The sequence below is a fragment of the Staurois parvus genome, unplaced genomic scaffold (genome assembly GCF_062004578.1).
Source record: "Staurois parvus isolate SC_StPar_1 unplaced genomic scaffold, SC_StPar_1.0 ptg000096l, whole genome shotgun sequence".
NCBI classification, from domain to species: domain Eukaryota; kingdom Metazoa; phylum Chordata; class Amphibia; order Anura; family Ranidae; genus Staurois; species Staurois parvus.
The window spans coordinates 15,764,592-15,908,770 of NW_028317892.1; the positions used below are offsets into that span (position 1 = coordinate 15,764,592).

The 144,179-nt window shown below is 41.5% G+C and overlaps 1 protein-coding gene across 2 annotated transcripts; it reads right to left on the reverse strand.

The window, feature by feature from the left end:
* Positions 1–8,841: 8,841 nt before the first annotated feature.
* On the reverse strand, positions 8,842–99,041 carry KIAA1958 (KIAA1958 ortholog). 2 transcript variants are annotated; one of them, XM_089670929.1, is made up of 4 exons: positions 98,729–99,041; positions 51,803–53,003; positions 16,759–16,931; positions 8,842–12,753 (listed from the first exon to the last, which is right to left on the reverse strand). In XM_089670929.1, exons 2-4 carry the CDS (start codon positions 52,977–52,979, stop codon positions 11,950–11,952), a joined length of 2,154 nt encoding a protein of 717 aa, XP_089527055.1. In that variant the 5' UTR covers positions 52,980–53,003; positions 98,729–99,041; the 3' UTR covers positions 8,842–11,949. The 2 variants fall into 2 exon arrangements, with proteins under 2 accessions (XP_089527055.1, XP_089527054.1); XM_089670928.1 differs by lacking the exons at positions 8,842–12,753; positions 16,759–16,931 and adding an exon at positions 24,070–25,958.
* Positions 99,042–144,179: the final 45,138 nt, after the last annotated feature.

Below are 144,179 nucleotides of genomic sequence, written 5' to 3' on the forward strand. Positions count from 1 at the left end.
GCCACTCTGCCATTGGACTCTTGATAGTCGTCTCCCCACGCTGCTGCTGGGGGGACTTTTTAACCTAGGCCTGTGTATGGCCTTCAATTGAAGCTGCTTCTGCTCCGCCACTCTGCCATTGGACTCTTGATAGTCGTCTCCCCACACTGCTGCTGGGGGGACTTTTTAACATAGGCCTCTGTATGGCCTTCAATTTAAGCTGCTTACGCTTCGCCACTCTACCATGGGCCCCTGTACCGCCTCCTCTTGCTGCTGCCAGGTCCAGAGTGTGTCATGGGTCCCTGTACGGCCTCCCATTGCTACTGACTTCATCGCCAGACTCTGCCATGTGCCACTTTCAGGTCTCCTTACACTGTTGGTGGGTTCCATTTTGTGATAGGGTGCTGTATGGCCTTCCATTGCTGCTGCCTCCACCGCCACCCTGCGCCATGTGCCTCTGTCGTCTGCTCACGCTGCTGACGGCTTCCGCTTTTTAACCAAGGCCTGTGTTTGGCTTCCGAATACTGCTGCATCCACCGCCACCCTGCGCCATGTGTCTCTGTCGTCTGCTCACGCTGCTGACGGCTTCCGCTTTTTAACCTAGGCCTGTGTATGGCTTCAGAATAATGCTGCCTACACCGCCACCCTGCGCCATGTGCCTCTGTCGTCTGCTCACGCTGCTGCCAGGTCCATACTGATTCATGGCCCACTGTACCGGCTCCTCATGAACGTGGTTCAGCGGGTTTGCATCACTTAACGGCAAATCGTTGACAAATGCTGGGACGTTCAGTGTTGTGCGCATTAAGCCAGACACCAAAGGGCAGCACAGACCTGTTATTACTCGCTCAAGCATGGCTGAACAAAACCAGTCTCTACCACAAATTGGACCCAGACCTGCCCAGGGTCTCGTAAGTAGATTGCACGGAGGAGTAGAGTTCGTTATTGGAATTAACTGTGAGGGACTTTTAAACCTAGGCCTGTGTATGGCCTTCAATTGAAGCTGCTTCTGCTCCGCCACTCTGCCATTGGACTCTTGATAGTCGTCTCCCCACGCTGCTGCAGGGGGGACTTTTTAACATAGGCCTCTGTATGGCCTTCAATTTTAGCTGCTTACGCTCCGCCACTCTGCCATGGGCCCCTGTACCGCCTCCTCATGCTGCTGCCAGGCCCGTAATCTGCCATGGGCCCCCGTACCGACTCCTCATGCTGCTGCCAGGCCCTTAATCTGTCATGGGCCCCTGTACCGCCTCCTCATGCTGCTGCCAGGTCCAGAGTGTGTCATGGGTCCCTGTACGGCCTCCCATTGCTGCTGTCTCCATCGCCACACTCTGCCATGTGCCACTTTCAGGTCTCCTCACACTGCTGGTGGGTTCCATTTTGTCATAGGGTGCTGTATGGCCTCCCATTGCTGCTGCCTCCACCGCCACACTGTGGCTCCACACTCTGGTTTTGGCCCCGTGACTGCCCAAATGAGTGAAGTGTGCGGTGATTCTAAGATCGACGGCACTCATCTGCATGTCATACTGACTGACAGTATTATTTCTCTTCCCCAGCAGACTCCAAGGGCATTTAAATTAAAGGTACAGTGTTCTGCACTAATATAAAGGCTCTCTGAAGCCTAGAAACACCCTTTTTATAAGTTAAATTCGCAGCGAATATATTCGGCTCGAAGCGAATTTATTAGGCGAATTCGGCGAATCAGCCGAACCGAATTTTTGAATAATTCGCTCATCTCTACAAAGTAGTTGTGATGATATGTACGGTTTTACTAACACATGTCAATGTTGCAAAATTTTGCTTAGGCATTTAGATTTGTTTTACCCTTAGGTGTGAAGAGGTTAATGGATGAAAATAAATCAATAGTTGCACTCACAAACAATTGTGGTGTTACCAACTTTTAGATATTATTATATCCATATTGCTTTTTCCCTGTTGTTATATTTTTTTATCATTTATTATATGTATATTGTGCTCTTTAATTCATTTATTTATTCTCAGCCTCATTTTTAGGATTTCAGTGTTTATTTTTTCATCACACTCACACAATCCTAATTTTTTTTTAAAACCTTTATTTTTAAATTCTGTTTATTAATTTTGCAACAAACACACAAGGAAGTAGTGGAGAACCTTATTGGGCTCTTCACAGCTATTTAAACAACAGGTGGTATTTTCCTGGGGGTGAGCACAGTTTGTTACACAGGTTTTCCTGTAACTATCCACTTTGAAAACATGTATTCCATTTCCATTGTCAGTATTCAAAAAAAGACACTATTATTTTTTTTATGAATGCTAAATGCTAGCTTAATCGCTCATAAGTAGCAGCCTGTCCAAACAGGTTCAACAATTGTGCTCCGAAACTTTCACATTTTTTTTCATCTTTATTCTCCTGAAGAAGACACAGATTTTAGATTTCAGGTACAAACTGATTTCTTTCTCTCATTCCAAAAATTGTATCATATTGGCTTAAAATGTGTCTTTCAAAACTGTTTCATTTTTCAGTCTTCAAACTTAAAAAATAGCTTTTGTTTTTTTTTTTTTACGTGAAAATGCCTGCTCTTTCCCTCTGGAAGAGTGGAATAGCAAAAATGCTTCATGAAGTCTGCATCATAATTTTTACAATTGTTTAGGTATATGATTTGAGGGGAAAAAAATACATTGCGATTTGTTTATCCAAGAACAGGTCTGCCAGATCTCACTCTAACATAGAATCTTACCAAATAGCAAGTACATACTGTCCAATTTCTAATCAATGAAGTTTTGCTGGCTTGTTGCTCTTGAAAAATCAGTTTCTCCATCTTGCTTTGAAACCTAGTAAAAACACTTACATGACGTGATGTGTGTCCAATATTTCTGGCTCTTGTCTGTGACATAATAAACTATTTTTATCTAAATAAAATACGACTCATCACTTCCTCTGACAAAGCTCTTAGGTTAATTGTCCCAATCAAGCTAGCTAGTGTGTGACTAAATGTGTGGGCCTAAATGAGAGAAATCTTGATGTGTATAGCTAGCCTTACCCTGGATATAGTCAATCATTAAATATCTATACACACTCACCTTGCAAGATTTTGTATACATGATAACTGTTTCATGATTTTGCTGATTTTGACCCATTCAGCATTTTGCATGCTCTTATCCAGAAGGTTCCAGAGAAAAGAGTGTATTGGATTCAGCTATTTGTGTCTCCAGTTTCTGACGTGCAGAGTCCTGTAAAATAGTGTGCGTATCTGCCTGTGTGTTGGTGGGCTGAGATATTATTGAGCAGTCATATTCCGAAGACTAACCGCTATGCAATATCTATGACCATCTTTAAAACTCAACAATGTATTGCAAACCATGCCTCACATACAGTGGGGAATATAATTATTTGATCCTCTGCAGATTTTATTAAATTTTGCCCTATTAGAAAGTGAAGGGTCTATAATTTTTTTTATCATAGGTGTATTTTAAATGATAGAGACAGAATATCAACCAAAAATCCAGAAAAAACACTTCATGCATGTTATAAATTGGGTAGCAGTTCAGTTAGTAAAATAAGTATTTGATCCCCTACCAACGAACAATAATTCTGCCTCCCACAGATGGGCTATGTGCCCATGTGGTACACAGATTAATCCTGTCAATTTAAGAAGGTGCTGCTAATGACAACTCATTATGTGTATAAAAGACACCTGTCCACAGAATCTCTTTCTTCCGTTCAAACCTCACTATCACCATGGGCAAGACCAAAGAGCTGTCAAAGGACATCAGGGATAAGATTGTAGACATGCAAAAGGCTGGAATGGGCTACAAGACCAGTGGCAAGAAGTTTGGTGAGAAGGAGACAGCTGTTGGAGTGATTATTTAAAAATGGAAAAAAAACAAAAACACCATCGATTGCCCTCGGTCTGGAGCTCCATGCAAGATTTCGCCTTCTGGGGTAAGGATGATCATGAGAAAAGTGAGGGATCAGCCAGAACTACATGGGAGGAGCTTGTGAATGATCTCAAGGCAGTTGGAACCACAGTCATCAAAGATACCATTGGTAAAACAATACGCCAAAATGAACTAAAATCCTGCAGCACCCGCAAGGTCCCCCTCTTTAAGACGGCACCTGTATAGGCCCATCTGAAGTTTGCCAATGAACATATAAATGATTCAGAGAAGGATTGGGAGAAAGTGCTGTGATTAGATGAGGCCAAAATTGAGCTCTTTGGCATTAACTCAACTCGCCGTGTTTGGAGGAAGAAAAGTGCTGACCCTAAGAACACCCTCCCTACAGTCAAACACGGAGGTGGAAACATTATGCTTTGGGGCTGTTTCTCTGCTAAAGGTACAGGCCCACTTTGACACATTGAGGGGCCAATGGACGAGGCCATGTATTGTAAAATCTTAGATGAGATCTTTCTTCCCTCAGCCAGAACACTGAATATGGGCCGTGGATGGGTCTTCTAGCATGACAATGACCCAAAACATACCACGAAGGCAACAAAGGAGTGGCTCAGGAAGAAGCACATTAAGCTCATGGAGTGGCTTAGCCAGTCTCCAGACCTTATTCCTATAACAAATTTATGGAAGGAGCTAAAACTTTGAGTTGCCAAGCAACAGCCAAGATACCGTAAGGATTTAGAGAAGATCTGTAAAGAGTGGACCAAAATCCCTCCTGAGATGTGTGCAGACCTGGTAACCAACTACAAGAAACATCTTACCTTTGTGCTTGCCAACAAGGGTTTCCCCAACAAGTACTAAGTCATGTTTTGCTTGCGGATCAAACACATTTTACACACTGAACTGCAACTCAATTTATAACATTTGTATGATGTGTTTATTCTGGATTTTTGGTTGATATTCTGTCTCTACCATTTAAAATACACCTATGTTTAAAATGATAAATCCTTCAGTTTTTTGTAAGTGGGCAAACGTAAAAAAATCTGCAGGGGATCAAATTATTCTTTTCCCCACTGTACAATAACATATTTGAAGATACCAGCTATTTACTTGATCTTCAGTCACATCAGAAACTCAGGAGGTTCTGAAGAAAAGGTGAGGTGTAAAAAGGGTTTCCTGTCCACGAAGAAGCTTGGGTGCTCAGGAACTCCATGGACTTGTGTACATGGCCAGTTTGTTGCATGTGAATTGCTTTTCTTTTAACAAGAGTAAATGTTATACATTCAAAAAATATCACAGAGGCACATTAAAGCAACTCAAAAAGAACACACAAGAATTGATTTACTACAGGCATATAGACAGATCACTTTACAAGATAATTTGCCCCAGAGCTTAGTAAATGAGCTGAAGTTCTGAAGACTTCCATCATCCAATCATGCAAGCAAATATACTGTTTTTTTAATTGGCTTTGTACTTGATTTGGCATTCTTTGCAAATTGAAATTTCACCGCATTCACTAAACTCTGGGGAAATTTTCCTTGCAAAGTGCAACTGCCCTTGGAAAGTAAACAGCATATTTGCCTTTAGTACCTTTAGTAGGTCAACCCCACAGTCCCTTCACTACATATGAAGGTCAGTATAGGCAATGCTCAAATATGCTGCTGTACAAGAAACACATTAAAGCCCACATACAAGACTTAAAAAAATTAAAAAGATGCAAAATTCTTCAAAAACCCCATTTCATGTAGCGATTCTTGTAACAATTCTTTGTGGCCTATACATATTCAACACAATATGTTTTTAAACTGTGTTAATATCTGTGTAATTACCTATATGCCTTTTTTATATTTTCATCTTCTGCTTAGTCACTGAAATCTGAAATAAAGCTGACCATGAGATTGTGCTGAGTAAACATGAGCTCAAGTTTTTTAGATTTAGAATGAGTGAGTGCAGGATAAAAAAAAAATCAGGATATACACAGACAGCTATTTTTTTTATTATCTATGACATTTTTTTTGTTAAACCAACTGCAGTCCGTGCAGATCCAGTGTATAATGTTTTGAAAACAGATCCTTCTTCAGACACAAGACAAGACAAAGACAACAAGTTGACTCCATAATGTGATTGTTATTAAGATAATTTACATAAAACTGAGGCACTTCTGCTTCCATCTTTGATTAGACTAGTCCAGTACATACATAAAGTCCGTGTTGAAGTAAAGCTATGATGTCTATTGTTAGAAGGCTTTTCATTTTTCCTTGTTTAGGTGAGTCAGAAAATTTGAATTAAAGTACTGCATGTGAGTCCTGGACGAACTTGGATCCTTCTTTCATTTACTCTACATATTCCATCATGGCCAATGAATGACACGTACAGTATGTATTATGTTATTGTCACAGCAACCCAATGATTTTGTGCTCCTACATATCTTTATCATCCATGAACAAACCTCAACTCTGAATACAAAGAAGTATCATGACCTGCATTTTCCATTTATCTTGTCTGATCAGGGACTGGTAAAAGGACAGCCTTATGTACATACATCATTGGATTTTTTTTCCCCTTATCTATATAGCACCAACACAGCACATGGCACATTGCAGAGCACATAAAACCATTACAATCGATTTCTGTGTTACAGAAGCTTACAATCTAATGTCTCTACCCAACGATTAAGACCTTTAAGACCCCTAAATAGTACTTTTTTTTTAGTTTTAGACCTCATCACACAGGGTATATGAATCTGTACCCTGTATGATGGCTATGGGATGCACAGGAGTTCAGGGCCATGCTCCCGCATCTGCACAGATGTCACAGTAGGAGCAGTGGTTGTGTCCATGCAGCTGCTGTGTTCCAAATGACGGCAATGGGACTGCCTGCACAGGGATGCACAGAACACCTTTTTTTGTCAGGTTCCCATTTCTGTCTGTAATTTCCCTGTGTGACAGACAGCAGAAATATTTTTTTTGTGTGTTGTCTGAAGTTCCTGGGCCTCACAGGGGGGAGGGGAAATGGGATGTATCTCCATATAGAACAAAGGCAGCATGGCTCTGTGTGGCTGGGGAAAACCAGTCCAGGCCACTTCTTAGCAGGAAGTTGGGGGTGGGAACAATTGCAGGGCCATGTGGACTCTTTGTTGGGAGAGCTGGAGTCATGATGGACAGGGCTACTCCTACCTGAGCCTTAACTAGGAGATGCTTGGAACTGTACTTTGCTTTGTACACTGCTGGCTGGTGAGTACCCTGTGAACTGCCCACTGCTGTGTGCCCGGTCCTCCTGCCTGCCACAGCTACCTTCTGCTGTGGGCCCTGATTACCTTGCCTGCCTGAATTGCCCTCTGCTGTGCCCGGGCTCTCTTTGCCTCAACTGCCCCTCGGCTGTGTGCTAGAACTACCCGCTGTTGCTGTGTGCTGAGCAGGGTCGCCGCTGCTGCCGTCTGCTGTGAACCAGGACATCCCTGTCGGACCCGTGAGTTTATGCTCTCCTGTTTTCCCTGAACTGTTCTTGTACTCCCACTCCACCTCCCTGTTGGATTACAACTACTACAGAGACTCACACCACCCCCCTGTTTGGATTATAAACTGCTGTAGAGATTTTAACTTTGCCTTGGGGCTGGACTACAATTATTTTGGACACTCTCTCCCTTCACTACTCCACATTGAGTGACTGTTGTCTGTTTTAATAAAGCTTGAAGTGTTTGCCGCCTGCCTTGTGTGTTCTGACCCGCTTACCCTCTGTCACACCCTGGCAAAATTGTTACCTATTCATGTTCCTATGACACCGGACAGGAAATGAAAGCAGTTGTCATCAGGAGAGGAAGGCACTAATAGCATTCCAAATACTGGCAGATGATGTAGTCCTTCCACACTCAACTCAACTACTGTTTTTTACTCTGTCTGTGTTGGAAGGATTTTCCATTACTGGTTATTCTCACTCTTGTTCATATCCATTTTAGGAAATCTGCCTAACAAGAACCCTGCAATAAGTACCAGACAAAAATGCTAACTCTTTCCTGCTCTATCCAAAGCTATGGCTGGAGTACTTGTAAAATTACTAGTTAATAGACCTGTTCTTAACTCCGAAAGGTATACATGTTTTGATCCCTAAGGTCTACAAGTGAAAGCATGGAGTTTGTATACTCCCTGAGTTTGTATTCTTTTCTTTAATTTAGAATTTTTCTACATGATCCAAAAACTAACAAATGAATTGGCTTTCACCCCAAGGGGGCTGTGTGTGCATAAAGCATGTCTAAACCCAAAAAACAAAATATTATAAATGGCAGCTTATCAAAAGCTTTATTTTTTGTTTTTTTTTTTCCATCCAGTAACACACCCCATGTCTTAGAGTGTCTCCACTCTGGATGAATTAGCAATGAAGACACCCTCAGACAACAGTTTTGTCAATCTGGGAAGTGGGTAGTGTTAGATGGACTAGCAGATTTGGTTTGACCTGGCTAACAAAGCCAGCACTGTTATGGGCTATTTATTACAAATACTATATTCTTGGCAGAATTATTGGAAGTTATTGTACTGATGTCCATTTTATTCTCTTTCCAATAAAAATTGATTGAAAGTAAAAAAAAGGTGGGCAGTGTAAGCACCCGTGGAGTGGTAAATGGTTTGGTATCAACCCTCCAATTGCCACTTTGTCTGGACAGCCTGGTCTGTTAAACAAAGCTGAAAAATAACAGACTTACTAGTAGGATTAGGTGAGAATAAAGGGAAAAAAAACAAATGAAGCCACCACATGCATTGGAGTAATAAACTGCAATATATTACATGTTTACTTTCGGGATTAGATACACTTTAGTTGTATGAGTGTGAGATTAGACAGTAAGCTCCATTGGGGAAGTGAGTGACATGAGCGGTTCAATGTTCTCTGTAAAGCAGTGTGTACTGTGCTAACATTAAATAAATAATTTGTAGACATTTATAGAACTATTAAAATGCCTTGAAAAAGTATTCATACCCCTTAAAATTTTCCACATTTTGTCATGTTACAACCAAAAACTTAATTGTATTTTGTTGGGATTTTATGTGATAGATTAACACAAAGTGGGCAGCACAGTGGCTAAATGGTTAGCACTTCTGCCTGGCAGTACTAGGGTCGTTGGTTCGAATCCCAACCACAGCACCACTTGCCTGGAGTTTGCATGTTCTCCCTGTGCCTGCGTGGGTTTCCTCCGGGTACTCCAGTTTCCTCCCACACTCCAAAGACAAGCTGGTAGGTTAATTGGCTCCTGTATAGTTAGGCACTGATGTGAATGTACAATATATATGTAAAGCGCTGCATAAATTGAGGCACAATATAAGTACCTATAATAATAATAAAGTGGCACATCATTGTGAAGTGGAAGGAAAATGATAAATGGTTTTCATAAATGTTTACAAATAAATATCTGAAAAGTGTGGCCTGCATTTGTATTCAGCCCTTCTGAGTCAATACTTTGTAGAACCACCTTTTGCTTATTTAGTTATCTCTCTACCAGCTTTGCACATCTAGAAAGTGAATTTTTGGCCATTCTTTGCAAAATAGCTCAAACTCTGTCAGATTGGATGGACAGCATCTGTGAACAGCAATTTTCAAATCTTGCCACATATTCTCAGTTGGATTTAGGTCTGGACCTTGACTGGGCCATTCTAACACATGAATACACTTTCTAAACCATTCCATTGTAGCTATGGCTGTATGTTTAGGGTCATTGTCCTGCTGAAAGGTGAACCTCCACCCCAGTCTTAAGTCTTTTGCAGACTCCAACAGGTTGTCTTCTAAGATTGCCCAGTATCTGACTCCATCCATCGTCCCATCAACTCTGACCAGCTTCCCTGTCCCTGCTGAAGAAAAGCACCCCCACAACATGAGGCTGCCACCACGTTTCACGGTGTGGATGGTGTGTTCAGGGTGATGTGCAGTGTTAGTTTTCCGCCACACGTAGAGCTTTGCTTTTAGGTCAAAAAGTTCAATTTTGGTCTCATCTGACCAGAGCCCCTTCTTCCACATGTTTGCTGTGTCCTCCACATGGCTTCTCGCAAACTGAAAATGGGACTTCTTATGGCTTTCTTTCAACAATGGCTTTCTTCTTTCCACTCTTCCATGAAGACCAGATTTGTGAAGTGCAGGACTAATAGTTGTCCTAAGGATAGATTCTCCTACCTGAACTGTGGATCTCTGCAACTCCTCCACAGTTACCATGGGCCTCTTGGCTGCTTTTCTGATTATTGCTATCCTTGCCCGGCCTGTCAGTTTAGGTGGACAGCCGTGTCTTTGTAGGTTTGCAGTTGTGCCATACTCTTTTTATTTTCAGATGATGAATTGAACAGTACTCTGTGAGATGTTCAAAGCTTGGGATTTTTTATAACCTAACCCTGCTTTAAACTTCTCCACAACTTTATCCCTGAGCTGTCTGGTGTGTTCCCTGGCCTTCACGATTATGTTCTCTAACAAACCTCACAGGGCTTCACAGAACAGCTGTATTTATACTGAGATTAAATTACACACACTTTGACTCTATTTACTAATTAGGTGACTTCAGAAGGCAATCGGTTCTACTAGCTATTACTTAGGGGTATCAGAGTAAAGGGAGCTGAACACCAATACACGCCACACGTTTCAGATATTTATTTGTAAAAAATTTTGAAAACCATTTATCATTTTCCTTCCACTTCACAATTATATGCCACTTTGAGTTGGTCTATCACATAAAATCCCAATAAAATACATTTATGTTTTTGGTTGTAACATGACAAAATATGGAAAATTTCAAAGGGTATGAATACTTTTTCAAGGCACTGTATATCAACAGAGATTCTGTACAGAACCTAATGTGAGCACAAAGCTGATAAATAGTGATGAGAAATAGTCTTGACTGGGCTCACAGACTTGATTAGCTGACAAGTATTTTCCTCTTTAGCACCCCTAGTTGTTATGCCCAGCATTATATAATGACTTTAATTGCACTTTCAGACAAAGTGTACATACTCTGTTTGCTCATTTAAGCTGACCTAACTGATCCCACCCCCCTACCAGCAGACCCTTGTCTGATCAAGGTAAGTACACATCTCTGGAAGGGGGGGGTGAAATCTGTTGGGTCAACTTTTAAAAGGGCAAACAAGGTAAGTGCACTTTGTCAGAAAGTGCACTTAGAGCAGATTCACACTAAATGCGGTGTGGTTCTGAGCTCCAGTTTCAGTGATCAGCGGATCAGAACAGGATCTAAAGAGAGAAAACACACTGAAATTGTGTTCACAAACTAATGACATGCAGTTTAGAAGCGGTTCCCATAGAAGTCAATGAGCCTGAACTGAACCCCACTGCTCAGAAAACGTACAGAACCCTTTTTGAATTCGCACTAAATCCACACTCCGGCTGCACCGCATTTTTTTTTATCAATCTTATATTACTGAAACTGTTTTTACTATACAAATTAATCCAAAGGGATACAGAATAGATATAATGTAAGCCAAAGTGCCTAATTAACTGGTCCATAGCCTGTATTTCTATTATATCATTATAGAAAAAGCACCAGATAAGCAACTTTTATTCTGTGCTTGAGGATGTATGATACCCAACATAATTATCTCTTGGCCAGTACATTACCTAATTTAGGTAATTTAAATAGCGTTTTCAGAGCTAATTCACTTCAGTAGGGGAGATATGTTTTGCAGAAGTTGCTCTGCTTGTCTCGAAGTGCTAGGAAGCACTGAACATACTTAGTACTTACCTTAAAAACCCAGCTAGAAAATTTGTGTGGTATGGAGGTCTCCCAGGTGTGTGTGTGTGTTTTTTTTCTAGATCTGTCCACTGAAAGGTTAAAAATCTAATATGGAACAGTTATTTAGAAACAGTTGTGCTAAACATGATCCTTTTCTCACCCTTTTATATCTTCATTTACAGGTGATAAAAGGCACTATATATTTTGATGCATTGGAAATTAACAGTTCATACTGATCATGTGATCTCTACTGCATACTATTAGCTCTTTACTTAATCCAAACATAATACAATTTTAATAAAAATTTACAAAAACAAGGAGTTGCAGTTCAGTTACCGTCTACATGATTCCATCTGCTGTTCAAGTAGTTAGCTTATGTGTTTTGGAAAATCTTAATAGTTATTGAGTGGACCAAACTTTCTGAATGTCTGCGTAAATGAAACAAAGGTGTAATTATCACAGTTGTCAAGCTTCACACGTTTGGCCAACTTTGGGACAACACCACGCAAAGATCTTAGCCCCATTCTTTGTTCCTCATACCAGATTTTTTCCATTCCGCTGACCTCTTTTCGAGCAGTTAGGTAAAATGGTGAAATTGGTTCCATCTGAGATGGAGGACGATGTGTATACATGTACTTATAGAGGAGACAGTAAGGACATCTTTGATGTCCCTTTGAATGTTCATGGTAGATCTGTCCATAACACATTTTACTGGGGTTTGCTTGCTTGTCTCTTTTGACACTATCTGTTCTAGCAAAGAAAGGTCTATTATTTGCATCCTTGAGAAACTCAATATCCCCATACATTAGGTCAGCGTGTTCTTGTAAAGTCCGCATGTTCAGGAACTGGCTGTTGTACTTTACCACAGAAGACAACAAAGGCACAGGCCCATCATCACCTAGACACCCAGTCCTCCACATCTCTTCTTCATCGGCTAGTGAGAAATAGACAATGTTGCGTGATCTGGAGCCTGACATTCCAGCTTTGTTGAGCATTCTTAACTTTTCTTTGAGTTTCTGCGATGAAGAATTAAAGACACTGCTAGTGATAGAAAATCCAGCTCCAGAATTCTTTAGGATTCGGTCTAATCCTCTACGTATTGCATGGAGAGATGTCGCCAAAAAATCTGACCCATCTGTTTTTTTTACTGTCACATAAAAATCCTCTAGAAGTTCATTTAGTTTAACAGCAGGAACCTTAAATGCAAATTTAAAAAAATGTGAAAAGGGGGTCCGAAAATATAAGGCATTATAAGTATACCATTTTAAAGGAGAACATACAGTATTTAAACACTTAGTAATAAATGGTAATGTAATTTTCTCAACTTTTTTCTCATTCTTTAAAACGTTATCTCAGTAAAACATGATAATCTGAACAGAGGACACTTAAAGCCAAAGAGTCCAAGCAAAACCTTTTTCTTTTTTAATTTTGGGTAGTGTTAAAGGCATAGAACCCCTATCAGGTATTTTTTGTCCCCATGTAGGGCCTGTGTCCAAAATGGTAAGCTTACCTCTAACCTATTGTTATGACAGGAAGTGTTGGAAAGTGTAGTGGGGACACAGATTGCAACAAAATACAATTATCTTGTCCTTCCTATTCCTCTATCCTCCTTGGGAAGCCTAACAGTTTTTTACCTTAAAGTGGTTGTAAACCCTTACACATACCCAGTGGCTGGCCTCAGGTGATACAGAGAGATGAAACAAATCATTCTACATAAGTAGTACCTCTCTATCTGCAGTCTTCTCTTCTCTACATCCATTCAAAGTCCAGACTTTATAAAGCTTGTCTGAGCTTTCAGAAAAAGGGTGTAGGGTGCTGTAATTACACACTGCAGAGCTCAATGAGGCAAGCTCTGAGAGCTGATTGGAGGGAAGAGACACCCCCACTCCACACAGCTCACAGGAACAGAGCTGAGGCTGTCAATCTGCTGCAGATCCATCCCGTCACCATTTTTTTTTGTGTCAGGAAAACTTGTCAGAGGTGATTCATGCTAATAGCAGAGGGATGAAGCAGCAGACAGAAATGACACTTAGTGCACTTAATTAAGAAAAGTACACACTAGAGAGGGATATGCTTTGCTTTTATTTCATGTCTGAGGTTTACAACTACTTTAATGCAGTCTCTTCCTGGTTTCACATGAGAATCAGGCAGCAGCAGGAACCATTGGTTGTCAGTAAAATCCTGTGAGGAGGGAGCAGGGGGCAAGTCTATAGACACACACACAGCCTGGCTTGGGAATGTGCCTGCATGGATGTATAGCACTTGCTATAGGGACACCTGCAGGAAGGAGGAGTAGAGAGCACAATGGGGAAATCCAAAAGAGGAGGTAAGGGACTGCTCTGTGCAATACCATTGCACAGAGCAGGTAGGCATGACCTCTTTATATTTAATTAAAAAAAAGGCTTTAATATCATTTTAATTCACATGTAGTAAAGGCCATTGTTGTTGACCTAGCAATTTTTTATGAATGCGGAGGGGGGGGGTGGGGGGGTGAGCAATGCAGGTAACCATTTCTGTGGCCTATCACAGAAAGAGCAATAGTGATTGGGACACGCATTCTAACCTACCCAATCAATGCCTAATCCAAGAACTAATACGTGGCATGGCTTGCCAGCATAGGCACAAGTTGTTGACCAGTCCCATTTGGGCTGCTGTGTCAGGTTTCGGGGCTGCTTTTGTTTGGAATGTTAGTCAAATGTCAACAAACAATCAAAGTGCTAAAGGTTCCTGTGTGCATTGATTATCCAAGAGTAGAAATGATGGGGGCAGTTGTTATCAGGGCAGAAACTGGCAGACAGTAAAAATATTGTCTCACATTTACTCCATTTCTTTGTTGGGTCTTCACAGTTCTGCCTGTGCTACAGTCTATCAGAACCCAGGTGCTTCCTAAAATGGCTGGGCAGCTTGTTGCTTGCTGTTCAAGCAATGTGTCACCATGATAGCTACCAAACCTCCTATGTCTTACCCTATGTCAGTACCCTGCTTCTGAAATATATGTGCCTTTACTGCCAGTACCCTCAGTGCACCTCTGAGGCTCATGTGTTCCCAATACTCCTGTGCTCTCCAGTGACCCTTGCTATTCTGTTTCTCCAGTGACCTTTACATACCAGAGACTCTTGTATCCCTGTGCACTCCAATGACTTCAGCATTCCAGTGCTCTAGCATCCTCTGCACTCCTGTGTCCCCAGAGTTCCTGTGCTCTAGAGACTATGTACCCTGTGCACTTCTGTGACCTCACTGTTCCTGTGATTCATCTAACTTTGTGTTCCCTGTGCACTTCCGTCACCCCAGTGTCTCCAGTGACCTACAGTTGCAAGAAAAAGTATGTGAACCCCTTGGGATTACGCCAAAGGAGGGTCAACCAGTTATTAAGTCCAAAGGTTCACATACTTTTTCCTCCCTGCACTGTGAATGTTTACATGTTATGTGCAATTAAACCATGGCAACATCTAATGTTTGTGTAGTATTATGTTCCGCAGACTGTTCTTCTATTGTTGTGACTTAGATGACGTTCAGAGCACATTTTATGCCCAATTCATGCAAAACTCCACGTAATCCCAAGGGGTTCACATACTTTTTCTTGCAACTGTATGTGTAACCAGCTACCTTCATGCCTTCAGTGACCTCCAATGTCTCTTTATCAGAGACTCCTGCTTCACTTAGTGACCCCAGAGCATCTTGTGTTACCCTGTGACCCCAAAGCATCCTCTTTCTGCATTAGCCCCAGAGTGTCCTGTGTCACGCTGTGTTTCCTGGGTATTCAGGATCATCCTGTGGCTCCACTGCTCCCTGTGTCTCCACACATCCCAAGATAAGCTCTTCTAATTCCAGGACTGACCTGCTCTTAGTGGATACAGCCTTTCTGTGACAAAAACTTGACAGATGTTCTACTTTTCCATTTTACTGATAAATATCTGTTTACTAGGCTTATTAACATTACCATGTACACAGTGGGGCTGTTTTATTAAAACTGGAGAGTGAAAAATCTGGTGCAGCTCTGCAGAGAAAGCAATCAGCTTCCAAGTTTTTTCATCAAAGCTTAATTGAACAAGCTGAGATTAGAAGCTGATTGGCTACTATGCACAGCTACATCAGATTTTGCACTCTCCAGTTTTAGTAACTCAACCCCAGTGCTCCTGCCTGTGTTTACGTTAGAATGTTTAAAAGTTGCTGAAAGAAGTGGGAAGAAGGGTAACTTAAGCTGGCCCAGAATCCAGGTAAAGCTGACTTTAGTGCCTTTGCTATAAATTCTGTGGATGAATTGCTCCACAGTGCATGCAGCTACAGATGTCAGAAAGGGCTTATTTCAACGCTCATTAAATTTGTGTTATGTAATATATGTAAATGTATAAATGTTCAGAGCATAGCCACAGGTTCAGTTTAAGCACCAAAATCAGTAGTGTGGGCTGGAGTTTCTGCACATCTTCCCGTCAGACTTACCACTGTTGGAAACCATAAACATATGGGTCAAACATCAGCTGCAATATATCTCTTAAGATATGCAGTTGGCTGGGTTATACAAAATTCTTACCAAATGTTTTAATTTATGGTAAATAAAACCACCCTGAATATAAGCAATATTCTGGCTGCTGCTGTGGTCTCTAAAACAGTTCAACCCTTATAGTTAGGGGGCAGCATACAATTTTGATTTACTGGCATGGGACAATTCAGAATAGAACTACCAGCCTAATAAAGTAAATACTGAAGCAAATATACAGTGTAAAATGTTTTTGGTGATACTTAGGTTTAGGGTGGGTAAGAATTAAGTCAGTCAGGGCAAAGGTCAGGGGTAAGGGGGTTAATTATAGAGTTATTAGCATTAAGTTGATGTGATAGCTTTATGTATTAGGTTAGTGTTAAGTTTTGGATTGAGTGTTAGGGAGTGTTTAGGAATTATTTTAGGGAGTAGTTTGTGTTAAGGGGGGCAGAGGGACATGTTACTTCTTGGGTTCAAAAATATATTAGAGATTAGTGTTAGCTGTGGGGCACGGATGCTTACAGTGAAATTCATATTAGTCCTATGCATTGAAAATCCCATGCTTAAATTTACTGCTTCTGGTTTTGGGTATGGTGCACTAGTATACTGATAATAGGTACAGCCCAAAGTAATCTGCTTTGTATTTAGTTAACTGGTACTTTTTGTTAGCAGTTGTAATGTCAAAACAAAATTGTCCTGAGGGGCCTATAAAATACGCTCTAACCTTGGTGAAGTCCATGCAGTCCTTAAGCCCTCTTGTCATACACCAGTATCGCCACACATTTAAAGCGTACAGGGTAGCTTTGGTCGTATTTGAGCTGACTGCGCTGATGCACAGATCCTTCAGGTCATCATGGAAATGAAAGATAGGGAATCTATTGAGCTTGGTTGAGTATGCTGCAAAATAGTATCAAATAAATAAATTAATTAAACTGATAAGTAATAAAATATTTTCTGTTCTATAACAGAAGACACAATGCATGATGAAAGAGGCAAAGCTAAACTTTTTTTTCCTTTATGCATGACACAGTATATGTAAATTAACCTTATTATTTAAAATTTCAGCCTAAATATTTAAATATTAATGACATGAATGAAATATTTATTGAGAAATCAATTATGACGCAAATAAACAGAACACAAGTAGAGTAATCAAAGTAACTTCAGCTCGCTAATTTTACAGTATGCAAGTTCTAAAAATAAACATACTAATACACGCACTCACTTTGCAAAAGCAGAAAGGCCAATCTGCAGCTTATAGAGTGCACAAGATAGTTTCTTGAATTCAAAGTATGGACTCAAGAGAGATATGACAAGGGGCACTCTTTGCACCTGGGGGGGGTAAAGATGTTTAGCCATCACATACATTTCTCACTTCTTAACAGTAAGAGCTGAGAAAATTTTAAATAAACTTCCGCAGGGACTAGTTCTAGCCAACACTGAAGACTGCTTCTAAACAAAGGGGCTAAATGTGTCTAAATGTGCAAATTCTAACTTGCTAATAATATTAATAAGAATTACCACTTTTGATCCAGGGAGTAACCAATTGCCTTGGAGAATCAAGAAGGATTTTTTTCACCGTCAAAAAAATCATACGTCAACTGCAAAGATAGGGCTCTGAGGATGTAGCTTTTCATTTATATATTTTTGTCTTTTTGGTAAACTCGCTGGATACATGCCTTTTTGCAACCTATGTAACTATGTAGTTTTTCAAGATGCGGATAGAACATAAAACAAGTATGTGATTGGCTGCTATATTCAACCCACCCACATTTACATTTGTTTTCTCTTTTTTTTACAGTCAATATACATATATAAATGAACAGGTGTATCAAACAAATAAAAACAAAATCATTGCGTAGAACTGTAATATCACATGTAAATACATGTTGCTATAAACATTCAGTTTTGATATGATGTTCTCAAATGCATTCATTAAGAAATTTCCTAACCAATGAAACTTAATGCCAGTTAAAATTACATCTTAACAGTTGAGTGTGAGGCATTGAGGCTGATTTAAATCTAAAGTAGCGTCTTGAGAAAAAAAATCTAAAGTGGCAAAAAAAGTTAAATTTGCACAATGAATGTTCACTTAGCCAAGTAAATAAGGTTACGCTGTGGTCACTTTAACTATCCCATCACGTATAAGAAAAAAATGATTTTTTTATAAATCCCCTTGAATACAATTTGGTATTCCAAGTGAACACATATTCACCTTATTTACTAAGCCAGGTAAACATTATATAATCCTTTAGTAAATCTACCATAGAGAAACCCCTACAGAGAGGCAACAACTTACTGTCCAAAAAAAAATATAGAAAGATATATTAGAAAGAGGGAACAACTAAACATGTTTTTTCAAAAATCTGTAATAGTTAATGACATTTTCCATAACAGTATAAGCATAACCTGCATCAGAAAAATATACCAGCATGTATTTGATTTCTGCTATAGACAACACTGCCAATAACTGTCACCTGAAAAAAAAATATATTTTTTAAACTGTCTGACGTCTAAATTCTTTGGAATAAAGTATTTTTAAAAAGACAATATAATTAACATTAATTTATTTGTGAAATGCCAAGCATTCTTTAGTAACTACTCTATTATGGGTGGCACAGTGGCTTAGTGGTTAGCACTTCTGCCTGGCAGTACTAGGGTTGTTAGTTCAAATCCCAGCCACAGCACCACCTTACTGGAGTTTGCATGTTCTCCCTGTGTCTGCGTGGGTTTCCTCCCACACTCCAAAGACATGCAGGTAGGTTAATTGGCTCCTGTCTAAATTGTCCATAGTATGTGTATGTATGAATGTGAGTTATGGACCTTAGATTGTACACCCCTTGAGGGTTAAGGACTTATGTGAATGTACAATATATATATGTAAAAGCACTGCATAAATTGATGGCGCTATATAAGTACCTGAAATAAATAATTAAATCACATTTTGTGGTAAAGCCAAACTATTTAAAACCCATTCTCGATAGAGCAGGGGAGGGTGAAAACAAATGTAATTTTTTGTCCTATTGAGCAGTTTTCCCTTCACTTCATGTCCTGTAGACTCAACAGGAGGAGAACCTTTATCTTCAAAATCCCCTTTTAGACAGATATCCCTATTAGAAAATTTTCCCTCTATTCTGGTATTGATGACGACTCAAAATGTTGGATTTCCCTTACTTTCATTCCCGGTTACATCATGGGCTACACAGTGGATAAGTGGCTAACATTTCCACCTAGCAGCATTAGGGTCATCGGTTTGAACCCCTGCGTGGGTTTCCTCTGGGTACTCCAGTTTCCTGCCACACTCCAAAGACATGCTGAAAGGTTAATTGGCTCCTGTCTAAATTGGCCCTAGTATGTGTATGAATGCAAGTTTAGGAACCTTACATTGTAAGTTCCTTGAGGGCAGGGACTGATGTGAATGTATCATATGTATGTAAATTGATACCATTATATATATCTGAAATAAATAATGAAAAAAAACAATTTGGTTCTAACCCCTTGCCACTCTATACAAATCTAAGAAAAAAAGATTTGCCTTTAGTTCTACTTTACTATAGAATTTTGGCTGGACAATATGCCATTATATGTTTGCAAATAAAGTTTATTTGGTTTGAGAAGGTTGTCCTGTTGAACTCTTATACAGTTCTCCAAACAACCCTAACAAATATTTAATGTGCTCGTAAGTGCTTGATATCCTTTCTTGCATAGTACCAAACAGTCTAACTCTTGGCTAAGCTTTCCATTTGGTTGCTTATGGCCACACTTACTTAAACAGGGTTTTAAAAAGTCAGAATAATAATACCCTGTGTAAGAAGCAAATTTATACTTGCCTGTCCAGAGTGTGATTTTCTGAAACTTACCCTTCTTGCAGAGCACATTTCTGGGTGTGTGAAATTGAATGTTCTCCATTTATCCCTGTGGTTCCTCCTGTTGAACCCTACATATTTACTGAGTCCTGCAGAGACTAGAGGTTAGGGGGAAGAACCACAGTGGCCAGCTAGGGAGCACACTATAACACTACCCCAGTAGTGTTGGATAGTATTGGTACATGAAGCTCTGCAAGAGCAAAGCTTCAGAAATAAACTTCAGAAATTCAGAAAAACTGGCCAATGGACAAGTAAGTATAAATCTGCTTCTTTCACAAGGCACTGCTGTTTAATCCCTGGCAGGGTTACTTTAAACAATATATGTACAGATCAGAATAGAAATAAGAGATCTGCTAGTCTTGACTTGACTAGGGCTGTCTTCCTTATCGTTTGTTTCCTAGAGAGTCATTGACCTACCTCAAGCCTACATAGGAGTGTACCTGAAATGCACGATAGAAGACAATAGCTGAGAAAACTGCTGCTGATAGTCCGGTTGTAAATGTACCATTTTAAAAATAATAATTGAACACCATCTGGGATAGCTGGATAATCACATTATTGGGTACAACAATTGGGTACTGTATATTATTTCATATAAATATATTGTAGAAAAGGACGCTCTGAGGTCACCAAAATCTGTGTTTTAGTACCTTTTCACCAATAATACATTCAGCTTTTCCCATGAAATATACAGTAGACACATGACAAAAATGTACTAAGACTGGTATACCTTGGAGCTATAATTTTCCAGTAAATTACTGCAGTTTTAATTCAGCAACAACGTTTATGACTCTACTTAAACATGATAAGATTCCTAAGTTCATTTCCAGCGAACAAATTTCCCTGACTGGCATATAAATTTCAAATTGTACATATTGTGTCTTTTGTAGTAAAGATGATTTTGAGTTGTTAAATTGATAAACTCCTTAGTATATGAAGGTTTAAGTACTGTAGATGTAAACTCCACAATATATGAATTAAGTAGGTAAAATCTTCCCAGTATATGAATTATGAAAGTTGAAAACGTCTCAGCACAGACTTATAGCAGATTTATTAAAGTATAGACATAGACTCAAAAAGCCAGTAACGTTTCACCAAATTATACATTGGTTGGTTTGATAGTTTTCTCTAAGCATATGGCTCTGTCCAAATATATCTAGAACATATTTCATGCTGATTATATGGTTCATTAGACATTTTGGAAAGAACTCGGGAGCTTTAAATAGCTATATTTACACATTTCTGGATGACTCAATAAGAATGTTTACAACTGATGAGGCTGTAACCATGTACTGTTTCTTCTATTGACGACAGCGCGCACATAGTCTTATACAACTGGTAGTAGAATTTGGGACATAAACCGATACTTCACATTATCTCTGCAAATATATAAATTTAAATGTGAAAATTATGAGAACTTATATAGATTTCATTTGGGTATGTATGCCTGTAAAGGTACACTAGCTACCAAATGCTGCTCATGGGTCCCCATGATGCCAACTTTCTCCTTCTGAGTTAACTTTTTGTGCCTATTCACTGTATACACTGAACAAATATGCTGCAGTCCTTGTACCCACACAATACTGCTAACAGTGACAAAGGATTGACCCAGCATCAGTGTGAGCAAAATGTCTTTGCATTATTGTCAATGATAGGAAAAAACAAGCAGCACAAATGAAAAGAGGGACAGGCAATTTAGAGTGGCAGTTTTTGGTAGGGACAGGCAATACAGAATGAGGCATTTGATGGTGGGACCAGGCAGTACAGAGGGAGGGAGGTGATGATGGGGACAGGCAGTATGGAGAGGGGGAGGTTGATGGCTGGTACAGGCAGTACAGAGGGAGGCAGTTGATTTTGGGGACAAGCAGGAAAGTTAATAATGAACAGGCAGCAGAGCCTTGGAGGCAATACACACAGGCTCCATCTCTCCTCACCAAGTCTGAGTTGTCCCACATTATTGCCCCTGCTTAGTGTGGTCCCTGCACTGACCTTGTCCTTATGCTCAGGCTCATTAGAGCTTACACTCTAAAATACAATATAGCAATCACCAGGATATAAGCAGTATCAAGACTGAGTGATCCTTCTAGAAGTAATTCCAAATGAATATTTACTATTCTAAAATTCCTGGCCTCGCCAAAAAAAAAGAATTTTTACAGTTCTGACTTTGGAAAACAAATATAGCAGTGGCCATAAGACACAATTATGTTATGTGCATACAAACTTATTTCAAATACTAATACTAATGCTATGCTGAGCCCTGTAAGCAACAATAGAACAGGTGTTTCCAAGGAGGTTGTGAACAGTGGGGACCCCTCTGTGATCCACCAGTTCTGGGGCATTTCAATGTCTTTCAGAAATTTAGGAAAGCCTTGCAACCACTGCTTTGTAATAAAGGTTAACCCCTTGGCGCCGGCGCCTCCCGGCCCTTTAAGGGTTTCAGAAGCCGGGAGGCGGGGCAGGGTTTAAGGTCATGTGACCACCATGATTCGCTGTCACGGCGGTCACATGATCGGGAAAGGTCCCGATCGAAAGAGCAGATCGGGACCTTTCCGCTCTCAGCACATATGTTTTTGTTAATTGCACGCAAATGTGCGGTCGCTCGGCGTCAAGGCCCAGATGCCACATTTGCATCTGGCCGCCACATTTGCATCTGTTCTTCAAAAGTAGGCAACTTTCTGATAGTGTTAAAGGCTGAACTGACAATTTCTCCAAAGGCCCCATGCTCGCTTATTTAGAGTGAGTGGAAGACATAGGTACACCATACAGCCCTGTTGCGAGCAGCCTGTAAAACTCTAGGAGAGGCTGTGGCTGGACGGTGCACCTAGTGGTACTTAAATAGAGGGCAGTATGTGCCCAGGAACTAATGCTCAGAACACAAACTGGTGCCTAGCCCCCAGCCCTATTTCACATACTGTTCTGGATCTTAGAACCCCTGCCCGCAGTAAACAATGTTTTACTTAGCTAGGTGCTTACTCAAGCTAGTGAAGGAAAAATATTTCTTAGACTGGCTTATAGTGGATATAGTTTGATGTATTTCTTTTATACCGTAATATTTTTTCTTGTGATGCCCATTCCTTTCCTCTGTTTATGTTTTTATTATATATCTTGCTCACAGAAGTATTTTTTAGTGGGGATGTATGGAGCTCAAATGCTGATTTATAAAGAGGCTGTAAGAGCAATAACCTCTAGCAGTCTCATATATTATGTCTCCAGTCTATGATTTGCAGAAGGGGTTCAATTGCATTCTATACAGTGCACTGACCTTGATAGATCAGATGTTTCAATAACCAATGACCATTGGCTTTCTGACACAATCAATATGATACACTGGTTATGTTACTAGCCTCTTCTCAGGGTTTTGAAAGGCAGTTTTATTGATCACATTAGTTAACACAATCAATGTTTCAGAATCACCACAAAAGCTCCTTCATTAGGCCACTAAGATAAAAGGGCCCTTGTGGTGACTCTGTAACATTGCTTATCATAACTAATGTAATCAATAAACCTGCCTTTTTAAAATGCTGACAAGGAATGCCAGCAACATACCCAGTGGATCCAGACTATGACTGTCTCTTGAAGCATGTTTCCAGTCTCCAAAAACTCTTATAGCATGCCTGAAGTCTCTGAACATCTCTCATAGCATGACAGTTTTCTGTAGCATTACATTCACTGAAAATTAAGTGCAGCCTCCTTTTTCTAACAGAAAGGGATGTGCAGCCCCTTTAGCGATATCAGTGGCCACACTTGAGCCCCCTATATTAAGTTAGTTGTCCATCACTGTATTGTGGCATTAGGGTTTCAGAATTGCTGAAGTTATATTCAGCAAACTCTAGGTGTCTGTATGAAAGCTAAAGCTTACTTTGTTCAGTAACAGGCGCACATACTGAAACTTACTTTTGACTTCTGTTTGGAGTTGTCTTTCGCACCACCAATTTAACAGAATATATTCTGAAAGTTTATAAGCTTTATATTTAAAATTAATAACGTTTGATGGTTATGTTTGATTGTTTCGGGGTGCAGAACAAAGACCAACCCTGACATTTTGGTCTGTTAATTGTATGTGGATTTTAATAAATAATAATTGTCATTGTTTGACAATGTGTCAGAAAGGTTAAGAAAATTCAATAAGAAACAGTGATCACAGAAGACACTTGACATCACACAGCAAATACACAGAGTTTTTTTTTTGTATTTGGAGGTCAAAACATGACATTTCAGTAGTTTTTACATGCCTCAGAGACCCAAACATATTTAGACAAACATATTCAGTTGTGGCTGAGCTCAGGCTCACCACAGTGCAGATGCATTGAAGAACAGTCTTTATGCCATGGACACCACTGCATATTGCTATAAATGAACTCCTGTCCCAGTGCTACAATCGTACAAATCCTACACATTTCCAAAAAATAAAATATTAATTTAAAAAAAAAAGTAAAACTTTTTCAATGTCTGAATAATACAGAAAGAGAGCCAAAGTTTCTTAATTTAATTAAGTGCAGAAGATAAAAAGGCCGCTATATATACTGCTAAATCAGTATTATTTCCTCATTTCCCATCAGACAGGCATTCAGGAGCTTGCAGCTGAGCCAACTCAAGTCGCTTCTTCAAGGATTAAAGTTTATAATAATAGCACCCTTATTTGACATTTTAGCCATTTGTGCTGTGTCCTCAGTCAAGGCAAACATATTACTTGGGTTTTCTTATCAGTCTGTTTAAGTTCTTTTTATTCTTGTAACAGCTGCTTTCATTTTTGTTTCCTTGTCAGGACTATGACATGCATTTTGGCTGAACACTACAATATAAATAATATCCTAAGTGCAATACAAAAACTAGGTCTATTAAGAGATCTGTGATGAAAACAAAAAAATATAAATATAACACATTTTATTTCTGTTTTTAAAGTGAATTCACTGTATAAGTGAGAACAGGCTGGTCAAACATAAAATCACAGTTTAGAATTCAGAACCAGTCCTAAAGAAGTCTTGGCACTATCCTATCACAGTTACTGCTCAGGCAGTGTCCGAGGAAGAGTCATAAGAGGCTGAAACAATAAAGTTTCCTGTCCCAGAGTGACTAGCCATAGACTGGGCAGCTTGCTGGCTCAAATTATTACAGATTAGCACCAGCTGATTGCTTTGGGCTTCTGAGAGGGTGCTACAACTTTGATACACACTGAAATTTGTTTTCCTTCCAGGAATGTTACCCTTTTCACACATTGTTTTCACCATTTTGGCTAATTTATTTTTGCCAAGTGCTTGGCAGTTGTACCAATGAAGAGCAGCTAAGTTGACCACAGGCTTGATGGACAGATAGAAAGGAGCATCCTCATACCGCATTGCTGGAGGTCGCCTTTGCGCATATTCTTTGTAATCCTGAACAGGGCAAGTTTGTGGTGAATGTGGTGTGGCATAAACTCTGCATTCTGTCCCTGCTCTTTTGATCTTAGCATCAGGGCTTTCCTGGCCCATCCACTCAAGAAATTCAAGTCCAGTCTCTAGTACTCGAAGTCTGACATCCCCCCATTTAAGTGTTGAGCCATGAAAGCCAGTGCAGTGTCCAAAAGCTTTTGTGTTATTCAACCAAACAAGATTCAGTAGACCCTCAGGATTATATCGACTTAATAGGCCTCTCTTTCTAAGGATAAGTTCATCAGCAAAGGTGAGTTTCATGGACTTGTGTGGTTTATTTCCTTTTCCTTTACATCTTAGTTCAATTTGCTTTTGTTTTAAGGCTTCTTGAGACCTTTTGAACTCTTTGTCTCTGGTAATGCTATAGTTATATCGGTGCTCCTTCAGGTATCTTTCCAAGCCACACTGATAGTTGGCTAAGCTGTTTGGCTCATACTCAGATCCATCTTTCTGCCTAGCATCCACAAAGAAAGAAGCCAGGTAGTCATCTAATTCTTTGCAAGGAATCATGTATATTTCTCTGGTCTCCATGGGGTATTTGGAGATAATAAAGTCTCTGAAGTTGCGTAGGGCTGTTTGTGTGCTACGAATCGTTTTCTCATTCTGTTCCCGATTCAGCTCAGCTGTGATATCATCTTCATCTAAAGACACTGAAATGAGGAGGAAAAAGGTGGGGATAAATGGTATGATATAAATGGAGGAAGTTGAAAAACAAAAAAAAATAGGTAAAAAAAAAAAGCAAAAGGATTAAAAATAGGAGAAAAAAATGGAATTGGGGGACATGGGAAGGAGAAAAAAAAAACAGGGTGGTGAGTCAGACCGTATCAAAATTGCCAAGCTTTATTTTGTAATATACACAAAATTACATTCTAGGACATTCTTACATACCTGTCTCACGTTTGGACAGCCAACGTCTGTAGTTTCACAAATGATGTACTAGAGCATGGCAAGAAAAAAATCAGTGAAAAGTCTTCAAGTCACTGGGCACTATTAGTGCATGTAAACTGGCAAGAAAAAAATAATGGCATTGGAGGTCATCAGGTTTTTAGTGGTGGGAAGTGTCTGAGCTTTTACTTTACTTTTCATCCCACTGCATCACGTGTGTTAAGTGAATTGTTAAGCCAATTTATATGTGCTCCATTTGTGAAACCAGAGGTTGAACTGGTTCCATTTCATTAAATTCAACTTTGTAAGTTTTTGTTCTATTTTTTTTTTAATTCACAACCATAACAATTATTAGGCAATACAGTAAAGCAATCCACATGCAGCTTCCACAAAAGTAGAATGATCAAACCACCTGTAAACCTCTGAAGCTCCAAAAAAAGTTAAGAAAACATTTAAAGGGACAAAAGGGCTTAAATGTATCTTCAACTTATGTCTACAATTGTCTATTTTTATGCTTTATTGGCTTTTGTAGCAATCGAGACATGAATGCAAGTGTTACTTGATTACAGAAGCTGCTGTTCAGTACAAGAGATCATAAATATAGCAGGAGTGGTACAAGTCAATTTGTACCAAGGCATACATTTTTATTTTTTAAAGGACAGCTATCATTATTTCTTTACACACACACACATACACACTATATTGCCAAAAGTGTTGGGATGCCTGCGTTTACATGCACATGAACTTTGATAGCATCCCGGTCTTAGTCCATAGGGTTCAATATTGAGTTGGCCCACCCTTTGCAACTATAACAGCTTCAACTCATCTGGGAAGGCTGTCCACAAGGTTTAGGAGTGTGTCTATGGGAATGTTTGACCATTCTTCCAGAAGCGCATTTGTGAGCTCAGTCACTGATGTCGGATGAGAAGGCCTGGCTCACAGTCTCCACTCTAATTCATCCCAAAGGGGTTCTGTCAGGCCAGCCAAGCTCCTCAACCCCAAACTCGCTCATCCATGTCTTAATGGACCTTGCTTTGCGCACTGGTGCGCAGTCATGTTGGAACAGGAAGGGGCCATCCCCAAACTGTTCCTACAAAGTTGGGAGCATAAAATTGTCCAAAATGTCTTGGTATGCCGACGCCTTAAGAGTTCCCTTCACTGGAACTAAGGGGCAAAGTCCAACCCCTGAATGACAAATGGACACCATAATCCCCCTACTTGGCACAATGTAGTCAGGCAAGTATTGTTCTCCTGGCAACCGCCAAACCCAGACACATCCATTGGATTGCCAAACAGAGAAGCGTGATTTGTCACTCCAGAGAACATGTCTCCACTGCTCTAGTCTAGTGGTGGCATGCTTTACACCACTGCATCCAACACTTTGCATTGCACTTGGTGATGTAAGGCTTGGATGCAGCTGCTCGGCCATGGAAACCCATTCCATGAAGCTCTCTACGCACTGTTGTTGTGCAAATCTGAAGGCCATATGAAGTTTGGAGGTCTTTAGCTATCGACTCTGCAGACAGTAGGCAACTTTTGAACACTGTGCACTTCAGCATGCGCTGACCCCCCTGTCATTTTACGTGGCCTACCACTTTGTGGCTGAGTTGCTGTTGTTCCCGGTTGCTTCCACTTTGTTGTAATACCACTAACAGTTGACAGGTGGAATATTTGCAAAAAAGGAAATTTCACGGATGGACTTATTGCACAGGTGGCAACCTATCACAGCACCACACTTGAATTCACTGCGCTCTTGAGAGGAACCCTCTCTTTCACAAATGTTTGTAGAAGCAGTCTGCATGCCTAGGTACTTGATTTTATACACCTGTGGTCATGGAGGTGATTGGAACACCTGAATCCAATGTTATGGAGGGGTGTCCCAACACTTTTGGCAAAATAAAAAAAATATATATATATATGTGTATATATATATATATATATATATATATATATAATCCCATAACTCAAAGCATGGGGGATACTAGAATTTATTAATATTTGTATAGGCTCCTGAAGAGACTTGGAGGTTGATTTACTAAAACTGAAAAGTGAGTGCAAAATCTGGTCCAGCTCTGCCTAAAAAACAATCAGTAACAGCTTAATTGAACAAACTGAAGTTAGAAGCTAACTGGTTACCATGCACAGCTGCACCAGCTTTTGCAGTCTCCAGTTTTAGTAAATCAACCCCTTTGTTTATATTAGGAAACACTGGAACCATGGCTTGCTGTTTCTATATAAGTAACCTGTAGACAACTGTAAGTAATTGTACACAGCTACATATGGAACCTAATGGCAGCAAGCAAAAATGTGGACAGTAATTAATAATACAATCATTAGTGTGCATAATTAACATAACAAAGAAAGTTACATATACCCTTTAGAATGCATCTTAAACAACTGTGCTTAATGACAAAATCCTATATACTTATTAAGGCCAGTATGCCAAAAAGTATGTACAAAATGCAGTAGCATAGCAACCAATCAGATCTATATATATATAATGATGAGATAATATCAAATACTGGTTACCTTATATGAACAGCTTTTGATACAATTTACAAACTTGTAAGTTGCAAAAATGTAGTTTGTTGAGGTGTATTTATAAAAAATTCTCATAGCTGTTCATCCATCAAAACTGTATGTGAAATCATTCTGTGAGAATGGGGCAAAATCAAATGTTCTTCAAAATCAAATGTCCCCTTGCTGGTGTTGGATTCTAAATTTTAAAGCCAACCATAGATGGAAAGATTTTCTTTCCTGCAACACAATCAGTGTTGTTTGGGGAATACCTCCCACTGAGCTGTTGTGTTCTTCTGGCTTGGGGGGGAGGGGTGTAAGTAGCTGTCCCCACTGGGAGAACACAGTGATTACTGCTAGCAGCTATAATAGCTGCTAGCAATAATTGCATATAACATCCGACAGGTTGGTTGTACCCAAGTTGATTGATCATTCAACTTGGGTACATTCAGCCTGCCCATACATGGTTCGAATCTTGGCCAGTCCCTGCTGAACTGGCCGAGATTCAAACTCTCTATGGCTGGCTTAAGTTTTGGAGTGTTATGTTTTCTACCGTGTTTGGAGGTAGCTTAAAGCTGACGTAATATGTACAAATATAATACCTTTCCTTGCCCCAAGGTTTGGATTCTGCATTGTATGTTAATGAAGGGAAACTGTGTCTCTACTTTTTTATTAAGCCAGCTATAACTTGATCAAAATTTGGCCAGTCCCACAGGGATTGGCTGAATTTTGATTCATGGATGGACACTTTGGTTGTACAAAAGCCAATCTACTGATTAACTTCTGTACAACCAGTCTTCTGTACAACCAGAAAAATGCAGATCGATCAGTGCTACAAGCTATAGCTAGCTATAGCCAGCAGTGCTGATCAGTGTATTCTGATGATGGGGAAGTCTCCCCACTGTCAGAATACAATAGATCAGTGAGGGTATTTCCCCATCCGTCACAAATGTGTGAATCGGGGAATCAGGTCACTTTTTTTTCATTCATCCAACTGTTTGAACAAAAAAACTGACCTATTTATGACCATCTTTACTCTGAAATGGTTCACAATAACTTTCAGTCCTGAGTATAATCCTGCTCCAGAACAACAACTAGAAAGATAAGAAAACATTTTTAAAATTACTTTTAGGTATGCTGTGTGAATGGGAACAGATAACAAACACAAATAGGGCAATTCTAAAATCTGAGTGCAAAAATGGAAATATACTTTAAAAGGGTATATTAAGAAAGCAGTGAAAGTAACTGTCATTTAAACACATGCACCTGGAAAATTCACATGCAGTAAATGTTTTATGAATGTCAGATACATTGCTTTTTAAATTTACCCCTAGGTGTTATGAGTTTGTTTGGTTAAAAGATTATGATGTGCTTTAGTGTTAGGGATTTTAGAGACACTTGGACATCTTTAGGAGTTTGACTTGTTTTGAACACTGAAAGGCCAACTTTGAAAATCAACAGTGCTGAATTATGTCACATAATAAATCAGTCAATCAATATTTGTGTATATCAACAAACTGCACAGGGCTTTTGGGCAGTATTATTAAAAGTTATATATAGCTACAACAGAAGCAATTTCGTAATTCAACCTGAATTACCTTTCCATTTCAATTTGTGAGCTTCAATGATTTTCTGCAATAACCATAACAATAAAATATTCCTCCTTGCAACTATAACAATATTTTAAACACAGATTTCCCCAAAATACTCATCATCCCAAAACGCTAACTAGTTCACCAACCAAACCAGATATCTGTACAAAACTTAAAGTGATACTAAAGTCTTTTTTTCTCTTAAAAATAACAATTATGTCATACTTACCTGCTCTGTGCAGTAGTTTTGCACAGAGCAGGCTGCATCCTCCTCTTCTTGGGTCCCCTGCCATCGCTTCTGGCCCCTCCCTCCTGGCCCCTCTCTCTTGTCGGTGCCCCCAAAGCAAACAGATTGCTATGGGGGCACCCGAGCAGGCGCGCTCCCGAGCCGTGGCTCTGCGTATCCATTCACACACAGAGCCGTGGCTCTGGCCTGCCCCCTCCTTCTCCTGAATGGCTCGCTGCCTGTGAATGCCAATGGCTCCCGCTGCTGCCTCAGCCAATCAGGAGTGAGAGTCCCTGGAGAACCACGGCTCTTGTGAACATCGCTGGATCAAGAGGGGACTCACATAAGTGGTCGGGGGGCTGCTAAAAAACCTTGAGACTTTAGAACCCTTTTAGATCAAACCACAGGTAGACGGCTGCATAAAATATGCCAGTCCTGGAAATGTCCATAAGGGATTTTGTAAGATAGATGGTACCTAGCACAGCTTAGGCTTTGATCTAGTGTTGGCTGTCCGTAGAACTAGCATACTTCTTGTAATCTGTAACTAGCATCCTTAAGCCTTGTCTGTGTTTAATAACAGCTTGCAGGTTGATTTTAGGTTTACTATATTAGGAGTTTAAATGTTGGTAGAATACATATGTCAGGTGTGCAGTATGTTTTTTTTAGAACACTAGAACTGATTGTATGATTACAGTAAATGCAGACTCTCCACTTGACTCTCTTGACTTTGAGAAACTTAAACTCAATGGCAAGATTGCTAAACCCTTTACAAAATATATAACTGACCTGGAGATGATAGATTGGCTCAAAAATCACAATAAGATGCAGAAACCAAATTGCGGAAAAAGACACCTGGAACATCTTCATCAAATTTAATTAAATGCAAACATTTCTTGGTTTTCTGAATAGCAAACACTATAGTCAGTCTTAGAGGTAAGAATAGAAATACAAAAAATAATCTATTTAGCTGTTCATATGAATATCACATCAAGAAGCTGCATAATGAGGCTACCTTCTCCTCAATGAAATATGCATGGATTAAACAGAGAAGTGCTTGGTATTTGCAGAAATGAGCAGAGGCTTCTGCAAGGCAAGGTTAAAAATCTTCAAGATTTTCATCTTATGTGCATGCAAATACAGTCTTGTCCCCTCACCCTAAAATCAAGAGCGTTTCTACTTCTTGCACTCAATGTCCCTAATGATAATGTGTCCGGAATTTTTTTATGTAGACAACTGTGTCTATTATAATAATTTTACCTGTCAAACCCCGCCCATTTAACCACATCCACAAACTGCAACATTATGCTCATTAACCTATAAGCGACTAGGCTGACACCATTGCAATTAGTATCAGAGCTTAGCTATGGGTTTGCTTTGGAAAGTTTCCCTAAAAAAAAAAAAAAAAGAGAGCAACATGTATAATTGTTGAGCCTGTCACTCATTTCTTTGTGCAGCCATATGTGGTGTGTGTGCAATGCTTCTCTACAGCTAGATTGAAAAAAAACAGAATGCAGGGCAACCCCTTGACTATCAATAACTGCTGCTCTAGACACTTCTTAAATGCCACATCAATTTTATCAGAAAAATAGACAGCAGTTGAGGAGCAAAATATTTTCATTAACTGAGTAAGAACTTCAGATATAAATGACATTTATATCCAATTCATGTCCATGTAAAGAAGAGCAATTATAGATTTTCATAGAGCTAGCAACAGACAGCTACAATAGAATAGAACCATGTAAGTCTATGGTCAATTAAATTACAACCTAAAGACAAACAATCCATTAACTGACAAACAAGTTAAATGACTTTATTTACTAAGGCAAAAAGAGGAACATGTTGCAATTATTATTGCGGTAACAAAATGATGAGGAATACAAAATAATGTTAGGGATAAGAACATACTGTATACCACTTTTTATAAATTATTAATATAATTTTATGTAGATGACTAAAATTATGTTTGGTACAAATAAAACCTGGTTTTCATGGATCTATTAGGAATGCAGGCTGATTTCAGGAGCACAGTGGCTAAATGGTTAGCACTTCCACCTGGCAGCACTAGGGTCATTGGTTCAAATCCCAACCATGGCACCACCTGCCTGGAGTTTGCATGTTCTCCCTGTGCCTGTGTAGGTTTCAACCAAAAACTTAATTGTATTTTGTTGGGATTTTATGTGATAGACCAACACAAAGTGGGAAGCACAGTGGCTAAACCGTTAGCACTTCTGCCTGGCAGTCAGGGGCATATCTACCGCAAGGCAAACAAGGCGTTGCCTAGGGCGGCAATTTTTAGGGGGGCGGCAACGCCCCCCGGAAGAAGGGACCGTGAGAGCAGCGGTGGACAGAGCCATGAAGGGCCGCCAGCAGAGGGGTACCTTCGGTACTCTTGCAGTGGCACGGAGGACAGCAGGAGGATCGATGTGGGGGAGGGCAGTTGCAGAGCGATGCTCCTGTACCTCTCCCTCCAGCAGCTGACGAGCCGGGACCAGGGGACAGCCTGGAGCAGGGAGAGGAGAGGATCCAAAGGAGGTGAGCTGTGCTGTGGTCTGTGGGATCTCCCTGTCTCCCTCCCTGCACTGACAGATCCTATGGGACTGCACACACCTCCCCCCCCCCCCTCCTCCTTCCTGCTGCACGGAGATCAGCAGCCCTTGGAGGAGGTGTGTGTGTGTGCAGCCCCATACGATGTGAGAAACGGAGAGGGAAGAGAGAAAGGGGGAGGGGAGAGAGAGAGAGAATAAAGAGAGAGAGAGGGGGGAAGAGAGAAAGGGGGAGAAGAGAGAGAGGGAAGAGAGAGAAAAGAGAGAGGGAAGATAGAGAGAGAGGGGGGGGGAAGAGAGAGAAGGGGAAAGAGAGAGAAGATGGAGGAGAGAGAGAGGGAAGAGAGATGGTGAAGAGAGAGGGAATGAAGAGAGAGAGAAAGAGGGGGAAGAGAGAGAAAGGGAAGAGACAGGGGGAAGAGAGAGAGGGGGAAGAGAGAGAGGGGGAAGAGAGAGGGGGAAGAGAGAGAGAGGAGAGAGAGGAGAGAGAGAGAAGGAGGAGAGAGGGAAGAGAGAGAGAGAGAGAGAGAGAGTTAAAAGAGAGAGGGGAAGAGAGGTAGGGGGAGAGAGAGAGACAGGGGAAGAGAGGGAGAGAGAGAGAGAGAGAGAAGAGGGGGGAGAGAAAGGGGGTGAGAGAGAGGGAGAAAGAGAGAGGGAAGAGAGAGAATTATATATATATATATATATATATATATATATATATATATATATATATATATATATATATATACACACACACACTTATTTACTCTCTTGCTCTCTCGTTGGGGGGGGAGGGGTGCAAAATGTTTGTGTTGCCTAGGGCAGCACAAAGTCTAAATACATCACTGCTGGCAGTACTAGGGTTGTTGGTTCGAATCCCAACCACAGCACCACCTTCCTGGAGTTTGCATGTTCTCCCTGTGCCTGTGTGGGTTTCCTCCATATACTCTGGTTTCCTCCCACACTCCAAAGACATGCTGGTTGGTTAATTGGCTCCTGTCTAAATTGGCCCCAGTATGTGTATGTATGAATGGCAGTTAGGGACTTTAGATTGTACTCACCTTAAGGGTTAGGGACTTATGTGAATGTACAATATATATGTAAAGCGCTGCATAAACTGACAGCACCATATAAGTACCTGAAATAAACAAATTTGGTTGCATGGTAGAACTTCTCTCAGTCTGTAACTTTATCTGTACCTTCTTATATATGGCATACAGGACTTGCTGCATAGTTCATGTGTTTTCTTCTTCAGGTAAGAACAATCACTTATCTGGGGTGTGTTATGCTGAGCTGACTTTTAATAATTTCTCTAGGTCATAGGGTTTCTAAATATTAGTGTTGCAATGATGATATGGATCCTGCTAGCAGCTCTCCATTTTGCATCCAATGTCCTTGTCTTGATACCATGGTCCCAAAGTTTCTTCTTGCCTTGATAACCACACTTCATATCTAAAGACAAGCTGGAAGCAAGGTGCTTGAAACAATTTTTAAAGTCAAAACGAAAAAATAAAATATAAATGGGAGATGTCCCACGTGTTGTTTTGAATTAGATGTGCACAATGCACATTTTATTACCAATGAGACTTGTATAAAAAAGTTTTATACAAGTTAAAAATGTCTGTTATAATTTTGAGGTTGTTCTCTTTTTTCCATAGTAAATTGAATGGTCCATTTACCATGTGTGTTTTGCAATAGGGGAATAACGTCTTGGGGAGGAAAGTCCCAGCAGTTTGGTAGTCTGAATGACCACATCTTTCTATATGAGGGAACAATCCATCTATGACTAGAAGGTTGTCCAACTTTCTGGTGATGTAACCAAGCTGAGCCTCACTGGGGGCAACATAGCAGGGTAAGAATTAACAAATATACAACAATGTAAATAGTGGGGAGAGGTGTATGTGCCTATTATACCCAGGGGTTACATTTTCTAATACCTTTTAGTAATTTATTTTAGAGTGCTTGGTGTTATGAGAGTGGAATGTGTGGACACAAAGTGCAGAACAGGTGCACTGTTCACATCGTTTTGGTAAAAAGTCACTGACAGTTTCCTTTGTTAAATATTTTGCAATTAGTGTGGTAGTATGGTGCAAGCACACATGAACTGCAGAAGGCCACAAAAATTTCTGGCACACTGCATAAAAATAGCAACAACTTAGCAAATGTTAGATCTGCTGCATCAATATAAATTTTAGGATGACCAAATGGTTGGTGGCTGTTGGTCTCCTTTGTTGACTTTTTTCCACATTCCACAGCTTCCAAATTGCCAACGATTTAATAAATGTCAACTTTGCTCGCATGTACTTGAAATGTAAGACTGGCGGTGTCCTCTGTTTGGCAAATACACTGGGTTTCTGAACCAGTATACAATACACCAGTAATTTTAGGCAAAGTGAAAAACATCAACAGTTCTACATTCTATGGCTGTTACTGTGCATACCTGCTGAATAAAACCCATGCTTGCAGAATATACACCATGGTGCTGGCTTTATTTGTGGATTGATTCAGATGAGGCTTCAGCTACCTCAGCCTGGACACCAGGTTACAGGTGTGGGATATAGTGAGAGGTAGTAGCACCAATATGCTTGTTGAGTCCGCTAGGATCTGTAAACTTGCATGGTTTGGTCATTCCTAATTTATGCCAGATGCAGAGATAGTGCACCATACTTTGAATCCTACAGCTACATGTCTTTTTTGTGCTTCATTGCTATGCCACATCTATGTTTATGAATTTGTGTTTGATCTCCCTCTGTCTAAATAGTCTCAACAACATTTAGGACTGTAAGAGAGAGGAAGCACATCCTGTAATCATAGGACAAGAGGCCGTGTCCCACCAAACGAACATGGGATTGGCTTGCAGAATCAGGGTGCACTGGATGAGGATAGCCCGAATGAGATTTTAGCACAGCTGCACTGATTTCTGGATAGCATTAAATTTTTAATGACTGAATTCAGTTTCTGGCTTGTCTTTAAATAAAAACATAATAAAAGGAAAAGGAGAGGGAATATATTTTTACAGGGTTCATTAACTAAAATGACTTTATGAAAATGTTACGAACATTGTTAAAACTCAAGAACAGTCAGATAACTTTTTATGTGGGAAAGCCAACAAAAGAGCAACAAGAAGATAAAAGCAGACATAAGATGAGTGGTTTATATTACAGAGCTCTACATGTAAACACTTCTCCTTATAAAAGAATGAAGAGACCAGTCATGTAGACCTTGACATGTAATTAGGATGAATCAACAAGGGGAGACAAATATTAATGGCAGTCTTCAACAGAGGCCAGGAGGATAATGGAAAGCACAATGTTTTCTTAACACCAGAGAGATGTATGCTTGCTTTTTTCTAAATCAAGCAAGCACACTGATAAAATGGGTACAAACGTCAGCAGTGCAGAGATGTTGTTTACATGAAGACAAGGTTATTTTTCCTCCACCTTGTCCACTGAAGATGCAATAAGGATAAAACTATTGAAATGTCTGACAAAATAATACATGCCAGACAATCACTTCTCCACATATGAGGTATCATCTGATATCATACCATGACAGGTCTGACGCATCAATTATTGCAGAGCTCATGATAATGCTCAGTAAAAATTGTAGTAAAAATACAACAAATTATTCTATATGCACACATCATACAAAAAAATGTGCTTTAAAGTATATGTTAACCCTAATAATAAACCTCTTTTATTTGATCCCTTTTTGGTCTCCTAAATACGAGTAATTCTCAAAATGCCTGTGGCATAGAACTATAGTGGTGAGTCACACAACCATTCGCACTCAAGCATGTTCTATTCTGACATGTGCTAACTTGCACTTGCCTGGGTCACAGACCAGTTGACTCAGTCTTTATGGCGTAGTAGAAGACATAACGTGTGTCAATTGCGCTGTTGTCGGAAAATGAGTGACAGAAATCTAGAATGGATTAAAGTGGTTCTAAATACTACATTTTTCCTTTAAAATAATAAACATATCATACTTACCTGCTCTGTGTAATGGTTTTGCACAGAGCAGCACTGATCCTCCTCTTCTCGGATCCCCTGACAGCGTATCTGACCTCTCCCCCTTGCCGAGAGCCCCAGAGCAAGCTGCTTGTACTCGATCCCAAGCCTCCACTGTGTGTCTATGGGGCACACAGAGCACGGCTCAGTTTCTCCCCCCACTCCCTCCTCACTGGCTGTGATACACAGCAACTCCCGCTGCTGTGTATCAGCCAATGAGGAGAGAGAGACCCGAGAGAGCTGCTGCTCTCATGCACATAGCTGGATCGCAATCAGGCTCAGGTAAGCATTAGGGGGGTGCGTGAGGAACTGCACACTGAAGGTTTTTTACCTTCATGCATAGCCTTTAGAACCACTTTAACATGAAAATAGATGACCTAGGCCCAAAATACACACATCAAAAGTCAGGGGGACAAATATGCAGTTTGTAGCCCCTATGAACCTGGACACCTCTTCCCAAAATGATCGTATAACTGCAAAAGTCCAGAAGATATGATGAAACATTGCCAGATCTTCCGGATAACAACTCCTAGTTGGATGTGTAAGGAAGATCCTATGCAGTTTTTGAGGTGTAAAGTATACTCAATGAAGAATTTTAAATTGGAATAACCAATCCCGTGTAGAGACCAACTGCTGCACAGGATAATCATGAATAGATGGATGAAAGGTGTTGTAGATAGTGGACAGCAGCTTCACCAGAGAGTCATTCCATAGTAGAGACTCCATCCCCAAAACCACAAGGGTGACTGGTTGACTATGGAATTGCGTCTGAAATGCAAGGTGCAGTTGAAAGTACCATAACAATAGGAGTTAGGCAGGAAGTACTGGGTTTTCAAAAAGTCAAAAGTCCTAAGTTTTTTAATGGCCTAAGCAGTTTAAGGAGGGATGGGAAGATGTCCACAATGACATAAGAAGTGGGCAGCCAAAAACACAAAGGATGGATGCAAATGTGGACAAAGTGCACAAGAAACAAAAAGCCAAATCTGACACAGTCCATGCAAAAAGAGTCAAACAAGAAGCTAAATCTGACACATTGCACGCAAAACCCCAAAAATGGACTAGAAAAAATAATTGGCACCTTCTCAAAATTGTAAGAAATAATTGCATTCCATGTTTGTGATGCTCCTGTAATTTGCAATCAAACTCACCTGTATCAATTAACAGATCTTAATGTTTCTGTGTCCGCTGTGTGCAACACTGTCAAGAAGTTTACAGCCCATGGCACTGTAGCTTAGCTAATCTCCCTGGACATGGACGAAAGAGAAAAATATAATCAATTGCAACGAAGGATTGTTTGAATGGTGGATATAGCACTTCAATCAACTTCCAGACAAATTCAAGCTGACCTTCAGGCACAGGGTACAACTGTGTCAGCTTGCACTATACGTTGCAATCTGAATGAAAAGGGGCACTATAGTAGAAGACCCAGGAGGACCCCACTGCTGACATAGAAACGTAAAAAAGCCAGATTGGAGTTTGCCAAAACATACCTGAGGAAGCCAAAATCCTTTTGGGAGAATGTGCTGTGGACAGACGAAACAAAATTACAGCCTTTTGGTAAAGCCCATCATTCAACTGTCTTTGGAAAAAAAGAAATGAAGCCTTTAAAGAAAAAAATACAGTCCCTATAGTCAAACATAGTAGAGGATCACTGATGTTTTAGGGTTACTTTGCTGCTTCAGGCACTGGATGTCTTGACCATGTGCATGGCATTATGAAATCTGAAGACTACCAAAGAATTCTGGGGTGTAATGTAGGGTCCAGTGTCAGAAAGTTGGGTCTCCATCAGAGGTCATGGGTCTTACAGCAGGACAATGACCCAAAGCACACATCAAAAAGGCACCCAGAAATGGTTTAAGACAAAGTACCGGAGAGTACTGAACTGGCCAGCAATGAGTCCAGATTTCAATCCCATACAACACCTGTGAAGAGATCGCAAAACAGCAGTTGGGAAAAGGAACCCTTCCTATCTGAGAGACCTGCAGCAGTTGGCGAAAACAGAGTGGTCCAAAATTCCAGTAGAGAGGTGTAAGAAACTCATTCATGGTTACAGGAAGCAATTGATTTCAGTTATTTTTTCCAAGGGGGGTGCTACCAAATATTAAATTGAGAGTGCCAATAATTTTGTCCAGTCCATTTTTGGGATATTGAGTGGAATGTGTCAGATTTGGCTTTTAGTAATTGCATTAATTGACAGAAATGCACGGGTGTCAATATTTTTGACTATGACTGTAAGTGTACATTTACCTTAGTCCCTGCCCTGACTAGGGTCAATTTAGACAGGAGTCAAGCAAGATTTGTCAGGTTTGGAGCACTTTGTAAGCTGCCTCATTACAAAAAATGGTTTTAATGTTTTCAATAAACTGTGCAAGAATTTAACTTATCATCATTGGGCTCTGACTGTGTTACCTTCATCCGGAATTGATAGCAGTTCTCTTGATGACTTCTCAATTTAGGCAGGATCGATTTAACCTATCAGCATGTCTTTGCCGTGTAGGAGGAAATTCATGACAGCAAGGGAAGAACATGCAAACGCTATGCAGGTAGAATAGATACAAACCTTTGTAAAACAGATGGGTCATGTTTGCACTTCTGATATCTATAGACAGCTTTTCTAAATAAGCCAATCAATGTTCCTCACTTTTTCTTTAAGCGTATTTTCTCATTTATGCTTCAATGAAATGTAATGTATTGTATTAATTTTGCTATGTGAAAACTCAGCACAAATGTATGCTGTAAGCGACTAGCACCACAATAATTGCTTATAGATGTAAAAATATAATCCTTATCATACTATAAATATTATTGTCCTCAGCTAACTTTCATCATGCTCAGCACTGCCAGTTTAATTAGGCCAGCTTCTTTCAGATCTCAAAATGCAGCAACTGAAAACTAGATAGATGTTGCAGACTATACAATGGTAGTACAGAAGAGACTGCAGAATTAACATATCTTGATGTAGATTTGCTCATGGTGCAGAACAAGCTGAAAGAAAAACTCAGTACCCGGATAAAGCAGTTTTTTTAATGCAATATGTTATCGCTGCCATGAAAAATGAAATTTACATAACGGTGAATTTCCAGAGTAGCAAAGGAGGAGCCACATTGGTGAACACTTGAGGTCCTTAAAAAGCCTGCCCACCTAGGGCTTCTGCATTATTATGAGAATTAAGAAGGCTACCACTGTAGACTTCCCTTGAAAAATGCTAATTGTCAGGATGTCATATTGATCCTTTGGGTTAACTACTTTCTGACTTGAAGCAACCATGAAGATCAGGAACAAATTCAGAACCCCTGATTTATGTGTGTTTGTTTCAGTTATGTGAATATACAGAAACCACTATTTCAGAAAGACAGACAGGCATCAGGCATGTAATATTTTCAGAGAAGTCAGCAATGGTAGCTTCTGTACATTCCCAGTGTAGGTTTCCTTTAAAATGTCCTTGTTCCCAGTAATTGCTTGTTCTGGGAATGTCAGCTCCTCATTATTCTCAACCTTTTCCAATCTGGGCCACTTACCACCAGGCACAGGTGGTTGATTTATGGAAAAGTACTGAAAAAAAAATATGGAAAACACTGCAAAAGTGGAGCAAGTAAATAGGTGTCAGCTTGATTCTTTGAAAGTATAAAAAAAGAAACCTGACTAGTTGCTAGAGGAAACAGATTCAATTTGGATGAATGTTTTTTGCTTCTGTTTTCAGTAGTAGTGGTAGTGGTAGTAGTAGTATAAGTAAAGAGAGATTGACAAGTCATTTTAGTGATTTCATTAGTTGCTTTGAATTGCTGGTTAGGAAAGTAGAAGATACCTACATGGAACAATAGTACATGTTAGATCCTTCCTAGAATGCACAGTTGGTGAGACATTAATTGGTGACTGAGGGAAAATACTGTAAATGGTAGTAGAACACAGTTTTACATAAAAAGACAACCCTGCAAGGACAAAGTGGCTGATAACCCCATGTGAAAGGCAAGGACATTCCTGGTATGTAATGCTATGAAACTTCACTTTATATTATGCTTTATCAGATCCATAGTGGTGACCAACTAGTTTTTTCAGAAGGATAACAGTGGAAGCCACCTGTTTCTTTCTGATAAGTTCCCCTAAAAGCCCAACAACAGCTTAGGAAAGAGTGTGAAAGAGAGAACATCTGTCAGATTTTTTTTGCAGTTTGTGTTCCTGTTGTGAAAATTAACCTTCACTTTTTATCCTAATGTGAGGGTATCAAAAGGACAAGAAGTGCTGGAAAATACACTATATTACCATTATCCCACTATTATAATAGTATTGGGACGCCTGCCTTTACACACACATGAACTTTAATGGCATCCCAGTCTTAGTCTGTAGGGTTTAATATTGAGTTGGCCCACCCTTTGCAGCTATAACAGCTTCATCTCTTCTGGGAAGGCTGTTTACAAGGTTTAGGAGTGTGTCTATGGGAATGTTTGACCATTATTCCAGAAATGCATTTGTGAGGTCAGGCACTGATATCTGACGAGAAGGCCTGGCTCTTAGTCTCCTCTCTAATTCATCCAAAAGGTGTTCTATTGGATTGAGGTCAGGACTCTGTGCAGGCCAGTCAAGTTCCTCCACTCCAAATTTGTTAATCCATGTCTTTATGGACCTTGCTTTGTGCACTGGTACGCAGCCATGTTGGAACAGGAAGGGGCCATCCCCAAACTGTTCCCACAAAGTTGGGAGCATGAAATTGTCCAAAATGTCTTGGTTTGCTGATGCCTTAAGAGTTCCCTTCACTGGAACTAAGGGGCCAAGCCCAACCCCTGAAAAACCACCGCACACCATAATCCCCCTTCCACCAAACTTTACACTTGGCACAATGCAGTCAGGCAAGTGCCATTCTCCTGGCATCCGCCAAGCCCAGACACATCCATCGGATTTCCAAACAGAAAAGCATGATTCATCACTCCAGAGAACACGTCTCCACTGCTCCAGAGTCCAGTGGCAATGTGCTTTACACCACTGCATCCAACACTTTGCATTGCACTTGGTGATGTAAGGCTTGGATGCAGCTGCTTGACCATGGAAACCCATTCCATGAAGCTCTCTACGCACTGTTGTTGAGCTAATCTGAAGGCCATATAAAGTTTGGAGGTCTTTAGCTATTGACCCTGCAGACAGCTGGCGATGTCTGCGCACTGTGCACTTCAGCATGCATTGACCCCACTCTGCCATTTTAGGTGGTCTACCATTTTGTGGCTGTTCCCAGTTGCTTCCACTTTGCTATAATACCACTAACAGCTGACCATGCAATATTTAGTAGCATGGAAATTTCATGGATGGACTTATTGCACAGCTGGCAACCTATCACGGTACCACTCTTGAATTTACTGAACTCCTGAGAGTGACCCATTCTTTCAAAAACGTTTGTAGAAGCAGTCTGTATGCCTTGGTGCTTGGTGTTTTATACAACTGTGGACATGGAGGTGATTGGAACATCTGAATCCAATGATTTGTAGGGGGGTCCTAACACCTTTGGCAATATAGTGTATCTGCCATGGGGACAGGGACATTAACAAAAGCATTGTTATTTAACAGAGTGGGGAATGTGTAGAACATCTGCCAGGGTCTCTGTTGTGTCTGGCAGTGGCTCTTCCTATGGAGCGACCTGAACCTCTAGATAGCTCCCTGACTGATCTCTTGATCAACCTTCATTCATATCCAGTATTCTGCTGAACTTCCTTTTAAAGCCATAACCTCTACACTACCTGTTTTCCAGATTATTACACTTATGCCAGTATCTTGCCTCTTATTACTACTGCTGCACTGCGTCCTTATTACCACTACTCATGCACTAGCCCTTAGCTGCTGATTCACCACCCACTCTTATTGTTCACCCCTTAAAGTGGCAGGAAACTCCCACTGGACACTTGTACCCAACTAAAAGTAGGCTTATGATAAACCTTACCTGTAGGTACAAGGAATATCTTCTATACATGCACCGTTTAGGAAATATTCACTGTCCCTGTGTCTCATTACCAGAGTATGCACTCTGAAGTAACGGTATACCCTGTGCTCCGTGCTGCAGCCGAGGCTCCTGTGCTCATGCACAGGAGTAACGTCATCACGGCTTGGCCAATCAAGTGGCCAGAGCCTGTGAACCCAGAAGGAAGACCAGGTGAAGATGGAAGCCCTGTGAGTGGTGTCTTTCATTATGTGGTAGTATGCTATGCATACTAGAACATTATGACATTACCTGGCAAGAAGAAGATTTTTTTTTTTTTAAGTCAAGTTTACTACCACTTTAAAACATGATAACTTTGGTACTGACTTAGGCCTGACCACGACTATGCTTCTGCTTGCACCTATTCTACTACCATCTGTTTGTGTATTGCAACCAGCTGTGGATGTAGATGTAGATGTTATCATGTTTTACAGCTATAATTTTATAATAGGAATATATTGTAAGACAAACTCGCCTACCTACTGAGGAACAATATTCCATTTGTAAATGCAACATGTCGTAACCTAGATGTTGTGAGGATACATATTATAAACTTGAGTCATAAGAAAGACACTTATGTTATCTAGAGTAGTGGTCTCCAATCTGTAGCAGACCCCTGAAACACTATTCCTCCAACTTATATGATCCACTATTTCTCTAACTGACACCAATAATGAGGAACCATTCCTTCCACCAACAGTGGAGTATAATTCCATCCACTGATATAAACAATGGGCACTATTGCTCCCACTGAGACTACCGATGGGACACTACTCCTACTAATACCTCCTCCTACTGACCACAGGCGCTATGTAATATTTTTACTCCCACTCACCATCAAGCCTGAGGCATTGTTTACCCCCACTGATAATGGGGCATTTTCTTTTATCACTGGCCACAGTGTGGTCCCCCTAAAGTCTGAAAGACAGTAAACTGGCCCTTTGTATAGATAGTTATAAGATCTCTGATCTAGAGTATAGTCAGTCTCCTAATGTTTTTATTTTCTTATAAGGTATGATTTTTAGTTGGACCGTATCAGAAATTACACCATTAAAATGGCTGGTTAAAGTGTATCTGAACTTAAAAGCCAAAGTTGTGTAAATAGCTTTCTTTTTGCTTTGTAAATGTGGTTGCACAAGGTTTTTTATTTTTTATATTGGAGTGGGGGTTTAAATATACTTGGTAACCCTATCTCCTCTCTTAGTAATAGGATGACCACCAGCTCCCAATTCTGCAGGACAATGGTCACCCTGTAGTTTTGTTAAGTCCACTGCAGTCAATTCCCTTAATGGTTGATTGACAGCTGCTCTGTCCATTTAGCAGCTGAGTCTGGGACTCCTGTAACTGTAACTGCTACTTTTGCTGGACTTGACCTGTTATTAGTGGGAAATAACAGATCTACTGGCATGATCGGCCAATTCACACTGACTTGAGCTAAAATGTATTGAAAATGGATGTACATTTCCACCCATTTTAGTCACACTCTGACGTCCGTTGACATATGTTTTGACATCCGTTGACATACATTTTGAAGTCAGTTGACATGCATTTTAGCGTGCGTACTGCATTTTCACAAGATATCCTGTGCATTGCATTGACATCTGCTAACATCTGCTATGCTAAAATGCATACATTCCTAGATTGTAAGCTCGAAAGAGCAGGGCCCTCAATCCCTCATGTTTTGCATTGCATTGTTATTGTTCTGTCACATGTTCTGTTCCCCTTTGTAATGTACAGCGCTGAACGAACTATCGGCGCTTTATAAATACTGTATAATAATAATAATAATGTTGCATTTTAGAGCAACGTAGGTCAACACAGCCTTATAGACAGTTTGCATCACATACACTCATGGCCACTTTATTAGGTACACTTTGGTAGTGCCAAGACAATATCCCCCACATCATTACAACTATCACCAGCCTGAAACGTTGATACAAGGCAGGAAGGATCTATGCTTTCAAGTTGTTCACGCCAAATCCGGACGCAGCTGAAATCGAGACTCATCAGACCAGGCAACGTTTTTCCAATCTTCTATTGTCCAGTTTCGGTAAGCCTGTGTGAATTGTAGCCTCCATTTCCTGTTCTTAGCTGACAGGAGTGGCACCCGGAGTGGTCTTCTGCTCCTGTAGCCCATCTGCTTCAAGGTTCCACGTGTTGTGCATTCAGAGATGGCATTGTACATACCTTGGTTGTAACGAGTGGTTATTTGAGTTACTGTTGCCTTTCTATCATCTCAAACCAATCTACCTCCTCTGACCTCTGACATCAACAAGGCATTTTTGTCCATACAACTGCCACTCACTGGATATTTTCTCTTTTTTCGACCATTCTCTGTACACCATAGAGATGGTTGTGCATGAAAATCTCAACAGATCAGCAGTTTTTGAAATACTCAGACCAGCTCGTCTGGCATCAACAACCATGCCACTCAAAGCGGAGTTCCACTCAATAGTGGAAGCTCCGCTTGTTTGCCTCCTCCTCCCCTGCCATATTTGGCACCTTTTGGGGGGGACCTGGTTTTGATAGGTGCCTGCTCCCACTTCCTGCAAAGTTCGCTGCGGCAAAGTGAGATGGAAGTTCGGCCCCCCTCCTTCCTCCTGCAGTATTCTGGGACACTTCACAGGTCCCAGAAGACTGCTGGACCAATCCGAATGCGCAGCGCAACTGGTGCATGAGCAGTCAGCACCCGGCTGTGAAACCACAAGCTGTAACAGCCTGGTGCCCAGAGTTGTGATGCCGGCACCGAGGAGAGAAGAGGCAGAGAAGGGACGGCGTGGGTGAAAACATTGCTGGACCCTGGGACAGGTAAGTGTGTGTTTTTGTAGCTGCTGACTTTTAATAAACACAAAACTGACTGGAACTCTGCTTAAAATCCCCTTTCTTCCCCATTCTGATGCTTGGTTTGAACTTCAGCAAGTCGTCTTCACCACATATAGATGCCTAAGTGCATTTAGTTGCAGCCATGTGATTGGCTGATTAGCTATTTGTGTTACCAAGCAATTGAACAGGTGTATCTAATAATGTGGCCGGTGAGTGTATGTCATTTTCTTTATTCTGCCTATAGTTACACATTAAATTCCTGTCTCTATAAAAGAGAATCTGAGTATACCAAGAGTGGCACACACAAAGGACTTCTGGCATCTCAAATTACATGGACAAGCAAGGTTCTCATACGGGGGGTAATTGTTGTACAACCTATGTAACTGCTGAAAATGTGACACACAGCTTTCCTTATAAGAACGAAATGTACACAAAGCATGGCTCACTATATAAGATTATAAAGATACCAACACAGATATAAAAAGTACATTTGTACCAGAAAGAAAGTTAAAACTAAGACTCCAGTTTGTAGTTTAGGCTGTCGAGCTGTGCACATTAAACATAGATGGTAAACTAATAACTGCTGTACAGTAACATAACAGGTGCAGCCACGCAGATCCATTATTTGTTATCACCTGTCAGCCGGATGCAATGCAGTGCGGCGATTTTGTTACAGGATTGGTTTTCTATCACGTGTCTCCTGTGAGCGCTCAGTAATGCATCATCTTGTTGCTCCTCTGGGATTACAATAAAATAATTTGCCTTACCAGGTACAAACAATTACTTTTTCCCCAAGTAAACAAAAGATTTATATTTATATCTAAGCTAGTAACACAATAAGACTCCAACATCCTTTCTGTTTCCAAAGGAAACAGTCTGTGGAGTCCCCATGGCTCTAGAGATCAATTAGACACAGGAGAATTTAGAGACAATGTATTATTTGGCCAGTTCTGCACATAAGCATGTCATAGCTGTCAATGGGGTTATACAGACACGACAGGGAAGGCACCGACTCCATTGATTCTGAAGCACAGGCAATGCATTATTCTGAGCATCTGCTTTAGGAGAGGTGAATTTGCATATCTGCGGCAATGTCAGCTTCAGAAACAGGTTATAATCATAAACATATCTATCTCTGTAGGTTTTTAGTTAGACTCCTAAAGCAGCCAATTATATTTTATTTTTATGTATTTTATTTGAACCATTTTTACATTGTCCCTAATGTTTTTTTTATCAACTTTATTGATCTCTTGTGATTCATTCCTTATGAAAGCATGGGCTGTGACAGGTCCTCTTAATAGAGAGATTTGAGGTCTATTAGACCCCAAATCTCTCCTCTGGTCTCCAATGCAGTCGATCAGACACAGGTCGGTTTGATTGGCTGCTTACTCGAGCACTAGCGGTCAGGTAAACAAAGAGCCAAAACTGGAAGTGACAAAATCCTCACTGCTTCCGGTTTCAGGGATCACAGAGAGGAAGGAATGCCGTTGTTTTTTCTTTCTCTCTCTGAGTAGTGCCATGGTGAATGTGTTTGTAAGACTGTACTAAAGAACAAACTGAATTACATAAAATGTGTTTTTTGTAGATTTTGATGTAGATATTCATTTATAGGGCATCTTAACAACCCCACCAGCAGTGGGTATCTGATGACTAGCTATGTCAGAAGTACTCAACCTTTTTAAAAGCATGGGCCACTTAAGTGATCTGGTAGCCCGTTGCGGGGCACTTTGAAATGAAATGCTTCTGAATTTCGAATTTTCATTTGATGAAGGAGGCTGTGCAGGTTGCCATAGGTTTGAGGTCACGTGCCACATCAGATGGCCCCGCAGGACACAGGTTGAGCATGCCTGGTCTAAGTAATATGTTGGTTACCAGCATGAAATCATTTATTATACTATTGATTCATTAATTTAAATGGCATTTTGTTGCACTGGTTAAACAGAACCGGTTAGTATATTACCTTTTAAACAGCAGTTATAAAAATAACCATAGAAACATAATTGCTATAATGAACAAGGCATGTCGGTGCACACGAAAAGAATAATTAAGATTCCACTTTCCTGAACAAGGGGATCATTCTTCCATCAGATCATGCCTTTATGTTATTTGTTCAACTATGCATGCTGTTCATAGCCACTCTCACGTTTGGCTTTTTTTTTTAATTCATTACAAATAGTATTTTGTAAATCTCATACATGTGTGATGTGAGTTGAGCACTGAGAGGCCCTGCCGATATATCCAGGTGAGACAGAATATAATTAGTCCTCGTTGCCAGCTGCGATTCTTCCTGTGAGATGTTTTCATATATTTTTTGTATCAATTATTTACATTATTCTCTACATTGTTCCGCTAAAGTAGCAATCATTTTTACACCATGCTTTCTGATGGAATCTGAGAAGTATAATGTGATTATGTAATCCAAACAACAGATTTACATTATGTTTAGATTTATATTCTCACATTAAAATCAGTGGAAATTCATCTGATTATCTCACAGTCTGAGTAGAACAGAGAGAGAAGAGAGATCAATGAAATATTTAAAAATAAACTTCACTTTTGTTGAGAAATAAAAACTCCCCTTTGGATTACCCATGTAAATTGCAGGGATTAAAAAAAAAAATTGTTGCAGATTCCTACCTTTTGCTATTCTGAAGAAATAGCTGTGTTTTTCTGTGCCCATGTGCAAAGTGAATGTGAATGGGAGTGATTTTTCATTATTAATCAACTGATGCACTTGCAGGGTTCTAATAAGGAAAGTGGCAGGGTCCGTATCCCTTTAAACGTAATCAACCCTTTGGAAGTATCTCACAAGAAATTACATTTTTGTTGCAGAGGATGCCCAAAATTTGATTTGTGACTTAGTGCAGACATCTGAGAAAATCAGTTACACAATCAATTACACAAGCTAGGGTATTCCCTGTACCAGCTGTGTACAGAACTCCTCCAGGTTTCCATATTACATTGCATTTTACAGAAACTGACAGTGCTGCAGATTGAAAAAGGTAATTTGTAATACCCTTATATTACAATATGGCTTGTTTCACAATTGTATATGCTTTTTGTATTTTATTTGTAATATTTTTTTTAGAAAGTTGAGTTACCCTTTAAGCAGCTTCAGAGTGTGTTTGCTCAATTGTTCCCTTTCTAGAAATTAATTTTGAAGTATGCTTTAAAAGTGTATTTATGCTGGGACTAGGGTTTAAATTGGAATTGTCCTGTTGGTAAACCTCATATTAAACCTTGTACATTCTGGAGTCACCATAATATCTTAAAGTAGAAGTTCAGCCATATTTTAACTAAGGGTAAACCAACTCCCACCCCCATTCAAGACTATTCAATCTAACCTGTTTAAGAAGAGTTGCTAATACGTACCTATTCTGAAGACACTCTGGTCCATCACACGATCTCTCCAGCGGCGGCTTCAGTGAATTAAAGAGACTGCTGACAGTGGCTGCAAATGCCTGTGTAGTGACGTCACCCATAGGCTTACTATGGGGCATCTGTCAGCTGCCCCACACAGTATATGCTGTGCAGTTTGACTGGAGGTATTTCTTTTCTTTTTGTCACTTCCAGAAATTAACCAGAACCAAAAACGAAATGTCAGCTGACCTCGTTTTTGGAAACAAATCATATAGTACATCTGCTGCAGCTACATTTACACTTAGCTTATACCTAGAGCCTCCCAATACAATACAGTCAATACCAAAAGTAACTCTTCAAGATCTGCTATTGACAATGGTTGGTAAGGAACCTGCCAATCTGCATTTCTCTGACCTAATGACCAACCAGCACATAGCAGTCAGGTTTGCTGGACTAAAAAAAATCTCTCTATATATGAAACAGTTAACCTTGTAAAACCATCTCACATTGTAAAGCTCTTTCAGACATTCAAGTTTTTCTATATATAGAACTTTTTTTTTTTTTTTTTTGCAAAAAGTGGTCAAGGGTTAGAACCTCTGACAAGATTTCAATACTATATACATAACTCTGCCATCATTTGCTGAGAACCTTGTCTATCTGAAGTTGTGAGGAGTCTTTGTGCAGGACAGCCTGAGGTATTGTTGAGGTTTTAATTGCTGTCTGCAGAACAGAAAATGAGGGGAGATCCTCCAGTAGTGGCATTTGTTACAGTGATAGCTGTCTGAAAGGGAATTTCCCTTACTTTAGAGAAATTTCCACTCACTTCCAGTTGTATCTCTAAGACAGGACGTGAAGGAAATCTCCCTAATGGGACATAAATCACACAAAAAAAACCTGACAGGAGTTCTAGCCATTCTGTATTCTTTCCTAAATAAAATAAAGTTTTGTATTTTTATATACACCCGCTATAGTAAAGAAATAAGCTACATTTTACATTGGTGTTCTGTGGGTTGCTCTTCAACTTACTCACTAAAAGAAACTAGGGTATGCCTAATTAAACAGGGTGAGGGTGTGCAGGTAAACTGCTGGGGTCACTTGGTGAATGGAGGCCTGTAGTTGCAGTGGGGGTGATACTGAAATGATAAGATCAGAGGAGCGGTGTGTAACTACAACCCTGGGATTGGGGGGTGGGATATACAGGCATAGGTTGAGATTGTGTGGGGATATGTACAGGAGCATTGGTGAGAGGATGGGGAAGCATGGAGGGTGGTAAGAAAAGGAGGGCCAGATGTCAAAGAAGGTAAAAAAAGGGAGGCTGCAGGCACAGTGGAGGGTGCGGTTGGTAATAAAAGATGTGGTGGTTGGTGAGAAAATGAAAATGCAGGAGCACTATGTGGTGAGAGAAGAGGGGCTGCAGGGAGTCTTGGGGGATCCATTGGTTTGCAAATCAAAGGAGTAGCTGTAGGCACAGGCAATGGGAAGGGAAGGGGGGCTGCAGACACAATAGGTGGTGACAGAAGAGAGTGGGGCATAAGTGTGGTGGGTGGTAAGAGAAAGGTGGTACAGCCCAAAGCTTCTGAGCTAACTTTGTTACTGGACAGCGTGCTGCCTGACCATATAATCAGAGCACTGAGGAGACGAGATGGGGGCCACAACACATACACATGCCGGGCAGCTGTATTGTTCATGGATGATTCAGTACTGCTTGTCTACCCCACCTGAACAGTCATTCATTCTCCTAGCTCCTGCATCGCAACAACAGAACAGGCTCCAGCATCAGTACTACATACCTTTTTATTGCTACTCCTAAGTGAGAGAAAGCCTATTGCTACAATACAACTGGCACCATGCTAACAGACAAAGAAGCAGACAGGCACTGGCCAGGAATGGAGGGACCTAAAAGAGGATGTATTGGCCTGGAGCAGAGAAGTTTGAGTAAAGCTAGTAAAGTCTGCAGTGTTGACTTCCCCCATAGACCCCTATGGTTCATCCATTGTCGGCACTCCCTTCTCTCACCTGCAGCTGCTGCTGACTGATACAGGGGAATCAGATCACATGACCAAAGCAGGCTAAAAATAGGTAAGTATATAAAACATGTACATCTTTCTTAAACAGATTAGTCAACATAGGTGTTATCACGGGAGTGAGCATTTTTAGGACTAGCTAGGCGTATCTCAGTAGATCTATCCTACTTTATAAGGGGACTTTAGGACCTGTCATATTTCTTCATTGATTGAAGCAAGAAATGTAATTTTTGTATGCATTACTTGTAATAATCAATCCTTAAAGCGTGCTTTAATAAATTTTCAATTGTTGGGACTTATAGCTATCACATAAGAGCTTTTGCCAAATGAATAGCCCGTCTGTTCAAAATAAATTTATGCATGATTTCTTAGGATACGCTACTAAGGCAAAACTATACATAGATTAAAACTGACGTGTGAAAATCACGTACAAAGACAATAAAGTAATAAATTACAATAATATCATTTTCATCCAGTCTAATGCTATGTAATGTTCTGTTCTGAGCATTAATAGATTCGGTATTATTCAATGTATAGAACAGCATTAATGGTCACATGCACACAGTTACATACCTGGAATGGACTGTGCTGCTGCCTCAGAGCTGATATTAGGGATGGTATTTGGCTGCTGCTGGCTGGAACTTACTTCAGGCTCTGCATTCATTGATGGGGAGAGGGCCATGTCACTGGATAATGCTGGCTTCAGTACAGGTGGGAGAAGTTCTTCAGAGACCTCTTTTTTTTCCTGTCCTGGCAATTGAAGTGCTGATAAAGGTATGTTAATTGGCTGGCTAGGATTTCCTGTGGAAGTACTGACTGTCATCTGTATTCCCTTCTGCTGATTGACAGCCGGAGGGTTAGATGGTATTTTGCTTTGGGAGGACAATGGTGGTCTCACAGGCTTTTGAGGTGTGGGTCTTTGCAGGACCAAAGAAGAAGGTGCAATAGCTTGTACTTCAAGCTCGTTATTTAGAGATGGTGACAAAATGTTAGGTGGTTTGGATGGTCCCACAAAAGGGGTTGTGTTGGCAGTTTGGTTCTTCGGCTTGGCCATTTGTGTCAGGGCCAGTGAGGGACCATCAACGCCTCCAGTAAGTTCAGCATTAGCAACAATATAGTAGTCTTCAGGTTTTTCCTGTTTAATTTTTTTCACAAGCACATCACTACTGTCCTCATCCACAATGTGCGACTGAGGTCCGGAAACAGAAGAGATAACACCACCACTAGGCCTCTTGCGGGTAACATTAGGTGACTGTTGGACTGTCTGTTCAAAGTCACTATCCTCATCTGTTGCAGAAGATTCACACACCATGTCAAATAATGTGGTTTCATCTTCATATTCTTCTACAGGCTCATCCAGCTCCGAAGGTTCACTACAGTAGGAAAAGTCACAGGAGTCTCTTGTTCTGTTACAGTCAAGTTTTGATTTTACTGGTCTCCCAGGGTACCTATCCAAAGGACTAGTCTGAGTCTCTGAGGGCACACCTATTATACTAGGACTGTCTGAGTTGAAACTTCTGCTGTCCTGGAAACATACTCTCTCCTGAGGACCAGCCCTACATGTTGTAGTCAATGGCCAGTGGTATGCATGTCCAGCACTGCATCCCCACATAGCTGTAAGAGTCCCATGGGAGCCCTCAGAAAGTAAGTGCTTCAGGTTTGGAATAAGGCTACAAATTGTCCCATGACTATGAGCCCAACTCACTAATTTGGAGAGGTTTTCTGAAGATGTGTGAAGACAGTCTTCCATTCTGGTAAATCAAGAAGTCCCTTCCTGTAAGTTAAAATACATAGAAGAATAAGGATTTCAGATGCATTCAGAACCAGTTCAACACCAATATTTATATAAACATTTAAAGTGATTCTAAAGATAACATGTTTAAAAACAAACAAACATGTCATACTTACCTGCTCTTGTAAGGGCTCGTTCACACTAGGCTGTTTTGCCAACGCTTGCCAAACGCCCCTATAGCGTTTGGCAAGCGTTGGTCCGGCGTTTGCGGAGCGTTATTAACGCTCGGCAAACGCTCCGCAAACGCCGCATGCGCGGTTTAGCGGCCCTTGCTAGGCGTTTGCCGAGCGTTAATAACGCCCCACAAACGCCTATAATGCAGTTTGAGTGGTGTTACCGCTCCGCAAACGCCCCGCAACCGCGTCGCAAACGCCGGCCGGGCGTTTGCGGAGCGGCACCATAGACGAGAATAGGAGGCTTCAAAGCCTCCTGACTCGTCCAGAGGCGTCTGTTTTGACGCGACGCAAACGCTCCCGTTAGAACAGCACCATGTGCTGTAATGTGCAGAATTGGCAGAGGCGTTTGGGAAGCGGTAAAAACGCTTCCCAAACGCCTCTCTGCCGCCTGCACACAAGGCTAGTGTGAACGTAGCCTAATGGTTTTGCCCAGAGCAGCCCAGATCCTCCTCTTCTTGGGTCCCCTGCCGGTGCTCTTGGCTCCTCTAGGGGCACTTGTGTGTGCTTGCTTTCTAGCTAGCTCTGTGTATCCATTGAAACATACAGCATGGCTCGGCACCCCCAGCTCCCTCCTCACTGGCTATGACTGACAGCAGCAGGAGCCAATGGCTCTCACTGTTGACTCTCTACCTTTCTGTCTAGTGAGGAGAGAGAGCCACATCACTGGATCAAGATCGGCTCAGGTAACTATAAAGGGGGCTGGGGGAACTGTATGCAGAAGTTTTTTTTAAAGGCACCTACTTAAAACTTAACACATAAAAAACACTTAAATATACCTTTTATAGCATCTTTTGCAATCCCATGGAATTCATAGCACTTCAAGTATCTTAATGTATTTATATGAACAAAATTACTTAAATATATGAAGACAGATTCCAGTATTTGTTAATAGCTTCAGAAGCTATTCATTAAAGATAATTTATCACTTTCCCTTTATAGCTAAGCTCTAGACATATTATAAAGTGATTTTCTACTTAAAGTGCAGCTTCACTTCCCCACTGGCTTGATTGTTCTAAAAAAAACCCATAGTCTCACACCCAGTGAATCCAGCATTGTCCTGCTGTGGCCTGCTTATTTGTTGTTGCATGCTGGGTCTTGTACGTCCCCTTCTTTCTGACGTCATCTGGAACCAGCTGTCTCTTTTTGGTTCAGGCAGCCTCCTAATGATGCACTGCTAGGTCTGCCCTCAACTGGCTTCTGTGTTGAAGCTGATGCTTCCTGGGAATTGTGATGTGCATATCCCAGGAGGCTCCAGCAGCGGAGGGGATGTTATTCTACCTTACGCAAAAATGTAGGTGGGAGGTAGGGTCCAGTGTACAAAATAAAAAAGTAAATTGAATCAGCTTTTCAGATGGTGGGGAAGGGGATGGGCAGCAGGGGGCTGTAGGGAGGAAAAGTGTTTTATATGAGCAAAGGTCGAATTTTAATTTCTAACAGGCTGGTCATCAAAGGCAATGATGCAATCAAAGTGCAATAATCCACATGAACAATAAAAATCATTAATTTACAAAAAGCTTATATGTCATTGGGTGCAGTTACTGCACATTGTCAATATAAAAATTAGGACTCCCTGAAATAGCTACCACTGTCTGTGTAGCTACCCCTGACAGAGGGACAGCTGAGGCTGAAGTTCTAGAGCTGTTAATAAGAAGAACCCATCAACCCTGAAAAGTGAATGGACATAAACACAGAACAGATGAAACACAGGTGAAGAGAGACTGACCAAACAGATAGGAGAAAGGAGCCCCACTTGACACATTTAAAGGGAACACACATCAAACTCATGACAACATCCCTTTCATTTTGTTTTATAAGGGATTTCTCACAAAATGTTTGGAACTTTGAGGCTGCATTCACATATCTTTCTTTTTTTATGGTGTGCTCTTTCAAAGTGGTGCTTTTTAGATGCATGTGGTCATGTCTGACATGCCTTGCAAATTTTAAAGGAATTTCTTTGATATATTTGATTTGGTCAGTAATTGAACAGAGTACGTGATAAGCCCTTGCTGTGCCCTGTGCCAGTTACTTTACCTTGTGTGGGCATAGTGCATGTTAACTTTTTGATCAACTTGCATGTTGATGGAGATGACATACCAAATACACAGTCCTCCTTTTCCTTTCTCCTAAAAAGTGTATTTTTACACTAAATGTCATTATTTCTAGCAAAGGAAATCTGTCAGAAGACAGCCGATCTTCAACACATTATTTACACAAGCATATTCTTGCAATAAATTAGTTGCTAGGCAAACCAGTCTGAAATCTAAACACCGCTGATATTGTTTATTTGGCCTACTTGGAAAGGTCAGCAGAGAGCGGCAGCAGGGCCCGATCAACCTAAGAGAAGCATGCCGATGTCAGGCTCTGTCTGATTACCCTTCCTATCCTGTATTGTAGAAATATTGCTGGCAGAGCTGACCCTATTTTAGCTGCAAACATGGTTACTGTGTTAGTTGATTAGGATACCCACAGAAATACAGGAAACACTAAAACCTACGGATAAAAAACAAACAACAGAAATGTATTTTGTAACAAGATTACAAAAAAAGTAATCAGCTGCTGAGTGCCATGGGAGCTATAACCCAGCCACCACTTCAGAGGAAGGTGAGGCATTGGCCTACACCTCTGCAGTTTCGGGTATCTGTGTTTGCTCAGACACAGCAGACTATTCATTTGAATGATAGGGAATCTCAGGTTACAGAATTAAAAACTGCCTTCAAACTGGTGCATCGCGGTGGCCAGATCCATACCGGTGGTACTAACCATTGCCTGCACAATCTGTGTATGACCAGCAGCAGCTGTATGATTTCTACTCTATATAAATCAATGCCCAGCACTGCCGCTGTTCATATGTAAGTGCTCGTCTGGCCAGCCATCTCCCTTCACTTGCTGTCAATACAGTAAGCAAGAAGAAATTTGTACAATACAAAGTGATGAAAACACTTATTATTGGAGTTCTATTCAGGGTGTTAATGCAACAATGAAAAGTTGGGAGCCAGCAAAATACAGCCATTCACCATGGTAAGCAGTATTTCCCTATGTTTTTAACTGACACATTTTCACACATTTACAACCACTCAGTAGATGTAAATATACAGTACTGCATGTGTAATACAGACCCAGACAAATCCTGGTTGCCATTGCCTTGTTTTTAGAACATTTACACACACATTTCAAAAGTACAGTATATAAATATTGCACAGTGTACTCTGCTCACACATGTGACTGATGCATAATGTCCCCTGTGCACAAACCTATGTGATTGATGCACAGTGTCCCCTGTGCACAAACCTATGTAATGGATGCATAGTGTCCCCTGTGCACAAACCTATGTAATTGATGCATAATGTCCCCTGTGCACAAACCTATGTAATTGATGCATAGTGTCCCCTGTGCACAAACCTATGTAATTGATGCATAGTGTCCCCTGTGCACAAACCTATGTAATTGATGCCTAGTGTCACCTGTGCACAAACCTATGTAATTGATGCCTAGTGTCACCTGTGCACAAACCTATGTAATGATGCATAGTGTCCCCTGTGCACAAACCTATGTAATTGATGCATAGTGTCCCCTGTGCACAAACCTATGTAATGATGCATAGTGTCCCCTGTGCACAAACCTATGTAATGATGCATAGTGTCCCCTGTGCCCAAACCTATGTAAATGATGCATAGCGTCCCCTGTGCACAAACCTATGTAATGATGCATAGCGTCCCCTGTGCACAAACCTATGTAATGATGCATAGTGTCCCCTGTGCACAAACCTATGTAATTGATGCATAGTGTCCCCTGTGCACAAACCTATGTAATTGATGCATAGTGTCCCCTGTGCACAAACCTGTGTAATTGATGCATAGTGTCCCCTGTGCACAAACCTTTGTAATTGATGCATTGTGTCGCCTGTGCACAAACCTATGTAATGATGCATAGTGTCCCCTGTGCACAAACCTATGTAATGATCCATAGTGTCCCCTGTGCACAAACCTATGTAATTGATGCATAGTGTCCCCTGTGCACAAACCTATGTAATGATGCATAGTGTCCCCTGTGCACAAACCTATGTAATTGATGAATAGTGTCCCCTGTGCCCAAACATATGTAATTGATGCATAGTGTCCCCTGTGCACAAACCTATGTAATGATGCATAGTGTCCCCTGTGCCCAAACCTATGTAATTGATGCATAGTGTCCCCTGTGCACAAACCTATGTAATTGATGCACAGTGTCCCCTGTGCACAAACCTATGTAATTGATGCACAGTGTCCCCTGTGCACAAACCTATGTAATTGATGCATAGTGTCTCCTGTGCACAAACCTATGTAATTGATGCATAGTGTCCCCTGTGCACAAACCTATGTAATTGATGCACAGTGTCCCCTGTGCACAAACCTATGTAATTGATGCACAGTGTCCCCTGTGCACAAACCTATGTAATTGATGCATAGTGTCCCCTGTGCACAAACCTATGTAATTGATGCACAGTGTCCCCTGTACACAAACCTATGTAAATGATGCACAGTGTCCCCTGTGCACAATTTTCAAATGTACATGACAACCAATCGGCTTTCATTTTCAAAGCTTAAGGCGGAACTAAACCCCCCCCCCCCCAACCCAACCTTTACAGCCAAGGAACTTGCTTTTGTTTGATCTGCAGTTACTATGGTCCTGCATATGTGATCAGTTTTAAAATCAGCCATTTAATAGCCCGACGGTTTGGTTAAGAGCTAATAGAAGTACACTAGCAGTTGTTACAGTTACATTGGGTATAGAAAAGAATCACCCCCCCCCCTTTAAAATATTCACATTTTGTTGCTTTACAGCCTGAAATGAAGACAGGCACAGTTTTTGTTTTATCACAGCCGTATTACTCAGTGCGACATATAACATGCAAGTGAAAGTTTTAACAACAATATGTCAGACAAAAATAAAATGAGTCAGTATTTTGTGTAACCACCTTTTGCTTTAATTACAGCCTTTAGTCTGTTGGGATAGACTAACTTTGTACATCTAGACTTTGCAGTATTTGCTCACTCTTCTTTGCAGAACTGTTCAAGTTCAGTTCAATTTGATGGTGACCATTTCTGGACTGCAGTCTTCAAGTCATTTCACAGATTTTCAATGGGGTTTAAGTCGGGGCACTGACTAGGCCATGCAGGGGCCATACAGGGGCAGTCACCTCTTTCTCCTTCAACCAATGTGTGGTAATTTTTGCTGTGTGCTTTGGGTCATTGTCATGTTGGAAGGTAAACCTCTTCCCATTGACAACTTTCTGGCAGAGGCAGCAGATTTTCCTCAAGAATTTGATGGTATTTTGTCCCCTCCATTTTTTATTCTATCCAGTCCCTGCTGCAGATTAACACCTCCATAACAGGATATCACCACCTCCATGCTTTACTGTAGGCATGGCGTTATTTGTATGGTGAGCTGTATTGGGTTTCCGCCAGACATATCATTTAGTGTTGAAGCCAATTAAAATTTAGCCTTATCTGACTATAACACCTTTTTCCATGTGTCCTCAGAATCTTCAAGGTGAGTTTTGGCAAAGCTCAGTGGTGACTGCATGTGGCCTTTCTTGACGCCATATAAGCCACATTTGTGGAGAATTTGTGATATTGTTGTCACACAATGACCACTCTTTGTCATAAATTCCTGCAACTGCTTCAGAGCTGTTGTGGACCTCCTGGTAGCCTCTCTAACCAGTTTCCTCCTGGCTCTTTCATCCAGTTTGCAGCGACGTCCTGATCCAGGGAGGGTCTGTGTTGTACCAAATACCTTCCACTTCTTAATAATAGACTTCAATGTGCTTCTAGGCATTGGTAAAGCCTTTGAATTTATTTATATCCATCTCCTGACTTATGCCTGTCCACTGCAGATCTTTTGATAGAGCCTTACCACCCATAGTTGATTGTTTGCTTCGGCTGCACTACCGGGACTCAAATGCTCCAGGAAAGCTCTTTTCATGCTGAGCTAATCAAAATGACCACAGCTGATCACTTGAAAGTGATGATGAATTGAAATTGAAATGGTGATTAGCTACACCTGGTTGAGTTTACATGTCATTTTTAGGAGGGGACTGATCTTTTTTCCAACTCATTGATTCTGTTTTTTAATTATTTTTATTATTTCTGACGTGTTGGTGTTATATCATTCACTTAGATGTTATGAGAGTAAACACAGCTGGTTAAAACAAAAACGGTGTCTGTCTTCATTTCAGGCTACAAAGCAACAAAATGTGAATATTTTAAAGGGGGTGATTGCTTTCCATACCCACCCTTACCATTCATGCCATGTCTTGAATGTACTTGTTTTTAGAAACAATTAAAATGGAACTAAAGGCTTAAGCTTTACCTGTCCAATGGTCCTGAGCCAGCATCAACATTTTCTGAGCGCCGGTCTTTGGGCCTATTCATTGGCTGGCGGTGAACAGCGTCATTCCTGTGCATGCACAGGAGGCTGTCATTCAGGAACTCAGAGACTGACCTGACGCTGTAAGCTGATCTGCACATGTTTACAGCACCAGAGAAAACAGTGAGCAGGTAGGTAGATGCATTTTATTGCAGAAGAGACAGTGCATGTTTTTTCTGCAATTAAAGTCTGTCTGTTTGCTCTTTCTTACAGCCAAACTTCAGTTACGTTTTAAATCAATGGGTTTAGGCTAGAAGTCGATTGGGTACTATGCACAGCTGCTCTAGATTCCCTCTGATCCAGTTTAATTAAATTCCCCACATAGTATATTCCCTGCATGTACACACATCTAACTGATGCACCCCTGCGCATACACAAACATGTAACTGATGAATGGGGGTTGATTTACTAAAACTGGAGAGTGCAACATCTGGAACCAATCAGCTTCCAGGTTTTTTTGTCAAAGCTTAATTGAACAAGCTGAAGTTAGAAGCTGATTGGCTACCATGCACAGCTGCACCAGATGTTGCACTTTCCAGTTTTAGTAAAACAACCCCATTGTGTCCCGTGTGCACACACACATGTAACTGATACATAAGGGTTGATTTACTGGAGAATGCAAAGTCTGGTGCAGCTGTACATGTTAGCCAGTCAGCTTCTCACTTCAGCTTGTTCAATTAGGCTTTGACAGGCAAAATAATTGTTAGCTGATTGGTTTCTGCACCAGATTTTAAACTCTCCAGTTTTAGTAAATCAATAGTGCAATGCTTTACAGGCTCCCGTAACAAAGAAATAATAAATGCACATTGTTTTTTACCTGCAAAAAATGTGCATTTATTAGTTTTTGTCAAAAGGTGAACTTATCCTTTAAGTGATACTGTTTCTTTGCCATGCGTAGGTAAAGCACTTAAGCCAGTGATTGTGACTTTTAATTAAAATATATATCCCCTCATAAACCCCAAATTTTATTACGTACCTGTGTGGGCTATGTTGAGCCATTTACATGTATCTCTTCCATCTGTACAAATGTTTTTTTTTTTCTAATAGTCCGTTCTCCTTCTCTTTCTTTAAACAAAATTACTTACTATTCATCATTTACTTTGAGAAACTGGAGTACCCATGAATCCTTCACAGGTACCTCCTGGGGTACACATATCAATGACTGACAACTAGCAATCTGTTCTTGGCTTTATAAGATCTCATACTGATGGGAATAAAAAAAAACGTTTGCTAAAACTTGTCAATGACAAATATAGCTTTAACGAGCATCTTTTAAGTTTTTGAGCTTATCTGATGAGCAAGGCCTGTGCCAACTAAAGTAAACAGCTGGAAACATTACAGGTAACACTTAAAGGGTAACTCCACTTTCATGAGAAAAAAAGCAAAGAAAAAAAATAATAGTGTATACAATTGCGACACAGGTCATGCAGTGATTGAATGTTATTAAAATTACCTTTCCTTTTCAAAAGCTAGAAAAAAAGCTGTTAGAAGCGTTATAGTAGCGTTTAGCAGTCTTTAGGAGCAAACACTCCAAAAACTCTACAAAACAATTTTTTTTCCTGCTCCTGGACACTGAAGCTCAAAAAATTCTAATAGCCTAAAATAGTGTGCATGGACACAAAGGATAACACTATTTAGCTTCTAGGAGCAGAAAGATAAATGCTAATAACAGCTTCTAGGAGCTTAAAAAACGCTAGTGTGCATGGAGCCTCAATCTGCAGCACTGGAGGAGTTCTGCACAAAGACGGTTTACAGGTGGAGTTTCCACCTTTCAACTTACAGGACTTAAAGGATCTGCTACTGACAGCTTGGTGCCAGATACCACAGCTAACCTTCAGAGGTCTACTGGAGTCCATGCCTTGAAGGGTCAGGGCTGTTTTAGTAGCTAAAATTCAATATTAATATTATAAATTCAATATTACGCAGGTGGTAATAATGTTATGGCTGATTTGTGTAAGTAAATATCTCTTGATAATATTTCTAACTCTTTTAAACTCAAGGCTGTGCCCAGCAGAAAAACCAAGTTTATTATATTGATCAATCTCATTTACCTTGCCATGTACCATAATAGTTCAGTCCTGGTTTTATTTTAGCAATCCTATAAACTGCATTTAAAGCTGTTTTCATATACCACCAATCCAACAACAGATTATTCAGTAGATAGTGAATGTCTATAGATTATTTTAAAAAAATAAGGAAATAGTTTAATGTCATTTTAATTAATTCATGGCCTGTGCGTGTCTGTGTTTGTGTTTTTATTCCCTTCTATGTGTGCTGAATATACTCTCTACTTATAAGCAATAAGAGGAGGACACTATATATTTTACTCATGTGGCGATTGTATTTGAAGAATCTGAATCATCTTGGGATAAAAAAAAGGACTTGTCTTTGGACTCTTTTCACTTATATGAGTTTTCACTTTGAAATTTATGTTTATGGTATTTTGCGCTACTGAATCACTTAGAGGATACATTGTATACTCTCTACTTAGCTTGTGTAATAATAGACAGATTAAAGCACATATTCATAGCAACCCATCAAATTTCCTCTTTAGCTAATATGACTACAGTCAGCCTTTACTAAAAGGCAGATGAGATAAATGTGATTGATCTTCATGCCAGTTGTACTGGCCTACTGAATTTTGACATACACTATAAATACTACCAACTAAACCTGGTCAGAGAAGAAAAAACAAAAATGTTATAAATAACCATTTTAGGAGGTAGAACATAGCATTACTAAATATATTAGAATCATATCACTCTGTTTCATGTATTCCCAATAAACACATAGTTTACAATATTAAAGGCAGATTTAGTGCCATTTAAGAGCGTGAAATAATGCAACTGAAATATTAGAGCAGAAATGAAATTGGTTTCTTTGGTAAGCTAAGATGTGCAATAAGACATCATTAGTATGATGGTTTAAGCAATGAAATCTAGGCAAGGCACAAAGCAACACTGAATTTGCTGAGAGCCAAAGGCAACAAACAGCTAATGGTCACTCTTGTCCTTTCCTGAGAATGGAATATGAGCCTCTAGCACTAAAAATAATTAAAATAATTGTTCCATAATCTCTAGCGCATGAGGTTAGCATAACAAAGGCTATGTTAGTCTCTGGAGAAATGTTTTTATATGCTGTAACTCCACTGCCTTTTTAAAGCCAATACTAAAATTTAAAAATTTGAAGATATAGGAATCGAGGATCAGTACAACTGACATAATTTGGAGCATGTATTATTCATATGGGCAGCATAACAAAAATGTTACATAACTTGTTATAGAGAAAAACTGACCTAAAGGTTCCCGTACACAATGAAGGATACTAGCCCTCCAAATTTGGGTGCAGCAAATCATGCAGCAATGTGTATGGGAGACCCATGGAAGGCAGATGTTGCAACACAAACAGATCTGATGGGCTGGAAAATGTTGTCCCCTTTGTGCTAGTGCAGAGATAAACAGCACTTTAGTTCAAAGGCTACTGAAACTTGAACTTTCCAGTGGTTTACACAGCTGGATAAAAAAGAAAAATTGCTAACAAACAGACTGAAGGCAAACTGTCAGTATTTCAAATGTGTTAATTGTAAAGACCTTTTCCAGAAAATAACCTATGCAATCAGAGGGACCCAGTACATATTAAAAAACTGTAAAGCTTAGTAAAATTTTCAATATTATTGTTACACCTGTAGGCCAATCCCCCCCTTCCCCCCATGGAGGGCCCAAATGGCCTACAGGTGTAACATTTTTCCAAGTTGCACAGTTTTTAGATATCTACTGGGGTCCCTTGATGCGATGGAGCAGTTCACCCAGCAAATCAGAAAATCTGTGACCTACATTTTTATTTCCCTGTATATATACATATCACTATTACCTGAATTACTAAATTATGTTTTTCTCCACAGATCAGTCAGATCTACATGAAAATATTTGGAGAGTAAAAAACTGTTAAACGACTTTAGGGTCCATTCACACTTGTCAACTTTCCTGCAGAAAAACACAGGAATGTTACTGCATGAAAATACATTTCAAGTAGAAATGCAAAACTTCAGCGTTTTGGAAATACATCAGACACACACTTCGCACGCATGTGTTTACAACAGCAACATACAGGCATATACTTGTATGGCAGGCTGTATGTGGCATCAGTGCCCTGGATGCAGAAAATGTTCACTAGGCACAAGTAGATTACAAGAAGTTAATACCTTGCTACCAAGTTATATTCAAGTATTAATAAATGCATATAAACATATCTGTAACTATGTTTTAAATCTAAACTCCAAGCAGAGTTGGACATCAACACAAGCAATCAATCAACCACTCGAGCTCCAAAAGATTTTACCCCCTTCATGACCAGGCCATTTTATGCTGTTTGGCACTGCGCTGATTTAACTGGCAATTGCACGGTCATGCAACACTGTACGCAAATGAGATGTATATTTGATCACCACTGGGTTTTTTATTTTTTATTATAAGAAAAAAAAGAACAAACATTTTGAAAAAAAAACCCAACATTTTTTACTTTCTGCTATAAAATGTATCCAATTGAAAATCCAATAAAAAAAATTCAAAACAAATAAAATTCCATCAGAAATTTCATGCAAAATGTATTTTGCTTATATGTCTTTGGTATAAAAATCCTAATAAGTGTATATTAATTGGTTTGTGTGAAAGTTATAGCATCTACAAATGATGGTAAACATACTGGAATTTTTTTTTCTTATATACTAGTAATGGAGGTGTTCAGAGACTTCTAGTGGGACTGTGATAGTGCAGTGGGCAATCTGGCACTGTGTGGGAACTGACTGACACTGAAATTTCCAGTGACACTAATACAGTGATCAGTGCTAATAATATACACTATCACTGTACTAAAGACTTTGAGCTGGGAAGGGGTTAACATTTTGGGGCCATCAAAGTTTTAACTGTGTGCCTAACAATGTTTACTGGGTGGTGTTTTCACTAAGCAATATTTTGTAGGGAGAAGAAAAAAGCAGCTGCTGTCTATGGAGAGCCCTGTGTTGTTTACCAACACAGGGCTTTCTTCTGTCATTGCTCAGTGGGTCCTGGCCATAAATCATTGGCCAAGACCTGCTGATCGACATGTACAGGTGCAAATGACAGCACAGCCGGGGCTACCCAGATCACATACATGTACATGATCCGGCGCAGTGGGGCTGCTCTGCTGCAGAATATCTGCAGTAGGTGGTTGCCAACAGGTTAACCTGTGCATAAAGGGGAGATGTGGGTGGCCTAAATCTCACATGATTCTTGAGTTGAGTAGAGCTTGGCTGGGGCTGAACATTTTATTTTCATTTTATCTGCAATACTTGAATTATTACTATTTTTTCATTAGCAATGTACACCGCCTACCTGCACCTCACAGATTGTAACACTAACCTTTGGGTACAGTAGTGCACAGCTTTTTAAGATTCATTTGAGTCTGCTGTCATTATGGGGGCATGTATAGGTGAGGAAAGGCCCAGGGAGACCTTCCATCACTACAGGCAGTAGAGGCATAAAGACACCAGTGCTGCCTCTGCTGAAGTACAGGGTGGCAGACCCTAGACCATTTACCTGTCATAAGAAGAATAAGCATTAATGAAAGGTTGCTTTAAACAGGAAGCTCCTGCAAAGCAGAGTGTAGGACATGGAGAGGCAACCTAAAACATGTCTGCCAGACTGGGCATACAATGTAATTTCTAATGGCACCTGGAAGATCGCCAAGTGTCATGCTCACAGGCTCAGTCTTGCTTGCTGGGGGTCTGGAGGATGCCCTGGGGGGGCCCTGCTCCATTCAAATACAGTGCCAATGCCATAGATTGTTATAGACAGCTCATTGGCTGTCAACTGCAAAACCTAGCTTTCCCCCTCTGCACCCATGGCCCACCTTCTTGGGGACCAGTGCCCAAGAATATAACAAGCGGGGAAAAATACCTGATCCCCATGGCTTACTTTGACTCAAAGAGGAAAGGATAGCTTAGGAAGAGACGTTTGGAACCAAGACTGAGGAGTGAGGTAATTGATGCACAATGCACTAGCATGTCTCCATGCTTTATTTTGCTGAGAAATAACTTTGAAAAACAATCCCTAGCGTTTCTGCCCATAGCCATCTTGAGCAAGGGCAGATGATTCATATAGCATTTACTTCTTGGAATCCATCTGAACTTAGCTCAGGCATGCAGGCAGCAGGGTTTGCTTAGCTAAGAAGCCCCCTCCTCTCATCCTGAAGACTCCTGGGATCTATGATATCATTTGCCTAGGCTTGGAAACCAGGAAGTAACTGAAGAAATGTAAAAGAAAAGTTTAACCGCTTCTCACCTGACATATAAGGAAATAACGGGCGCAAGGCAGTTCTTATGATGTCCTCCCACTCTAACCATCGGTGGTGCGCTGTGTCCCTTGGACACAGCAGATCACTGATCAGCGGAAAGAGCCGATGACTTCGGTTGTCATGTGATCAGCTGTGTTTAATCACAGCTGATCGCATGTAAATAAGGAAATGCCGGTATTTCTCTCCTCACCAGCTGTCACACTGGCAGCTGGTGAGGAGAGGAGAGCCAGTAATTGGCATTCCTAACAGGGGACATCTACACTGATCATCAGGGCACTGATGATCAGTGTAGCCCCACCAGTGCCACCTGTCAAGTGTCCATTAATGCCACCTGTCATTGCCCATCAGTGCACATCTATGCCACATATCAGTGCCTACCAGTGCACATCAATGACACATATTAGTGCCTACCAGTGCACATCAATGACACATATCAGTACCCATCTTGGCTGCCTTTCAGTGCCACCTATCAGTGCCAGTCAGTGTCACCTATCAGTGCCAGTCATTGCCGCCTATGAGTGCTGCCAATCAGTGCCACCTATCAGTGCCCGTCAGTGCCACCTAACAGTTTCAGTCAGTGCCACCTAACAGTGCCAGTCAGTGCCACCGATCAGTGCCAGTCAGTGCTGCCTATCAGTGCCATATATGAGTACTGCCTTTCAGTGCCCATCAGTGATGTCTGTGAATGCCCACCAGTGATGCCTGTCAATGCCCATCAGTGCCACCTACCAGTGCCTCCTCATCAGTGCCCATCAGTGCAGCCTATCAGTGCCCATCACTGCAGCCTCATTAGCGCACATCAGTGAAGGAGAAAAATTACTAATTTACAAAACTGTATAACAGAAACTAAGATAAAAAACTTTTTTTTTTTCAAATTTTCAGTTGTTTTTGTTTTTTTTAGCAAAAAATAAAAAAACCCAGGGGTGATTGAATACCACCAAAAGAAAGCTCTATGTGTCTCAAAAAAATGATAAAAATTCCATATGGGTACAGTGTTGCATGACCGCGCAATTGTCATTCAAACTGCGACAGCACTGAAAGCTGAAAATTGGCCTGGGCAGGAAGGGGGTAAAAGTGTCCGGTAGACAAGTGGTTAAACAAGTAAATATTATATACTTTCCTACCTATTTACTAATGCTAACAGCATAAGGATTAACAATGTCTAATGTTGATAGAGACAGTGAAGTCCCCCTTTAACTGGCGGGAAGAATACAGTATCTCAGCGCAGAGTTTCTTTAGTTCGTATGCTGTGCCAGCTTCAAGTTTATTTCCCTATTCTGGGCTCTTTGCATTATGGATAACTTTCTCTGACTTAACAGAAATGTGAAAGGGCGCATTATTTCATCATGAAAATGATTTCCAATTGCAGGGCACAGCCAAAAACATTTTCCTGCTCTTGGATTTCTTATGCTTCAATACTAAACAAGGCAAAAAAGCCAGCAGAGGCAGAAATGAATGTGGCAGCATAGCAGCCCCAAGTGAGTTTGGAGTGATGATCTTGATGGATATAAAGGTCTTTAGTAAACACACGTCATTCAGAACTGCACTAGGACAGCAGCCAATGTAATGTGTCTCGATTTTTGAGAGAGCTAAATAAGTTGCAGTCTAATGCATTTACTTTCAATACTAGTCACCACATACATTTAAAATTCACATGACAACAGATAATATTTTCTTTCTCTAAGTTATTATGTGCAGCATTTTACCTTAAAATATTTTTAACAGACACAGGATTAGCTGCTGCAAGTGGAATTAAGTCTAAAAAAGAAAATGTTGACAGGTAGCGTTTTATGACAGAAGAGCCCCAATTGGTCTCTTCTGTCATAACCCCTTCTTCCTGCTTGTCATTTGTTATATACACTAAACTGCACACGAAGCTCAGCATACATTTGCATATATTCGCATGCAGGCTCTAGCCATATTTATGAGAATAATAAGTAAGGATCATTGATAAGTAGGGATTGCTTGTAGGAACATATCCTGCTCTCTAGCTCCCTTGTCTCCTCCTCCCATACTCGTCTCCAGGACTTTTGCAGAGCTTCCCCCATCCTCTGGAACTCTCTACCCCAATTTATCAGACTATCGCCTATTCTGCTCACTTTTAGGCGATCTCTTTAAAGCTATCTCTTCAGGGAAGCCTATCCTGCCCTCAGCTAATAATGGAATCTTCTGCTCTTCCAACCAGTCCATCCCCACTGTTACTACCTTTTGTACCACTAGCCCCTCCGTCCTAGATTTTAAGCTCCAAGGAGCAGGGCCCTCCTTTCCCTCTTGTATTGTTGATGTATTGTCTCCCGTTATATTGTAAAGCACTGAGCAAACTGTTGGCGCTATACAAATCCTGTAGAATAATAACATATAGACCAGTGTTTCTCAACCTTTTTTCAGTCAAGGCACCCTTTACAATTATGGACAGTTCCGAGGCACCCTTAAAAATTATGGACAGGCTTGAGGCACCCCATTCTAATATGGGGTGCCTCAAGGCTGTCCATAATTTTAACAGGACACCTCATTCTAAAATGTGAAAAACTATTCTAATAGTTTTATATAACGCAGCAACATTCACACATGTAGGACACCCAACATTAGAGGTGATTCATTCTTCCGAAGCAAATACACTTTTGCACACTGGTACTGACTAGTATTCCATGGTTTCTCTTCTCCCTCAGTTTTTCTCCATCACTGAGCTAATGTGACCCCAGCACTGATGGTGAGGGGCAGGGGAGAGTCAAAATAGGTTGTTGAGCAGGCAGCTGACATCCTCCTTATCAACTGATGATGTTATTGGTTGTCAGGATGCTGGCGGCTAGAAGGTCGTCATGGTGCACAATGAAAACCTGTGACTTTGTGTAACCTAAAGGCAGGCTCGTTCCACCCGCTGGCTTGTATACAAGTTTTGGGCAATTTTTAGACATTTTGCCAAGGCACCCCTAAAGAAACCTCAAGCACTCTAGGGTGGCTGGGCACCCTGGTTGAGAAAGGCTGATCTAGACAGATGGTTGAAATGTAGGAGGAATGGTTTTGGGTCATCACCCAGGTCTATTCCTGTGAGGTTGGCAATAATAAAAATAAACCTTTAAAGGTTTTGGTATGGCTATCTTTGCATAGTTACATTAGTCCAGCTTGGACCAATTTAACCACTTGCCCTCCAGAGGATTTACCCCCCTTCCTGACCAGGCCATTTTTTGCTATACGGCGCTGCGTTACTTTAACTGACAATTGCGCGGCCATGCAACGCTGTACATAAATGACAATATTGAAAAAAAAAATGGTTTTTACTATTTGCTATTCTGCTACACGTCTTTGCTAAACAAAATCCCAATACATGTAAATTAATTGGTTTACCTGAAAGTTATACCGTCTACAAATGGCGGTGTATATACTGGAATTTTGTTTTTTTAACGTTTATACTTTTTTTATACTAGTAATGGCGGCAATCAGCGACTTATAGCGGGACTGTGGCATTCTGACATGAGGGGGAACAACATAGCTGCTGCTGACATCCCAATTACACTAACACAGTGATCAGTGCTAATAAAAAGCACTGACACTGTACTAATGAGACTGGGTAGGAAGAGGTTAACATCTGGGGCGATCAAAGGGTTAACTGTGTGCTGTTTTACTGTGTGTGCTGTGTGTGTTTTACTAGTGAAACATACTGCTGTGTATTTCTCTGCTGTGCAGAGAAATACACAGCAGCATGTTCCTGCTGGCAGGAGAGAGACCTGTGTTGTTTACACACAGGTCTGTCCCCTGTCAGTGATACTCAACATCTGTAGCTGGCAATGGCAGTGCGGGTAGGGTGGCACACGTGCGCACATGAGACCCCTACCCGGAAATGCTATATCACGTATATATATATATATATATATATATATATATATATATATATTTTGCGCAGCCCTGGTGCCCTGTAGCAGTAGTTCTACTATAGGGTGGTCGGGAAGCGGTCAAGTATGCATGTTCCATACCTGGCTGCGATCCCTGCGGAAGCTTGAGATCACTGTAGTAAACACTACTACAGCAGTAATTGTTGCTAGCTTCTGGGTCCTGCGCCAAATGGTAGCCCTGCTACTTAGTGGATACAGGAGGTTGCTCACTCAGCACGAGCGCCATTCAAAGAACACTTTTCATCTTCTCAATCAACACAAAGTAGAACAGAAGTTTTGAAAGACACTCCCACAATATGTGTAAAAGTATGCCCTGTCCATTACCACCTCTTCAACACAGAGGAGAAATTTGTAGAAAAAGTACAGTATGTGGGTATTCTATACCATCTGGTTAAAGGTTTAAAGCCCAATTCCTGGATTTTGCATGCAACAGAGGCCTTATGGGGATGAGAGAATACACAATCCATTTCTGATTCCTATTTGTGGATGTATGGGGTGGAGAAGTCTGGGGCTGGTGAAGCTAATAAGGAGCAGGATAAAGACATGTATGTCGGAGGAGTATGTATTCATTCATAACATTTCAAAAGAAGTGTTTTGTGTTGTGATTGTAGATTGAGAGGGTAGTGAGGATAGAAAGTGGAGGAGTTTTAGGGCCTTCAAGAAGTTGAGCTCTTGGGCTGACATACACTGGATTTCCGAGATTTCCAAGATTTGCCTAATTCTACCCTGTGAGAAGAAGTGTTTCAACATGAATTCGTTTTTCTAACAAACGACTGGAAGGCATTGTCATTGATCCCAGTAGGGAAGTCTGGGTTACCCATCATTGGAAGCATCCCTTACCCTAAGGGATCAGTGATGAGCTTGGGGCATGATGCCGTAGCCATAGCAGTAAGTTTGTAACTAGTAAGGGGTTAGTGCACACTGCAAAGGGGATACCAGTGGATAGCCATAGGAGGACAGATAGTGGTATTACAGTTGTCTACTGTCCTATAGTTATCCAACTCTTAAGATGATAAATTCAACACAACATTCTTGCCACAAGTGTGGCTCAGTAGCCAGGAAGAGGGTCTAGGAAGCCCATACCCTCTTTTAGCTTCAAAAAAGTTGGTAAGGACTGCTCTAGTCTATAGTGTGTCTTGCCCTTTAAAAAGAGCAGAAAGAAAATCCATTTGTGGCACAGAATGGAAGTATTTGGGGATATGTAGCTGAATTGTCTGAAAGAATAATAGTCTAGGTAGCACATTCATTTTTAGTATACATTTTCTTCTAAACCAAAAGAAGATTACTTTGTCCCAATTCTGGAGATCTTTACTGATAATTGTGAGGAAATGAATGAAGTTAGCACAAAAAGTGTCCTCCATGGTAATCTGAAGAAGATGTGTTCCATTTAAAGGGAAAGTTGGCCTGAATATGTATAAGTTTGTTCGAAAAGTATAGAGATGTGACTATGTTTATTTTGAAGTAGAACAGTACCTTATACTCCTCAAAGGCAGCCAGATTAGAAAGGCTAATTTCAAGTTTCATAATAAATTTATAGAAAAGATATCTAGAAAAATGTAATTCCTAAAGTGGACAACATATACAGTCAGGTCCATAAATATTGGGACATCGACACAATTCTAACATCTTTGGCTCTATACACCACCACAATGGATTTGAAATGAAACGAACAAGATGTGCTTTAACTGCAGACTGTCAGCTTTAATTTGAGGGTATTTACATCCAAATCAGGTAAACGGTGTAGGAATTACAACAGTTTGCATATGTGCCTCCCACTTGTTAAGGGACCAAAAGTAATGGCTTCTCAGCTGTTCCATGGCCAGGTGTGTGTTATTCCCTCATTATCCCAATTACAATGAGCAGATAAAAGGTCCAGAGTTCATTTCAAGTGTGCTATTTGCATTTGGAATCTGTTGCTGTCAACTCTCAAGATGAGATCCAAAGAGCTGTCACTATCAGTGAAGCAACCCATCATTAGGCTGAAAAAACAAAACAAACCCATCAGAGAGATAGCAAAAACATTAGGCGTGGCCAAAACAACTGTTTGGAACATTCTTAAAAAGAAGGAACGCACCGGTGAGCTCAGCAACACCAAAAGACCTGGAAGACCACAGAAAACAACTGTGGTGCATAACCGAAGAATTCTTTCCCTGGTGAAGAAAACACACTTCACAACAGTTGGCCAGATCAAGAACACTCTCCAGGAGGTAGGTGTATGTGTGTCAAAGTCAACAATCAAGAGAAGACTTCACCAGAGTGAATACAGAGGGTTCACCACAAGATGTAAACCATTGGTGAGCCTCAAAAACAGGAAGGCCAGATTAGAGTTTGCCAAACGACATCTAAAAAAGCCTTCACAGTTCTGGAACAACATCCTATGGACAGATGAGACCAAGATCAATTTGTACCAGAGTGATGGGAAGAGAAGAGTATGAAGAAGGAAAGGAACTGCTCATGATCCTAAGCATACCACATCATCAGTGAAGCATGGTGGTGGTAGTGTCATGGTGTGGGCATGTATGGCTGCCAATGGAACTGGTTCTCTTGTATTTATTGATATGACTGCTGACAAAAGCAGCAGGATGAATTCTGAAGTGTTTCGGGCAACATTATCTGCTCATATTCAGCCAAATGCTTCAGAACTCAGAACTCATTGGACGCCGCTTCACAGTGCAGATGGACAATGACCCAAAGCATACTGCAAAAGCAACCAAAGAGTTTTTTAAGGGAAAGAAGTGTAATGTTATGCAATGGCCAAGTCAATCACCTGACCTGAATCCGATTGAGCATGCATTTCACTTGCTGAAGACAAAACTGAAGGGAAAATGCCTCAAGAACAAGCAGGAACTGAAGACAGTTGCAGTAGAGGCCTGGCAGAGCATCACCAGGGATGAAACCCAGCATCTGGTGATGTCTATGCATTCCAGACTTCAGGCTGTAATTGACTGCAAAGGATTTTCAACCAAGTATTAAAAAGTGAAAGTTTGATTTATGATTATTATCCTGTCCCATTACTTTTGGTTCCTTAACAAGTGGGAGGCACATATGCAAACTTGTAATTCCTACACCGTTTACCTGATTTGGATGTAAATTAAAGCTGACAGTCTGCAGTTAAAGCACATCTTGTTCGTTTCATTTCAAATCCATTGTGGTGGTGTATAGAGCCAAAAATGTTAGAATTGTGTCGATGTCCCAATATTTATGGACCTGACTGTAGTTACATCCTTGTTTTACTGTTTCATTATCAATGACTGACTACTTGACATAAAGCAAGCAACTCAACTGCACCATGAAACGCAAGTGAGTCAAAACAGAAATCAGGTTGCATCAAGGTGCTGTCACATGATGAAATGCTTGTAACATCATCATAGCTAGGTCTAATGAAAATGTAGTGTATAAAGGAAGAGAACTAACATGTATGCATCATGCTCTAAATCATGATATCACATCACTAGAAAAACTGCTATCCAAAACCAAAGCATCTTATACTGTTTATAGTCTATACTGTTAATCTATCAGTATACTATTAAAATACATAGTTAAAGTATAACTAAAGGCAAAACTTTTTTTTAGTTTTTCATAAACTGGAGATGGATTAGAATACATTATTAGGTTTTATTGCTGTATTAATTTTACCCTTGGTTCACATATATGCAGCCATGCGGGCCACTTGTTGAGCGGGCACGAGAGCCCATTCATTTGAATGGACTCCCGTGCCCCGTGCCCCGTGACACGCAAGGAAGAAGTCTCTGCACTTCTGAAAATCCTCGGTTCCCAGTAAGGTTGTGTTTTCCAGTGCGGGCGGTGTGCCATTAGAACTAATGGCACCCGCCTGCGGGTCCGCATTCCTCTGTGTGGGTGGTGTGGCTGCACGGATTTTTTTGCGGATCTGCAGCCGCACCACCCGCACATATGTGAACCTAGCGTAAGAGCTAACATCAGAGAAATGCACTAGTGAAGATCTATATTCAAATGCCCACATAAATCTAAATAATAAAAGAGCTGGGGGTTTTTGATAGCCACATGTGGAAGGGTCTGTGAGAAAAATCAGCCAGTTAGAACTTTGATCCTCTACTTTAGCAGACAGGCCTTCATATATGTGACCAGCACTAAGAGGTAACTGCGACAGACTTTTTTTCCAGGAAAGGTATTTTATCCCATCTGTCACTCTTTTTGATATCTATTCCAAGAAGACTGAAAACATAGCTGTTTGACTCAATCTTCAATATCTTCAGAGGAACTTACATGGATCATGTACTGTATGTAGCTCTAAAAAGTCAAAAACGAACTCAGAACTTTTAATTTGTTCCAGGTTTGTGACAGTACTAAACCTATTGGGTCATCAGGACAGTCAGCTAACATTTTCAGAAAAATAAGCAATGGCAGCATTTCAACTCCAGGCTCAGTTTAAAATACCCAACAAGTGTTTTCAATACGCCCAGAGCTGACTTCAGCACAAATTTTTCCCACAAGATGCCCAGCATCACTTGACCCAGAAGAGGAAAAGCCATGTGTGCAGGGCATCATGGCTTACCCCTGAGCATGGAACCCTATACTACGCAGAATTGATGCAGAAATCAGTGTTAATGTCATCACATCATTGCTGCTTCTGCATCATCCAGGACTGCTCTCCACCAGCAAAACATTGAAGAGGAAGAGCACCAACCTGAATAAATTAGAACAAGCGGTAGAAAATAAAATAACATACTGTCAGAAGGACCTCAAGGGAGTAGGGGGTGTTCTCTGATTGTGGGTGCCCAGAATTGGTCTTTAAAACAAAATGCAATATAAGTGTAATACAACAGCTGCAACAAAACAGAAAACATTTATGGCATCTAAAATAAGCATGCCTTTTAAATAACAGAATGTGGAGTTGTTGGGTCAGCTCGGATACCATATTGTATATTGCAAATATAGTTATGCAACAGTTACAAATAGTTAACATTACTACCAAGACTGTCCAGGTTAAATATAAAAAAGAATGGTAAAAACAGTGTGAGATTTACGACAATGAGCTAGTACCTCGACTATCAAAGTAGAGCAGAGTCAAGAGCTCCTGACGCCACAGCTGATGATATAGCAGCATGAATGGGAAAAGTAAATTGTATTTAAAGTGTTCTACTATACACCAGTAATTGAATGCCTTGAAGTGTAATACAGCTGTACAAGCCTAATCAGTCCTAATAACTATATATATATGCAAGAGGGAGAAGATACTGCAAGGTCAAGGGCTGTGCAAGGGTTAACATCAAAGTAATAAAGAGTGCTTCCACTGTAAACTATGCTCTATGAGTAAGCAATTAATCCATGACTATTCATAGTAATCACCACTGAAGAAACACCAATAATTCTAATATGCCTAGCACATAATACACAAAGGCTGAATTACTAATTAAGTTTTCACTCTAGAATGTGTTAATTTCACCTAGCCAAAATGGATCAGGGAGACACAAAAGAGAAATCTGGGGAATTTAAAGTGGCCACCCACTAGAGCAGTGGTTCTCAACCTTCCTAATGCCGTGACGCTTTAATACAGTTCCTCATGTTGTGGTGACCCCCAACCATAAAATTATTTACCCAGTAATTATAATTCATGAGTGTCTTTTTACCTCCAATACTGCTGCTTTCAACACAGTAGCTGCTTTTAACAGAGTAGCTGCTTTCAAAACAGCAGCTGCTTTCTACACAGTAGCTGCTCTTTACACATCGGAAATATGTGTTTTCTGATGGTCTTAGGGGACCCCTGTGAAAGGGTCGTTCGACCCCCAAAGGGGTCGCGATCCACAGGTTGAGAACCACTGCACTAGAGTGTTTAAACATGCGTATTTCGAAAATCATCCCTTCAATACCTTATGTTTTAAAAGGTCATTACACCCAAATGTTATTTCAGGTTTAAATGCTGAAATGTAAACCACCAAATGGCTTTTAGGTCTTTTAGGCACTCCACTGGCCAGAGCTCAGTACTTTACTTCCAAGGCTTGCTTTTCTGATGCACCTATTACAAAAGGGTCCAGTCAGTCTGTTGAGTTTACAAATGATGTTACTTTAACACTAAATTTCAGGTATGGATTGTTTTGCACAGTTACATTGTTCCAGTTTGGACAAATAAAAGTATGCATATGCCATATCACTGTAGTAGTCTATCCTAACACAGTGATTGCTGCTGTTTTCTGGGTCCCAAGCTGAGCGCCTGCCCTGCTACATAATGAACAAAGGGGGTCGACCATTCATAACTGGCACCATTCCCAGAATTCCACACATTTCTCAATGAATGCAGAGCATTCTCTGAATGGATAAAGTGGAGAGGTGGGCAGTGATAAGCAGTGGGTTAGGCACTGGGTACCAAAGTCAGAAGATTGCAGTGATCACTGTAGTAGCAGTCTACTACAGTGATTTCCAGCTTCCATGAAAATCCAATAAGCATGGAATATGCATACTTATATTAGTCCAATCATTCATGGCCGGGACCTGCTGATTGGCTGTGACAAATCACAGCCTAGAGGCCTGTGTTGGTAAACAATGCAAATCTCTAAACAGAAGGAGAGATAGCTTTGTTTCTTCTCCCTGCTAACCTGGGAAAAGAAAGAAATCAATCTGTAGTACAAAGCAGCACACAGTAAACACATTAAGGGCCAGTTCACACCACATAGGTTCCAGTTGCTTTTTGTCCGCATCCAAAACACACAGAAAGTAGGTTATATGGTTGTCAATCTCATAGTTAACATCAGTGCTTGCAGTTCCAGTGCGTTCCAGATGCAGAAAAAAAAGTAGAGCAGGCTGCATTTTTCCTGCACAGAACTGTAGTGGAACACTAAAATGCATCAAAAATGCCCCAGAACGCACTGGAATGCACCAAAAACACACCTAAAATGCACTGGACCGCACATGTCCCAATTTAAATTAAAGAAAAAGAGAGGGGGAAAAATTAACTGGAACGCATCAAGAAAGCACCAGAACATGTCAAAAATGCATACAAAAATGCACCGAAACACATCAAAAACGCACATGCAGAAACGCATCCGGAACACATCTGGACTGCATTTCTATAGTGTGAACCGGCCCTAACACTTGTTAGGCATACAATTAACCCTTTGATTTCCCCTAGATGTTAACCCTTCCTTGCCAGTGTATAATATTGTAAAGCGCTGAGCAAACTGTTGGCGCTATATAAATCCTGTATAATAATAATAATTAGTACAGTGACAGTGTATATTTTTAGCACTGATCGCTGTATTAGTGTCACTGGAGATGTCAGTATCAGTCAGTGCCCACAATGTGTCAGTCAGTGTCAGACTGCGCTGCACATTCCCGCTATAAGTCACTAAGTCGCTGATCGCTGCCATTACTAGTATATAAAAATAAATAAATTCCAGTATATATCTCATAGTTTGTGGACTGTATAACTTTTACACAAATCGATTAATATACACTCATTGGAATTATTTTAACCAAAAATGTGTAGCAGAATACATTTTGGCCTTCATTTATAAAGAAATTAGATTTTTTTACATTTCTTTATTGGATGTTTTATGGCAGAAAGTAAAAAATATTGTTTTTTTCACCAAAGTGTATGGTCTTTTTTTATTTATATATTACAAAATAAAAAACACAGTGGTGATCAAATATCATCAAAAGAAACAGCGATTTGTTTGAAAAGAATATATAAATTTCATTTGGGTGCAGCGTTGCATGACCACGCAACTGTCAGTTAAAGTAGCGCAGTATCGTATAGCAAAAAATGGCCTGGTCAGGAAGCAGGTAAAATCTTCTGGAGCTTAAGTAGTTAATACTTTGAAATCTGCAGCTTCTATTAAATTAATACCAGGTGATCCTGCCATGAAGGTCCTTTTGCAGGCACTTCCTTTTATAGGAGAACAATATTTTTTCCCTGTCTCCCAATTGTGGTCCAGCAGTGGACCACAGTTCAGAGATGTAACACGTATGTGCAACAGTTTATGAAGTTCATGCATGTAGGCAGGAAGGGCACGTAAAAAGGTTGCATGCAATTTGCAGTGCTGATATAATAAAAATGAAAAAAAAGAGAAAATGTTTTTTATATAAAAAGTGTGTCAGTCATTTCAAAAGAAATATACTGTATATGAGTTACAGGGGTCTGGGTCAGCCACAAGCTCCTTATGTCCCTTTGGATCATTAGGTCTACCCACCAATGTTCCTAGCTTTGTTCCCAACAGGGGCGGACTGACCATTTGGAAACTCGGGCACTGCCTGAGGGCCTGGGGTCATTAGGGGGCCCCATGACATGCCCCTGGTACCTTTTTCATAGGCTTTTTTGAGTTTGAGAAAGGACACAGGGGCCCCATTATCCCCTATTGCCCGGGGGCCCCATGAGTTGTCAGTCCGCCCCTGGTTCCCAACCACCTTGGGGGTTGAAGTATGTGAAAATCAGAAGCAGGTGGGCAAGCCTCAGAACCATCATGAAGAGATGATGCTGTGCCCTAGCATTCTGGCAGCACGGGAGTTCTAAAATCAACTGCTGATATGTTCAGACACCTCTTGATGCCTGCAACTTAAACCTTTCAGCAGCTATTTTCTGTTCTTAAAGTAAAAGGACCATTTAAAAGGAAAGTTATTCCATTTATGTAAAATAAAACTGTGATGACTCCACACATGGTAAACTGGCATTTAAAGAGACCCTGTGACATAAAAAAAATGTTTGAGCAAAAAATATACCTGAAAAGAAGAAACTGAATACCTACCTATCCTGCAGTCCTCGACACTTAATGTTGCTCCATTGCAAACAACTGGTACCACTGGGAAATCAGTGCTTATGGGAGTGTCGATCTCTGAGGTTCCTTGCTTCTCACTGGTTTCTAGGGAGGAACCAGTGAAAGCTGAGGGGGGGCCACAGAGCTCATAGCTCCAGGAAAAGTGGACTTTGGAGGACCAGTTCTCTGCAATAGAGCAACATGCATTGGAGCAGGCTGCAGGAAAGTGTCTTCTTCCAGGTATGCCTTTTTCTGAAATGTATTTTGGATGCCACAGGGTCTTTTTAAAGCACAGATAACATAGATAAGTCAACCTGAAGCAATGTTTTATTGGATGAAAAGAAAGCTTTGCGATTTAAAGAAAGTAGGAGTTGGCAATCAGCAACATATGATGCTCAAATGCATAAGACCACCTCAGTGTATTATATTATTTTCTTTACAGGTGGTTGGGTCCTTCATGGGGAAGGTGGGAGAGTGAAACCAGGTACTCAAAACATTTTGATGGTGTAGCCTCCCTAGCGGTCTGATTATGTCAGTATTGCTATGCTCAAAGCGGTAAATTTTTTTGCATGGAAATATGTAGTTTTTTTATTGCAGGCCTGTAATTTTTAGGAATAACTCACTGAAATCTGTCCGAACAAGGATCTAGTAAACATCCCGGGTATGTTAAAATTTGAAACACGAAATCATAAATTATAATTTAATAAATAATCATAAAAAATAATAATATAATAATACATTTAATTCAATAATATAATCAAACCAAACACACTGAAATTTGAAATAGAGCGCCAAGTTCGCACATCACTGAACAAAGTCACAAAATCGTTTCCAGTGTCTGATGACGAATTTCCCCACAAATCATTATCACACAATTCTGCAAGTAGTTCTAATTTACTATCGCTGTTCTCTAGCTGGTCTAAAACCGCTTTTGACCTAAAGGGACGCTTTTTGGACGCCATGGACAGTGCTCAGTTTCCAGGCAGAAAGAACAGTAAAAATGCAGGCAGGGCACAACACAAAGCACTAGGGACAAAATGTATGTGAAATGCTTTGATACAGTAATGTTTTACTATGTGATTTTAGTGTATTAATGAATGTCACTTTTTCACATTTTTAAAATTCCTGCCGTTCCGTCCCCCATACATCCCGACGTCGCAGGGAACGGAGCCCAGAAGACAGATGCCGGCATCGGCCGGAGGACATTGCCGGGGCACTGCAGGGGGGACATCGCGGGAGCGCAGGACAAGGTAAGTGCAGAAGAGATCCCGGAGCAGCGCTGCAGGGCATTCCCTAGTGTAGCTCGGGGTTACCGCTTGTGGTACTGAAACTTTACCCCGAGCTACACTCGGGAAAACTGCCAGGGAGGTTAAAGAGCTACCATCAGGAGTAACGTATTCAAATATAACATAGTGATTACATTATGTAATTGTTTTTTTACTGGGCATAAAACGTAAGAAACAAAAAATGTTTTCATGGAATAAGTTTGTACAGTATATTAAAATACAGTAACTCAGCGACCTTTTCATACAATAGGAAACCATGTGACACTTACAAATTATCATGGGCCATACTGAGAACATCAAGAAGGCCTCAATTATTGGTAATATATTATGTACCTCATACAGTACATACTTACAAAATTAGAACATGTACTGATACAGTAATTAGAGTTACAGAACAAGAGATGTGGTAATGTGAAGTGTTCGTACATACAGAATAGGAACAGATATTGTAACCTACCCAACATATAAAACTAGAGAAGTGATACTGTGCAGTATGCATACATGCACATACTGTACTGCTTGATGCTGTAAAGAATACAATGGGGCTTATCTGCATGGAGAAAAGTAATAAAAAGTAATATCTAATACATAACAAAGATTATGTATACCATTTGTTGTATACATAAATGCAACATGCTACCACCCATAAATGCATAAATGCAATATAAAACACAACAAACACAACTAAACCTACAACACAACTAAATCATATCGTCTGAAAGATTACTGTGATAATAACTAGAACCTAGCAGGAATTATTTCTAGTTAAACGAACAAGAGAAGTGCTACTGTGCTTCTGTGCACACACAGAGAATAAGAGTAGACCTGGGAATTACATCCAGCATACAAAAAAGTGCTACTGTGCAGCATCTATACATACAGAATGAAAACAGATTGTGTAAAAATGCCCAGCATACAGAAGAGGAGAATGCTACTGGTGCAGCATCCATACATAGAGACAGTGAAAATGCACTTGCAATTCCATCAAAGGAAAAGTACCATGCAGTTTCATCTGCATGAAGAAAAGTGAAAATACATGATAAAATGTGTAGCGTAACACAATGGCACATTGCCAGTTATGTTCAATATAACACTTGAAACACAACACAATGTATAAAACACAATAAATTGTCCAAATAATAATTATTGTGGTAATAAGTACAGTTGTACTCAAAATAATAGCAGTCAGACATCACTAACCTGATCAATCACTGCTTTTGGTAGAAATGATATTTGTACATGTCAAATAATTTACTAGCAGGTGTAGTAGAGTAATAGAAATCCAACAGACCCAACAGTCATGACATGCATGCTGCTGATTCTGTGTAATTGAATCACTAATTGAAAGGGGCATGTTCAAAATAATAGCAGTGTGGAGTTCTATTAGTGAGGTCATTCATTCTTTGAAAAACAGGTGGCAATTATTGCCCTTATTTAAAGGAAGAAGGCAGCAAATGTTGTACATGCTGGTTACAGTGCATTTCTCTCTGAAATTCTGAGGAAAATGGGTCATTCCAGACATTGTTCAGAAGAACAGCGTACCTTGATTAAAAAGTTGATTGGAGAGGGGAAAACATATAAAGAAGTGCAGAAAATGATAGGCTGCTCAGCTAAAATGATCGCAAATGCTTTAAAATGGCAACCAAAACCTGAAAGACGTGGAAGAAAGCGAAAAACTACCATTCGAATGGATAGAAGAATAGCCAAAATGGCAAGGACTCAGCCAACAATCAGCTCCAGGAAGATCAAAGAAGGTCTAAAGTTACCTGTGAGTACTGTTACAATTAGAAGACGCCTATGTGAAGCCAAGCTATCTGCAAGAAGCCCCCGCAAAGTCCCACTGTTGAAAAAAAGACGTGCTGAAGAGGTTACAATTTGCCAAAGAGCACATTGACTGGCCTGAAGAGAAATGGCGCAACATTTTGTGGACTGATGAAAGTAAGATTATTCTTTTTGGGTCTAGTGGCCGGAGACAGTTTGTCAGACGACCCCCAAACACTGAATTCAAGCCACAGTACACTGTGAAGACAGTGAAGCATGGTTGCGCAAGCATCATGATATGGGGATGTTTCTCATACTACGGTGTTGGGCCTATTTATTGCATACCATGGATCATGGATCAGTTTGAATACTTCAGAATACTTGAAGAGGTCATGCTGCCTTATGCTGAAGAGGAAATGCCCTTGAAATGGGTGTTCATACGAGACAACGACCCCAAACACACCAGTAAACGTGCAACATCTTGGTTCCAGACCAACAAGATTGACGTTATGGAGTGGCCAGCCCAATTCCCAGATCTTAATCCAATAGAAAACTTGTGGGGTGACATCAAAAATGCAGTTTCTGAGGCAAAACCAAGAAATAGAGAAGAACTGTGGAATGTAGTCCAATCATCCTGGGCTGGAATACCTGTTCACAGGTGCCAGAAGTTGGTTGACTCCATGCAACACAGATGTACAGCAGTTCTCAGAAACAGTGCTTATACAACTAAATATTAATTAAGTAATTCAAAGGAAAGCAAAATCTTCAAACATTTTTCAGTTTATATAGTGAATGTTTGAGTTTGTAAAGAAGAATACAAACACTGCTATTTTTTTGAACAGTCTAATATTCACTTTTCTTCAATTTTTTTAGAGGAACAACACAAATTTGATATATTTTTCTTCATGTTTTGATTTGGAATAGAACGTGTAGTGTTCCCAATGCATTTGTGTGTATGGAAATAAAAGCGATTAGAAGGATTTTGAACTTTATTCACTTTTTTCAACACACTCAACTGTACATACTAGAGCAGCTATTCTCAACCAGGGTTCCACATGAGGTTGCTAGGGGTTCCTTCAGTAGTGTCTGACTGTCCTCACCTCTGATGGTGCCTGCATAGTTGAGGGTCTGGTTCCATTTGGCAGAGCCAGCTGCATGACATCAATGATCTTTTTAGCTTCCCAAAAGGGTGGCATTCTGATCTCCACTGTAAGGCTTGCTTTCTTCCATGGCGATCAGTGTGAGAGGGGCATTGTTTCTCACTGATTGCCATGACTTAAATTTAACAGAGGTTCCCTGAAACCTGAAAATTATTTGAAGAGTTCCTCTGGGGTAAAAAATGAAAGGTAGCACTAGATGGTGACCAGACAATAGACACAATTCCACTGTTGCCTGTCCATCTCCCGGCATGCTCTCCATACACCTTCCTGCACCTATCCATTCTCCTTTATCAATTTTCTTTTTCTGTTTAGGGCAACATACCGAACTGCATAAATTACCCCACATCACCTCTTTCCATCTCCTTCCACCCCTCACTATCAGTTGTTTAACATGACATTCCATGGCTCACTGTACTTGCATACTGTATACCCACATCCTCTTCCCCACATCAGTATCAACTCTTTAAAGGATATATACAGCAATAACATTAATTTGTTCACATTTGGCAATATCTTCTCCCCAGTGTATGACACTGTAAAGACAGTACAGCATATGATTGGCCTATTACCCCACACTATGCTTTATATTTTTTTCACTAGAGAGAAGGTATTATGGCTGGCCTCAAGAGGAGTAAGAACCCACCAGACCTCCCATTTCTTTTATTTCGGTATGTGGTGGGGCATGTTTTAAGTTTTAACCCTAGTGATAATCCACCATTGCGCACAGTTGGGCAGGGAGCTCCTAACTGCCATCTAGGACTAACTGCAGGGGTACTTAAATCACCATCATTTACCCCAATCAGTACCCTACGCCATTAGTTTCAGTACACCCCACCATTCACTTCAGTACACCACATTTCCTACTGACCCTGAGAAGTTCCAGCAGTGAAGCAGTAGACTTCCAGTTGTCAGTATGCAGGCAGATCTGCACCTGATCCAGCAGTCTTCATTTTTTCTGGGCTTCTCCCTGTCCAGAACTCCCTGTCCTGTGTATAGCAAATGCTATACACATACCTGATCAGGAATTCACGGGATGGGCTCCCAATCAAGTAACCACTATGACAGGCAATCACAGTGGTTATTTGACCGGGCAATCCTTCCCATCCACCTGGAAAGACCCAATTAAAAGGGGGCTAGGAGAAAAGGGGTTAACCCCTCATTTCTTTAAAATTAAAACAAATAATTGCTACAATCATAACTAGCTGATCCTAACAGTACAGTGGCTTAGGACAGGTTCACACTATTGAGGATGCAGGAATGTGTGTAAAGTGTACCTGCAGCCAAAATTAAACCCCCACCTCAGGAAACGCTGCATGTTTTCAGGTGCATGCAACTGCATAGTGTTAAAGTACCATGCAGTTTCATGCGGCTGAGTTTAAAGAAAAAAAAAGGGTCAGGGGGATTTTCCCTGCAGGAAACATGGGTACAGTAGCCCATTCAAATGAATAGGCTGCTGTGTCCACACAAATGCAAGCCCTACCACCTGCACAAATGTGAAGCTAGACTTAGTGGTTAGCACTTCCCATCAATCTGCGTGGAGTTTGCATGTTCTCCCTGTGCTTGAGTAGGTCTCCTCCTGGTATTCTGGTTTCCTCCCAACACTCCAAAGACAGGCTAGATTAACTGGCTCTTGTCTAAATTGTAGCTGTGAGATAGGGACTTTATCCTGTAAGCTCCTTAACCTCCCTAGTGGTATGATTATGTCAGTATTTCTGTGCTCAAAGCGGTACATTTTTTTTGCATGGAAATATGTAGTTTTTTTATTGTAGGCCTGTAATTTTTAGGAATAACTCAATGAAATCTGTCCGAACAAGAGTCTAGTAAACATCCCGGGTATGTTAAATTTGAAACACGAAAGCATAAATTATAATTTAATAAATAATCATAAAAAATAATAATATAATAATAAATTTAATTCAATAATGTAATCAAACCAAAAACACTTAAATTTGAAATAGAGCGCCAAGTTCGCACATCACTGATCTTAGTCGCAAAATCGTTTTCAGTGTCTGATGACGAATTGCTGTTCTCTAGCTGGTCTAAAACTGCTTTTGACCTAAAGGGGCGCTTTTTGGACGCCATGGACATTTCTCAGTTCCAGGCAGAAAGAACAGTAAAAATGCAGGCAGGGCACAGGACAAAGCACTAGGGACAAAATGTATGTGAAATGGTTTGATAGAGTGTTATATTGTGTGATTTTAGTGTATTGAGTGAATGTCACTTTTTAAAATTTTTAAATTTCCCGTTCGTCATGACGTCCCAGGGAATGGAACCCAGAAGACGGATGCTGGCATCGGCCGGAGGAGATGGCTGGGGACGCTGCAGGGGGGACATCGTGGGAGCGCAGGACAAGGTAAGTGAAACAGGGATCCCGGAGCAACGCTGCAGGGTATTCCAGAGTGTAGCTCGGGGTTACCGCTTGTGGTGCTGAAACTTTACCCCGAGCTACACTCGGGAATACCTTCAGGGAGGTTAAGGGCAGGGACTGATACAGCGGATAAAAAAGGTATTGAACGTGACACCATTTTCTAGGTACATATATTTCTAAAGGTACTATTGACATGAAATTTTCACTACGTTGGTAATAACCCATGCAATCCATACATACAAAGAAACCAAAACAAATAAGTTCAGAAATTAAGTTATGTGTAATAAAATGGAATGACACAGGGAAAAAGTATTGAACACATGAAGAAAGAGAGGTGGAAAAAGGCATGGAAAGTTAAGACACCAGCTGAAATCTATCAGTAATTAGAAAGCAATCCTGCCCCGTGTCAGTACAAATTACTGTCAGCTGGTTCAGTCTCAACTGATGGCCTATAAAAAGGTGTCTCATTACCAAGGTGTCACACAAAAAACATCTCATGATGGGTAAAAGCAAAGACCTTTACAATCTTATTGTTGCAAAACATATTGATGGCATTGGTTACAGAAGGATTTCTAAACTTCTGAATTTTACAGTGAGCACTGTTGGGGCCATAATCTGAAAATGGAAAGAGCATCATTTCACCATAAATGGGCCAAGACCAAGTGCTCCTCGCAAGATTTCTGACAGAGGAGTAAAAAGAATTATCAGAAGAGTTGTCCAAGAGCCAAGGACCACCTTTGGAGAGCGTCAGAAAGACCTGGAATTAGCAGGTACAATTGCTTCAAAGAAAACAATAAGTAATGCACTCAACCGCCATGGCCTGTATACACGCTCACCACGCAAATCTCCATTGCTGAAGAAAAAGCATGTTGAAGCTCATTTAAAGTTTGCTGCACAACATTTAGACAAACCTGTGAAATACCGGGAGAATATAGTCTGGTCAGATGAGACCAAAATTGAATTTAAATGGCACTGCACATCACCCCAAAAACACCATGCCAACAGTGAAGTCTGGAGGTGGGAACAAACTGGCAAACTTCATATCATTGAGGAAGGATGATTAGAAATATGTACCATGACATTCTTGATAAAAATCTGCTGCCAGCTACCAGGATGATGAAGATGAAACAAGGGTGGACATTTCAGCATGACAATGATCCCAAACACAAAGCCAAGGTAACTCTCAACTGGTTTCAAAGAAAGGAAACAAAGTTGCTAGAATGTCCCAGCCAATCACCTGACTTGAATCCAATAGAAAATCTATGGAAAGAACTAAAGATCAGAGTTCATAGAAGAGGCCCACGGAACCTTCAAGATTTGAAGACTGTGTGGAAGAATGAGCCAAAATCATGCCAGAGCAATTCATGCAACTAGTTTCTCCATACAGGAGGCGTCTTGAAGATTTCATTACCAACAAAAGATTTTGTACAAATTATTTAAAAAATTTCAGTTAACGTGTTCAATACTTTTTCCCTGCATCATTCCATTTTATTACACATAACTTAATTTCTGAACTTATTTGTTTTGGTTTCTTTGTATGTACGGATTGCATGGGTTGTTACCGACATGTGGTGAAAATATCATGTCAATAGCACCTTTAGAAATATATTTACCCAAAAAAATGGTGATGTATTCAATACTTATTTTACCCGCTGTATGAACATACAATATGTAAAGCCTAGCATACACAATCAGAAAATCAACCGAAAAATACAGCTTTCGAAGTTATTATCCGATTAAAAAAGTAAGATTTTCAGCTTTTTTTAGCGTTTTTGCATTAGCGTTTAGTGGCGTTTTGCCATAAATAGCAGCGTTTTCCCGCGTTTGCATTTTTAGTGGTTTTTAGTATTTTAGACACCCCAACTAAAAAAGACGTCAAAAAACACTGGTCTGTGGCGTTTTACCGCGTTTTTAGCATTAGAGCATTTTTACAACTAAAAAACTCCTCTAGAAACCCACTAGTCCTGGGGTTTTTTTCCAGCCAAAAAACGTTGATTACAGTCTATGTGTGCATGGACACATAGGATAACATGCTGGGGGGTTTACTGGCTGTAGAAAAAAACATCAAAAGCCAAAAACAGCAGCTGTAAAAATGTCAAGTGTGCATGAGGACTTAGTACAAAGCTTTCGAGAGCCAACCACGACAGAATTATGCAAAATTATAAGGGACAAGCACAAAATGTTTTCTCGTATGATAACAGAACAAACGATTTTCGTTTAATCAGTACAGTATTTGAGCAGCCAAGACCACGCATGCTCAGAAACAATGGAATACAATACAATATTCCACAAGACCACGCATGCTCAGAAACGAAAGAATACAATACAATATTGTACAAGACCACGCATGCTCAGAAACGAAAGAATACAATACAATATTGTACAATACCACGCATGCTCAGAAACAAAGGAATACAATACAATATTGTACAAGACCACGCATGCTCAGAAACGAAAGAATACAATACAATATTGTACAATACCACGCATGCTCAGAAACGAAAGAATACAATACAATAATGTACAATACCACACATGCTCAGAAACAAAAGAATACAATACAATATTGTACAATACCACGCATGCTCAGAAACAATGGAATACAATACAATATTGTACAAGACCACGCATGCTCAGAAACGAAAGAATAAAATACAATATTGTACAAGACCACGCATGCTCAGAAATGAAAAAATACAATACAATATTGTACAAGACCACGCATGCTCAGAAACGCAAGAATACAATACAATATTGTACAATACCACGCATGCTCAGAAACGAAAGAATACAATACAATACAATACAATAATAAAAAGCTTTATTCTGTCATACGAGAATTTTCATAACCTCTTGATTTTCGATATGAGACTAGCATACAAAAAGAAAAAAAAAGGACAATCATTCGTCCGATATTCTCATCATGTGTACCAGGCTTAAAGCAGTGCTTAAGTTGTCAATGCTGTATAAATACCTGTAATTAGATTAAATAACATAAAAAAAAAAAAATTTCTATTTTAAAAAGGGCTATGAATGCTGGTATAAGTTTCTTATATTGATCAGAACCAAAGAAAAGGTATGGCTAAGCAAGCTGTGAATCATCTCCAACATTACAAAACAAGTTCACTGAATGAGACTACTACTAACTACAGTATTTCTCTTTTCTGATCTTGAAATCTGTCTAGGGAACATTCAGTATATGTCTTGTCTTACAATTCTATTATGAAAGTCTGGGATCCAAGACAGATTAGGTTTCCAGCACAAAGGGAAATTGCACACCAGAGTCCTGTATCCACACCCAATTTGGGAAAATATATACGTAACTTGTATGCATCCCTTGATTTGTGAACATGACATGGATTATATTATATACATCATTCATTTAGTTAGATTTGAAGGGAGATGAGTCATTTGTAATTTTCTATCTTTGCTGTTTTCATGTGATCTTGCTTTGATACTTTGATACAACTAATCTCAATGAAAAGATAAGCATGCTTTCATATGTCATGTTCCCTAAGTAAAACATCCAAAAGGTGAAATTGCAGAGCCATAATAGTATCAGCCAAATCAAGAATACAATTTCATTAGAATCCAATTTAAACATATATTCAAACCACCATCAGCTGACAACTTACATATGAAATGGAATTAAGACCTGCCTGATAGGCTTTATTTTATTAGAGAAAACCTGTATATTGAACAACCAGCGTGAACAGGAGCTCTCAGCTGTATTACAAAAACAGTCTGTCTCTCTCTTAGTCATGGCACTCTATTTCATGATGCAATATAATAAATATTATGCTCTTATATTCTATCTTTAGGGCTCATTCACACGAGCAGAAACAAATGCTGCATTTGGACATGTACAGTATTTTCTGCATGAAAGAAAAATTCTTGTTGGCAGAGCTACGCCCTTAGAATTGCAGATTTTTTACACATAAACGCATATTAATGTGTATACTTTAGGTGCATATTTTAGATAGGAGCTTTCTTTCATGCAGAAAATATGCATCTAAACACAACAATTTTTCTGACTGTGTGAAGGAGCTCTAAATCTAATAAAATCATTGTTGACGCATGATAAATATGAGTGTTCTTCAATTCAACAACAAATGGAAGCTAATACAATGAGACTGATTTTCTAAAGCCTGGTTCACACTGATGCGGTGGGGGGAACCGCATGTGATTCGCACAGGAATCGCACCGCATTCCTATTCAAATCACGCGCGATTCTGTGCAGTGCGATTTGAGCCCATTCATTCTGCATAGCGCAAATTACACCACATCGACATGAAAAAGGTGCAGGCACCTTTGTTTTTTGCCGCACTGCAATCGGATCGCATCGGTGTTCTCACCTATGTGATCCGATTTAGGCAATCGCATTCAGTTTTGCGACCTGTTTTTGGGGTGTAGTTAACTTAAAGTGGAACTGCACTGCATCTGAGCACCACAAACTTAAAATTTTATTTCATTCACTGTTAATATTCAAAGCAAACTCCCCCCATCCATCCATGACTCCATGCTTTATTTTGCTGAGAAACCATTCTGAAAAACAACCCCTGGCATTTCTGGAAGTAGCCATATTGAGTGAGGGCAGCTGAATTATGTAGCATTTACTTCCTGGAATCCATCTGCCCTTAGTTCAGGCCCTCCCTTCCTGAGGACTCCTGGGATGTATGACATCATTTGCCTAGGCACTGAAACCAGGAAATAACTGAAGAAATGTAATAAACAAAGTTTAAAACAAGTAAATATGATGTAATTTCCTATCTATTTATAAATGCTAGCAGCACAAAGATTAAAAATAGTCCATACTGATTGAGAGAGTGACGTTTCACTTTAACACTGACATCCGCAGCAGATCGCACGAACACAATGCAACTGTGATGTGGTATGAGAATTGCACAGGAATTACTGCAAATCTTGTACCACATCAGTATGAACCGAGACTAAGCCCCCGGACACATGAAAGCCAATTTTGAAATCGTGCGACTTAGTGAAGTCGCACAATTTCAAAATCGGGTGACCTGCCCATTTCAATTGCGATTTGCAAGACATCTGACACAGATGTCTATGCAAATCGCAACAAAAGTAGTGCATGTACTACTTTAGAAATCGACCAAGTTGGAACCGCACCGATATGACCGCTGTAATAGCGGACAATAGGGTGCGACTTGGCATACGATTTCCAAGTCACATGGCATGCAAATCGCCCGATGTAACCGGGGTGTATAAGGGTTTAGAATGTGCGTGAATACTCACTTCTGCTATCCAATCATGTGCCAATGAAACTAGCAAAATAGGAATTTGCTTTTCACATGGATGGTCAATGGAATTGAATAGTCACATAGTTATTACGTGAAGATTTTCAACTCCTTTAGTAAATGAGCCCCAATAGGGGGGGGAATTAGCCTCTTCTTGCCAGCATACCACATATACAAATGAAGGTAGCAGGTTAACCTATATACCAGCTGTACACATAAATGCGTCAGCTGTCTGCAGTGTGCTGTGCAGCACAGTGACCGAGCTGTCATTCATGATTCAGAGCCAGTGGCAGAGATCCCAATCCTGTGACTGCTGCAACAGCCTATCATGTCTGTCACATGTATAGAAACTCCACCTCCCTTTTTCCTGAAGGGCCAGCAGGAGCAGGCAGCAAGGGGTTAATATAAATTGGCGCAAAGGAAAAAAATGCACCTATTTATCATTTTATGTGCCAAATGAATAAAAGTGTTGCTGAACTTCTCATTAATGTGTTGCATCATATTGGTGTGCTGTCCGTCCATACCCATCCACCTCTTCTCTCCCTCCTACAGTGCTGCTCCTCGCTGTCCACCCCTCCTCACTACCCCTTTTACATCACTGTGGTGATGGTGTATATTATAGAACAATTACTAACCAAGCACATTGGCTTGGCACACACTATTCAACATTTATAGAAACTGTTGTATATAACTTTTTGGCTTCTTCCACATAGGTGAAAGGTTCTGAAAAGTGATCTGTGGTGAATTGCTTTTCAGATTGCAGTTTGTAGGTGGATGGGAGTTGTTAACTTCCACCTTCTCAATGGCTGTTTTTTTTTGGTTTTTTTTTATTTATCCCAAGCTGTGTTTGGCACTTGATTGTGGCATAACTAGAGTGTTTTAGGAGAGGTCTGCCAAACTTGGCATGCTGAGCTACAACTAAAACGTCAAACCAGAAAAGTGTTCAGAAGTCACTAGTTTCAACTGCTCCATTCAACAGTAAGGTAAACAACTGATGTGTCTGTTGCTACCTCCCTAGCTGTCATTCTCTCTAGTGAGAATGATGTCTCCTATGTTCTGAAGCCTTTAGGCTCCATTCACACTGAGCTGAGCGTTTTTCAGGCTTTTTCTCAAGCGTCTTTGAGCGTTTTTTTAGAAGATTTGCAAATATAGGTATTTTTTCAGGCATTTTTCATTTAGGCGTTTTTGTTGTGGCCAATAGAAAGAGCTGCTTTTTGAGCTGCAAACACCTGAAAAAGAACTTGAAATAATGCTCATTCCCACTGTTCAGGCGTGTTCCATTCAAGTCTATGGGGACAAAATGCTCAGATCTGCCTGCAAATTAGGGCAAGTACTTATTTGAGCGACAGGCGTTTTGCTACAGGCAGACAGAACATTCAAGTGTGAACAGGGGCCATTGGAAATAAAGTTGAAACACTTGTTGAGTGCTTTTGAGCGTTGAGCTTCGCGCTGAAACACGTTCAAGTGTGAACTGGGTCTAAGGGATCCCAGGATGTTTTGAGGCTGGAGGAGGGTTGACCTAGTGTTGCATCTTCAGGGGGTTGGGCTGCCTGAACCAGGAAGAGGCATCTGGCTCCTGATAATGCCAGGAAAAAAGATGGCAGCACAGACAAGATGTCTGGCAGGAACATAGGGGATCACAGTGGGACAATGCTGGGTTTGCTGGCTGGGTGAGTTTGTGAATTGTGCATAACATCAGTGGACAATAGGTAAAGCGGAAAAAAAAACATGAGAGGGATCGAAGTTCCTCTTTAAAGTAATTTGGTGCTGTTAGTGCAACGACACGCAGACCATGTGCAATGGCATAAACCCCCCCTGAGATGTCTGCACACATTTCAAAACCTTTCTGAATACTCCCTCCTCATTTAAATGGTTTAAAGTGACACTAAGGGGGCTATTTACTAAAGCTGCAGAGTGCAAAATCAGGTGCACTTCTGCATAAAAACCAATCAGCTTCCAGGTTTTATTGCCAAAAGTTTAAGACCCCAGTCACCCCAGTCACACCAAATTCCATTCTTTTTTGCTGCTGTGATCTGACTTCCGATTAGGCCCCATTCACATCTGAGCGTTTTTGGCATTTTGTCGCAATGTTTTTGTTAAAATAATAATAATAACATGAATAAATATATGTAAAATAAATACACAAGTAACAAAACAAAATCATAAATACTAGGTATTAATAAATAAATAATAATTAACCCCCTAACCCTTCAAAAATATAATAAACAAATTATTATTATAATAATAATAAACACCTAAACATCTAAACCCGAAAAAATTACAGTATTATTATTAATAATAATAATTATTATTATTATTATTATTATTATTAATGAATACATAAATGTAAAATACACAAATAAATAAAAAAAATCATAAATACTTGTAATAGTAAATGATATTAATAATAATTAACCCATAACCCAAAAAAGTATTAAAATAATAATAATATATTTTTTATTATTATTATTATTATTATTATTAATAATAATAATAATGTATTTTTTGCTGGTGTTTATTATTATTACTGTTGTTGTTATTATAACTATTAATATTATTAATAATTTATTTCATTTTTTTTAAGGTTGGGGTCAATTATTTGTTTATTTATTTATTTACCATTTATTTATCATGATTTTTTATTTATATGTGTATTTATTTTACATTTATTTATTCATATACTATGACTATTTTTTACTTTACATTTTTTTCATTTGAGAAGAAAATCGCACAAACGTGTGCAGAAACGCGCACAAATGAGCCAATCGCGCATTTCTATGGGGATAAAAAGATGCCAAAAACATACACAGCTGCCCAAATGGAGCTCCAAAAGTAGCTCCAAAACTTTTTTGAATTTCAGACGTTCTACTTCAGGCGAATTGGAGTGGAGATATGAACCATCTCCATGGAGTAATATTGATTTTTTTTCCCCCTGAGCGTTTTGGAGCTTCGAGCTTCGCGTTACAAAACGCTCAGGTGTGAATGTAGCCTTAGAGGCTACATTCATTCTCCATGGTCCCACTCTAAGTGGGAACGTAGACACTCTTGCTCACTCATTGAGATGCCTTATGAGCTCTGGGCTTTGTAGAGTGCATAGAGCAGTGCACATGACTACAACTAATATGCACTGCTTGTTTCAAGCAAATGGAAGTGATTAGGAAAAGGAATGGCCCAGGAGCATACAAATAACATTACAAGGAGGAAGAAAACCAGTGAAAAACAATTTTGTGAAAAATAGATTATAGTAGTGGTGCACCGAAATGAAAATTCTGGTGTCAAAACCAAAAACGAAAATTCAGGATGCACTTGGCCGAAAACCGAAACTAAAATGGACAGTTTTCAAAATGGAAGATGTCGGCTCGGTCATGTGATCAGCTGTGTCCAATCACAGCTGATCACATGTAAACAGGGAAATGCCAGTTATCGGCATTTCTCTCCTCCCGAGCTGTCACGCTGACAGCTCAAGAAGAGAGGAGTGCCGGTAATCGGCATTCCTCGGAGGGGACATGTACACTGATCATCAGGGCACTGATGATCAGTGTGTCCTGATGGTCAGTGTGGCCCCAGAAGTGCCACCTGTCAGTGTCCATCAGTGTCAGCTGTCAGTGCTGAACAGTGCCACGTGCCAGTGCCCATGAGTGCCACATCAATGCCACATATCAGTGCCTGCCAGTGCACATCAATGCCACAAATCAGTGCCCATCTGAGCTGTCTTTCAGTGTCACCCATCAGTTCCAGCCAGTGCCACCTATCAATGCCATCAGTGCTGCCAATCAGTGCCACCTATCAGTGCCAGTCAGTGCCGCCTATCAGTGTGCATCAGTGCCACCTATTAGTGCCCGTCAGTGCCGTCTATCAGTGCATGTCAGTGCCGCCTATCAGTGCCAGTCAGTGCCACCTAACAGTGCCAGTCAGTGCCGCCTATCAGTGCCACATATCAGTGCTGCCTTTCGGTGCCCATCAGTAATGCCTGTCAATGCCCATCAGTGCCACCTACCAGTGCCTCCTCATCAGTGCCCATCAGTGTCCATCAGTGCAGCCTATCAGTGCCCATCACTACAGCCTCATTAGCGCACATCAGTGAAGGAGAAAAATCACTTATTTACAAAATTATATAACAAAAACTAAGAAAAAACTTTTTTTTTCAAAATTTTCAGTGGTTTTTGGTTTGTTTAAGAAAACATAAAAAACCCAGAGGTGATTAAATACCACCAAAATAAAGCTCTATCTGTCACAAAAAATGATAAAAATGTCATATGGGTGCAGTGTTGCATGACCGCGCAATTGTCATTTAAAGTGTGACAGCGCTGAAAGCTGGAAATTGGCCTGGGCAGGAAGGGGGTATAAGTGCCCTGTAGGCTAGCAGTTAAAAAAAAAAAAAAAAGAGGAAAGCCACAGGAACTGGAAGTGACATAATGATGTTGCTTTGAGATGGCATAGAGATGAGTGGAGGCCATCTTTCCTTCACTGATCTCTGCCCAGTGCCAGGATCGTTGGATGGGCTCTCAGGCATTTAACGGGGTTATTTTCGGGACCTGTATCGGTGCTTATTTTCTTACTGCCAAAGGCCGATAGGGGTATTTTTGGCCAAAACGTTTTGGCCACCAAAATTTCCTAGATTATAGAGCCATTAATTCCTTCCTGTGGTGTCCTTGTAAGTGGGTCTTTAAGGTGTGCGTTGGGACGCAGTTCACAATCAAGTGATCATTGTGATTGGCTGTCACAGTGGTCACATGATAAGGAGCCCATACTGCCATCTCCTGATCATCACTTAAGACTGAGAGCTGTCTGTGGACACATTTGTGTGTCATGTGGGCTTTAAAGCCCACTCTCTTTACTGCTGTACATTAAGCAGCAGGAGGTTGAAGGGGTTCTAAAGTCAAAATGTTTGTTTTTTCTTAACATTAATGTATTCTCTGCAAACTCCCCACTACTGAACCTACCCACCCCCATGTCTCTTCTCACTGATCAAGCACTGTCCCAGCTGCTGCAGCACTCTCCTCTCTTCCCAATCTCACAGGTGACACTGAGGGCAATGGAGCCATAGGCTCCTGCTGCTGTCAGACAGACTCCTGTGTGGAGGAATCGTGGGTGTGGATTACCACCATTTATTTCAGGTACTTATATAGCTCCATCAATTTACGCAGCACTTAACATATATATATTGAACATTCATATCAGTCCCTAACCCTCAAGGGTTGTACATTCTAAGGTCCCTAACTCACATTCATACATACACATACTAGGGACAAGTTAGACAGGAGCCAATTAACCTAGCAGCATGTCTTTGGAGTGTGGGAGGAAACCGGAGTACCCAGAGGAAACCCACGCAAGCACAGGGAGAACATGCAAACTCCATGCAGGAGGCACCATGGTCGGGAATCAAACCCATGACCCATTTACTGCAAGGCAGACGTGCTAACCAGTAAGCCACTGTGCCACCGCTGTGCATATGGATGCCTCAGAGCCACCCAGAGGAAGAAGGAGCAGACAGAGCTGGCAAAGGCACCCCCGAAGAGGGGGTAAGGGACCGTTCTGTGCAATATCGCTGCACAGAGCAGGTAAGTATAACATCTTTTTTATGTTCATAAAAAAAGAACATTTAAAATTATATTAAAGGTTCTTTTATTAAAAAAAAAATAACAAACATGTTATACTTACCTGCTCTGTGTAATGGTTTTGCACAGAGCAGCCCCGATCCTCCTCTTCCAGGGTCCCCCTGCCAGCGCTCCTGGCCCCTCTCTCCTGTCTAGTGCCCCCTTAGCTCTCGAGCAAATGCTCTGTGTCTCAATGGCTATGATTGACAGTAGAGGGAGCCAATGTCTACCACTGCTGTCTTAACCAATGAGGAGAATAGACCCAGGAGAACCAAGGTTCTTGTACATCGCTGAATCAGGAGGGGGCTCATGTAAGTTTTAGTGGGGCTGCTGCACAAAAGAAAGTGATTGCACGACGGTAAAAAACGTTGAGCCTTTACAACCACTTTAACCAGCTGCTGACTGCACTATAGCCATAGGGTGTCTATAAATGTCCTCCCAGAACCCCGCCCCCTGCACGCCCACAGGAAGCACATTGGGCGCACTCTGATCACTGTATCCTTTGGACACAGCTGATCACAGATCAAGGTAAAAGGCCAATCACATGTAAACAAATGTCGGTTATTGGCATTACCTTTCCTCAGTTTTGTTAGTGCATGAGGAAAGGAGAGCCGAAACCTGGCATCCTGTGATAGCACATATTGAATATGAGTGCAGCACCATCAGTGCCCAACAGTACAGCATATCAGTGTCCATCGGTGCCTCCACATCAGTGCCCATCAGTGCTGTCTCATCAATGCCCATCACTGCAGCCTCATCAGTGACCATCAGTGCAGCCTCATCAGTGACCATCAATGCAGCCTCATCAGGGCCCATCAGTGCTGCTTCATCAATGCCCATCAGTGCAGCCTCATCAGTACCCATCAATGCAGCCTCATCAGTGCCGCCTCACCAGTACCCATTACTGCAGCCTTATCAGTGCCTCCTCATCAGTGCAGCCTGATCAGTGCCCATCAGTGCTGTCTCATCCATGCCCATCAGTGCAGCCTCATCAGTGCCCATCAGTGCTGCCTCATCAGTGCCCATCAGTGCAGCTTCATCAGTGCCCATCCCCCGCAGCCTCATCAGTGACGCCTCATCAGTGCCCATCACTGCAACCTCATCAGTGCCTCCTCATCAGAGCCCATGAATGTGCCTCATCAATGCCCATCAGTGCAGCCTCATCAGTGTCCATCAGTGCAGCCTCATCAGTGCTGCCTCATCAATGCCCATCAGTGCAGCCTCATCAGTGTCCATCAGTGCAGCCTCATCAGTGCTGCCTCATCAATGCCCATCAGTGCAGCCTCATCAGTGCCCATCAGTGCCGCCTCATCAGTGCCCATCACTACAGCCTCATCAGTGCCCACCAGTGCAGCCTCATCAGTGTCCATCAGTGTTTAGCAAAATATTAAAAAACCCAGTGGTGATTAAATACCACCAAAAGAAAGCTCTATTTGTGTGAAAAAAAATGATAAAAAGTTAATATGGGTACAGTGTTGCATGACTGTGCAATTGTCATTCAAAGTGCAACAGCGCTGAAAGCTAAAAATCAGGGGGAGTAAACCCAGAACTAAAAATGTAACATATTGCAGTTTGCCAATCATTAAGGCTGGTGGCTGCATTTGTTTTCTTTTTTAGGCTTTTCCCCTCTGTTTTCACCTTGTGATCTGTCCACTAACACACCTCCTGTATTAGAGCTTCCCCACTCTGGATGAAGAAGCATAGGGGACACCTTTGGACAGCAGTATTATTAATCTGAGGGGAGGAGAGTGTTAGATGTACTAGCAGATTTGAATACACTAAGATATTGAGTCCAAACACCAGCTAACATTTTATAACCAGTTACAGCAGTTTTTTTGGGGGGATAAGGTTTTACATAAAATGCTGATTATTGTAAGAACTCCTGCAAGTGCTAAAAAGTTTATCTCAACACTCTAACTGCCACATCTGCAGGACAACTTGTTCTGTTAAAAAAAAATGGGCTTACTGGCTGGATCACCAGATGAAAATAAAAAACAGCCTAAAAAAGAAAAAGAATCACAGCTAAGAAGTAGTAAGCTGCAATATCATACATGCTTGCTTTTGGGTTTCCTAGCACTGTAAGCAGTGGATGTGCGTGGATTATTTTTTGGGGGGGAATAAAGATTTTGTGTGACTTTCAATAGCTCTTTTCTCACACTAGTGGATATGGAGCATGAGAAGAATGATCGGTCTGCCATAGAGGAGGTGTCCCTTTAATCAGGCTGCTTGCTATATAATATGAGAGGTATCCTCCAGCCAGCCAGGAGGGAGATCCCAGCCATGGAGGAGGACAGCCAGCCTGGCAGCCTGGAGAGTGCTCTTTGTTAGAGGAGACATGGCCAGGCAGGCATGAGGAAGGCCAGCAGCAAGTAGTAGACTTGTGAAGTTGGCTGGATCCTACTCATAGACACAATGAAGGCAGGCAGCACACACACACACATACACAGAGAGCAGTCAGGGCTCCAGACATCCTCCAGCCCCGTGGTGCTGAAACTGAGGCTCATGCTCTAATGCCGATGACGTCACAGAGACTAGCCCCCAGAGCTAGCACTCCTCTCCACTCTCCCGTTATGTCCCCAGCAACTCCTCTCCCACACGCTGCTCCATTCATACAGGCGAAGCTTAAAATAGGTCATGTAATAAGAGAGGAGCCTGCCATCAATCCATCCCCAGACCCCCCTCCCCTTCTATATGACCTTTCCTCCTGTACAACCACCTACCGACCCCCTCCCCGGTCTACCTACCTGCAGAAGGCTCTCCATAGGAATGCCTGGATGACGTGCTGAGTCTGAAGTGTCTAATAAGTTGTGCAGATATGGAGGACAATCAGTGTGCGATGATATCAGTCTCCTGTACTGGGGGGGGTAGGTGTCCCCCATCCACCTCTCAGCTGTGTATGTCTATGGGGAGGGAGGAGGAGGGGTGTAATAACCTAGACAGGGTCCCCTCTGCCCGCAGCTCCGCCCAGTCGGTGCTCTTATATTGGCCAGTGAGGGGATACATATACAGACAGGGAGAGGAGGGAGGGGAGACAGAGGCTGCTATCTGCTCCCGGAAATTGAAGCCTGCCTCATAAATATACCACAGGAAGTATGTAATAACAAATACACTCCGCCATCCACACCTCCCATTCACTAAAGTGCCGTGGCCCCGCCCCCGGAGACGCTCCGACTCGAACTCTGAAGTTCGATCCAGCCGGAGAAGGAGGAGGAGGAGGCGCGCTCCCGCCTGGTGCTCCCATTGTTGTCGGAATATTCCAGCCGGGCTCGGGGGCGCGCCTCTCTCACACATCCAGCCGTCTGAGCAGCTGGCTGCTGCGGGATATGGCTTGTAGAGCACGGCTGAGGGCAGAGGGAGCGCACACTGTTGACACTGTCTATACAGAACAATTCTCCATAGAAAGTTTGGGAACGGAGAATGGTGAACAGAGATGTCGAAGTGTAATCTGAAATAGAGGTGACTGACGTGAGAGAACCCCTAGGAGGGAGTCCAAAACGGGTTTTTTTCTTTTCTTTCACTTTCACTCTGTGAGGTAATAGGATACAACAGGGGGCTTCAGACTTCTGAGTGTGATGTCTTCCAGACATCCACCACAACAAATCAGAGTCTCCCCTTACATCGGGGTCCCCCTTACATCGGGGATGCTTAATCCCAATGCACACGTTCCTGCTAAAGATGGCTGTATGCATAGGTGGGTGCTGCAGCGACCGTCGGGTGAAACCGAGCAGAGTCAATGGAGAGAAATATCACGGCACACCAAGGATCTCCAACGTGGATCCAAAAATGTTTCAGAGTCTCGCAGGACCCCATGTGACGATGGGGTCACATGCCTGATGAAGGGGTCCTGCCAGACTCTGAAAGGTTGCCTTGCTGTAACTATGTAAACCTTCATGAAAGCCTTTTTGGATCCACGTTGGAGATCCTTGGTGTGCCAGTGATGACACTCCCCTTACATCAGAGTCCCCTTTATATCAAGGCCCCTATTAGAGCCCTCTTATATCAGGGTCGCCATTACAGCCCCCCCCCCTTACATCACAGCCCACCCTATATCAGGGTCCCCCTCACATAAGCATTCCTATTAGAGTCCACCTTATATCAGAGTTCCCCTTACATTAAAGTCCCCCTTATATCAGGGTCCCCATTACTTCAGGGTCTCCATTAGAATCCTTACATTTACATTGAAGTCCCCCCTTATATCATAGTCACTCATTATTATTATTATTATACAGGATTTATATAGCACCAACAGTTTGCTCAGCGCTTTACAATATAACGGGAGACAATACAGCAACAATACAGTTCAATACAAGAGGGATTTGAAGGCCCTGCTCCTTGGAGTTTACAATCTAAGAGGGAGGGGCTGGTGGTACAAAAGGTAGTAATTGTGGGGGATGGACTGATAGGAGAAATAGAAGATTCCAGTATTAGCTGAGGGCAGGATAGGCTTCCCTGAGGAGATAGGTTTCCAGAGATCGCCTAAAAGTGAACAGAGTAGGCGATAGTCTGAAAAATTGGGGTAGAGAGTTCCAGAGGATGGGGGAAGCTCTGGAGAAGTCCTGGAGATGAGCATGGGAGGAGGAGACAAGGGATCTAGAGAGCAGGAGGTCGTGAAAGGAGCGGAGAGTACGGTTTGGGTGATATTTGGAGACAAGATTATTGATGTAATTTGGGGCAGAGTTATAAATGGCTTAATATGTTATTGTTAATGTTTTGAATTTTATCCGTTGGGCAATGGGAAGCCAGTGGAGGGATTGGCAGAGAGGGGTGGCAGATACAGAACGGTTAGTAAGGTGGATGATTCTGGCAGCAGAATTCATGATAGACTGAAGAGGGGATAGCCTGCGATTCGGTAGGCCAATGAGGAGGGAGTTACAATAGACAAGGCGAGATATAACAAGGGAGAGAATAAGTTGCTTAGTGGTTTCCGAGGTTAGGAACGGGCGTATCTTGGAGATGTTGTGGAGGTGAAGTCTACAAGATTTGGACAGTGATTGGATTTGGGGCTGAAAGGACAGATGGGAGTCTAGGATTACACCTAGTACACTGGCATGAGAGGAGGGACTGATGGTTGTATTGTTGATCTTGATGGAGAAGTCAGGGGAGGGTCACGGGCTGGAGTAAATAGCATGAGCTCTGTTTTGGAAAGATTTAGTTTGAGGAAGTGGAGTGACATCCATGCTGTTATGTCAGGTAGTAGGTTAGTAATGCGAGAGGAGACTGAAGGGGTGAGGTGAGGGGTAGAAAGATAGATTTGTGTGTCATCAGCTTTATTTATTGCTATCTGCTTACCATTGGCAAAATTTCCCTTCACTTCCTGTCCTAGAGATGCAGCAGGAAATCTTTCAAAGTGAGGTGGATTCGACTTTTAGGCTGGCCTTATATGGATCAGTTTTATTTGATCATTTGGTCATTCAAACTGAAATGGATTCCTCCAGTCCACACATTTGGGGTGGATAGAGGAATCCTCCCCACGTATGACGGATGGGACTCCAGCAAACCGGCTGCAGTGCTGATCAAAAGAACATTTTCCAGCAAGCTATCATTAGATCTACTTCTCTAGAACGGGAACGGACAAAATTTTAAGTTGTGACTGGAACGGGAATAGAAAGGAAACCTCCGAAAGGGGACACTTGTTCTGGTGATACCTATCTACAGGGTCAAATTACTAAGTAAATGCGAAAGGGGACACTTGTTCTGGTGATACCTATCTACAGGGTCACACATTTGTTAATTACGTAAGGGTGCAGACAGTCAATATTTTGGGCATAAACAAATGTTCTGTTGTAAAATGTTGTAAAAATTCTGCCCCGAGCTCAGGAATGTAAATACAGAAGGAGGTCATTCTGTGAATGAACGTTTTCATACGTTCACAATATTTTGGTATGCCTTCATTCACAGAACAATCTTCCTCTGGTGCAGTGTTTGCCTAAAGTGAAGCTCCAAGCTCCCCCCCAATAAATTAAAAGTCAGCAGCTATAAATGCTGTAGCTGCTGACTTTTATTATAAGGACACTTACCTGTCCTGGGATCCAGCAATGTCCTCACCCGAGCCGATTCTTTAATCAGCTTCGGGTGCAGGTGCCGGCATCTTAAGTAGGGGAAACCGGCATTGAAGCCTTTAAGTTTCACAGTCATTTTCCTACTGCACATGCCTGAAGCATGATGCACTTTGTGAATGGTCCCTCAGTCTTCTTGGTCCTGTGCAGTGTCCCAGAAGGATGCAGGGGAATGGGAAGTGGTGTGTGTGTGTGACGTCCGGTTCATTTCGCCACGGCGCATCTGATTGGTAGTGGGAGCGGGTACCTGTCAAAACCAGGTACCCTTTCTCCTCCTAAAACTGCCAAGTGTGGCAGTAAGGGGGGATGTAAAAAGCAGAAAAGTTCCACTTTAAGGCCCCATTCACACTATGGCATTTTGAATCGTGGGCAGAATCGCTGTGATTCTGCCCACAATTTCAAAACGCTTTGCTAAATTGACAGATTGCACAACAGTGTGTTCAGGTGTCATTCATTTTAATGGCGCCTAAAAACACGTTGCAGTTCTGCCGCGATTGCGACAAATTGCATCATGCAAAGCGTGTCACCCAAAAGAAGTTCAGGAGCTTCTTTCTGGGTGACACGCTTTGTGTGATGTGGTTTATTGCAATTGCAGCTCGATTTATTGCACAACAATCGTGGCAGAATGTAGTTATCGCATGGCAGATCTGCACCGCATTGTTAGGTACTATTAAAATGAATGGCACCTGAACATGATGTTTTGTGATTTATTATTTTAGCAAAGCACCACAGTGTCAATGAGGTTTAAAGCTGGACTTACTGTAGATCCATGTTTCTAAAGTAATGGGCCGTGACCCACAAGTAGGTCGTAACCAGGGGTGGACTGGGCCGCAGGACAAGTGCCCCCCAGGCCTCTCTAATGCTCCAATAAAACGTCCGGTGCCCTGACAACATAGCTTAATAAAAATCACTGGCCGCACTAAAATATGTGTTAAGGGCCGCAACTATGGCCGGCCTTAATATTTTTATTATTGTGGCCAGCTGGTCCCATTAGGGAGGTGCTCACGGTGCACTTTCAAAGCGGTCCCACGGCCCTCACCCTCATTCCTCCTTCCTCTGCGGCAGTGCTGGGAGGAAGTGAAGTGACATATAACTACACTTTCTTCCAGCCAGCCACGCGGGAGGGAAGAAAAGCACCACTGGATGCCAGAGAACGACTCCGCTAGGTACCTGGGTTGTGGCAGGGTGTTGGAGAGCGCATTTTGAAAGGAGTGAAAGAAAACAGGAAAGCGATGGTGTGGGGGGGGGGGGAGGGAACGAAAGTGCGTGTGAAAGGGGAGGACTGAAGGAAGGGTGGCATGAAAAGGGGGTCAAGATGGGTATTAAAAGGAGGGTGTGAAGTGGGAATAAGGAAAGAGCAAAAAAGGGGAAAGGGAGGGGGGCAAGAAAGGGTGGGCTAAAGCAGGGCATGGAATGGGGGGGATTGAAGAAGTGCATGAAATGGGGAGGGGGCTGAAAGCCCAAATAATACACAAACTATATTGTTTATTTAACCACGTGCCTACTGGGCACTTATACCCCCTTCCTGCCCAGGCCAATGTTCAGCTTTCAGTGCTGTTGCAGTTTGAATGACAATTCTGCGGTCATTCAACACTGCACCCATATGAAATTGTTATAATTTTTTTCACACAAATAGAGCTTTCTTTTGGTGGTATTTAATCACCATTGGGTGTTTTAGTTTTTGCGCTATAAACAAAAGAAGAGCAAAAAATTTGAAAAAAAAAGTTTTTCTTTGTTTCTATTTAAAATTTTGCAAACGGGTAATTTTTCTCCTTCACTGATGTGCGTTGATGAGGTTGCACTAGGCAGCACTGATGCGCAGCACTGATAGATGGCACTGATGAGCTGGCACTGATGAGGAGGCACTGATGCTGCTGCACTGAAATGCAACAATGATGGGCACTGATAGGTGGCATTATTGGGCACTGATGGGCAGCACTGACTGACAGCACTGACTGGCGGCACTGCTAGGCATTGATGGGTGGCACTGCTGGGCACAGGTGGGTGGCACTTCTAGGCACTGATGGGCACAGGTGGGTTGAACTGATGGGCACAGGTGGGTGGTACTGCTGGGCACTTGTGGGCCCACTGCTGGGCACTGATCTTCAGGGCACTGATTATCAGTGCCCTGAGGATTGGTGCCAATCCGTCCTCTGACAATTGGCGGTTATCAGCCACTGTGTCAGTTGCGTCAGGAGGGAAATTGTAGTTCCCTCCCATGCAACCACTTGAGGGGGGAGGTGTCACAATCATGCACACAGGGAGAGGCGCGGTTCTCCATTTTGCTCCAAACTTCTGCATTTTGGTATTTCTCTTAAATTCTAAATCAGTCTCCCTCCTCCGATTCCCCCCCCCCCCCTCAGGAATGCATTCAGTGTACCTTGCTAGTCCCTGCCTTTATACAATCCTTTTGCCAAATAAGGTAATTGGCTTGTCCGTTGTAGGAAGATACCAGTTGATTTTGGGTAGAAAAGAGGCTGTTATGTTTTGTGTGTAGACAGAGAAGTGTGGACCTTCTGCGTTTTAACATCTAGCAGACAGAAAGCAAAGGAGAATCTCGCTGTAACAAGTGGGAGGCACATATGCAAACTGTTGTAATTCCTACACCGTTCACCTGATTTGGATGTAAATACTCTCAAATTAAAGCTGACAGTCTGCAGTTAAAGCACATCTTGTTCATTTCATTTCAATTCCATTGTGGTGGTGTATAGAGCCAAAAATGTTAGAATTGTGTTGATGTCCCATTATTTATGGACCTGACTGTAGAAGGCTCCAGCTCTCCAGCAGAATGTATCAGTTTACATGGATGAGACAATCTATTTACCAATGGCAGGGGTGATTAAAATGATTAGCTTTTATTTAGTCATGTAAAACCCTTATCCTAAAAGGAAAAAAACTATTTGCTGTAACTGATTATAAACTGTGAGGTGGAGTTTGGTATTGTATTCAAATCTGCTAATACATTTAACACTCCCATCCCCCCAGACTGACTGTCGTATCCTGTGCTCATTCTTCAAGAGTGCAGGAGGTGTGTTACTGGTCAGGTCACCAGATGAAAACAGAGGGGAAAAAAGGATAAAAAAAGAAAACTGATGCAGCCACCACATCTAATGATTGGTAAGATGCAATATTATACATTGTTGATTTTGGGTTTAATACCACTTTATTATATCAGAAACGTATGCCTTGTGACATTAAATGCTATATTTAACTAATATTTTGAAATAGATGAATACATTTATTTTAAATAGAATTCCAGGAACATGCCTGTTCCCTCCCCAAGGGGTCCCAGTCTTAAGCTGGCCATGCACGGGTCGAATTCCGAAAGAATTTTCTTTCGAAAATCTTTTCTAAGAATTTTTGTTTGAATTTCGCACCATTAGTGGGTCACAGAAACGACCGATTTTCGTGTGACCATCGAATTTGAGTGATCGGGCATGTTGGAAGTGTTTTTGAAAAACGAACAAATTTCTAATCAATGATGGGAGAATCGTGCGAGAAATATAAACAAAAAAGAAATGAGTATGAGATATGACCTAGAAAGAAAAAATTATTGGCCACGAAAATTCTTTTCTGTAACAGCATGAGGTGAAATTGAAGGCTTGGTTGTTTGAATTTCGAAAACAATGGTGGCATCAATCGGAATACAAACGCATGAAGTTTACGATTTTCTAAAAAAAATTAGTTTGGATATCAGCTCTTGTATGGCCTGCATTAGCTTTCTCCTGCTATATAACCAGCCAGGTGAACTCTTATCAGAAATCACAATCAGTAAGAAGGAAGGTTATTGCACTCTTTCCTTGTTTAGATTTACATCTTCTTGCGTCACTTGCCTGCTCTTTGGGCAATGAAAAAATGAACCAGGAGACAGAATTGTCACTTACCTGACTTAGCTGGCCGTGCAGCATGGCAAACATACAGTATGTGAATCAGAAAACATCATTACAAATCCATTGCAAGTTAAATTGTTAACAAATGTGTGGTAGCACATAAAAACCTCTTCTGTGATTACCAGCCATATTCTATATTGTCTATTCTGTGCAGGGTGTGTGGGCTTTGTTTTGGCAGTCTATATGTGAAGTACATAAACATATTACTGTATATGTTTTGCTCAATTGTTCACACTCTATAATACTCCAACCAAATCACATGGCATTGTTTCTGATTTTAATTTCATTCCGTGTGTGGACTTACTTTATATTGGCAGTTCTACAGTTCAGTGTTCTTGAGCTATGATCATATATTATTCATAATCCCTGTATGTACTGTATGTAATTTGGGGGGGTATATAAATCACTCCTTGCATAGCACTGTTCATTATCAGCCATCCAACGTATTATAAAACACATCATTGCTACTTTTTTTTGTGCACCAAAAAAGTTAACTTTTTTTTGACCATGAGTATATGGTACTTTTTACTCTTCTTGAACACAAACAGTAGAGTGGGTTTACTAGTGAAATATAGAATATTCACACAATAATTACACAAAGTGAATGTTAAGTTAACTTAGTATATAGGATGGAGATGTGTTAGCTTCAATCACCCAATTGTGAGCAAGCAATGTTATTTTCTGAACATTATTGGGTATTTATAGATAGTACAATGAAGGAAAGCTGAAGTTTGTCTATTAGTCAATGCAGCCAAACTAATGCAGTTCCAGGAGATTAAAAAGAAGAAATACTGGAGTCAAGCTGGGGATCAGTACCCAGAAATCCATTAGCCAGGACGTAAGACGGGGACAAGGAACAGAAGACAGTCATGGGTTGAATACAAATCAGGGGTAGCAGAGTTTGTACAAAGTCAATGTGGTGAGATGTGGCAACAAAAGATCCTCAAATGACTATGGAAACACACACAAGAGCCTATATTCTACAAGGGCAGCACACTAGTCAGTCATTCTCACATAATGCTTGGATTCATTAACAATGCATGTGCAAACCCATATGGAAAAAAAATATATTTGAAATATATTTTAAAACTATTCTTCCCAAATATATTGCCATATATTTGAAATGCTACAATTCTGGCCATATTCAATATATACACACACACACACACACACACACCATGTTGAAATGTGTTTTTATTACAAAATATATGAAAAATATTTTTAAAAATACATTTCAAATATATTGTATGTCTTTAAACATACAAATCTACATTTTTGGAATACATTTACAAATATATGTAAAAATATATGTTACAATGACTTTTTTATATGTTAAAAAAAATCTGGAGAATATATTTTAAACACATTTATTTTTTAGTATATATTTTTATATCTATAAAAATTATATTATATTTATATATAATTATATTTAATTATATTATATTTACATATATTTTTACTAGTAATGGCGGCGATCAGCAACTTATAACGGGACTGTGGCAGGCATTCTGATACTGGGGGGGGGGGAAACTGACTTGGTATCACTGGCATCCCCAGTGACACCAATACAGTGATCAGTGCTAATAAAAAGCACTGACACTGTACTAATAGCATTGGGAAGGAAAGGATTGACATCTGGGGCGATCAAAGGGTTAACTGTGTGCTGTGTGTGTTTTACAATGAGGCTATATCTGTGCTTTCCACTGTAAGTACATTGCTTGACATACCAAGCAGTGTGCTGGAGCTGACAGGGGAGAGAACTGTATTGTTTACACACAGTTCTCTCCCTCGTCGGTAATACTCAACGATCACTGGGTGCTGGTGAGTAATCACTGGCCGGGACACGGTGATTGACAGCTGAAGCTGCAAATGGCAGCATGGGTAGGGCACGTGCATGCCCCCTACCTGGAGATGCAAAATCACATATATACGTGATTTTGTGCACCCCTGCCGCCCTGTAGCAGTATTTCTGCTATAGGGCGGCAGGAAAGCGGATAAACAGCTTACCAAATTAGTAGTGCTATGGTAAAAGAAAATCAATACACAGTTTCTTAGCATGTCAGAAACATTTATAAAAACAAAAAACATAAAGTGGTAGTATGAGAATCAAAATAATGCCAAGTTCTGAGATTCACATAACTTTTTACAGTATAAAGACACAAAGATAAATGTCAGTTTTAATATTTTCATGGACGATAGATAAGATAAAGTTGTTTCATTTGTTGGATTCACATAACTGAATTCATCTTCAAGGATTATTTTTATCTGATCACTTACTATACTGCTGTGCACGTATCTTCTATGCTTCCTACTCTGGGTTTTTTATGGAGTCAGCTATAATTGTTACTGGACAAAACCAAGTTGATGTTCCAGACTAGATTGTGTGAAATTGTGTAATGTATTTACAGGATTGTATTTGTAACTAGTTTTTTAAAGTTCCTCTGACTCGCTTCTGTGAAAAATTTTTCTGGTGCTCTTAGTTTTTAAATTGCTGCTACAAGTTATCAATTGTTTTAATTCTGCATATTATGTATATATTTCAGGGCCAGGGCAAAGAACTCAGGGCTATGAGATTACCAATTACTAAATTATTCACAAAGTAGCAGATATACATGAATAATTTCTTGAAGTACAATCAACACAGACCAGACAACCTAAATGTGTGGGTGTAGTTGACAGACTTCAATAGAAATAAAGATAGTAGAGTCCACCTGTTATCACATTGGGGAATATATAATTGAAAAGTATACAGTATATGGAGCTTTAGCCACTCACATTTGGAGTATCAATTTTTGCCAAGAAAAATGATAGCCTCTCTCTGCTTTCTCAGCTGTTACGATCATCATGCACAGATAGCAGCTAAATGATTGGAATAGATGTGCTTAGTAACTTTGCAGGGACTTTTGCCTTCCAGGATGCTCCATTAACAAATATTCCTACTTAGTAAAAAAAATACTTTTTTCACATTTATTATAGAATTATGGGCATCTTTTTCCCATTCAAACAACATTTACTGAAAAAAAAGAGTAGATTAAGTACTAAGAAACCATACTAAGAACTAGTATCTCAGTTTCACATCAGGCTCGACCAATCCAGTGACAAGTAATTTCCAAAATATGAGCATTAACATTTTTTCATCATGACACTTGCATCCTCATTGACATTTAGCTTTCTGCCAGGGAATCTCCTGGTTGACAGCTAAATGGGGCTGGGCATACAGCTATCACATACAAGACAGTTTCATAGTGCAAACAAGACCTGCTTTGAGTACTGGGATACCTCTGTACACCACCACTAGTTTCCTAATTTGACAACTGGCTTTATTTCTCTAAGAGTTTGGCGGTAGTAAGAGCTACCTGAACTTGCTGCCCTTGTTGGTAGTGTTACCAATGCTGGCGCAAATGCTTTCCTGAATAAGGTGCAAGTTGTTCTTAACATATTACTAAAGGTACAATTTGGCATTGGGTTAAAACAATGCGGGTAAAACAGCCATTCAGAAGGCAACAAGTGAATTTCAGGGAAAACAAAGGTAATAAATTACCCACATTTTTGGTAAAATATAAAAGACGAGCAAATAGATACCCTACATGCCAAACCTTAAATTTATGTGCGCCTATGAAATTGAGTCAAGCTTCAGAACCCTAAATTTTCTATAGAGGACACTTGAAACAAGGTAATCAATTTAGCGTTATGGAGGAGGTCTGGGGGTAGAATTATTGCTCTCACTCTGGCGTGCATGGCGATATGTAACATGTGTATTGCAATCAACATTTTCACGTGTAGGCTGCAAAAGTGTTAAGGGCATATGTAGAAGGAGCACAAGCCAGAACACACGTGATGTCCAGCACAATGGCGGCTGAAGGAATCCAGTGCATTCTTGACCAAATTTAACCAACTGTACAAAAAAAGGCAACCATCCTAACCTCTAACTATCCTTTGCACTAAGGTGCACATGGAAGGGCAGCAGACATCCCAGACAAACAAAAGGTTTCCCAGCACACTTACCAGCTGAGAACCAAAAACAACCAAACTGACCCTGTCTAACAATTCACATTAAAAACAGAGGGTTTTAACATGACTTGGAGTCAATTTGGTTGTACTTCTACCAAGCAGTAAATACACGTTAAAACAGTGACCTCTGTAGGTTTCTTTCACTCTGCAGCTCAGCTCCCTCTGTCAACAGTGAATTGAGAGTGTGCCTGACTTCTAATTTCTAATCTAAACACAGAACATGAAAAAGACAAGACAAGGTAAAGAAAGAAAAATGCTAGTATCCTACTTTGACCATGTCAATTTCATAGCTCATTTATTGCTTTATAAGAATATGTAAATGCTTGAATGTCCAAAACCATTCTACTTTTAAAGTAGTATTAATCCCAAAAACAAAATGAAATTGTATCATATTGCAGATTACCAATTCTTAGATGTGGTGGCTGCATTCCTTTTTTTTTTAGATTTTTTTCCTTTTTTTTGCTCTGTTGATCTGGACAGTGAGTCTATTATTTTTTAACTTAGAATACTAAGCAATCCAGTAAAAGTGGCAGTTAGTGGGTTAAGACAAACCATTTGACACTGACAGGAGTTCAGAGGAACTGAAGGCATTTTACTAAAACTTGCAAGCAGGCTATTTATAACAGAAGAGACATGCAATGTCTCTTCTAGAACAAAATACATCTACCTGCCTACTTGCAATTCTGAGGCATGTTAACTGAAAACACCTCTGCTTACATCACTGTCATCATCTCTGATGACCAATTTATGTGTATGCACATGTGGTGTTACATCATCCTGCACTGGCCAATGAAGATGGCCAAAGACCAGCACCTAGTGAGAAGATCATGATGATGGTGAGGGATTCCTAGCAGACTTCAGACCAATAGAGAGGAGGTAAGTATAGTGACTTTAATTCCATTGTAATCTGCTAGTGTATCTAGCAGTACACTCTCCCTAGAATTACAATTCTGCTGTTCAAGAGTGTCTCAATGCTCCTCTGTCCAGCATGGAGACACCGTAAGACAGGACGAGTGTTAAAGGCCAGATCACTAGGTGAAAAAAGTCAAAAAAAGTCTACGCAACTGGAAAAAAAATAAAACTAAAGCAGCCACCACATCTAAGGATTGGTAAAATGCAAAGTGGCTGAAACCCTTACATATACCCAATGAATTGACTGGCCCCAGACAATACACAGAGATTAAACAAATCCTCCTACATAAACTATACCTGTTTATCTGCAATTTTCTTTTCTCTACATCTATTCAATGTGCTGAATTGTAAAGCTTGTCTGAGAGTTAACAAAACTCTGCAGAGCTCAATGATGACAGTTCTGAGAGCTGATTGGAGGGAAGAGACACATCCTCCTCCACACAGCTCACACGAACAGAGCTGAGGCTGTAACTCTACTGGAGGTCCCTCCCTGACACCATATTTCTCTTGGTGTCAGGAAAACCTTTCAGAAGTGCTAACAACAGGGGAAAGAAGCAGCAGACAGAAATGACACTTGATGCTCTTAATTGAGGCAAGTGCACACTATATAGGGATATGCTTTGTTAATATTTCATATCTGAGGGTTACAACCACTTTAAATGTTTGTATTAAAGCGTTACACTTCTGTATTAAAGTGTTTGTGTTATATACAGGTGAAACTTGAAAAATTAGAATATCGTGCAAAAGTTCATTTATTTCAGTAATGCAACTTAAAAGGTGAAACTAATATATGAGATAGACTCATTACATGCAAAGCAAGATAGTTCAAGCCGTGATTTGTCACAATTGTGATGATTATGGCTTACAGCTCATGAAAACCCCAAATCCACAATCTCAGAAAATTTGAATATTGTGAAAAGGTGCAATATTCTAGGCTCAATGTGTCCCACTCTAATCAGCTAACTAAGCCATAACACCAGCAAAGGGTTCCTGAGCTTTTAATTGTTCTCTCAGTCTGGTTCAGTAGGAATCACAATCATGGGAAAGACTGCTGACCTGACAGTTGTGCAGAAAACCATCATTGGCACCCTCCATAAGGATGGAAAGCCTCAAAAGGTAATTGCAAAAGAAGTTGGATGTTCCCAAAGTGTTGTATCAAAGCACATTAATAGAAAGTTATGTGGAAGGGAAAAGTGTGGAAGAAAAAGGTGCACAAGCAGCAGGGATGACTGCAGCCTGGAGAGGATTGTCAGGAAAAAGCCATTCAAAAGCGTTGGGGACTTTCACAAGGAGTGGACTGAGGCTGGAGTCAGTGCATCAAGAGCCACCACACACAGACGGATCCTGGACATGGGCTTCAAATGTCGTATTCCTCTTGTCAAGCCACTCCTGAACAACAAACAACTTCAGAAGCGTCTTACCTGGGCTAAAGAAAAACAGATCTGGTCTGTTGCTCAGTGGTCCAAAGTACTCTTTTCTGATGAGAGCAATTTTTGCAACTCATTTGGAAACCAAGGACCCAGAGTATGGAGGAAGAATGGAGAGGCACACACTGCAAGATGCTTGAAGTCCAGTGTGAAGTTTCTAAAGTCTGTGTTGATTTGGGGAGCCATGTCATCTGCTGGTGTTGGTCCACTGTGCTTCATTAAGTCCAGGGTCAACGCAGCCGTCTACCAGGAGATTTTTGAGCACGTCATGCTTCCTTCCGCAGATGAGCTTTATGGGGATGCTGACTTCATTTTCCAGCAGGACTTGGCACCTGCCCACACTGCCAAAAGCACCAAAACCTGGTTCAATGACCATGGGATTACTGTGCTTGATTGGCCAGCAAACTCGCCTGACCTGAAGCCCATAGAGAATCTATGGGGCACTGCCAAGAGAAATATGAGAGACATGAGACCGAACAATGCAGAAGAGCTGAAGGCCGCTATTGAAGCATCCTGGTCTTCCATAACACCTCAGCAGTGCCACAGGCTGATAGCTTCCATGCCACGCCGCATTGAGGCAGTAATTGCTGCAAAAGGGGCCCAAACCAAGTCCTGAGTACATGTGCATGCTTATACTTTTCAGAGGTCCAATATTGTTCTATGTGCAATCCTTGTTTTATTGATTGCATGTAATATTCAAATTTTCTGAGATTGTGGATTTGGGATTTTCATGAGCTGTAAGCCATAATCATCACAATTATGACAAATCATGGCTTGAACTATCTTTCTTTGCATGTAATGAGTCTCATATATTAGTTTCACCTGTTTTACTGTTGAATTTTTACATCATCTCTTTTTTTTTTTTTCTTTTTTTTTTTAGGAGATGATGTAAAAATTCAACAGTAAAACCAAAGAGAAAGTGAATTTCTGAAAGTTTACATGTTGCAGGCATGTGAAGAAACCTGAGCACTTCCTAGATCTTTTCCTCCCTCCTCTGTCTGGGATCTTCAACCAAGCCAGGGGGACCATTGGGAGGAAATAGCCCCTCAAAGGTGGAGACCTTCCTAAATCTGGAGCTTCTGTGTTTGCTGATGGCTTGGAGCTGTTCCTGATGGGAATGTGAGCAGAGTGTGACCTGTGTGTGAGCAGTATCATCCTATGTGTCCACATTGAGCTTGATGACCCTGCAGCCCCTGTCCAGACCTAGATGACTCCTTAACCACTTGCCTACCAGGCACTTATACCCCCTTCCTTACCAGGCCAATTTTCAGCTTTCAGCGCTGCCGCACTTTGATTGACAATTGCGCGATCATGCAACATTGTACCCATATGAAATTTTGATCATTTTTTTCTCACAAATAGAGCTTTCTTTTGGTGGTATTTAATCGCAACTGGACGCTTTACTTTTTGCGCTATAAATAAAAAAAGTACAAAAAATTTGAAAAAAAAAAAAAAAGTTTGTTTCTTTTATAAAATTTTTCAAACAGGTATGTTTTCTCCTTCACTGATGTGCGTTGATGAGGCAGCACTGATGGGCACTGATAGGCAGCACTAAAGGGCACTGATAGGCAGTACTAATGAGGTGGCACGGATAGGCGGCACTGATAGACAGCACTAATTAGGGGTCACGGATAGGCGGCACTGATATGCAGCACTGATAGGCGGCACTGATTATGGGTACTGATAGACGGCACTGACTGGCATCACTGCTGGGCACTAACTGGCGGCACTGACTGTCACAACCCCTGGGCACTGACTGGTGGCACTGACTGGCAGCACTGCTGGGCTGCACTGGTGGGTGGCACTGGTGGGCAGCACTGGTGGGTGGCACTGGTGGGCACAGGTGGGTGGGCACAGGTGGGTGGCACTGGTGGGCACAGGTGGGTGGCACTTCTGGGCACAGGTAGGTGGCACAGGTGGGGGCACTGCTAGGCACAGGTGGGGGCACTGCTAGGCACAGGTGGGGGCACTGCTAGGCACAGGTGGGCGGAGCTAGTGGGCGCACTGCTGGGCGGAACTTGCGGGTGTCACTGCTGGGCACCGATCATCAGGGCACTGATCATCAGTGCCCTGATGATCGGTGCCGATCCCCGCTCTGACAACTGCCGGTTCTCGGCAGTACTTTCCGCACGATCTGACAGCGTGAGGAAAGTGCAGCCGAGAACCGGCACTTGCATTTCCCTGTGATCAGCGTGTCATTGGACACCGCTGATCACGTGGTAAAAGGCCGCTGTGATTGGCCTTTTACCACATCACGTGATCAGCTGTGTCCGTAGGACACAGCGATCACGGAGATCGCCGGGTGCGCGCCCCCTGGGGCGCACAGGAGAGCGCGTTCTGGGAGGACGTCATATGACGTCCACCCAGAACTGGCCGGCCGCGGTGAAGCCGTCATTCGGCTATGCGCGGTCGGCAAGAGGTTAAAGGATACATCGTTTTCATGCGCATATTTTATGCGCTTCTAGTAAGTGCATCATTTTACTGGTCCTTGTCATTTGAAGTTCACCAGCACGGAGCACAAACCACCATATACGCGCCTCAGTAGCGCTCAATCTGTATTTAAGATTTTTCATCATAACTTGCTGTGAATTACTATCTAGCGCTGCATATATTTATTACTATTTATTTTAAATCTTCTGTAATATGACATCTGAATGCTTCAAACTTACACTTGTATCCAGAAGGTAGAGAGCTAAAGTTTTATGATGTATGCCTAGCTGCTACTCGAACCCACAGGGTTTAATTTACTAAAGCAGCAGAGAATGTTCAATTTGCAAAGTTAATAATGTGAAATTATGATTACATAATAACTCAAAATCTCACTTATTTCAATACTCTAAATCAGGGGTCCAAACTTTTTAATCAAAGGGCCAGTTTACTGTCCTTCAAACTTTAGAGGGGCTGCAATGTGGCCACTGGGAGTAGAATATGTCCCAGCATCAGTTGGAGTAAATAATGCCCCATCCTTGGTGTCATTGGGAGGAATTGTGCCTCATTATTGGTGTCATTGGTAGGAATAGTGTCCCATCACTGGTGTGATTGGGAGATATTGTGCCCCATCGTTGGTGTCATTGGGAGGAATAGTGCCCCATCATTGGTGTCATTGGTAGGAATAGTGTCCCATCACTGGTGTGATTGGGAGATATTGTGCCCCATCGTTGGTGTCATTGGGAGGAATAGTGCCCCATCATTGGTGTCTTTGGTAGGAATAGTGCCCCATCATCGGTAAGAATAGTGTTCCATCATTGGTGTGATTGGGAGGAATTGTGCCCCATCGTTGATATAATTAGGTAGAATTGTGCCCCATCATTGGTGTCATTGATAGGAATTGTGCCCTATCATCCGCGAAGGGGCGCGAAAACAAAAACCCGATTAGTGTACAAAAAATGTGCAAGTGCAAAAACACCAACACAAAAAAAGTGCACTTGGGGGCTGTGCTGTTAGTCCACCCCCTGGAGGGGTAGGACCTCTACCCTGATTCCCAGGGGTGCAAGGCTCCTGACAGGGACAAAGGGTACCTGACATGGTCAAAAAGGCCTGGCGTACCCCTTTCCTTGTGATCAGCCAAAGCCGACCATCAAGTATTGATCTAGGGGCTGTCCCGAGGAGAGACAACCCCCCCAGGGATCGGGGGAGGAAGGAACCTGTGGGCCACACATCCTCCACCTAGACGTCAGGGCAGGCCAGAGGCCACACCCTCCATCCATTGAGGGAAAAAAAACACACACATAAGTGAAAGTGAGACAAACGTGAGGAGAAAAAGTAAATGAGTGGCCATGCAATTGTGCACTGGCTAGGCCCTGAAGCCCGTAGCAAAAAAATTGCCCTGGACTTAGTCAAAAGGCCTAGCCCTAAAAGGGCAGTGCAGAACAAGTGTTAGGATCAGTGACCATGTGCACTTTTCACACGTGGGATCCCATCCCCATGTGCTACTAAGAGCACCCCTAATCACTTCCAGGGGGCACTGCTCCACGGATTCTCTGCCTTCCCGGCCCCTGGCCAGACAAGGTATACCTATTCAAATCAGGTGGAACTGGGCCCCTTCGGTTTTCCCGGGGGAATTACTCCCGGCCCCAACAACCTGTGGGTGCCTCACTTTCTCTTCCAGCTGGTACTAGCCTTCAGAAATAGCTTTTAAATTATTGTGAATTCTACATCTGCTGCACTGAAATCTCAGACAGTGTTCGCAGCCCTACCTAGTTGAACTGTGGACCAATGAACACATTTTGCCTATGTTATGAAGAGGCGAAGAGGTTCTGTAGTCAAAATCAGAAGCAAACAGCCTAGGGTTAAAACACTGCTCCTCCATAGATACAGTACAGTGAGTGAGTGTTGCCACCCCAGAACAGGAAGAATGTTACAAGCAGGGTCACAAGATGAATAAAGTGAACAAATGCAGTCACCGCATCAAGGGACTGGTAAGCTGCAATATATACATTTTATGTGCTTGGGTTTGGATACATTTAAAGCATTCTTCACTATATTCTGTCTAGTTATATTTTCCTGTTGATCCCCAAGCCCTACTCCACAGCAGCTGCAGTTTCCATAGTTTGCATTGATTATAACCAACTCTCCTGCAATAGTTTACTATGCTTCCCTAAAACTTTGTTTTAGGGAATAAAAAAAAAAGTACACTGCAAAAGAAGAGGATTAACAATAATCTGTCCAGCAGGCAGTGTCTTAACAGACTTCTAGAAGTGTTGGATGCCTGGGCACCTGCTGCATGCTGTGGTTCCATTGGGCACTATGTTGCCACAGTGTCCTGTAGTGATATAACGGCTTGCAGGTTAAACTACAGCATGCACTGGAGGACCAAGCATCCAAAACACCCAGAAATGTGTCAGAAGTTGAAGATTTTTTGACAGCTAAAGCTTTTCAAATGTGTGAAAATAAAAATAAGACAGGTCAAACATTCAAACTTAGAAGGCCCCTTTCACACAAACACACCAATCAGGTACTCCTGTTCATTTTTCAGGCAGACCCCATCGGAACCTCCATTCTCCTCTATGGAATGGCAGGTGTGATCAGACATGTGTCTGTTTACACCCACCTACCTCCAATCCGATCCACGAAAAACAGACGGATGTGGATTTGTTCCCCTTCCGTCCAGCAGATCCATTTACATCAGACCACCGATAGAGGAGAGCAGGCGGAGTCCATGTCCGCTCTGCATAAGTGGAGTGGACACGTACCTGTCATCTGTCTGCTCAGCAGGGATCAGCAAATAGATCAATACTAAAAAAGCGGATCGCAGGGGACGTTCACCCCGTGTATTAGGCCTTAAGATGCATTTTGTTTATTTATTTAAAGACAGAGTCACTTAAAATGAGGAATAAACCCCTTGTTTTTTTTATTTTTGATGGAATGACCTGTAAATACTTTCAGTTTTAAGAGGGCTCTTCTATACTTCTAAAAGAATATAAGTTTAAAGCTCAACTCTGGACTTTGCCCCCTAGGCAGTAATTTCTGCTTTATTCCGCTCCCTAAAGTGTTCAGGCCTGTCACATGATTCCTTTTTGCTCTCTTCTAAGGGCTGTGTGATCCTTAGTAATGTAAAAAAGGACACTGAAGTGATGAAGTCAGTGCCATGTCTGCACCTTTAAAGGGAATGTAGGGAGTTACAGCTGCACGATGTCTTGCACTCACAGTATGTCATCGGTCTTCTAGATGGAATGACACTGGTCAACATTCAATCTTGAATACTGAGAGCATCTTGTGGGAAAAATAAATTACTGCAATTGAAGACTTTAAACTAAGAGAACTGAAGCCTGAACTACTTTTTTTAACCACTGGGGAATATTAAGTCTACATTCACACGGGAGTTCATGTGTAGCCAGGGGACATCAGTAGCTTCTTGACAGCGGTTGAAAATGCTGTTGTACACAGGGGCGGACTGACCATTGGAACACTCGGACACTGCCTGAGGGCCCAGGGTCAGTAGGGGGCCCCATGGGATGCCCCTGGTACCTTTCATTGGCTTTTTCATAGGCTTTTTTGGGTGTTGGTGAGGACAAAGGGGCCCCATGATCCCCTATTGCCCGGGGGCCCCATGAGTTGTCAGTCCAATCCTGGTTGTACATGCTGTGTGTGCGAAAAGCTGCAGGTGTCAGTTGTCAGATTTGTACTCTCTCATCTGAGAGTACATGCCAAAGCTGGCCCAGGAATCAGCCAGCGTGCATCCAGGGTCAGTGTTTCTGTGGAGTTTTGGCCATACACAAACTTAGTACAGGTAATCAACCAGTTTGCATAGCACAGGCTGTTGCTGTGGCCAGAGGTGGTGTTTACTCTGAAAAAAAGTACTTAAATGGGAATTTCAATACACACAAAATAAATCAACACAAACCAACTAAATATATATACAGAACCACAAAAATATTTATTTTATTGATTACATACAAAGATTAAAAACCACTACTTGTAAGCACTATAGTACTATATGAGTCTTGTAGGGTAGGTCTACGCATTTTGTGGGTGTTTCCGCTTCTTCAGGACTCAAAATAATTTATTTAAAGGATGTACAGTTGTACAAATTGTATAAAACAATCTAAGAAAAGAAAAAATATATAAACAAACAATGTCTAACACATTAATAATAATATGTCCACAAAAACCTTATTTGTGTTATGTAAGAAACTTTTCTTTTTTTTTTTTGAGACTGACTTTTTCTTACATAAGACAAATAAGGTTTTAGTGGACATATTTGTTTGTATACACAGTATGTGTGTTAGACATTGTTTTTTTAATTTTATTTTTCTTTTCTTAGATTGTTTTATACAATTTGTACAACTGTACGCTCTTTCGATAAACTATTTTGGGTCCTGAAGAAGTGGGAATGCCCGCTCAACGAGTAGACCTACACTACAGGATGCATAAATTACTTAGGAAAAATTGCTTACATGTACTGGTGTTAATGTTTGTATATAATCAATAAAATAAATGTTTTTGTGATTTTATATATTTATTTAGTTGGTTTATGTTGATTTATTTTGTAAACACTAGAAGTACTGTATATTGGAAGCCCCATTTAAGTACTTTTTTGCAGAGTGTTCATCATACGGGACGATACCCTGGTAGTTCAATTTATTAGTTACCCCATTTACTCTATATCTTCAGAAGTAGAGTTTAGCCACCTCTGAACACACAGAACTCCCGTGTGAATGTAGCCTCAAAAAAAAAAAAAAAAATTACACAGGGTTGGGCTGTAAAGTGGAAGTAAAGTGCCACACTAAATGCAATTTATGGGCCTCCATTTAAGTTTTTATATCCATAATGGGCACTTAGCTAGCAATCTGTGCTTCCATCACTGCGATGTCAGCTTTTCTCTCTGCCACCAGTGTTAACATCTTTTCATGGCCTTCTACCTGGTTTAGAGTCTTCTGCCCCTTAACTGTCAAGACCCGGATGATGTAATTCCCACATATGCACATGCATATCAGTACTGAATCATGCTGAGACTGTACATCAAGCTGTGCATGTGAGGTTCAGTGTACACCAATAGTAAACACTGCTGATAGGCAGGGAGTAGAAGCTGGGAGAGAAGTGACATCATAGCCTTTTCTGTCATAAAAAGCCTATCTGTCTGCAGAAAAAGGGTTTATTTCCACTTTAACTTTACTATAGATACCAGTGTTTTGTGCAGTGTTTGGGAGCCACGGGTCTGAACTTACTGAACTGAAACTGACAGACTGGGTGTGCCTGTTACTACACTGGTGTTCAAGAACTGCAATTAAATTTAATTCAAACATGCCTTTAATTAGGTAACATTCTGGCATAATTCATTAATAGATGACGCCCAGTGATAAATTTATTGTAAATAACAGTCAGCACGCAAAACCAAATAAAAAACATGCAGGACGATCTTTACTTCATGTCTTTGATTACAACAGTTTTCAATAATTCAGGAGTGTTATCAGTAGATTCCAAGTTTTCTTAAAACATATTAGTTTTAACACTGCTCATATTTCAAGTAATAGTGCAAGCTTCTTGCCTTAAATAAGCGTACACTGGATATAAAAGAATGTATGGACATTTATTCTGATGCCTTTGTAACTCATAATCCAAAAAAAGACCTTTGGCACTTGAGGAATAGGTAAAAGGCATTTTTCTGGGTTGCATGTTTTATAACTGAAGCCAATCAATGTGCATGGAACTATGCTTTGTTTTTCTGTTTTTATGGTAAACTCCATTGATAACTGATATTTGAACCACCCACTGTCATTTTGCAACTCTTGGAGACTCAAGTGGTATTATGTCTTTATTTGCCATTTCTTCATTTCAAAAATGCATAATGAAACAAGCACTCTCAGCTAGATCTGCAATCATTTCTCTGTTTTATTAATAAGTTAATAAAACGTATTGAGGGTGCATAACACTATAACTTAACATTGCAATGGCTTCCACTGTTGTGTGCAACTGGGAATCTATTATGGGTAAAGCATCCTACTAGAATGAGCACATGATTCCAACAACAATACAAAACTAAAACAGAGCTGTATTTGAGTTTAAACTTGCCTACTTTGCATATAGAATGATCCACCACCCAAAACACACCTCATCAACTGCATGTTGTTTCAGTAAATATGCAAAAAGAGCAATTAGCTCAAAAGGATACAGGGTTCATCATTACTGCAGAGTAACTCAGACTGGGAGGTGCTAATTATTTCCATCCCTGGTATCCAAGAAGACAAGTGAAATATCTTCTCATGTGTGGGAATTGCTTGAGTAAGGTGAAAAAAAAACGTGCACACCAAACCAAACTAGCTGTTTAAAATGAACGTACATTTATTCATCTTGTGAATTCTTAAAATGGTTCTAAACTGTTTTGCCTTACTGCAATCCCTGCTTTAAGGTGAAAACCAACTCACTAACTTACCCTTCCATCCCTAAACACTTACCGTATTTGCCGGCGTATAAGACGACTGGGCGTATAAGACGACCCCCCTACTTTTCCTGCTAAAATGTAGTGTTTGGGCTATACTCGCCGTATAAGACTACCCCTCTTCCAATGCACACCAGTGGGAGGAATAGTGCCCCATCATTGATGTCAGTGGGAGGAATAGTGCCCCATCATTGGTATCAGTGGGAGGAATAGTGCCCCATCATTGGTATCAGTGGGGGGAATAGGTGCCCCATCATTGGTATCAGTGGCAGGAATGGTGCCCCATCATTGGCATCAGTGGGAGGAATAGTGCCCCATCATTGGTATCAGTGGGGGGAATAGGTGCCCCATCATTGGTATCAGTGGCAGGAATAGTGCCCCATCATTGGTATCAGTGGCAGGAATAGTGCCCCATCATTGGTATCAGTGGCAGGAATAGTGCCCCATCATTGGTGTCAGTGGGAGGAATGGTGTCCCATCATTGGTGTCAGTGAGGGGTGGAATAGTGCCCCATCATTGGTGTCAGTGGGGGGAGGAATAGTGACCCATCGTTGGTGTCAGTGGGGGGGGGAATAGTGCCCCATCGTTGGTGTCAGTGGGGGGGAGGAATAGTGCCCCATCGTTGGTGTCAGTGGGAGGAATAGTGCCCCATCGTTGGTATCAGTGGGAGGAATAGTGCCCCATCATTGGTATCAGTGACACCAATGATGGGGCACTATTCCTCCCACTGAGACTTGCTGACCCTGTTCTCATATGGTGCTGCTGCAGCCAGCATATGTGGTTGCAGCAGCACCTCTACACAGAGCACTTACCTGCTGCTCCGGCACTCAATTTTCGCGGGGCCGCTCGGCTCCGCCCCCTCGCCGGTGATTGGCCGCCTGTGTGCCTTTCCTGAGCTACAGTTCTGGCGGCCAATCACCGGTGAGGAGGCGGAGCCGCGCAGCCGCACGAACATCCAGTGGCCGAACTGAAGGAGACGCCGCGCTTCCTGGACCGGATCGTCGTGGGACTGGATCCAGGTAAGAGACGTCAGCCCCTGCAAACCCCTGTACTTAATGCCGCAGCCCCCCTAACATGTGTACCGGCGTATAAGACGACCCCCGACTTTTGAGAAGATTTTCAAGGGTCAAAAAGTCGTCTTATACGCCGGCAAATACGGTACCTGACACAGAGCAGTGGGAGCCATAGGTAATAGCTGTTTTATTGTGCCCACTGGCAATAGTACTGGGTGGTTATTGTTGTGGTCACTGACACAAACTGAGGGTTTTTATTGCATCCACAGTCAACAATGCTGGGGATTATTCTTGTGATCAACGACACATCAACTGAAGGTGTTGGGGTCTGGGTCCTGAAGCACAAAGGATTTGCAGAGATTTGCATGGGATAAAGCATCCTGTCTTAGGTCTATGTTTTACCTGTTACCCAAACCTCACTTATTAGATGTCTATGGGCCTTTTTTATATCTGAGCTGATTTAGGCTAGGGTCCCTGTCTGTCTAATGCTCTCTGTTGTTGAGCGTATACTGCCCCAAAAGGTCTACCTTGACTTGCAACCTCAGCATTTGCATCAGTGACTGCAATAATAAACCCCGCATTGGTGTCCATGAACACAATAAAAACCCTCCGCATTGAGGTCAGTAACCACAACTATAACCCCCAGCAATGGTGTCAGAAACCACAATAAATAACCCCCAACACTGGTGACAGTGACCACAACAATAAATCCCTATCATTAGTGACAGTGACTGCAATAATAATCCTTAGCATAGGTGTCTCTGGCAGCACTATGAACCTCCACCCTCCCAAAATGATGGTCAGTGGCAGTGTTAACCCCCCCCCCCTCCTCTCCTGCTTTGGTGCTTAGTAGCAGTGCTATTTAACCCTCTTTTGGCGGTCAATGGCCATGGTTTTTTACTTTACCCTCATAGTTATTGTTTTGTAACCCTCCCACCCCCGCCCAAAAACCTGCTGCAGCTCTGCAAAAATGTCTACAAGTGCCCAACAGGTGATGCATCCAGACCAGGGCACATCAGGCCACACACAGTTGGCAGGCAGCATATTTGGCAACAGGACATTATACTATTCCCTTTACCTCCTCCCCCAGGTGCATCAGTGTCTTCTTCAGAAGGGTTATGGTACTTGCTGTGGTGTGTTCCTTCTCACCTGTATGATTAGGACCACACTAGAATATGATTTCAATGCTTAGGCTTTAGGGCTTACATTTACATGTTTGTTACATTGGATTCTCCTGAAACAAACTGCTGTTCTTGCTGTGTTTAGACACAGTTTGGTGCACTGCGTTGAAAAAAAAAATCTGCTTGTGTTTTTGGTGCACAGTAGTGCCTTGACAGACCATTCAAAATAAATGTTATAGTGCACATTAACCTGTGTGCTCCAACATACTGCAATGCACCGACCAGGTATATAGGAGCCCAAATAGCACTTTTTATGCTAGATAAAAATCCTTAAACAGTAAACATCTAGAGAATCTGCAGCTTATATAAGTATTAATTGCTTATACAGTATATGAAGAAGCTGTCAAATACTTATGTCTATACAGTATATGTAAAAAAAAGACAAGTTTAATGCAAAATACATTACATTACATATTGGACTGGTGTATAGTTAGGTACATATATATTTGGACACAAGCACAATTTTAGTTTTTTTCAGGTATCTACCAAAAAATATTCAAGCTATAGTTATATAATGATATGGGCTTAAGGTGCACACTCAGGTTTAATTTGAGGGTATGTACATCCAAATTGGAGGAAGTGTTTAGGAATTACAGCACTTAAGAGTAGCCATCCCCCCATTTTCAAGGGACCAAAAGTAATTGGACAATTGAATCAAAAGCTGTTTCATGGCCAGATGTAGGCTACTCCTTTGTTATTTCTTCATCAATAAAGCAGGTAAAAGGTCTGGAGTTGATTCTAAGTGTGGTATTTGCATTTGGAATCTATTGCTGTGAACCTACATCATGCGTTCAAAGGAGCTGTCCATGCAAGTGAAACAGGCCATTGTAAGGCTTGAAAAACTAAACAAATCCATCAGAGAGATAACAGCAATATTAGGAGTGGCCAAATCAACAGTCTGGTACATTCTAAGGAAAGAAGAACGCATTGGTGAGCTCAGCAACATAAAAAGGCATGGATGGCCACAGAAGAGACAACAGTGGAGGATGATCGCAGGATCCTCTCTATGGTAAAGAAAAACTCATTCACAACATCCAGACAAGTGAAGGACACTCTCCAGGAGGTGGGCGTATCATTTTCAAAGTCTACAATCAAGAGAAGACTTCACAAGAGTAAATACAGAGGGTTCACCACAAGGTGCAAACTGTTCATAAGCCTGAAGAATAGAAAAGCCAGATTAGACTTTGCCAAAAAACATCTAAAAAAGCCAGACCAGTTCTGGAAAAGCATTCTTGGACAGATGAAACTAAGATTAATCTGTACCAGAATGACGGGAAGAAAAAAGTGTGGAGAAGGGTTGGAACAGTTCATGATCCAAAGCACCCAACGTCACCTGTAAAACATGGTGGAGGCAGTGTGATGGCATGGGCATGCATGGCTTCCAGTGGCACTGGGTCATTGGTGTTTATTGATGATGTGACAGAAGATAGAAGCAGCCGGATGAATTCTGCAGTGTTTAGAGATATACTGTCCGCCCAGATTCAGCCAAATGCAGCAAAGTTGTTTGGACGGCGCTTCACAGTACAGATGGAAAATGATCCAAAACACACTGCAAAAGCAACCCAGGATCTTTTGAAGGAAAAGAAGTGGAATATTCTGCAGTGGCCGAGTCAATCACCTGATCTCAACCCAATTGAGCATGGATTTCACTTGCTGAAGGCAAAACTAAAGTCAGAAAAACCCACAAACAAAGAACAACTGAAGACAGCTGCAGTTAGAGCCTGGCAAAGCATCAGAAAGGAGGAAACCCAGTCTTTGGTAATGTCCATGGGTTCCAGACTTAAGGTAGTCATTACCAGTAAGGGATTCTCAACAAAATATTAAAAATGAACATTTTATTTATGATTATATTCATTTGTCCAATTACTATTGGTCCCTTGAAAAAGGGGGGATGGTTACTCTTAAAAGCTGTAATTCCTAAATTCTTCCTCTAATTTGGATGCATATACCTTCAAATTAAACCTGCGAGTGTGCACTTTCAGCCCATATCCATTATATAACTTTAGCTTGAATATGTTTTGGTAAATACCTGAAAAAAATAAGTACAATTGTGCCTGTGTCCAAATATATATGGACCTAACTGTAAGTGTAAGCTAATGCTCAAAATTGTATATTATTACTGCTTTAATTTGTATGTATTGTGACAACTTGGAAGTTCTGTAGCTCATTGGTAGTACAAACAGTGAGTTGACTCCAAGCCAGAGGTGTCTTTTCAGTGCTTTTTTTGGCCACTTTTATTTAATGGAAATGCAAATTTCTACACAAGACATACAGTTGCCCACACAGGGGTTTCCACCATCTAACCAACAAAACATAGTATTTAGCCTCTTGGCCCTCTTTGTAGCTTTACCACTCAAGCATAGTACCTTTTGGTCCTCCTGACCATCAAACACATCCCAGTGCTTGTGCACCAACAAGCTTTACCTCTCGCAGCCAGTCTCTTATCCTTGCTGCTCCGTCGTTCTCTCTCACAGGCTAGGGCCTCTGTCTGTCCTGTCCTGTCCTGGACAACATGGTGCAGACATGCACCTCTCTCTGCTCCCAACACACACTGACCTCCTTGGGAGGGTGGGGTCCTGACTTATAATCCTGGCTCTAATATAAAGCCAACACACACCTGTGCCATTAGTGTGTTTAGTTTCCCCAAAACCTGGCCCAGATTGTCATTTTACACAGTGGCATGGCCTCACCCTGCCACAGTATGTATAAAAGTATTTTAACAAAAATATATTTAACTGCTTACGGCCCCATTTATAGACAAATTGCAGCCGAGTGGCAGCACTGCTGTTCTGGGTGGACATCATATGACGTCCTCACAGTCATGTACCTAGTGTACACCAAAGGGGGCAATGCTGCAGCATGATTTGTCACCCGCTATATCCACCAGACACAGTGGATGACAGATTATTGTACTGCGTGATCACTGTGACCAATCACAGCGATCACATGACAATTGCACACAATGAATGGTTTTCGTTTATAGCCATTTATTGTATACTATTGTGAGGATCTCTATGATTGGTCACAGTGATCACCTGGTATAGACAGGGCCAATCAAGTACATCTGTACCATGTGATAGCTGTGGCCATTCATAACAGTACTCAATGAATAGCTATGAATGAATGAATGCCATTCATAAAAAAGATTGCTTATAACAGTGACCATCACTGTTATAAGCAATCATAGTGTGAAAAAAAAATCCTGATCATGTCCCCAGAGTAGTAAAGTGTCACTGCGGAAAATACTGCACTGCACTGGTCACAGTATGTAACAGAAAAAAATGTTTAAAAAAAGTGAACATTTTTTTTTTTTTACATACTATCACCAGTCAGTATCCCTGATCAGCGCCACATCAAGCACCAGTACAGCCGCCCTTTTTTCATCCAGAACTCCTACTTGCAAATGTGGTATATTCAATCCAAATATGACAACCAGTACAAAGGGAAAAATGGACATCAATCTCTTTCTGCACACTTTGTCTCCCTTTTAATGGGGCGCTGCACCACTTTCATTTGCCATCACTGCCGCCAGGACACAAGGTCAGCAGTGTTATTTTTGATGGTAAATTTCTATTTAGTTTTAGTCATAGTCTTTTGACTAAAATACCATTATTTGTCGTATTTTAGTCATCTGAGTTGTTTTAGTCGCACTTTAGTCGACTAAAATCTCCAGTACATTTTAGTTGACTAAAATCCAATGGGTTTAGTTAAATTGAAATGCATTATTTAAACATTTCCATAGAACTCAAATTCATTATATACTCCTGGAGTAAAAATCTAATAACATTATTTATGATATTAACATGCACTGCAGACACAGATATAGCCATTGTGATATATAACGTCTTTATAAATAAAACCAAGTTTCATAAACAAACAAAAATATTTGACAAACAGAAGTGAAACTTTAAAATATAACCCAAAAAACTGTATACTCTATTAGCTGTAATGCCATTGTACATATTACTTGAATATATTACCAAAATTAAATATTAAGGAAAAAATATAAGAAAAGCCTTTTTCTTATTTTTTTTTCTTTCAGCAGCTTAGTAGATGCCCTCTACTTATTCTTATGTGGTAGTGCAGTGTTAATGTTGACATCAAATTTCAATTTAGTTTTAGCCAGTCTTTTGAATAAAATGCCATTTTTAGTTTTAGTTGTATTTTAGTCTTTTGACTAAAATGCCATTTTTGTTTTATTCGACTAAACTAGTTTTAATTTAGTTAATGAAAATATTTTAGGCAACAAAATTAACACGGAAGGTCAGGTAATTCAAAGGGTTAATGAAAAGAACTTAAAGTAAATAAAAATAACTGAAAACTACTAGCTCTGCTTGCAGGCTGCGCACAGAGGATCGGAAAGTCACTGATATAGAACTAGCAAACGGCAATGATAAAGGTGCCGGAGCTCTGCCTGGATTCTGCATCCAGGGTTGATAAAATTGCAAAATTGTTTGTGATTTTATAAATCCTGGACACAAAATCCTGGCATCTTTATTTTAATCAATGCGCTAGGAGGATTCACCTGCAGTAAATGGTATATGTTAGATTTACTGCATTATAATATGAAGTTGTGTAACCTCCCTAGTGGTCTGATTATGTCCATATTTCTGTGCTCAAAGCGGTACATTTTTTTGCATGGAAATATGTCGTTTTTATATTGTAGGCCTTAATCATAACAGAGGATGGAACTCTGAAAGAAATATTCCAGCAACCCCCAATACTAGCTTTCAGACAACCCCCCAACCTCAGAAATAAACTAATCAGTAGGAAACTTCACAAATAATGGAAGCACACCCTGCAATAAAAAACGCTGCAAACTGTGCAACCAAATCAATCCATCAAAAAGTGTCAGACACTCAAAAGGGATCTTCAATATCTCCGGATCATACAGCTGCACCTCCAGTAATGTTGTGTACCTTATCCATTGCAGAAAATGTAGCAAAGTATCTTATGTTGGCGAAACAGGACAGAAGTTGCAAACAAGGATGAATTTGCACAGACATACCATCAAGGAACATAAAGAAGATGACTTTTGCACACCTGTGGGACACCATTTCGCACAACCGGACCACACTATGGAAGACCTCAATGTTTTAGTTCTTAAAGGAAATTTCAAATCTATTCAGGAGAGAAAAACTTTTGAACTAAGAATGATAATTGTATTTGACACAAGAGATAACGGCATGGGATTCCTCAATCATTATCCAACATTTTTATGACTCCCTTTGTGATTGTTGTCCACCCCCCCCCCAGTCTTTGCTTTTGCTTTGGTGTGTCTTATCTCTAGTCTAACCCTAGGCTTGTGTTTCTTTCTGCTTTTTTTTTTCTCTCATCCCCCACATCTTTTCCAACATTCTTCTGGGACCTTGAAGAAGGGGACATACCCCGAAAGCTTGTCCTCAAAATTGTATGTTAGTGCAAATAAAAGAAGTATCACGTCAGTACTCAATTGTTTCTGTCGCAAGTGCACTAATATGGCTACAATCACCTCAAGTATATTGTAGGCCTGCAATTTTTAGGAATAACTCACTGAAATCTGTCCGAACAAGAGTATAGTAAACATTCCGGGTATGTTAAAATTTGAAACACGAAATCATAAATTATAATTTAATCAGAAAAATAATAATATAATAATAAATTTAATTCAATAATCTAATCAAACCAAAAACACTGAAATTTGAAATAGAGCGCCAGTTCACACATCACTGAGCAAAGTCGCAAAATCGTTTTCAGCGTCTGATTATGAATTTCCCCATGAATCATTATCACTCAATTCTGGAAGTGGTTCTAATTTACTATTGCTGTTCTCTAGTTGGTCTAAAACCGCTTTTGACCTAAAGGGACGCTTTTTGGACACCATGGACTTTTCTCAGTTTCAAGGCAGAAAGAACAGTAAAAATGCAGGCAGGGCACAGGACAAAGCACTAGGGACAAAATGTATGTGAAATGCTTTGATACAGTAATGTTTTACTATGTGATTTTAGTGAATTTAGCAAATGTCACTTTTAAAATTTTCAAATTTCCTCCCAGTTCCGTCCCCGTACGTCCTGACGTCGCAGGGAACGGAACCCGGAAGACAGATGCCGGCATAGGCCAGAGGACATTGCCACGGACGCTGCAGGGGGGACATCGTGGCAGCGCAGGACAAAGTAAGTGCAGAAGAGATCCCAGAGCAACGCTGCAAGGTATTCCCGAGTGTAGCTCGGGGTTACCGCTTGTGGTGCTGAAACTTTACCCCAAGCTACACTCGAGAAAACCTCCAGGGAGGTTAAAATGATCACTAGTCAATTGATTTTTTTGGAGTCCATTTAGGGCAACAGAAAGCCTTTAACTGTTGGGTTATACTACAGCCTGCAGGGGAAATTTTTGTTTTTTTTAGCAAAGCAGTATTGAAAGCATGATCATAAACACAGAGGGATGGGACCTGTGTCCCTCATCGGACTCCAAGAATAGGATTCTATCTTCTATCTTATATCTTATCTGTTTCTATTCTTTCTAGACACAGAAGACTTTAACCTTTGGGATGTCTAAAAGACGTCCAACTGAGGGGTGTTTAGGACTATCCCCTTAGGAGTCGCTGCGTTTTGGGTCCCCCTAAAACTCTGCACAGCCAGGCAACACGCATTTTCCTCCACACTTTGCACACTGGAGTCAGTCAACAGTCCTTGAGCTTGGTTTTGTTGTTTTATTAACGGGTTAACAACTTGGATGGGGTCTAGGGGTATATGGGATGCCCATAGAACTGTGTACAGATGTGAAAAAAACTGTCTCTCCTTTAAGAGCATTCCAGCTGTCTGGTGTATCTCCTCAGACCCTAGATGAATCCTCCTCTTCACTGAGCTGCCCTGAGGGTATTCCTTGGGCAACGGGGACCAGAAACTGCTAATTTAGCACAGCAGCCCCAGGTGAGAGTTAGTTGGGTTTTCTACCTGACTGCCCTCTTCCCATATCAGGCCAAGGATGTGTAAGAGTACTCACACTGTCCTCTCTTGATGGTTCAGTGGGTTGGTGGCTGCCTCCAGGCCTTTCACTAGGCTGGCTCCTTCCCTGCTACTCAGGATTGTCCTCCTTTTAGAGATGGTGGTACAGTGGAGATCCTCTTCTTCAACACCTACCTGTAGGTAGGCTCCTTCTCTGGGCCCCCTCCCAGGCTCCACACTCCAGCCTTTCACTCCATCTTCCACCCGACACTGCTCCCTTCCACCCAGCTTAAGGGTTACCTTGGTCACCATGTTCAGCCTCCTGCCAGGGAATTGGCCAATGTCCCCCATGGATGCACATCCAACCTTCTTCCCCTCCTCCATCCCTCCTCCAGAAAGCTCTTAGGTTTCTGGAAAGGTGGGAGGGCTCCAGAAGCTCTGACCTTCAGAAACTCTCTAGCCTGTCCTGAGGTGAACTCCTGCCTCACTCACAGGTTGACTTATCCCAGGCTGCTACTCAGCCTCTGCCTAAAAAAACCCCCAAAATAACACTTTGGCTAAACTGGAGGGCGTTACAGGTGGACAATACATCAGGCAAAGGCCAATATGCCCAATAAAACAATAGAAAACTAGGGACTGCAGCAGGACCTGACTCCTGAGGCTGAAGTCAGATGAGTCCCCAATGTACACAACTTTTGTGTAAACAAAAAAAAAAAACAACAGGTTGCAGCCTTGCAAATCTGGAAAACAGCTGTCTGAGGCTGAAAATCCCAAGAAGCAATCACAGATCTAGTGGAGTGTTCCTTGATAAGAAAGGTTGAACACAATGCTTGAGACCATAAGCTTGGGTTGTGGTTGGCCTAAGCAGCCAGCAACTATAGTCAGAGGGAGGTAAAATTATGATCAGAGAGGCTCTGCAGGCCAGATTCCTTATACCTCTCCCTGCTCTAGAGATCATGGATAAGATTTTAGAAGCAGTGGGTGGGGGTGAGGAGGAGCTGGCCTGCACACTTGGAAGACCTTGGCCAAACCCCAAGCAGGAGGCTTGGCATGGAGCCAAGGCAGCCTTCAAAGGAGAGGGAGCCTGCTCAGCAGCAGGAGAATTTGGATGGAAGAGGGAGAGGAAGTGAGAGGCTGTAGAGCAGGAGCCTGGGTGGAGGTCCAGATGGGAAGAAGCTCACCTACAGGCAGTGGAGCTGAAAAGGAGGAAAGCTCAGAACCTCATCGGCCCCCAGAGCAAGGAACATCTGTACAGCAGGGAAGGAGCAGCCCAGCAGAAGGCCTGAGAGCAGGCCTGAGTGAGTAGATCTACCCCCCCCCCCCAGGCCAGTAACTATAGAGGGACCCAAAACTCAGCAACTCCTACGGGGGGCAGTGCTACAGATGGTAATCAAGAAGCAATTGTATCCTTCTGGTACATCTGAGATGACAAAAAGGGAATCAATTTCCTGAGAAAAAACTCCCACAGCCCAAACCACATTTAGACAATGAAGGGAAACTTCCCTTTGGTGAACTGGAGCCAGACAGAGGTACATAGACATAGAGGTTAATTTACTAAAGGTAAATATACTGTGCACTACAAGTGTGGTTGCTTTAGATCCGAGGGAAAGCTTTGAAATGATGTGAAGCTCTGCTGATTTCTTTCATCCAATCATGTGCAAGCAAATATTAAGTTTTTTAATTTTCCTTGCATGTCCCCCTCAGATCTAGAGCAACTGCACTTTCAGTGCGCTTCCTATTTGCCTTTAGTAAATCAACCCCACAGTGTTCTGGTTGATGTGAAAAGCAGAAATAATGCAAAATTAGGAAAGGTACTTTGCAGGATGGAGCCACCAGTTCAGACACTTACTACACAGAGAAACTACCTTGTAGGCAAGAGTAAAGAGAAATGTCTTGGGTTCAAAAGGTGGTTTCTGAAGTGCAGAAAAAAACAGACTGAGATCTTATAGAGTCATGAGGAATGGATGGGTGAAGCTACAAGGGAAAACCCCTGTCTTAAGCAGAGAGTGAGAAGCCAAAGGTCTCTGAAACAGAATAGAAAGGGTAGAAACACGACCCTTGACAGCACTGGTGGCCAGACACTGGTCCAGACCCAATTATAGGAAGGGGAGAATTCTTCCTACAGAAAAACTCCTAGGGCAGAAGCCTTCCATGTCAAGATAGACCTTGCAATAAGTAGACTTCCTAGCTTTACAGTGTAAGTTCGCATTTTCACAAAAAAGGTGAACTAACACCCTACACATTCTCCACCCCTGGGCCCCACTGAACTTACCTTTGTGGGCCACGCAGCCACTGTAGCATTCCAGGGATTTGAATCCCTGCTCTTCTTCTTTTTGTAGAGCTTCTGGGATGGATCAAAGCAATTCCAATTGGTAAGTGCTCGCACGTAACCACTTTGAATTGCTCTGATCCATCCTGGAAGTCTTTCAGAAAGAGAAGTAGAAGAACGAGGATTTCAAGACAGCTATACCAGTTGCATTGAGAATCCAAAGCATGAAGAAGTTTCAGGAGAGAAAAGGCTCAGATTGGGGTGTACCAATTCCACTGAGTCACCAGAGCATCAACTGTTTTCACTAGGGAATCCCTATACCTGCACCTATGCAATTTGCTGTTGAACCTGAAGGTAAGAAGGTCCACATCTGGTTTCCCCTATGTAGAACCTACTCTACTGGGTCTAGGTGTTGTGGGCTTACCCTCCCCCCCCCAAAGTCCCATAATGTTGATCAGAAAATAAGGCTCCTCCATCGACCAATCCCTTTGCCCAGGATACCTTGCTAGCTCGACAGGTTGGTGTCCATAATGAGGATCCTCCAAAAGACAAAACGTAAGGGCTTTCCCAACTCCAGACCTAGATTCCAGAGCCACCAGGCCAGGAACAACCGGGTCCTCTGTGATAGACAGATCTGTCAACTTTTCCCACAATGACGGAATGTTGCATCGTAGAGGTCTGGAGTGAAACTAAGCAAATGGGATGCCTCAAAATGGGCCTCCACTAGCATCCTTGATGATGCTGTCAAGAGCTAGTCTGAAGAGACACTGTTCCTCAATTCCACGTGGATCAAAATCTGTTTTTACTAGGGTTCCACTATCCAGCATTGTACTCAAACTGCCCTACGCATATGAACTGACATGAGACACATGCAAACAATGAGACAAGAGGCTTTAAGAAACCAAGAAAAAGCTGAACTTTTATGCTACAGCTATCTGCTCTATGTGTTCTATAAGTGAGTGATCAACCTCAGCAGCAGTTAAATCTCTTTTAAGGGAATTTAACCATCAGACATAGTTTGTCAAAGTAAGATCACAGCCAGAATCAGATGATAAGGGCAGGGTCTGCCAGTGAGAACAAACATCTAGGGCTTTCAACCATTTAGGTACTCATGAAACCTGGACAGCTGATCACAGGTGAGGTATGGATGGCTGGGAGTGACCAAAGTCACTATAGGCAAACATAAGGAATGGATTGAAAATCAAAGTTCCACCTGTCTCTTTGCACGTGGGAATAGCAGCAGGTAGATGCTTCCTTGACAATGTATGGCAATAAAGAGAGCATGAAGCACGCATGTGGGTCACACATCGTTAATCCCTACTATGACAAAACTGACAGGCAGAGGGATTAAAGCGTCCAAAATATTTGAGGTATCTCCCATTGCTGGTCCTGATTAGCCTACTCACTAAGTGATTCTTCAAAGACAGGACAAAAGCAGTGCTAATAACTCTGAAATGAGAAAGTGCTCCGCAGCTAACATTTATCAGAGCGAAGTAAAAAAACACCTGTAGAGCTGCACCTGTAGAGGCTACTTGATAATGCTTGTCCGCAGTGGTTGCCCTGACTTTACAAGCCTCCTGACATCTCTGACACTCTGGGTTCAGACATATTTCAACAGTATAGAATAATAATGCAAGAGACACAATTCTTTAGTAACCCTCTATATTAGACTTGTTCAAAAGAACAGGCTACAGGAATAATGGGTTTCGTATATACAACTCCAGTTAACACATAAAAGCAGGACACTGGTAAAATAGGAATAATCATTTAGCAACTTTTAACAGATTATACAGTCAGTGAGTAGTAAGCGTAAACCATTTAATTGCAACACCAGCAATAAGAAGAAAATGCTTGTTGACTTAGCTCCTTCCGTACCACCGGCGCCGCAGCAGGACATGCAGATAATTATGTAAATGTATATTCTAGCATAAAAAGATATAAATACCATAAAATGAATAACTATGGCCTTAGAAGAGAAAAAAGGGTCCCTTTTAGAGATGAGCGAATCGAACATGACGAAGTGGAATTCGTTCCGAAGATTTGAAAAAATTCTATTCGCGACGAATCCGAAGATTAGCAAACTTCGGATGCACTAATCGAATTTTCCCAAAAATGGCGGCGACATGTGTGGCCATGGAGAAAATGGACAGAGAAGATGGGGCGGGGATCTCTGGGAAGGCGCGCAGACAAGGCGCGCTGACCCATAATGCATTCATGACATGTGATCGCATTAGCCAATCAGCAGCCAGCCAGCACTATAAATCGCGGCCATCTTAGAATTCTCCATTAGCCTCCGGTCATTCAAGAGAGACAGACCTGTCTGTATTAAGGGACAGAGTTAGGGCCACAGAGACTTTAGGGCCACAGAATCGTTACTCAGGGACACAGAATCGTTACTCAGGGACACAGAATCATTACTCAGGGACACAGAATCGTTACTTAGGGCCACAGCTATCAAAGAATCGAAAATTTAAAGTGACATACACCCTTTTTTTTTTTGGTGGCTGTCGTGCACAGTTGGTGCTGCAGTTTGCTGATTGTGCAAAATAAACTGACTTTCTGCTTCACAACCACTATTGTACGTTCAAAGAGTTAAATCCATTTACACGCCGGCTGGCGGTAATATTTTTTGGGTGATTAGTGCATTCCAGTGACACAAACGTACAGTTTCCAGCCAACGGCAAGCTGCAATTGACCGATTGTGCTAAATAAACTGACTTTCTGCTTCACAACCACTATTGTACATTCAAAGAGTTAGATCCATTTACACTCCGGGTGGCGGTAATATTTTTTGGGTGATTAGTGCATTCCAGTGACATAAACGTACAGTTTCCAGCCAACGGCAAGCTGCAATTGACCGATTGTGCTAAATAAACTGACTTTCTGCTTCACAACCACTATTGTACGTTCAAAGAGTTAAATCCATTTACACGCCGGCTGGCGGTAATATTTTTTGGGTGATTAGTGCATTCCAGTGACAGAAACGTACAGTTTCCAGCCAACGGCAAGCTGCAATTGACCGATTGTGCTAAATAAACTGACTTTCTGCTTCACAACCACTATTGTACGTTCAAAGAGTTAGATCCATTTACACGCCGGGTGGCGGTAATATTTTTTGGGTGATTAGTGCATTCCAGTGACATAAACGTACAGTTTCCAGCCAACGGCAAGCTGCAATTGACCGATTGTGCTAAATAAACTGACTTTCTGCTTCACAACCACTATTGTACGTTCAAAGAGTTACATCCATATACACGCCGGGTGGCGGTAATATTTTTTGGGTGATTAGTGCATTCCAGTGACATAAACGTACAGTTTCCAGCCAACGGCAAGCTGCAATTGACCAATTGTGCTAAATAAACTGACTTTCTGCTTCACAACCACTATTGTACGTTCAAAGAGTTAGATCCATTTACACGCCGGGTGGCGGTAATATTTTTTGGGTGATTAGTGCATTCCAGTGACATAAACGTACAGTTTCCAGCCAACGGCAAGCTGCAATTGACCGATTGTGCTAAATAAACTGACTTTCTGCTTCACAACCACTATTGTACGTTCAAAGAGTTAAATCCATTTACACGCCGGCTGGCGGTAATATTTTTTGGGTGATTAGTGCATTCCAGTGACCTAAACGTACAGTTTCCAGCCAACGGCAAGCTGCAATTGACCGATTGTGATAAATAAACTGACTTTCTGCTTCACAACCACTATTGTATGTTCAAAGAGTTAAATCCATATACACGCCGGGTGGCGGTAATATTTTTTGGGTGATTAGTGCATTCCAGTGACATAAACGTACAGTTTCCAGCCAACGGCAAGCTGCAATTGACCGATTGTGCTAAATAAACTGACTTTCTGCTTCACAACCACTATTGTACGTTCAAAGAGTTAGATCCATTTACACGCCGGGTGGCGGTAATATTTTTTGGGTGATTAGTGCATTCCAGTGACATAAACGTACAGTTTCCAGCCAACGGCAAGCTGCAATTGACCGATTGTGCTAAATAAACTGACTTTCTGCTTCACAACCACTATTGTACGTTCAAAGAGTTAGATCCATTTACACGCCGGGTGGCGGTAATATTTTTTGGGTGATTAGTGCATTCCAGTGACATAAACGTACAGTTTCCAGCCAATGGCAAGCTGCAATTGACCGATTGTGCTAAATAAACTGACTTTCTGCTTCACAACCACTATTGTACGTTCAAAGAGTTAGATCCATTTACACGCCGGGTGGCGGTAATATTTTTTGGGTGATTAGTGCATTCCAGTGACATAAACGTACAGTTTACAGCCAACGGCAAGCTGCAATTGACCGATTGTGTACAATAAACTGACTTTCTGCTTCACAACCACTATTGTACGTTCAAAGAGTTAAATCCATTTACACGCCGGCTGGCGGTAATATTTTTTGGGTGATTAGTGCATTCCAGTGACATAAACGTACAGTTTCCAGCCAACGGCAAGCTGCAATTGACCGATTGTGCTAAATAAACTGACTTTCTGCTTCACAACCACTATTGTACGTTCAAAGAGTTAAATCCATATACACGCCGGGTGGCGGTAATATTTTTTGGGTGATTAGTGCATTCCAGTGACATAAACGTACAGTTTCCAGCCAACGGCAAGCTGCAATTGACCAATTGTGCTAAATAAACTGACTTTCTGCTTCACAACCACTATTGTACGTTCAAAGAGTTAGATCCATTTACACGCCGGGTGGCGGTAATATTTTTTGGGTGATTAGTGCATTCCAGTGACATAAACGTACAGTTTCCAGCCAACGGCAAGCTGCAATTGACCGATTGTGCTAAATAAACTGACTTTCTGCTTCACAACCACTATTGTACGTTCAAAGAGTTAGATCCATTTACACGCCGGGTGGCGGTAATATTTTTTGGGTGATTAGTGCATTCCAGTGACATAAACGTACAGTTTCCAGCCAACGGCAAGCTGCAATTCACCGATTGTGCTAAATAAACTGACTTTATGCTTCACAACCACTATTGTACGTTCAAAGAGTTAAATCCATATACACGCCGGGTGGCGGTAATATTTTTTGGGTGATTAGTGCATTCCAGTGACATAAACGTACAGTTTCCAGCCAATGGCAAGCTGCAATTGACCGATTGTGCTAAATAAACTGACTTTCTGCTTCACAACCACTATTGTACGTTCAAAGAGTTAGATCCATTTACACGCCGGGTGGCGGTAATATTTTTTGGGTGATTAGTGCATTCCAGTGACATAAACGTACAGTTTCCAGCCAACGGCAAGCTGCAATTGACCGATTGTGTACAATAAACTGACTTTCTGCTTCACAACCACTATTGTACGTTCAAAGAGTTAAATCCATATACACGCCGGGTGGCGGTAATATTTTTTGGGTGATTAGTGCATTCCAGTGACATAAACGTACAGTTTCCAGCCAACGGCAAGCTGCAATTGACCAATTGTGCTAAATAAACTGACTTTCTGCTTCACAACCACTATTGTACGTTCAAAGAGTTAGATCCATTTACACGCCGGGTGGCGGTAATATTTTTTGGGTGATTAGTGCATTCCAGTGACATAAACGTACAGTTTCCAGCCAACGGCAAGCTGCAATTGACCGATTGTGCTAAATAAACTGACTTTCTGCTTCACAACCACTATTGTACGTTCAAAGAGTTAAATCCATATACACGCCGGGTGGCGGTAATATTTTTTGGGTGATTAGTGCATTCCAGTGACATAAACGTACAGTTTCCAGCCAACGGCAAGCTGCAATTGACCGATTGTGCTAAATAAACTGACTTTCTGCTTCACAACCACTATTGTACGTTCAAAGAGTTAGATCCATTTACACGCCGGGTGGCGGTAATATTTTTTGGGTGATTAGTGCATTCCAGTGACATAAACGTACAGTTTCCAGCCAACGGCAAGCTGCAATTGACCGATTGTGCTAAATAAACTGACTTTCTGCTTCACAACCACTATTGTACGTTCAAAGAGTTAAATCCATTTACACGCCGGCTGGCGGTAATATTTTTTGGGTGATTAGTGCATTCCAGTGACATAAACGTACAGTTTCCAGCCAACGGCAAGCTGCAATTGACCGATTGTGCTAAATAAACTGACTTTCTGCTTCACAACCACTATTGTACGTTCAAAGAGTTAAATCCATTTACACGCCGGCTGGCGGTAATATTTTTTGGGTGATTAGTGCATTCCAGTGACATAAACGTACAGTTTACAGCCAACGGCAAGCTGCAATTGACCGATTGTGTACAATAAACTGACTTTCTGCTTCACAACCACTATTGTACGTTCAAAGAGTTAAATCCATTTACACGCCGGCTGGCGGTAATATTTTTTGGGTGATTAATGCATTCCAGTGACCTAAACGTACAGTTTCCAGCCAACGGCAAGCTGCAATTGACCGATTGTGCTAAATAAACTGACTTTCTGCTTCACAACCACTATTGTACGTTCAAAGAGTTAAATCCATATACACGCCGGGTGGCGGTAATATTTTTTGGGTGATTAGTGCATTCCAGTGACATAAACGTACAGTTTCCAGCCAACGGCAAGCTGCAATTGACCGATTGTGTACAATAAACTGACTTTCTGCTTCACAACCACTATTGTACGTTCAAAGAGTTAGATCCATTTACACGCCGGGTGGCGGTAATATTTTTTGGGTGATTAGTGCATTCCAGTGACATAAACGTACAGTTTCCAGCCAACGGCAAGCTGCAATTGACCGATTGTGCTAAATAAACTGACTTTCTGCTTCACAACCACTATTGTACGTTCAAAGAGTTAAATCCATATACACGCCGGGTGGCGGTAATATTTTTTGGGTGATTAGTGCATTCCAGTGACATAAACGTACAGTTTCCAGCCAACGGCAAGCTGCAATTGACCGATTGTGCTAAATAAACTGACTTTCTGCTTCACAACCACTATTGTACGTTCAAAGAGTTAGATCCATTTACACGCCGGGTGGCGGTAATATTTTTTGGGTGATTAGTGCATTCCAGTGACATAAACGTACAGTTTCCAGCCAACGGCAAGCTGCAATTGACCGATTGTGCTAAATAAACTGACTTTCTGCTTCACAACCACTATTGTACGTTCAAAGAGTTAAATCCATATACACGCCGGGTGGCGGTAATATTTTTTGGGTGATTAGTGCATTCCAGTGACATAAACGTACAGTTTCCAGCCAACGGCAAGCTGCAATTGACCGATTGTGCTAAATAAACTGACTTTCTGCTTCACAACCACTATTGTACGTTCAAAGAGTTAGATCCATTTACACGCCGGGTGGCGGTAATATTTTTTGGGTGATTAGTGCATTCCAGTGACATAAACGTACAGTTTCCAGCCAACGGCAAGCTGCAATTGACCGATTGTGCTAAATAAACTGACTTTCTGCTTCACAACCACTATTGTACGTTCATAGAGTTAGATCCATTTACACGCCGGGTGGCGGTAATATTTTTTGGGTGATTAGTGCATTCCAGTGACATAAACGTACAGTTTCTAGCCAACGGCAAGCTGCAATTGACCGATTGTGTACAATAAACTGACTTTCTGCTTCACAACCACTATTGTACGTTCAAAGAGTTAGATCCATTTACACGCCGGGTGGCGGTAATATTTTTTGGGTGATTAGTGCATTCCAGTGACATAAACGTACAGTTTCCAGCCAACGGCAAGCTGCAATTGACCGATTGTGCTAAATAAACTGACTTTCTGCTTCACAACCACTATTGTACGTTCAAAGAGTTAAATCCATATACACGCCGGGTGGCGGTAATATGTTTTGGGTGATTAGTGCATTCCAGTGACATAAACGTACAGTTTACAGCCAACGGCAAGCTGCAATTGACCGATTGTGTACAATAAACTGACTTTCTGCTTCACAACCACTATTGTACGTTCAAAGAGTTAAATCCATTTACACGCCGGCTGGCGGTAATATTTTTTGGGTGATTAGTGCATTCCAGTGACCTAAACGTACAGTTTCCAGCCAACGGCAAGCTGCAATTGACCGATTGTGCTAAATAAACTGACTTTCTGCTTCACAACCACTATTGTACGTTCAAAGAGTTAAATCCGTTTTTATTTTTGGGGTGCTTATTGAATTAAAGAGTATGTCAGACAACACGCAGAGGAGTGGCAGAGGAGGCAATGTTTCAGGAGCGAGCAGACGTGGCAGCAGAGGAAGGGGTCGAGGCAGCACTAGTCGCAGCCAGAGGCCAGTGCTCCCGGTGTCATCCAGCGGTCGTGTCTCCACCGACAACCCTGCCGTCATCGATTGGTTGACTCGGTCGTCTTACACCTACAGCCAACGGTCGGTGAGTACGTCAGACACAACTGTTAGTTGGCATGGCCCGGGAGCAAGCCCACTGAAATCACGTGTCCTCGACCTGCCCCTGTCCTTTGGTGTTCCCTCACCAAGCGAAGTATCGCATGCTGTGGGCTCAGCCCCACTGTACAGTGAGGAAGAGCTAACAGAGGGCGGTCAGGAACGGGGGGAGACATCTGCCTCTTCAGCAGCCAGGCGAAGAAGTACTGGCAAGGAGAGTGGCTCGGTAGCCGGTCTAGAGACAGGTCTGTCTCCTGACCCACACGCAGCCGAGGGGGCTAGTAGTGACGCGGAGACCCTAATTGATGATGAAGAGGCTGATCGCACTTGGCAGCCTCATCGTCATCAGGCTATTGCTTCCGCATCATCAGGAGAAGAGGGTGCCAGCTTGCCAGCGAGCAAAACAGTCGGTAGGTTGCCCAGGAGGCAGCAGGGTCGCAGCAGTGTCAGTGGAGCCAAACGGCCACGGAGTAGAGCACCAGCTCCACTGCAGCCTACCACCACGGCCAGTAGTGGTGCCGGTGTGCACGGAGGAAGTAGCAGTCAGCCAGTGAGGAGTAGCGGGGGCAAAGTTTCCTACTCGGCGGTGTGGCAATTTTTCGTCAAGCCGCCCGAGGAAGTAAACGTAGCCGTATGTCGACTATGTGGCCACAAACTCAAGCGTGGCCAGGGGGCCAATGTTGGGACTACAGCGTTGCATCAGCATATGCAGCGTCGCCATTCGGTGGCCTGGGAAAACCGTGATAAAGATACGGCGGTTCTGCCTGCCCCAGCCCCCGCTCCATCACCCGCTCCGTTACTTGCTCCGTCACCCGACGTCAATCGCCCTCTATCAGCCAGTCAAGGCTCCAACACCTCTGCTGAGGGGAGTTGTCGCTCGTTGGCATCTTCCGCTCGTTCAGATGCTCCTTCTCCTGCTACTCCTCTTCACGGATTCCGTCAGCAGTCTTTCTCGGAATCCGTTTCCAAGAGACAACAGTTTGCGAGCACGCACCCGACGGTGCAGAAGCTGAACGTCCTCCTGTCCAAGTTGCTGGTGCTGCAGTCCCTCCCTTTCCAAGTGGTGGACTCAGCACCTTTCCGAGAAATGATGGCTTGTGCCGAGCCGCGGTGGAGAGTGCCAAGCCGGCATTTCTTCGCCAAAAAGGCAGTGCCAGCCCTGCATTTACATGTAGAAGAGATGGTGGGCCAGTCTTTGAGCATGTCGGTCTCTGCCAAAGTGCACAGCAGCGCCGACGTGTGGAGCTGTAACTACGGTCAGGGACAGTACATGTCATTTACGGCCCACTGGGTGAACGTGGTGCCGGCACAGCCGCACCAGCAACTTGGACAGGTCACGCCGCTTTTGCCTCCACGTTTGCACGTCCTTGGTCCAGCAAAGATGTCCGCCTCTACCACCTCTTCTTCCGCCGTGTCCTCAGCCGCCACCCCCGTGCCAAGTCCCATTACCCGACCGGCATATCACATGTGCAGGGCGCAACGGTGTCACGCTGTGCTGCACCTGGTATGCCTTGGCGAACGTAGTCACACAGGGGAGGAACTTCTGAGTGTAATGAACAGAGAAATCGACAGATGGCTGTCTCCGCGCAAACTGAAAATCGGAACCATGTTGACCGACAACGGAAAGAACATGGTGTCTGCTCTGCGTCAAGGAAGGTTGTGCCATGCGCCATGCATGGCTCACGTGTTCAATCTGGTTGTCAAGCGGTTCCTAAAATCCACCATCCCACTGCAAGACATCCTTAAAATGTCACGTAAACTTTGCATGCATTTCAGCCATTCCTACACCGCAAAGCACACCCTCCTTGAGCTGCAGCGGCAGAACGGAATTCCACAGCATCGCCTGATCTGCGACGTTGCAACAAGGTGGAATTCAACCCTACATATGTTAGACCGCCTTTACGAACAGCGAAAGGCCATCACCGATTTCCTGATGTTACAAGCGGATAAAGGTACTCCCCTGTGTAACTTAGATGTCAGCCATTGGCAGCTCATGCGTGACACCTGCCGCTTGCTCAGGCCCTTTGAGGAGGCCACGCTATTCGTGAGTTGGCAGGACTATGGGATGAACGACGTCATTCCTCTGTTGCACGTCCTGGAACAAATGCTGTTAACAATGGCTGGTCAGGGTGCGGTAGACGTGGCGCACAGATCTCAACGCCACATGACCCCTGTGGGGGCAGGACAGGAAGAAGAGGAGGAGGTAGAGGAGGACATTGGTGCTCAGGAATTATTGAGTGAAATGGGTGGTTTTTCCACTCAGCGGACAGGAGTGGAGGAGCAGGAGCATCTGGTAGAGGAGGAGAAGGAGACAGAGGACCCAGATGCACCGTGGCAGTATGCTGTGGAGATGGAGGCAGGCAGTCCCTCGCATTCCTTGGCACAAATGGCCCATAGCATGCTCGGTTGCTTGCGTAGCGACATCCGAATAATAACCATCAGACAGAGGGATGACTTTTGGCTGTCCACCTTGTTGGACCCTCGCTACCGTTCAAAAATGGTGGCCTTTTTCACACCTGCTGAGAGGGAGGCCAAAATAAAGTACTATAAAAACCACCTATGTAGTCAGTTGGTCTCTGCCTTTCTGCGCCAACGTCCATCCTCAGACACTGTGGGCCCTGTGCGCTCGCGGGAATTGCTTTGTATATCTGTCGCCTTAGGGGCCGCTGTCTGGCGACATAATTTTTTGTCACTGTGTAGACATCTATTTATAGGCCGATGTTTGGCCACAAAAATATATTTAGTAATAACCTAGCCGTTCAGGCCGCTCCCTGAACACCTCGGGAATTGCTTTGTATATCTGTCGCCTTAGAGGCCGCTGTCTGAACAGCTCATGAATTGCTTTCTATATGTGTCGCCTTTGAGGCCGCTGGCTGGACAGCTGATGAATTGATTTGTATATATGTACTTATTGTCCGCTGTCCGGACAGCTCATGAATTACTTTTTGTATATAGCCTTCCAAACCACTCTCAGAATAAGTCATGATATTCATGCTGTGTATAGCCTTATAGGCCAATGGTCAATCAAGTCATGATTGTTATAGTGTGTATAGCCTTATAGGCCGCTGTCTTTACAACTTTATAATTCCATGCAGTATATAGCCCTATCGGCCACTTTCTGGAATCCAGTTGCTGTAGCCCCCATCACCACACTGTGCCACGGGCCCCTGTACCGCCTTCTCATACTGCTGCCAGATCCATCCTCTGCCATGTGCGTCTTTGTCGTCTGCTCACGCTGCTGGGTTCCAGTTTTAAACCTAGGCCTGTGTATGGCTT

Bases quoted from the DNA above. Each gene is read 5' to 3' on its own strand.
- KIAA1958 (XM_089670928.1), bottom strand. From the start codon at position 52,979: ATGGAAGACTGTCTTCACACATCTTCAGAAAACCTCTCCAAATTAGTG. The intron at 25,959-51,802 runs GTATGTAACTGT...TCCTCATTTCAG, and splicing joins AGCAGCACAGTCCATTCCAG to TGTCTTTAGATGAAGATGAT.